General features: G+C 38.9%; 5 protein-coding genes and 1 long non-coding RNA gene across 14 annotated transcripts; 3 read left to right on the forward strand and 3 right to left on the reverse strand.

Annotated features, from left to right (window-relative positions):
- Positions 1 to 21,661: 21,661 nt before the first annotated feature.
- On the forward strand, positions 21,662 to 32,392 carry mob2a (MOB kinase activator 2a). Its single transcript, XM_056740415.1, has 5 exons — positions 21,662 to 21,851; positions 26,469 to 26,632; positions 27,273 to 27,366; positions 29,946 to 30,070; positions 30,970 to 32,392. Exons 1-5 carry the CDS (start codon positions 21,778 to 21,780, stop codon positions 31,239 to 31,241), a joined length of 729 nt encoding a protein of 242 aa, XP_056596393.1. The 5' UTR covers positions 21,662 to 21,777; the 3' UTR covers positions 31,242 to 32,392.
- Positions 32,393 to 33,462: 1,070 nt separating this feature from the next.
- kcnj11 (potassium inwardly rectifying channel subfamily J member 11) lies at positions 33,463 to 36,549 on the reverse strand. Its single transcript, XM_056740414.1, has one exon. It carries the CDS (start codon positions 35,658 to 35,660, stop codon positions 34,512 to 34,514), a length of 1,149 nt encoding a protein of 382 aa, XP_056596392.1. The 5' UTR covers positions 35,661 to 36,549; the 3' UTR covers positions 33,463 to 34,511.
- A 118-nt stretch (positions 36,550 to 36,667) lies between these two features.
- abcc8 (ATP-binding cassette, sub-family C (CFTR/MRP), member 8) lies at positions 36,668 to 100,707 on the reverse strand. 2 transcript variants are annotated; one of them, XM_056740412.1, is made up of 40 exons: positions 100,480 to 100,707; positions 97,305 to 97,467; positions 95,440 to 95,581; positions 95,135 to 95,256; positions 92,335 to 92,501; positions 90,208 to 90,450; positions 88,541 to 88,729; positions 86,890 to 87,054; positions 86,228 to 86,383; positions 82,403 to 82,537; positions 82,010 to 82,172; positions 77,260 to 77,300; positions 76,899 to 77,044; positions 74,184 to 74,292; positions 73,470 to 73,586; positions 73,310 to 73,382; positions 72,526 to 72,631; positions 65,337 to 65,369; positions 61,408 to 61,440; positions 60,827 to 60,925; positions 59,208 to 59,292; positions 58,432 to 58,512; positions 55,883 to 56,020; positions 54,350 to 54,475; positions 48,566 to 48,665; positions 45,986 to 46,233; positions 43,766 to 43,932; positions 42,854 to 42,923; positions 42,547 to 42,704; positions 42,268 to 42,360; positions 40,805 to 40,907; positions 40,592 to 40,705; positions 39,870 to 39,990; positions 39,251 to 39,381; positions 38,646 to 38,724; positions 38,436 to 38,544; positions 37,938 to 38,041; positions 37,393 to 37,526; positions 37,078 to 37,140; positions 36,668 to 36,929 (listed from the first exon to the last, which is right to left on the reverse strand). In XM_056740412.1, the coding sequence occupies exons 1-40, from the start codon at positions 100,501 to 100,503 to the stop codon at positions 36,792 to 36,794; spliced, it is 4,788 nt and encodes a 1,595-aa protein (XP_056596390.1). In that variant the 5' UTR covers positions 100,504 to 100,707; the 3' UTR covers positions 36,668 to 36,791. The 2 variants fall into 2 exon arrangements, with proteins under 2 accessions (XP_056596390.1, XP_056596391.1); XM_056740413.1 differs by lacking the exon at positions 97,305 to 97,467.
- Positions 100,708 to 104,290: 3,583 nt separating this feature from the next.
- LOC130414693 (uncharacterized) lies at positions 104,291 to 107,220 on the forward strand. Its single transcript, XM_056740706.1, has 5 exons — positions 104,291 to 104,482; positions 104,922 to 105,076; positions 105,245 to 105,708; positions 105,826 to 106,040; positions 106,159 to 107,220. The coding sequence occupies exons 1-5, from the start codon at positions 104,291 to 104,293 to the stop codon at positions 106,360 to 106,362; spliced, it is 1,230 nt and encodes a 409-aa protein (XP_056596684.1). The 3' UTR covers positions 106,363 to 107,220.
- A 145-nt stretch (positions 107,221 to 107,365) lies between these two features.
- ush1c (Usher syndrome 1C) lies at positions 107,366 to 126,950 on the reverse strand. 8 transcript variants are annotated; one of them, XR_008905603.1, is made up of 22 exons: positions 126,836 to 126,950; positions 125,131 to 125,198; positions 123,080 to 123,223; positions 121,665 to 121,803; positions 120,474 to 120,582; positions 120,204 to 120,228; positions 119,713 to 119,770; positions 119,529 to 119,632; positions 117,720 to 117,804; positions 117,566 to 117,625; positions 117,427 to 117,483; positions 117,136 to 117,278; positions 116,837 to 116,902; positions 116,566 to 116,717; positions 116,302 to 116,336; positions 110,589 to 110,630; positions 110,386 to 110,439; positions 110,182 to 110,281; positions 109,939 to 110,048; positions 109,700 to 109,751; positions 109,078 to 109,133; positions 107,366 to 107,511 (listed from the first exon to the last, which is right to left on the reverse strand). XR_008905603.1 is itself a non-coding variant. In XM_056740243.1 (21 exons), the coding sequence occupies exons 1-21, from the start codon at positions 126,869 to 126,871 to the stop codon at positions 107,499 to 107,501; spliced, it is 1,656 nt and encodes a 551-aa protein (XP_056596221.1). In that variant the 5' UTR covers positions 126,872 to 126,950; the 3' UTR covers positions 107,366 to 107,498. The 8 variants fall into 8 exon arrangements, 4 of the variants coding, with proteins under 4 accessions (XP_056596221.1, XP_056596225.1, XP_056596224.1 ...); XR_008905602.1 differs by having other exon boundaries at positions 109,078 to 109,751; XR_008905601.1 differs by having other exon boundaries at positions 109,700 to 110,048.
- A 1,899-nt stretch (positions 126,951 to 128,849) lies between these two features.
- On the forward strand, positions 128,850 to 137,279 carry LOC130414512 (uncharacterized). Its single transcript, XR_008905617.1, has 3 exons — positions 128,850 to 128,987; positions 135,686 to 135,879; positions 136,409 to 137,279. It is a non-coding gene; the product is annotated as an uncharacterized LOC130414512 (long non-coding RNA).
- Positions 137,280 to 144,179: the final 6,900 nt, after the last annotated feature.

Consider the following 144,179-nt stretch of genomic DNA (forward strand, 5'->3'; position numbering starts at 1 on the left):
AACTCTCTCCGCAGCATTCTGGATCATCTGTAGAGGTTTGGTTGTGCAAGCTGGAAGTCCTCCCAGTAGTGCATTGCAGTAGTCCAGTCTGGCCAGGACAAGAGCCTAGACAAGGATTTGTGTAGCATGCTCTGATAGAAAGGGTCTAATTTTCCTGATATTGTAGAGGATGAATCTACAGGACCGGGCGGTGCTGGCAACTTGATCCGTGAAGTTGAGCTGATCATCGATCACCACTCCCAGGTTTCTTGCTTTTCTAGAAGGTGTGATGGTTGATGAGCCCAGTTGAATGGAAAGGTTGTGACAAGTCTTTGTATCAGCCGGGATTACAAGCAGTTCTGTTTTTGGAAGGTTCAGCTGCAGGTGATGGGCGTTCATCCAGAGCGAGATGTCGGCTAGGCAAGCTGAGATGCGTGCAGAGACAGTCGGATCGTCAGGGCGAAAAGACATGTAGAGTTGAGTATCATCCGCATAGCAGTGATAGGAAAAGCCATGTTTCCTAATGACAGAGCCAAGGGATGTCATGTATACAGAGAATAGCAACAGACCAAGCACTGAGCCCTGAGGCACACCTGTGTCGAGATGATGGGACTCCGACACCTCACCTCTCCAAGATACTCTAAAGGACCTACCCGAGAGGTAAGACCTGAACCATTGTAGCACCATTCCAGAGACCCCCATTGCCTTGAGGGTGGACAGGAGGATGTGATGGTTAACGGTGTCAAAGGCGGCAGATAGATCTAGTAGGATTAGAACAGATGAGTTAGAGGAGGCTCTTTCCAGTCTCAGGGCTTCAATAACAGAGAGCAGCGCAGTCTCAGTGGAATGACCGCTCTTGAACCCAGACTGGTTGCTGTCCAGGAGGTTGTTCTGGGTGAGGAAAGATGAGAGCTGGTTACAAACAACACGTTCTGGAGTTTTAGCAGCGAAGGGGAGTAGGGATACTGGTCTATAGCTTTCTAACAGTGCAGGATTAAGATTAGGCTTCTTTAGTAGTGGGGTTATACGGGCCTCTTTGAAGAGTGTAGGAAATGTGCCAGTGGTGAGAGACGAGTTGATAATGTGAGTCAGAGAGGGAACAACCGATGGAGAGATGGCCTGGAGGAGATGGGTGGGGATGGGATCTAGAGGGCAGGTAGTCGGGTGTTTGGAAGAAATTACCTTGGAAACTGCCTCTTCAGATAGGAGAGAGAACGAGGGGAACAAGCATGTGTCAGGGGATTGACTGTGGTCAAGAGGCGGTGGCGCAGAGAATTGATTGCTGATGGTGCTCGTTTTCTTTACAAAGAACGATGCGAAATCGTCAGCTGTTAAGTCTGATGGAGGTGAGGGGGAAGGCGGGCAGAGGAGAGCAGAAAAGGTTTTAAAGAGAGTATGAGGGTCAGGAGAGTTGTTGATTTTAGTGTGGTAGTATTGGGTTTTCGCAGAGGAGACATCCGCAGAGAAAGAAGTGAGAATAGACTGGTAGAGAGAGAGGTCAGTGGGTTCTTTTGATTTGCGCCACTTTCTCTCAGCAGACCTGAGAGATGTGCGATGCTCACGGAGAACATCAGATAACCAGGGGGCAGAAGGAGATGCACGAGATGGTCTTGATCTAAGAGGGCCTAAGATGTCTAAGCAGGAGGTTAGTGTGGAGCAGAGGGTGTTGTGGTGTTAGCATCAAGGAGAGAGAACTGTTTAGCGGGTGGGAGAGTAGCAGAGACTGCAGAGGATAAGCGGCAGGGAGAGAGTGATCGTAGGTTGCGTCGTAAATGTGACCAGTGGGGAGGCATGTGCAGTGTCTTGATAAGATTTGATAAGACACTCACAATAATCAATTAAACTTACGACTTTCAGATGATTCTCAAACTGCAACAAACTGCTTCTCCCACGAACTGGGCTTAAACAACAGTTTAAATACTTTAGCTGGCGTTGGACACGCCTTCCAAAAACTCCCAATAACACGCCAATTAAACGCAACTGTTAACACGTGACTCAGCGTGACTCACCGGACGCACACAATGGAAACGAAACTGCGCTAGATATGATAAGACACTCACAATAATCAATTAAACTTACGACTTTCAGATGATTCTCAAACTGCAACAAACTGCTTCTCTGAAATGATGCAGTTTAATAAAAATGCACAGGGAACTGACAAAATTCCACTCGGGTCCTAAAGTTCTCTCCTGAAATCAGTACATCCATATGAATGAATGCAGCCTTTTCACATAAAGGATCCTCTATAAAAGAACACGTGACATTTAAGTCATTGAAAGGTCTCTGTGTGATCAAAAAATGTGCCATGAATGACTGTACTAATAAATGAATGATGAATGAGATATACCACTTGCTCTTTAAAAAGGGGGATGAGATGGAAAGAAACTCTGGGTTTACCAAAGAAAACCTGCTCCCGACCAGGTTAGGTTCAAGTTACTATGGTTACCGACTCTGATTAAAAGTGACCACTCTTTTAGAAACGGGATTGAGTTACCCCGCTTCCTCGGGTTAAATTGTTTATGTAATGTCAAATGTGACCGCACCTTTGACTAGCTATAAGTGTGGAGATGGTGGTCTAGTGGGTTAAACCACTGAACTGGTAAATCAAAGGTTGCTGGTTCGATCCCAGCAGCCACCACCAGTGTGTCCTTGAGCAAGACACTTTACTCCACGTTGCTCCAGGGGGATTGTCCCTGTAATAAGTGCACTGTAAGTCGCTTTGGATAAAAGCGTCTGCCAAATGACTAAATGTAAATGTAAATAAGTCCTTTTCAATGTTTGTTCAGCATCCTGTTACTGAAAACAAGAGACCAAACGTTTTTAATATTCAAAGTCACAACCAGATGCATTGTTCTTACCAAACAAACTGGGCGTGGTTAAGGAGGTGTGTGTTAATCATTTATTTAGCATTTTAAATACAGTAGTCGGTCTCAGTGGTACAGTATATGACTGGTTTGTCCCGGTGCTCTGATGGTTCTCGCTGAGCATTGTGTAACGCAGACCGCAGTCTTAGGAATCAATATCTCAAGACACTGGCAGCAAACTGTAATTATAATGATGGTTCTGCCAACCAGCCAAGCTAAAATAACCAGCAGAGATAGAAACACATTCATCATATTCGGTCTGACTGCCAAACAAGACCTGCATTGAGTTAGTAAGAATCTCTTAGTAGACATTTCTCATAAAAAAAATATTATTAAAAAGTATTAAAGGGCACAATGCTGGAGATCTTATCTCTTTAGTTCATACATTGTCTATCTTGGGATGTATACCAGTAACATAATGTATATTGTATATTAATGTATAATATTGTATAATTAATGTATATTATGTAGCTCATCGCTGCACTCATATTTTTATGTGAAATATGATTGGACAAAAACACCTTAAACTGTTTTACTGAAACACTGTGGGGTGGTTTCCAGGACGGGGTTTAAGGCTAGTCCCAGACTAATTTAAATGTGAAAGGTGTCTTGATCAAAATCCCTGTCCGGGAATGCCCTTGTGTGTCTTTACTTTTCTAAACATGATGATTTATGATTTTTAGCAAACGGAGCAAAATTGTGCATAGACATACATTGCTTAGCAAATTTATTAGACCACCTCCAAATGTAAGGTTTGTAGGAATTGGATTGTTTTATACAGATGCCCAATTACAGTTATTTACTTTTTTTACTTTTATTATTAATAGGAAAACTAGTTTTAATATTACTATATTTGTGTTTTCTCTTTATTATGACGGCTAGGTGGTCTGATCAATTTAAGCACTGTGAGTTTTGTGTGGACAAACAAAACCCTTGTATTTTCTTACAAAAGCGAGGCAGTTGATTATGATTTCAGTCCATCTACTGTATATCATATTCTTTTCGAAATAAATGTTGCTTGGCACTTGGTTTAGTCATTCTTTACATGATTCTTCACAGACTGTTGCATGGACAGCATTCACAAGCTTCTATTTTTAGTCCGGCACTTTAAGTTAAGTGGAACCAGACAGTGTTGTGTATTGGGTGGGGTCTCATGGTTTAGAGTATCTTTTTATATATATTCCCAATATATTTCTTCGTGGGAAACATCCAAGACTTGACACAGAATGATCATGTGAGCTCTACTGTAAATGTTTGGTTAGGGAACCTAATGGATGTTGAAACGTGTTTCTCAATCGTACACAATTAAACAAAATAAACAAATACACACCAATATGTATCATCACACCTTATCGTGCTTTTTCTAAACTCTTTTTATCAATAAACATCCAGTATTTATAAAAGTCGATCACGTTGATTGAAAAGAGGCTCGCTATTTTTGTGTCTCTTTTCTCAAAACAAACATACTCCATGCTTTGTTTTCGCCACAAGCAGCTAAGGTCAGACAAAACACAATATTGTATTGCCATAACTCCACAGGCACACAATGAAGTGTTGTTCGTCTCGCACTCATCCCCTGTCTGATTTTTAAGGCAGTCCTACTGAGGCAAACGGACATGAGAGGCGGTCTCGTACGCAAACGTCTTCTCTTTGTGTTTAAGCAGCTTACTGTTAAAACTGTCCGTGTGCTTTGCAGCCCGAATCGATACAGCTCTGGATTTCATCGTCAAACTTTTAAGGTCCAAAATGAGGTTTAAACGGAACGGTTCGTACACGTTGAATAGGTAAGCAGTTTATATTACCAATATAAGGGGATCTTGGGTCAAACATGCTTACGCATTGTACTCGAATGACTTGAAAGCAAGTTTTTCTCTGCAAATATTACGAAGCGGCATCTTTCGTTTGTTTTAAACGCGTTGGATGTCACTTTGAGGCGCGAGCTGCAATATTTGTCGCGTTTTGTTTCCATTGTTGCGTTGCGTTCCGTTAAAGCCACATGTGTTTCCGTAAGGTCTCCAAGTACATTTGAACCACTCGTTTCCACTGGATGACAAACTCGGATACACGGGTTTTGAGTTTAACACGACTGAATAAAAGCGGATGTTTTGTTCAGGTCAAATAGGAGAGGCACCCTATCAGCCACATGCGCCGTGATTTGGGAGTTTATTGTTCGTTTTTAACAACTTCTGGTTTATAAATTTAAGGTGTCTCCTAACGAAACGTGGAGGTCTATCAGAGAGGCTTTTGATGTGAAATATAAGATGTATATTCTGCTTTTAGATGGGAGGGATTTCGTTCCCATTTTGAGGGAACTGAAACAAACACATAGCATCGTATGTTTCGACTGCCACCCCGCAACATTCAGTGGTTTCAATGAGTCGATCCTTTGGGGTTTGAGTGAACACATCATTAGGGCACAAAGCACATGCTCTTTTTCTTTATTCAGTATACACGTTAAATCTCATTTCATTTATTTTCCTTAAAATTGATGTGGTCTTTTTGATGTGTGCTTCATTCAAAATTGCACTCACCATAGATCATGCAGGAGCGTTCCTCTCCCATCTTTCGCCACTGAGTTTTATCTCATTGTTACTGGGGTCTGTTTATGATATTGGAGATAAAACGATTTGGGAGATGAAACGATTTGGGAGAAAACAGTACCCTACAGAACTCTAGTGACAAAGGGAAGGTTCTTATGGCAGGCGCTGTGGTCTCCAGAGGTTTTGCTCTGTATACGCTGAATGCTGCTAGGGATTACGTCATCGAGTCTGAGAGAAAATCACTGTGGTTGCTGTTTAGTTAATGCATTGAAACTAAGGTTTGAGACAAAGGCATCATGTCTTGCGGCTCTGTAGTTTTAGATTGACATAGTGGGTGATGTAATCTGTTCCTGAGGTAAAGTAATTGATAATCTGTTATGCATATTCACATGCAGGAATCTTTTTCTTACACAAACATATCAGAATTATAAATTTTGCATTGACAAGAATAAGATAATGTTTTAAGAATGTGTAATCAGTTTCCTTTAAGTTTTCGGTGGAACACAAAAGAAGATATTTTGAGGAATGTCTGATGACATTTGACCGGAATACTTTCATGTACAATGTCTTGTGCAAACATTTTAATCTAATTGTATTTTTAGTAGCTTAACCACCATAGTTTCCTTATTTATTTTACCAACACAGTGCACTAATCTATCTCCATGTACCGACCAACTTTGAGAGTATTTCTGTTAGGCTGAGCATGGAGAAAAATCCCTAAAGGCAACATTTGCGGGGGCTGTTCGGGCCCTTAAAAACTCCTGGCTGAGAATATTCCTGCAGTGGTCCGTCATCAGTTTGCAGCAAGTCTATTTGCCAACCCAGGGTTCCCGCCTCAGAGTCAGAGCCAACGGGAAATGAGAGAGAGAGAGACAGCAGCAGAATGAAAGAGAGAGAAAGAGGGAAAGAAAGAGAAGATGGGAGGGTGGATACTGTGGGTATCAGCAGACAGGAACACACAAGTGCTGAGCAGCCGTACGTGCTGTGCTCGCCCGCTGCGGACGTTTGTGATTGTTTGCCGACTGGAGTGTTGTTCTGTCTGCACCGTGCCAAAGGGAAATCGCCACCTAACAAAAGCTTCACTGTGTGTAGTCCAGCAACTGAACACTGAGCGGGAAACTAAAGAGGAGGCGAGAAAATCTGAGTAAAACCATCTTGCGTCTCGCCGCAGTTCTGCCAAGAGTTCACGCTATGATGTATGCTGCTCACCTGTAGGACATCTCGTAAATCCTTGAGGCAAGCGTTACGACAGAACAATCTGATTGCTGACTTCACAAGCTGCATGGGGGTTCTGGTGTGTTGTGACTGTTTCTTCTACAGGTACTAAGATTGAGATGCTTCATCCTTGTGTTATGCTCATTTTTATTTATTTATGTCTGCATCCTTGTATAGTCTGTCTTAAATTGTGGGTGTTCTTGAAGCTCTGCCAGGTGACTGGACATAGTGCGATCGGACACGTAAGGACACTTGGTTGCTGGGACATAATGGTAGTTAGCTAAAGTTCATGATCAATACTGCTCATGATGTTCTCTTTTTTTGTGTGTGAGGGCTGCTGACCAATGTACATTGGGACAAATTGTTCCTCGCTGCTTACGCCAGACTTTGCACTTTCAAATGCGAGGCTCGACCTCTGGAAATGTTAAGCAAGGGGGCTGTTTAAAAGTTTGTGCATGCTTTGCTTGTGAAAGTGTTGAGAGATATTTTTCCTCTTTTGCTTTACATGTGGTAGGAGTTTATTTTCTTTGCAGTGTAATAGGGACCTGGTGCTTGCTAGCTGTTTTTTTTCTATATACAGTATATATACAACCAAGCCAGTGTTTTGGGGGATACTGGTCCCAGCCTTTTTTTGCAGAGCTAACAGGGAACATTCAGAACTTTGGCAAACTTTCTCTCAAAATTATCAATATGTTGTGGTAGTAATGATAAAATAGACAGTTCACCAAAAAATGAAAACTCTGTATTCATTTACTCACCCTCAAGTTGTTCCAAAACTGTATTTAAATCTTTGTTCTGTTGACCACAACCACAACCAGCAGAAGAACGAAATGAACACAGGTTTGGAACAACTTGGGGGTGAGTAAAACATGACTGTCCATTTAAAGAACATTTTATCCACATTATCTTGCTAAACGCTCTAAAAACATTGACATGATGTTATACATACATTGTTGCTGGAATGTAACATGGAGAAATAATATTTCATAACTTCACAGCAATGTTAGCAAAACATTTATTGAACATATGTTGTTAGCTTGGAAATTAAAGGTTAAGTTTGCTTTTCGCAGATTTTTTTCTCGTTTGCGGTCTTTTGTCTGTCTCTTGTTATATCTCTTTGTGTCAGAGCGCACATATAAAAAGTTATAATTACCCACTGTATCATAAATATACAAAATACCAGATGCTCTGCTTTTGAGTAAATGAACTTTGAGCAAGCAAACTGTTAAGATAAGAAGTGTTTACATTACATAATGTTTATTTTTCTCTAAGGCTATGTCCACACTAATGCTAATTTTTTTCTTCCTTTTGGCCTTCCGTCCACACTGAGACAAAGTTTTTGTCAAGGAACACTGAGCTTTTAAAAAACGCCCTCCAAAGTGTATACATTTTAAAACAACAGTTTTCGTGTTGTAGTCTGGATAAGGAGAACTGGGATGTTTGAAGAGGATGAGAATTTTTCGTCATTTGATGTAGTCATGTGATCAAATCTTTTTACATTTCACATATGCGCATTATATTGACCTCAGCTTTTTTAAACGTTTTAGGATGGACAGTGACATCGCTAGTGTGGACGATAAAAATGCATAAGTGTGGATATAGGCTAAAGCTCAAATAAATGATGATTTCTAGATCACTAGAAATGACGCTGTCGTGTCATGACAGTAGATGTGGTGAAATATGTATATATAGATATAAATGGCATTTAAAGGGGTTATACAGCACGAATACAAGTTTTTCTGTTTCTTTGGTGTATTATAAGTTGCCCATGCATGTGTTTGACACGTAAAATTGGAAAATTTAAAGTGTGGGAACAAAAGTGCCATTCTATCTAAAAGTGAATGCTCACCCAGACTTGCCTGAAACGGCTTTTGTAACCACATCTTGATTTAAGATGCTTGCTTTCCACACAAGATAATCGCAATTGTGTAATTGGCACAGTGTTACTTGCAATATATGTGCTGATAAGTCAAGGGTGTGTATGGAAACTATGACCACGACAAAACCTGGTTGGATGAAAATCGCATCCATGCAATATTCACGCCGTCTCAAATTTAGTCTTGCCAAACTTGTTTGAGGCGAAGTTCCAGCTCCCAAAATCCTGAATAACATCCTGTTTGGAGACATGTAAACAGACTCGCGTTGCTGTTATTTTCCATTTGAATGGTTTTTCAAATGTGGGTAATTGTTGTTGTAAGATTTATAATGGGAGTAGTTTTTTATAGGACCGTAAATAATGTTTAAACATATTCCATCTCTGTCTCGTGTTGGTGTGTGCCACAAATCTGGTAAACCATCTGACTGGGGCGTCTGTTTAATCTGATACTTTTTAATTGGTCTGTGGCAGTCAGCGGTTCCTTACTGTCTGCATTCTTCCCTCGCTTCGGGCAAATCTCTTATGACCATCGTGTCTTGGGGCAAAATGGCCTGACTTTTCAAAGCTTAAGTTTAAATTCATAATCTTTGATGTTGAAATTTTTACCCACTTGGTATATTCCGAAATCATCAGTTCCTCAACAAGATGCACCTTAAGCAGTCTCAATAGATCGCACATCATGATCAAGTCTTATTTCCAATCTTTTTGTTTTATCCAGTTGTCCAATGTTTTGATGTAGTCATGGCACACAAATTAATGTAGTCGGATCCTCTGTTTGCCCCCCTGGATTCCCTTCTCCCCATTGTCACGCCTCCTTTGTTTAACGTGTGAAAATTACGCAACCGCCTCCTCCCACTGCGAAAGATGGAGCTGCGGTGATGCCTTTCTCTCTCTCTCTCTCTCTGGCTCAGCATCCCGAGCTGCAGCGCGAGCACCTGATAGTGCTGGCTCAGCGTACAAGCCCAAGGTCACTCCATTCATTCAGGCCTCAGCTGGACACACATCCATGTGTGAACAAACTATTTTTCTAAGAAAATCTAAACCATTCAGATTGTACTAGTAATTTTACGTTAATTAAACTCAATATTTATTCTTCTCAATTGTACTTTGTTTTCATACATACATTAAATAAAGACTTACTGCATGTTAATCAAAACACAATTAGCAAATCAGATGAGCGGCATCTCAGTACTGGCATTAGAACAGTTAATGCTCATTAAATGGTGCATGGGCACGCTTTAACCCCTCACAGCCAAAGCATATGTACAACTCTTCTAAACAAATGGTACCCCTAAAACTCAAAAATGAGCAATCAAACACTAAGTAAAGTCGACACGACAGTACTACATTTTTAGAATGATTAACATAAGCGTTAATGTAGTTACTTGCATTCTCTCTGTACTGTGAGCAAAGATGGCTACAACAGCGATAGTTCATTTTTTGAGTGAAGATTGTGTTTATTCTCGGCAGATGTGCATTTTTTATTATTATCTGTTGTTGTGACATTGAGGGAGACTATCACAGTCCACAACACTCCCACAACTTTGATAATGTCATAACAGGAATGATACAGCAATGTTAAGCCCAGCTATATTTAGCCGTCTGGAGCTGGAGGAGAATTGCAAGGAGGAACGCAGTGTTGCTTATCCCAGCAGGTTCCTGTTACGTAACAGCCAAAGATTGCATTTGTCATCGATTTGGAGATGCCCCGGAGACTTTCTAGGGCAGGTATACTTTGATTCTGGTGGGTTCATTCAGTTGAATTTGATGGATGTATGCGCTTTGTGGATCTTTGATGTGGAGACGCAAACGTTTAGAAAGATATCTGATGTTTTCTCTTTTGAACTCGAATTGCACACCTCAACATCAGGAAATATATTGATTGTTATGCGAATAGCTTGAGAGAATAGTTCACCCAGAGATAAAAGATTTCACATCATTTATTTAGTCACCGTCGTCCCATCCCAGATGTATATGATTTCCTTTCTTCAGTTAAAAGCAATAAAATGCACATGTCATGTTGTTTTCTTATATGGGGGTCAGTATGGCAAAGGTTGTTTAATGATTGATTTGTTGCAAATCTATTGTACCATACATATCAGAACGATAAATACAAAATAAAAGTTAGAAATTTCCTGTAGCTCAGTGGTTAGAGCGTAGTGCTAACAACGCCAAGGAACAAATGTATAGAATAATGCAATGTAAGTTGCTGTGGATAAAATAGTCTATATATAATGGTGTAAATTGGTCTCGTGCAGACGGTTACATCCATCATCAGAGAATTTAATGCGTTGTGTTTATCAAACATACGTGCATACATATTACAAAGGGAATAAACAGTCAGACAAAACACCTGTGCACCCAGACGTCAACACATCCCAAGGCGTGAGACTCCCTCGATAATGATAGAGACTCATGATATTGTGCTTTAGGATTTTACCAACAGCCAGCTGATCTCAAAAAGAGTCATCTTAAATGGGTAGTTCACCAAAAAGGATCTCATCCTTTACTCAGCCCCAAATAAATGTCTTTGTTCTGATACGCACAAAGGAAGATATTTGGAAGAATGCTTGTAACCAACCAGATCGTATCCCCCATAGACATTCATAGTATTTATTTTTTTAATGTTGGATGAACTATTCCTTTAAAGTGAATTTGACTTTATTAATTTGATGAAGTTTTGATGAAGATGCAGACATGTCTTTGTGTGCAGTTGTTTTCTAGAGACAGTAAACAGCATGTCTTTCTGATCTTTCGCCTAATTTTATTTTGACCTATACACACGCTTCCTTCTTTAGCACATAAGCCCAGAAAATTTGTTCTCAAAAAGTTTTCATTGCTTGTTATTGGCCAACCAGAAGTTTCTGCTGTTGTGGTTTCAAGATCTCCAGAGACGATATATGCTCAATAGAGGTCTAGCTGGATGCGTTTCTTTGAAATGCCCTCCCAGTACGGCAAACCAAAGCTGCTTACGGGATAACAGTTTCCATGAGCTTCGCACCTGTGCCAGCTGCTGTTTACATTTCCTTGGCCAATAGAAACGTGAGGTCGAGGCTGTCAAATGACAATATAACCAGTTTTTATTTTGCTGTAGAAGATTCACAAGCCTGGATCGTTCCTGTTTCATTAAATCTGTTATCCTGATGATTCATGTCTGTGAAGCTGTGTAAACTCCGGAAACATGGCAGCTAACGTGATTGTGGTAAAGCCATAAGGAAAATATGGGGCAAGAGAAAATGACCTTTTAGTTTTTTTGTTTTAGCATTTGGTTTTAATTTCTCTTGATTTAAGCAGTATTCCCTTTATTTTTTTTAATTTCCTGCATAAATAGTATTTGTTTATAATTATAATAATGGTTTTCAGTGGCTTGTAGTCACTTGAGTGCTGCCTTTGTGACATCATGTCTTGTCAGTGACTAATATTTGACCTCACAAGGTCTAAAAATGGGACCATTAGACAACATTTTCTTCTCCTATGTGGCCCTTTTTCTCTCTGAGACATGTTTTCTGTACAAACATAGAAGAGTCTAGCGATAAATAGTAGAAAAAATCCTGCCGGCTTGCACACAGCTTCATAGTTTGTTGTGGACACTTGCGTACATTTCAAGGTTATGATGACATTTGTTTATGACCCTCTGGCTCTTCTATCACTGTGTTTACAAAATATTGTGTGGCGGGTGGAGAAATGACACGTACACCAGAACTTAAACACACACACCCCGGAGGGGAATTTATTTAAAGGAATATGTGTTCCCGTGGCCGTGAAGGATCTCCCAGGTGTCCGTGACTGGGTGACTTCGGTCCGGGAGGTTTAGAGGTGAGGTGAGCTCGTAAAGCTCGTGGTGATCTCCAGCTGGTGCGTGTTCTTCCCCGTGTTCCTGTGTGACTCGATCCCAAGGCGAACTGCCGGTCGTTAGTCCGAGCCTGCTTACGAAAAGGGAAGAGACACGTTAAAGCCTGCATACCATGGAGTCGTACCTCTCTCTGCTTTGGGTTTGTCAGGCTTTTATGCTGCCTCTCATTATTTCCTAACGACCGGCAGCTGCGCCTCAATGAAACCCTCTGTTTCCATGGCGACGCTGATTGTGCTAAGGGAGACTCGTCACATCCCCCCCCCCTAAGCGTCGTCATGGGTCGGCGGGACCTCCTGTCCATGGAAGAATGTGGTTGTAAGGGGGGTGGATGTCGCTTACCTGACCGGGATGTCCAACCTGACCACATCCTCGACAGACCGTCCGCATTGCCATGGGAGGCCCCGGCTCGGTGTATCACAGTGAAGTGGAAGTCCTGGAGCGCTAGGAACCAGCGAGTGATCCGCGCATTTGTGTCCTTTGCTTTGGCCATCCATTGAAGTGGGGCATGGTCTGTAACCAAAGTGAAGCTTCTTCCCAGAAGGTAATACCTGAGCTCCAGGACTGCCCACTTGATCGCCAGGGCCTCCTTTTCGACCGTGGCGTAGCGTGTCTCAGCGGGGTTGAGTTTCTTACTTATATATACCACTGGGTGTTCTTCACCCCCGTAGTTCTGAGACAACACTGCGCCTAGGCCTGTGTCCGATGCGTCGGTCTGGAGGATGAAGGGACAGCTATAGTCGGGAGCATGAAGTATTGGGGACGACGAGAGAGCCTCCTTCAGGGCTCGAAAGGCTTGATTCGCTTCTGCCGTCCATAGAATCTTCTCCGGCTGTCCCTTTTTGGTCAGGTCGGTCAGGGGGCTGGCGATTGATGAGAAGTTGGGGATGAAGCATCTGTAGTATCCCGCCAGCCCCAGAAAGGCTCGTACCTGGGTCTTATTCTGAGGTCGGAGGGCTTTCTTGACCGCCTCCACCTTTCTCTCTTGGGGTTGGATCAGACCCCTTCCCACTCGAAAACCCAGGTACTGAGCCTCGTCGAGCCCCAGGTGACACTTCCGTGGGTTCGCTGTCAACCCTGCCTTCCTTAAGTCGACCAGTACCCTCCGTAATCTATCTATGTGGTCCTCCCATGCCTCCGAGTGGATGACTAGATCATCTATGTAGGCCGCGGCATATGCTTGGTGAGGACGTATAAGGACATCCATCATCCTCTGGAACGTGGCAGGGGCCCCATGGAGCCCAAACGGTAGTACCCGGTACTGCCAGTGTCCAGAGGGCGTACTGAAGGCTGTCTTTTCCCTAGCTTCTGGAGCCAGAGGTACCTGCCAGTACCCTTTCGTCAAGTCCAAGGTGGAGATATACCGGGCCTTTCCCAGACGCTCCAGAAGCTCATCCACCCGGGGCATGGGGTACCCATCAAAACTAGATACCTCGTTCAATCGACGAAAATCATTACAAAAACGGAGGGTGCCGTCGGGCTTGGGAACCATCACAATAGGGCTCGACCAAGGGCTGCGGGATGCCTCTATAACCCCCAACTGCCTCATCCTGGTGATCTCCTCCTCTATCGCCAGCCGACGAGCCTCAGGGACCCGATAAGGACGCTGCCTGACTATGAGACCGGGGGGTGTCCGAATCTCATGCTGAATAATCCTTGTCTGCCCGGGCCTCTCGGAGAAAACGTCCTCAAACTGACTGACCAGGGACCTGAGGTCTTGTTTTTGAAGGGCTGATAGATGTTCCCCCATGGGTATTTCCGGTGGTCCTGACTCCGCAAACGCCGCCGTCTGGGTCGGTGGTGCTACCCATTTCTTCAACAAGTTGACATGGTATAACTGGTCCTCCTTGCGGCGTCCCGGTTGACGGATCCGGTAGTTGACCGGCCCCAGCCTCTCGACGACATTATATGGTCCCTTCCAGGATGCCAGAAATTTAGAAGTCGCCGTTGGGAGAAGTAACATCACTCGATCCCCAGGTACGAACTCTCGAGGCTGTGCAGTCCGGTCATACCACCTTCGTTGGGCACGCTGGGCCTCGGAGAGGTGTTCCCGGACCAAGGGCATCACTCGGTCTATCCGCGTCTTCATTTCCTGTACATGCTCAATGAGGGTTCGGTGCGGGGCTGGTTGATGTTCCCAGGCTTCTTTGGCAACATCTAGTAGTCCTCTTGGCTGTCGGCCGAACAGCAGTTCAAAGGGTGTGAATCCAGTGGATGCTTGGGGTACTTCCCTCACTCCAAAGAGCACGTACGGGAGCATAAGGTCCCAGTCGCGCCCATCCTCTGCCACCACCCGCCTCAGCATCCTCTTCAAGGTTTGGTTGAACCTCTCCACCAAGCCGTCTGTCTGAGGGTGATAAACTGAGGTGCGGAGTTGTTTCACCTGGAGTAGGTGGCAGAGGTCTGCCATCAACCGGGACATAAATGGAGTCCCCTGGTCAGTCAGGATCTCCGAGGGGATACCCACCCGGCTGAAAAGAAGAAATAGCTCCTTCGCAATGGCCTTAGAGGTGGCCTTCCTCAGCGGTATGGCTTCCGGATACCGGGTGGCGTAATCGACAATGACTAGGATGTGTTCATGTCCCCGGGCAGACTTAGGCAGCGGTCCTATCAGGTCCATTCCCACACGTTCGAAGGGCACCTCGATGATGGGTAATGGAATGAGGGGACTGGGGGGAGGTTTCTTAGGGGAAGTCTTCTGGCACACTGGGCAGGCCTGGCAATACCTCTTGACCTCGGCTTCCAGGCCGGGCCAATGGAATCGGTCTCGAATACGTTGCGTTGTATTGGCGGGTCCCAGGTGGCCGGCCATGGGGTGGGTGTGTGCCAGTTCTAAGATAGTATCAGTCTTCCCCTTCGGTACCACCAGTAGATGTTTCTCCTCCCCCCGTCTTTGTGCGACACAGTACAACAGACCGTTCCGGACAATGAAGTACGGGAGGGGGTGGGGACCCGGTAATCGAACCTCCTCTTCTACCATCCTCACTTGGTTCCAGCAGTTCCTCAGCCGGTCGTCCTCTCTCTGTTCCTTACCAAAGGATCCTCCTCCGGTTATCTGCTGGAATAGTGTAGAGAAGAGGTTAGGGTCTGAACACTTACCCTCCCTTTCGCTTTCCGTAGCCAGTAGCGCCTTTCGGTGTTCCTTCGGCTTCGGTCGTTGGCGACGGTGGCGACGACCCATCCCCTTATCGGCGTTCTTGTAGGATGCCGCCAGCAGCTGGTCAAATGCAGGATAGTCCCGGCCCAGCAATATTGGCACTGGAAGGTCTTCGACCTCTCCTACATCCATCTCCCAGGCTCCTTGTTGAGTAGACAATGTAATTCGGTAGCTTGGGACTTGTCGAATATCGCCGTGGACGCACATGACTGGTATTCTTGTAGTCTTCTTAGCTTGAGCCGGAAGGACTCCTGGTTGGGCCAGCGTTACCGAACTCCCCGAGTCTAGGGTGGCGGTTATAGCCTGACCGTTAATGTGGACAATTCTTCTGGGAGCTCCAGGGAGGGTGGGTCCGTGTTGTCCACATCCCGACAGCCAGGAGCGAGCGCTTAGTTGGGTTCGGTCTGTAGGCATGGGTTCGTCCTCTGGGTTAAGATTTGCCGGTCTGTTGCCTGGTCGAGAGGTGCCCTCCGATGGTCGCCATGGCGGGGTCATTCTCCGGGGTGGTGGTCCTGTTCTCTCTCCTACCTCACGGCCTGCTGATGCCTCGGCAAGCTCTACCGACTCCACCATTTCCTTCATGGTGGTGGGTCCTCGCATGCCAACGGCGTGGCGTAGACGTCTAGGGAGGGCTCTTAGGAGACGGTCCACTACCACCCTTTCGGCCACTTGAGATGCCGAGGGGTTGTCCGCCAATAACCATAGGTGAGCAATCCTTGAAAGTTGTGTGGCTTGGTGTCTCACCGGGAGCTGCTCCTCGTACGTCCACTGAAAAAACTTCTGGGCCGCACTAATCGGAGATAATCCTACTCGGGCCATGATTTCCGCCTTGAGGGTATCATAGTCTTCATTGGCGGGAGTCGGTAGAGCGTAGTATGCACGTTGGGCCTCTCCCGCGAGGAATGGAGCAAGGATTTTCGCCCAATTTGCCCGAGTCCAGCCCTCCCGAGTCGCGATGACCTCAAACAGATGAAGGTATGCTTCCACATCATCTTGCTCGGTCAACTTGGTTAGCAGACGGTGAGCATTGGTCCGATCCTCTGGTAACGGTACCCGCGCTGCTATACACTCACTCATTTTCTCCATGGCCCGCTCAGTACGGTCTTGTCTCGTGGTGAGAACCTCGACCAGCTGTTGCTGTCGTACACTGATCTCCGTGAGTCGACGGGCAAGGTCTTCCATAATTCAGAGGTGATAGGAGAGAGAACCGATCTGGAAAAACAAACCACGAAAAGAGTTGTTAATGGTTTGGTACGTGTCGTTTTCTCACCAATATGCCCGCATTCTCCACCAGTGTGGCGGGTGGAGAAATGACACGTACACCAGAACTTAAACACACACACCCCGGAGGGGAATTTATTTAAAGGAATATGTGTTCCCGTGGCCGTGAAGGATCTCCCAGGTGTCCGTGACTGGGTGACTTCGGTCCGGGAGGTTTAGAGGTGAGGTGAGCTCGTAAAGCTCGTGGTGATCTCCAGCTGGTGCGTGTTCTTCCCCGTGTTCCTGTGTGACTCGATCCCAAGGCGAACTGCCGGTCGTTAGTCCGAGCCTGCTTACGAAAAGGGAAGAGACACGTTAAAGCCTGCATACCATGGAGTCGTACCTCTCTCTGCTTTGGGTTTGTCAGGCTTTTATGCTGCCTCTCATTATTTCCTAACGACCGGCAGCTGCGCCTCAATGAAACCCTCTGTTTCCATGGCGACGCTGATTGTGCTAAGGGAGACTCGTCACAATTGTCCAAACCTCTTATCTCTTTTGTCATGGGGTGTGCACATCATTTGATGCTTGCTTTAAAGGGAGAGTTTATCCTAAATCTTTTAGTCATCGTAAAACCTGGATTACAAACCTGGGTCCGGATTCACGAAACATGAGAAAATATAAGATTGTTCTTCTTCCTCTATTCATTAAGCTACATTGGCTCCCTATAGTCGCTCGCATCAAATTCAAGACTCTGGTCCTGGCCTACAAGACCACCAGTGGTTCGGCACCCCCTTAGCTTGTAAAAGTGCGATTTTTTTTTTTTTAAACATTTCTTAAAACGTTCTCAAATATGTTTATCTTATTTTTAATATAATATCTTTATTTTTGATAATAAAATGATATGCTTTGTCAATGATTACACTTGCTTAATCATGTGGTAACTGTATTTGTTTATCTATATAATAAACTTTGTGTGTGTAACAAGCACCTCACATTCTTAGCATATACTGTATATTTTAGAATGATTTGTTAATCGGCTTTTACGATCGCATGTTAGCTGAAATTTTAGCAAGCGTTAAAACAATTATTATAATAAATTTTGTGTGTTACTAATGGCATTATTTTTTTGACCCTCTACGTTTCGCGTCACTTGGTCCCTGAATACATCTTACCTTTTGAGATTTAAGACAACCATGAGATGATATTTATTTACTAAAGCTTTTTTTGGATTCCTCTTTTCTTCCTAAGATCAATCTTGAGAAACAATTTAATAACTGTCTTTTTTCGGTAGGTTGAGAATAATTTTCTTTTGAATGTTTTTGTAAACAATGTCGGAGCTTGTTAGTTGAGTGAAACTATTTCTTTAAGAACAGGAATTGGTTTATTTACAATTGTATTTTTAAACCCCTTGTTAACAGACTTCTCTTCTCCAGTAGGTGGCAGCATTCTCGTATATTCATTGTTTACTTGTCCACGTTTTTATTTGTTATTTATACCGCCTTGGGGTGGAGCTGGTGTTCAAAGTTCACCTTTCAAACATTCCCAAGTTTGCATCCCATTGTCTTCTTGGAATTAAAAATGTTTAATTGTTGCAGGATGTGGTTGCAGGTGGCACGTGTTAGCGTCCATGCACATTGCACATTACTCATGATGTATAATTACCTTGCATAATGTCGTTCCACACTGATGATGCGTCTCTCATGTTTTTATCCTCCGAACAAAGACCTTGATTTGCTTTTCCTGCCTCAAACTACACAAACCAAAAGCTTGCTGGCTCTTTCACAAGATGTCTAAACCAATCCTTCCCACAAGGGGGCCTCAAGAAAGATGACCAATATTTTTAAATTAGACAAAATAAGCATTAAAATACATTAGAAAAACCAAAAACAAGATGTTTCTCATTATTCTGCCATTTTTATAATACATGAAGTTTTACCATTTAATTTTAAGCTCTAAAATATTTTATTGGGTAGAAGGGGGATTCTAAATATTAGTGAATACAGTGGGGGGCCTTGGAGTCAAAAAGGTTGAGATAGGATAGGTTTCTAACATTTATGAATTATGCAAAAAAGTTACTTTCACCAATGCTTTACCAATAACTACAGGAACACATATAAAGCAGTTAAGATCTCTGTCTTGAACAAAAGTAAATCTTGGACCAGCATAAATGGCAGGTGGTTTTGTCTCCAGAACATATGGAGTAGCAGTGAGTCTTGATGGTATGTTTGAAGGTTTGTTTAGCCCGTATCCAGAAGTTAACCTGAATCATCTAACCTCAGGAATTTGGCCTGTGTTGTGAAGCCTTCAGAACATGCTACAACACGCACGTTTCTTGAACGTCTGCCTTTCTCTGGTTGTTCCTTTCAATTTCTCTCTTGTTTGCTCAGTTTTCGTGCACTTCGAAACATTATGCATATTGAACTCTGCATCTCTACGGTCATTTTCTGTTTTTACATACCTGGAACGCTAGATTTTTATTAGTGAAGTTACCCTTGCATCATTTTGTTAGCTCCGTTGTTATCAAAATCACATTCCTGTCTCTTACACGATTCCACATTCCACACACCGTTTATCACAGACGACATAAAAATGAAATCTCCCAAGCAAGATTTATAACAAGCACGACGTTGAATGATGTAGAAAGCTTTCATGAACCATGATTCACAAGTTTTTCTCCATCCCTCTGACGCTTTTTCTGCTCCCCCGATGCGGGTTTTCTTAGCCAGGAGCAGAGCGTGTTGGTGCATGCGGTCGCTCCCCTGCAGGAATGCATAATAGGATGCAGGACCATGTTGCTCATGGCCATCTTCCAAGATCTCTTCGGAGAAGAGAAGATACATGGTTGTTTTGCAACTTACTTCCTTTAGACTTGAGATTTCCTGCCGAACATGTGAAAAGAATGAATAAATCTAAATTCTCTGAGTCTGGTATATTTTTCAAGTTATTTTAAGAGACAGGGCTTTTGTTAACATTGCTGACCAGAACAATAGCAGGCCCGGTTTGGAGAATGTCACTTTTGGGAGTGTTTTCATGAAGGTGTATCTCATGGCTCTCATTAAATCAGACTCCGTGAGCTACTTCGTCGTAAAAGTGATCACTTAAAACAATTAAAGTCGAAGTGTTGAAAAAAGTTCTCACAGCATTGAAGACATTTCTAGGATTGCAGCAGGGTCGTGTATTGGTCTTATCTGTCTTTTTCATCTCGCGACGCCCCCGGCGTTTTGGCGGGCTGGATTACTCGGTGTGCTGTATGCTTTAGCTCCCGGCCTAATGTGCAGCTTCTGAGAGGATTTTTTCTGTTTGCTTTGTCTCCGAGGAATGTTCGTTACCTTTCTTACCGAACGAGTCGGGTGAGCCATGTGACAAAGCATGTGATCGAACATGCTATGAAATAGTCAAATTTAGGGCAACGACTTTTTATATTCGGTCTAAAATTGTAGGTTTTGTTTGCTGTGTTTTTTGGGGGGGGCCTTCTCTCATTGGGTGAGACTGAAAACATGGTTATAAATGTTCATTACTATACTTATGCAATGATGTTTGTTCAATTATTTTAATTATATATTCACCCAAATGTGATTGAAAACCTGTTTATGACTCTTGATTCTGTGCAACACAAAAGATATTATGAGAAATGTTGCAGTTGTGTTTTACAATGGAAGTCAATGTGTTGTTCGGTCATCAACATTCTTCAAAATGTCTTCTTTGGTGTTTTGCAAAAGAAAGCCATACAGGTTTGTAATGACACGAGAAAGTGCAAATGATGAAAGAAGTTCTATTTTTAGGGAACTATTCCTTTAAATATTTATATTCGAAAAGGAAACACTTCCTGTAAATGGATGACTTAATTGTGTTATCAGACACGGCAGATGTAGTTTTCATGTTGTTTCAGTCGCCTGAATCAGGTGGTGAGTAAACACATCACATGAAGTGAAGTTATGGTTTGGTCTCTTCTGTCTCATATCACTGCGCAACTTCATTCCTTTGGGTGTCTTTCAAAAGCATTCTGACGTAATATGTGAACATAACTGAGGCGATATGCTATAATTTTAACAATAAGGAAGAAATACTTCTTAATCTAGCATCTGTTGTTCCTGTTTTTAGACTACTGGAATTCGAGTGTGACAGAGTAGGTCAGATCATGCTTCTTGCAAAAACCGTGTGGTTTTGTGTCCTCCTACCATATCATTTTCTAGACTTTCCAGTGAGCTGTAAATAAAAATGCGTGGAGTAGCCAAAAGCTCATAGCAAGAATGCACATCATGGTCACTTTCTGTGTCTAATGTGTTCTGTATTTGTCTGTAGATTTGGGGCTGAGACATATGTGTTGTGATATTTTATTATTTATCAAATATTTCAAATCGGTTTTATTCCCATGTTCTTTTATTTAACCATCACAAACGAAGTAAAGTTGAAACGCTTCCTCCCCGCACCTTGTTCAGGAATTTGTGTGTAGTTTGGCTTCAGGCAAAGTTGAGTGTCGGGTAGATTTTTTGGTGTTTTCAGTTTTTTTGACCTTCAAAATATTATTGAGCCATGAATAACTGTAAATATGTCAGACTTTGTGTAAATTACATTGTTCATCTCTCACAAAATCAATGCTAGTCTGTTCATTTGTGTGGTGTTTAATGTATTTGTATTTATTGGTACATCTGTTAATTCTTGTATCAAGAATTGTATGAATTTAATAATTTTCTGAAAATAAAACGTGTGAATTGTTAGACAATATGATGTCATCAAACTAAAGTTTCCTCTTGGCAATAGTTACAATATAGTAAACTCAGTCGGACGCAGGTTACACCATATATTAACTAGAAGGAAACGCAGTAGTGTCTGTTCAAGTGACACCGCAGGAGTACACAGATCAGACGTTCTCCGCCCCCGAGCGCTTATGATTGGATGTTTTGCGCTGTTGTCACCTTATGCCCCGCCTCTGAGCCGTTCTGATAGGCTGTCCTTTACTGGGACGAAAACTTTAGACTAAAAAGAAGTTTTTAATCACTCGCTGTCTGGACTTAAAACATCAGAGTAAGAGAGAAGAGCTGCCGGTTCTCCGGACTCTTAGTCCACACTTTAACGTCTGTTTTAGCACTTCGGACATGCACTCGCAGAAAACTCCCAGAAACGGACTAAGCTGCAAGATGGTTCTTCAGGCGGTTGGCAAAGTTTTACGGTAAAGTGACTGGATTGATATTTCGCTATTTTATGCCAAATATAATAATAACTGTATTTGGGTAGTTAGTAATAACAAAAATACAGTCAGTCGATACGCGCATGCGTGTATAATTCAGGTATTTTGTATACGTCACCCTATTTGTGCATGCACAGTAGTCGGTGGGTTAAGTGTAATATTAATTGCATTCCTAACGCATTTAATGTATTATTAAATATTTTTTTCACTTGAAAAGCACGTTATATTAAAATTAAACAGTTTATTAATTATTTGCTATTGATTTGTTAGGTGATGACACCATCATTACTCAAAACCGCGCTTATTGATGAATAATAATGTCTAGCCATAAAGCACGTCGAGCAGATCTCGCGCTTGTTCATAAATATACTCGACACGCAAATATTCTCAACCAACCAAACATCTGTAAACGCAATTTATTATTAACGTGCTACTCGTGCTTCACGAAAAATACGTTAGAAATGGTTGAAATATTTGCATATCATGTATATTCACCACAAGCCTGTGACTCGCCTCTCATTTACATTGTTTGAAATCCCTCGTAATGTGCTGCCGATATCTGAAATCAAACGAAATAAGGTCATCCTAATGCATGATATGATTGTATTGTAAATAAAGTCTGCACTAGAGAGGCAATCAAGTTGCATATGAATCACACATCTGTCTGTGTCAATAGGCCTCTTATTTAATTCAAGTGGTTTGAAGATAAAGCTGTAATTATATTTCAGAGTTTATGCATCTGCTTCTAGTAACAAATGAATTACAAACTTTGATTTTCTTCCTTTAGCTAAATTCACAAACCATGTGCTCATTACAAGAAAGAAGTTGTGAAATTCTGTTGAAATCAGGGTGTGTGGGGGGTAGGCTAATTTACAAAGCACCCCTCTGTTGTGATGCTTATGACCTCTCGTTGTACTGTCCCCATGGCCCTGTTACTGTGTTTAACACAATAATGTCATCTTCTCAATGGCTCTTTACACTCCGCACGCCTGTGAGAACAGGGAAGTCCTAACCTGGCCAGAAACTCTCAGCCGAATCATACACCGGTTTCACCTGAAGCTTGCTATAACAATTATATATGCATTTAATATTTTTTGTTTTTATTATTATTGTCTTTATCTTGACATCTCTCTTAAGAGATATAGAAGAATTTAATGTGATTGAAATTAACTGTTGTTATTATACTGTTGTAGTAATATCTCTTGTTATTATATTGTTGAATTGGCCTTTATATACCAACATAGTATTTATTTGAGTTAAGTTTAATCAATGCACATCATATTGAGAAACTATAAGGCCACATGTCATTTTATAAAACGCCACTTTAAGAAGAACTACACAAGGAATTACTAGGTATTACATAATACTTCCCCCTATTGGGCAGCTACATCCAATATTAGATATAATATAAAACTCTTCAAACTAATTTCATATTTTCCTACAAATTCAAGGCTTGGGGACAAATGTTAACACATTAATATAATAAAAAAATGCATTTCTCTCCCAAGCTAACTCTGTTATCGAGTGATAATCTCGTAATGGCCAAATAGTTTGGGAGGAAAGTGTATCTACAGGGTTATTTTTCAAGCAGTTTGTTTACTGTAATTTAATGATCTTCACCGTTTGCGTGGGCTTTGAAATGTCCTGCCGTGTTCTTGGAATTTTGTTTGGTTCTGAATGATTTAGGGCTGTTTAGATGTCTTGGCTACAGATGCTGGAATAAAGTGTGAAGTCTGTTGAATGACGTTAAAACTGACGTTAAGATTCTGAACTTTACATTCTTCTTCTTCACTTTTACCCAGATACCTTTTGTCTGGGAGAGCTTCATCTAGTCAACAGAATTAATAATTTTTAATAGTTTTCCAAAGAATTGCTGGTCAATTTCCTTCCTATAGCTTTTAGAAATGATAATAAACATATCAGGTGAGCTTCTGAGATGCTTCCAACACACATTGTGTTATAGATGCACATCTTCAATCCTTGGAGTTAGGTTGATGTTCTTCATTCTTTAAAAGTCCAGGGTCTTCTCGATTGATTGTGAAAAACACAAAAAAATGGCAAAGGAATGCCTGGGAATAGATCTGCAGGATCCAAAACCTTCACGGTATGCACGTGATTACGTCAATACCCCAAATTTTGTTGTTTTTATACGGAAAACAGAATGTGCATCCAAAAATTAAAAAGCACATTGTTTTATTTGAGCTCTCCCAGCATTTCGTAATTTTCCAGGAAGCAGCGTTTTTCATAAATTATGTGGCACAGGGCAAATTCTCAAGCCATTAGCTAGTTTATTTTAAGAGAAAGAAAAACTTTCTAGCTGCCAGCGTTACTTGCGCGCACACACACACGCATACACCGCATACCCACTTACTTGAGTTTCCCGCAGATATCTTTGCCATAAAAGGCATTGTAGTGTTACTCTCAGACCAAGCCAAGGTTGTGTCCGAAGACCTGTATCATTTCTCAGCTGGAGACCGAGCAAACATCTGCGTTTGTTCTTCTGTTGTGTTGTGCTGTATGGGTGTACCTCAAACTAAACCCCAGTTTATTTACAGACACCCTTACTGATTCAACACCAGTTTGCGAAAGTGCATTTCTGTCGACAAACTTAAAGACGCGCAAGTTGTCGCATTATGTTATAAATTAGTGGAGGGATGGTTTTGCACAAAGCTGTGTATTGAGGCTCCCGTGTCCCTTCAGCTGTGCCGATCCATTAAAGCTTCTGCGAGATGTTCAGATGGTTCAGTCATGAGCGTCCCTTTCAATCTCACCAGCTGGACATGACAGCTGTCTGCTCGCTGGATTTACTTTCCCTTCATTTAGAGTCGATTCTTTATGATGATCCCAGATCAGCTGTGTAATGCTTATAGTCACAGCTAATACCAGATCAGTGAAGAATGCTGGTTTGTTGTGGGTGGTTGCCAGGGTGTTGCCATGCAGTTGTCGATGTCTTTTGGGTGGTTTTAACACATTGCACATTGTTGTGCGGTTTCTAGGGTGTTGTGGGTGGTTGCTACAAGGGAAATTCAAAAGAGCTTGGTCTGAATATGAGGTACTTGCACACTTTATAACTACGCAAACATTTTGTTGCTGTTTCAGTTATCTTTTTATTGGCGTTAACGTTGTAGAAAAACAATGATTAACTTAAAAGAGGATCCTCCTTTTTGTTCTGTATCAAATTTACGTCATTTTTGGTTTTTAGATGTGATCGCTGTAAGAAGGAGCCGAGTTGTAAATTGCCTCATAATGTGAATTCCCTTATTTGTTTATCTGATTTCCTGTTTTACACTGGTAAACTTCAATTTTATAAGTCATAGTTCAGTCTTCTCACACTCTCAAGTCATGTTTGATCTGACCGTGTTCCCTCATTAATCCTCTGTAGACCTTTGCAATAGTTCAGCTTGGGTTTGATATGGTTGATAAGATTTCCCGCTCTCCAAGGGAAGTCAGCCAATCCATCAAAACATTGCTTGTTTGCTTTTCAAAAAAATTGTTTATGGACTTTGGGCTCGGAGATAAGTCCCTGATTCTAAACTGGACTACTGTGTGTGAAGAGGAAGTCATGAAGGTTGTCAAAAACTAAAGCTTGAGAATGTGATGGGAGTCATAAACAGGAAATCAAGTTGAATTGCTGAATGAGTGGGGTTTTTCCAAGGAAAAACAACACTTGTGTGGTTTTATGGAAGAGGATACTTAAAATATGAGGATATAAATTATTATTTAAACAGCCTATTTTATCAATTAGCAATAAATGTAGCAACAACAGCATGTGATTTCTTGATTATCTGTTATTGCCTGTTATTAGTTGTTTAATGCTCCCCCTGCAACCTTTGTCCCAGCCATCTGCAGGACCTACCACGACTGTGTGAATCTGACATGTACATCTAAAAACTAGCACTGGAAGTACAAGTCTGTTTTGACACCCCAGTTTTAAAGGAACCAAAAATGTGCATTACTATGAGAGGGCAGAGCTGTGGGACCTGTTTAAATGGAGGATTCACCCGATAATGAATATTCTGTCATTATTTATTCAACCTCATGTCGTTCTTGATCTGTATATGACTCTAATTTCTGGGTTTTGTGTCCATATAATGGAAGTCAATGGGAGCCGATGTTGTTTTTTTAATAATATTCTTCTCGTTATTTTCTTTTGTGTTCTGCAGACGAAAAAAAATCATAAAGGTGTGGAATGACATGCGGGTGAGAGCAATACAGAGTTTTGTGAACGGTCCTTTCGGTATCAGATCTCTTGAAATATCTTTGAGTCTGGAGGGTGATTTGCTTATGTCATTGAGCAGTTGTAGATCACAGTAAATCTCAGGTCAAATTTAGAGACGGATACATGACATTTTTCAGGTTGTAAAGCGTAAAGAGATTTTTGTGTTTGTTTTTAGCATTCTGACTAAAAACAAACTCTGACTTCGCATTCTTTCTTAGCATTCTGACTTCGCAAAGGTGGCCCCTACAATGGCATGAGTTTGCGCACAGTCATATTTTTGCGTTTCTGTTATTTCCTGTTTGAAGAAAATACACAAATAGTTGTTTCTGTCCACTCCGCACATCTTATCTTAATGTGTCCTATGTTCTTTTGTCCTACAGGAAATCAAAAACGAAGCCCAATGGAAAGAAAGCACCCGCAGAAGAGAAGAAGCATTACCTGGAGCCAGAGTACACAAAAGTGCGACTCATGGACTTCGGCCTTAAGGATTTGGTCTCGCTTCCGTCCAAAGAGATTGACCTAAATGAATGGCTTGCCAGCAATAGTGAGTCCATAACCAAACACTAAAGTCATTCTAAGTATTTGTTCAGGATTTTGGGGTTAGAGTCATTGTCTTTAAAATACGATGCTTATTCAGTGTGAAATTGTAGTTTTTATTGATTTTAATTATAGGTGCTTGAAAACTCTTGCTCGTACCTCTGGTTAGGGATTTAAACAAACGTGTAACCCTCAATGTTAAACGTTGATACTGCCGTAGAAAAAGAGAAAAATAAAATAGGTGAAAATCTAATTTACAATACAAATTTATAGACCCGAAGCAGCTCTTGTGTTATCTTTCTAGAAAGCACCTGGCGACCCATCAAAGCAAAATATGAACTACATAGTAACGGAAATACCCTAGTAGCATCATGGCGGCAGGTTTTGCACGGACAAGCACGGGCACATGTTTTCGTCTAATGGAAAAAGTTTTGTACTAACAGTTGCTGATGCAGCTCATCTTGAATCTTGGATTTGAACCCCATAAAACACACACTAACTGATAAAAGCTTCTGCCATTTTTCATGGAAATATTGATATTATGGTGATTACTGTCCCTTCGACAGGTCACAGTTAACATCTACAGATTCTCATAAGACAATATTACGAATGTTATATCATGAATGTCTTTCCTTCACCCTCAACAGCAACAACTTTCTTCAATCTCATCAACCTGCAGTATAGCACAATCTCAGAGTTTTGCACTGGTGAAACTTGTCAAGCCATGACGGCCTGCAACACGTAAGTTCTGTTTCTCTTTCGTTTCGTTTTCTGTCCATCTGTCTGACTTTCTCTTTCTGGGCCTGTTCTGACGCGACACTTAGGACCTTCTGGTTACGGAAACTGCTTCTGGATCAGATCACACTTTCATAATATTTGTGCAGCTAAAATTCCACACTTGAGATCGAAGCTTTAGAAAGCTGGGTTTGTACGTCTGAATCAAGTTCCCACATAACTGAATAGAAACTGACACACATTTTAATGAAGCCGGACCCTGTTTGGCTTCAAATGTGTTTGTAACGAAAGAAAACAAGTGAGCCATTCTCTGTATTAGGGGTTTTGTTTTTTGTGGCGTACCCAATCAAATGCCTTTAGGATTTCATAGTCCGTTTGTGTGGTTTGGGAAGATCAGGGATCTGGACCAAACAACTAATACATGTGACAGCTGTGTTGACCAGTTTAATGAAAGCTATGGACCTCTTATCTGTCTTTGTTTCTGTGTTTATTTGAATTTGACCCCATTTATTACTCTCATTTAAAGTAAACTAAACATGGTTGTTAATATCTTAGTAGTAATCTTGTTTAGTTTTAAAAAATCCCATAGATGTTAAATTGTGTACATTTGATATATGTTTTTAACGTAATTGAAACAGTTTCATTTTTTAAGATAGTGGTTCTCAAACTGGGGGCTCCAAGATAAGTCCCGCAGGGGCTTTTTTTATCTATATTTTATAAAAATATAGAAATTTATCATACGTTTTGTACAATTTAACATAAGAGAAATAAGACCCACAACCGAAACAATTGATGTTCCAGCATTGTATAATTTAAGATGTCTTTTGTTCAATAAAAATTCTAAGTTTAAGATCATAACTCCGTCTACACTGAACGCTCTTGACAACCTGCTTGTTCTTAATGGATTTGTCCCCTTGCGCCGCATCCAGTGTGGACAAATTAGAAATTACAATGGGTTCTAATACATTTCTAATATCAATGTTCTCGTGTCGCGTCTTGTATAGACTCAGTGTAAGTCTTAATTTAGGGGGAAACAAAGCAATGCGACTCACTCAAGGGGGGCCTTACAAGGAAAAAGTTTGAGAACCACTTTTTTAAGATTTAGTAAAAAATGTCCCTAATCGAAGAAATCAAAACAAACTCAAGAGAAAGGAATAATACTGGTTATTCCCACGGTTAAAAAAGTTGACTTTAAAAACCTTCACTCAACTTGTTCTCCCTGTTCTCCCGGAGCACCGGTTAGGTGTGAACTTCTCCTTTACATTGTGACCCTGTTAAACCAGATTTGTGACTGTTCAAGTCAAATGTTAAAGGATGAGAATTACCAACACACACAAAACGCAAACAATTACGCATTCAGCCACGACATACCAAGAAGGGTAAGGATGGGTGTGCACTGTGCACATCAAAACAACCCCAATAATCTGTCATTGCCGGTTTTACGAGTGCTCGCTCAATTACTGACAACGTGTTTAAAAGGAAAGGGAGGGACAGCGATGCACAAATAGCTGTATTGCTGAATTGGTGGTGTTGTCTATTGTGGAGTTGACGTAGAATTGTCTTGCAAACTTTTCATGCTGAGACAAAAGTGTCGATGAGGTGCATGTGTGAGATGGTGTACGTCATATGTAAAGACAGAAAGTTAAATGTAGCGTGTGAATGAAATAATTTATTGTCCAGTGCAAAAAAGTATTAAAATGCTATTTCGATTATGTTGAATAGTGATTTGAAGTGTGATAGAAATGACACGTGTTCATTGTTTAAGGGGAATTCCCACAATTGTGAATTTCAGTTCTGAAATGCCTGTATGTCAGTGGTTTGAACAAATAAATAGTAATAGCTTATATTAAAAATGACTTTCAATGGAGTTGTTCTCAAAAGGGTTGAGTTTTGATGGATCATTTAATGCAGGCAGATTCATTACGTGAATATTTTAAACCTGGCAAATCCATCAAATCATTGACCGTATCATTTCTGTTATTCAAACACGTTGAGAAACATGCTGGCACAGATCTCACCATTTGTCTGAATGGGATTATTGTACATGCATAAGTATTAGTTAGATTCATATTGCATTTGCAATTGTGAAATTAACCGCCAGTATTTAGACCAACAATCCTCTCTCAAAATGTGTAACTTGACCCAATCGTTCAGTTATTTGAGAACATAAGGAACATGGTGGGACATTTGCCTGCTTGTCCATTGTGAGACAAGTAGCCTCTGTTTTTGCGCGCCACTTGTTTGTGGACATTATTCCTGTTATACTTTTTAACGGTTGAGATCTCTCCCCCCTCATTCTGTTTGGCCAATCATCTACAAAGCGTCCACAGTTGAATGCATGTGAATTGGTTGACGGTCATTGGGTCCCTGCTGCAGGGTCAGTTATGCGGACAGTCTGCATTCCAAGAGATTTGTAATGTCTACAGCCCCTCGAACCCACGTTACCTTTCTAAACTAAACCCACTTTAAAGGCGGTGGTAGCTGCATTGCAGGTTTTTAAACTCTAAACTGTTTACTTTGTCTTAATGTGTGTTTAAAGTAAAGTGGTAGTAAGTGAATTGTACCTGTTTGTCTTCTCTTCGCAGTATATACTACTGGTATGACGAAAGGGGGAAGAAAACGAAGTGCACAGCGCCTCAGTACGTGGACTTCGTCATGAGTTTCGTGCAGAAAGTAGTGACAGACGACAAAATCTTTCCCACAAAATATGGTATGAGCGCTGGTCACTATAGAGATTTGAAAGTCTCAAGTAAAATATCTTGAATCGGTGGCGTCCTTTGGTGGTTATAATATGCAATGAGTCTGTCTTTTAAATATTTATTAAGTTTCTTTGATGTGAAATATAAATACAATTGAATAAATAAACATAATTTACTTTTTTAATTTATTTAAAATTCAATATATCTGTATTTTAATCATTTTCAGTTATACAAAATAATGATTACCATGACATTTTTAGCATATTCTTTTTTATCATTTAAAAGTGTCATCATTTATTTAAAATTAAATAATTTAAATATAATACATCTTAGATCATAGTGATACCCTCTAATGAGCATAATAACCAATGAGTCCTTAAGAAAACTATGGAAAAAGTTAGATGAATAAAAAAATAATGAATATAACGCAATAATTAAACTTAATTTTTTGTATTAGGATAGGAGCTTTTTAAAACAAATCATTAAACACAATGGCTCTATTTTGGTTTAAAAATAAATAAAATTTTAACAAATAAGTGATTGATTGTGAACATATTTACATTCATATCAAATTTATTAATTTAAATATATTAAAGGAATGAAATAAAGGACAAAGAACTAATTAGAGAAATGACAAATATTAAGTAGAAAAGTCTTTAATATGTTAATATTTATGAATAACATTTTAACAAATAAATAAATAATCATTAAATACTTTCATTCATATTAAATGAATGAATTTGAATACATTAAAGGATATAAATAAATGAAACTAATTTGAAAAATAAGAATTATTTAATTTAAATCAAAAAAAAAATGATTTGTTAAATGTCTTTACAGATTATTACTAATTTAAATTCAAACAAATACAAAAAATGTAAACTGGAAAATGTTTTCTGTTTCATTCCAGGCAAAGAATTTCCCAACTCGTTCGAGATTCTGATAAAGAAGATTTGCCGGTATCTGTTTCACGTGCTGGCGCACATCTACTGGGCACACTTTAAAGAGTCCGTAGCTCTGGACCTGCAGGGACATTTAAATACACTGTACGCACATTTCATCGTCTTTATCAGGGAATTCAACCTGGTCGACTCAAAGGAGACCTGTATCATGGACGACCTATCAGAGGTGCTGTGCACCCCCCTGCCCCCCCATACACACAATCATGTAACTGAGAGATGAGCCTGTTGTCCCGGCGACCATACTCCTTGCACCAAGAAGAAGAGGGGGAAGATGATAAACGGCTCGAAGCCTCCGGTCTATGTTAAGTACATGGGTCGGTTCCCTCCATTGATATTTATTACCATCCTTATATGAACTGGTGGACAAGTGGGGACGGAGGTCTGCAGCATACCAGCACAGATTAGTGTGAATATTTCCTCCAGGAAAAACAATCTGTCTACCTTGGTGTTTAAATAGAAACATTTTGTACTTTTGCTTTATTCATTATTTTAGCGCATGTGCTCTCGGAGGTTGTGTTTTTTCTGTTTGTTTAAGGGAATGGTTTTATTGCTTTGCTCATCTGTGCCTTGGATATATAAGGTATGGTCTGTATTCAACAATGTTTAGAAAATAATGGGTGACCCCTGGCTCCCTCTTGTGGAGGGAGTAAAGTCACATACTTACTGACTTTTCATGTACAGCCTTATTTCACATAGTGACTTATATTCCATACACCATATATTACCCATTTCTTTTTGTTTTTACCTCCTCTGGCACCATTTTTAAATTGCTTTGCGTTTTTACTTTTTGATTTTAGTGTCACGTAAAGTATGAGGTTTTCAAAATGTACCATGTTTAAGATGTACTCATTATCCATTCAAGATTCTGTTCAAGAAGGTTTGATGGATTTAAGTGATGTTCTGGAGAAATATAGAACTTGTTTTGCAGGTTTCTAGACAAGGACATAAGTGAAATCTGCATGTCTGCTTGCTCAGAGATGCTGCAGATTGAGGCAAATAATTGTTGCATGGCAGTTGACTTGCTGTTGCAATGATTAGACAGCGCATAATCCGGTGTCGCAATACCTGTATTTTATTTCACTTTTTTAATTTATCAGCGGTAATGAATATCGTGGCATCCCGAACATGTGGAACATGCACATTTTCCCTTTTCTTAAGAAATAGATTGTAACTATATAAAAAATCACAATAATTGCCTTTAGAGAGAGAGGATAGTCTTTCTCCATTATATTTATTTTGACCTTTTTTAATCTATTGGCAGAGTTCTTTAATTCTTGCTTTTTAAGTATTTTTTAATTATCTAAGTTAAAGCCACTTATTATGTTTAGCTCAGCAAAGTGTAATCGAATTAAAACAAGAAATGCCACTTTTTCTCAGTGTATGTACTTGTTTTATTCATTATATATATATAAAACAGAACTTGCATATGCGACTATTTCTTGCGAAAATTATCTATTTAACTGTTTTGCTTATTCTTTGTAGTAAAAGGACATAACTTACTGTTTACTGACAGCAACTGTGTGTTCAGACTGCCAGTTACTGTGTCGCTAGTCTCTTGCTACAAGGTCGCTCGAAGGCGTTCCTAGCTTTGGTTGCTCTAGTAACATTTAGAAACAAACCGTGCAGTAACTTTCTGACGGATAACGTGAGCTCCGACAATTTTAAAGATAAAAGTTGTCTCTGCTGGATTCTGTAAAACCGTTAGAGAAGTAAAACACTTAAGTGATATTTGTAAAACACAAAATATAATCGTACATTATAAATAGTGTGATTTAGCAACGTAATCAATGAGACTCATAATTTCATTTTTTCCTAATATTTCAAAGTGAACGAACGATGTTCTAAACATGTGCATTTAATTTAGACTACTTTAAATTATATCACATTGGCAACATTATTAAACAAACCAAAACGATTGCTTGACGAGCGTGAGTTTGAACAATTCATTGATCTTTTTTCTTTAACCCTAACCGTCGATAATTAGTAAAAGTAGTAATTAAGAGGTATTGAAATAGTTTGTTTTATAATAAAAAAGTTGCCACACCTAATACGGCATACAGCAACCAAATAGCGGTCTAAGTATTTCTTCCTTATGTCTATGGTTGAGCTGCCAATCCAGCACCTCAAAGATTACGTATTTTTGTAGGTTTATCCCCGAAGTAAGTGACCAAAAACGTGTGCATTTTTCATATAGGCTTTTGGAGGATCGCACATAATAAGATCTGTAATTATCAAATGTTTATGGTGTTTAAAGTTGTCAATCAAGATAATCTTAACAAATCAAAAAAACGTTTGTTACCTTTGACGCCGAAATACAATCGGCAGAAATTAAACGCTAACAAGATGCTATAAACAGAATTCTATTTCAGCGTCACCAGGCTCCGACAACTCTTTCAAACTTTATTAAAAATGTGTGCCCTGGTAAGTATACTATTCCCAGAATCAACCCACATCTAGGTTTTATGTAAGATATATCTGTATGTTGCAGTATTTGTGAGGTGTACGTGCGATGACGTCTATCGTCCCCGCCAAAGTAGTCGCTTTTTGCAACTTGTTAGCAACCGCCGTATTTAAGATACGATAAGGCTTTAAAAAAACACAAGCCGGATATAATTGGTGTTTTATGTCATAAAATAAAACGTGAATATATATGTAGGTTTTGTTAACCACAGACCTTATTTCAGGCGATTATCCAAAAAAACATTAAAAAAAGCCACAGACTTTGGAGCGATGGAACCGGAAGTCCTAAAATGCTTACGCACTTCTGGGGTTTGAATACAAAAATGAGTCATCTCTGAGGTACTCAATAGTGACCTTGAGCTGAGCAGTAATGAACGGCTGAACTTATGACTTAACGGTAAAAACACCCTGCACTACCTTATCTTGGACACACTATGGCAGCCATTCACTGTATTAGTGAGCGTATACGTGTCTGACGCATGCATGTTTTGAACGCTTCGGAAAGTTGCCAAGCAACTCCAGTATGTCCTAATTAATATTCATAAGATAAGGTCTGTAAACTTGCAACCCTGGCAACAAGTACTTACCATTATTCATGAGGTTCCCCAAAGTCGCTAGCTGTAATTCCTAATCGCATAACATTCAGAAATCTATTTGACTTTGAAACTTGACCGCTTCCTTTGCTTTAAAAATAATTTTGCTTTAAACGTATACATAAAGAAACAATACAAACAAACTGGTTTATTTAAATAACAAGGCAAGCATAAAACAAGGGCATCGCGTAAACGTCATGCGTAATCTTGAACCATGTGAATAGTTTATCATTCAATACCCTGAGAGCTTTAATCAAACGTGCATAACTCGCAATAAAATATATTTTGGTATTTAGAAATATACAAAAAATATGTAGTGCATCCGTATTTCTTAAAATTGAATGTCCTCCCTACATTATAATTCCCGCTTTTACGTTGAATGTAAACACAAACAAACGTGTGGTATTTGAATCTAAAAATACTTTAAATGGCTAAATTTATGCCACTTTGGTGTTTTGATGTTTCAGTCTTCTTCTGACGGTTGCCCCAAAACTGGTGGACTCGCGCGCTCTGAACCTCTCCATCCCTCCATCCTCATCTAGCGACCGCGCGCTGCAGCTCGGCGTGGGCACTTTAATCGTGTTTCCAAACTTTGAATAGTCCACAGCATACATCCCATCCTCTTCTGACACCGCGGGCGAAAACCTCTGCCCCCATAATATCTCTTCGGACAGGTAAGATGTCCGCGCTTGGGTGGTGATACCGGTGGTCTCCACAACCCCTTCTAGTATGACGATCACCTCGATGTCTTTCTGCAGCAGATCGTCAGCAGAGAGATCATACAAAGGGCTGTTTTTATCTATAGTGTGACTAATGATGAGAGGGGACACTAGGAAGATGCTGTTGGTGCCCACCGGGTTGTCCATCTGGATGTCTATCTGATCCAGCGGCACCAGCTCGCCTTCATTGGTGACTGTCTTCGTCACCACTTGCATGTGGACGGTTGCGCTTATGATCATACTTTTCCTCAGGTCACCGAGGCGAAACATAAAGCACAGCTTGTTGTTGCGGACTGTTATAACAGCGTGTTTGCTGAAGATGAGCGTTTCTGCGCGGCGGTTGGCTTGAGCCGTCTTCATAAAGATGCATCCTAGCATAATGGCATTGATCACCAAACCCACTATGTTTTGTATGATCAATACAATAATGGCCGATAAGCACTCCTCCGTGATCATCCGTACTCCAAAGCCGATGGTCACCTGGACTTCGATCGAGAACAGAAACGCAGAGGAGAACGAGTGGATCTCTGTAACACACGGCACAAAGCGCTCAGGTTTCGCATCCAGGTCTCCGTGCGCGAAGGCGATGAGCCACCAGATCATCCCGAACAGAAGCCAACTGCACAAGAAGGACATGGTAAATATAAATAAGGTATGAATCCATTTCAGATCCACCAGCGTGGTGAAAACGTCCTGCAGAAACCGGCCCTGCTCGCGTATGTTCGTGTGCGCAACGTTGCATCTTCCGTTCTTTGCGACGAATCGCGCTTTCCGCTGTTTCGTTTTGAATTTCGGTTGTTGTAACACATCTTCCGCCAATCGAGTCAACAAATAATCCTCGGGAACGAGTCCTTTTCTGGACAACATCGTTGGTCCATACTATGGTCTCATTACATTAGTCCTAAAGTCCACTATCGTCTTCGTCCTTGCGGTGCGCAGCGCAGTTGCTGTGAGGTCCCGTGGGAGGATGCCACTTTTAGTTCTCCGGCTGCCGTTGCCAGTCAATTGCAACCGGATATATTCTCGCTCATCCTTAGATGTGACTTGGGTTCAGTACAGGGCATGCGAATTTTAAAGAGACATTACTGGATTATAATGTACTTAGTTCAACCCAAAATGTACCTGATTTATCCTCATTCTATCTCAGATATGCCTCCCTTTCTCGAGTTGAATACAAACAAATAAGTATAATACTAATTGATTATAAAACATAAAATCAAAATATCAAATATTTTTATGAACATCATTTTATATTGAAATATCTTATTTTTTTAAGGAACTATGATTAAAAGAACTACTTTAAACAAATCCAGATTACTCCAATGGTGTATAAATGTGTTCTATAGCAGAAGAAACAAGCAAAGTAATGTGTGAGAAACAATTAAAATTTCATTGGTTTTTAGTGTGACTCATGAGACAGGCAAGAACCTGTAAGGTATCATTTTTTTTTTCACAGTCGCCTATTGTTTTGTTTCAGAAGACATTTATTAACCAACTGTGTATATGGTTACTTCTATGATGGATGAATGTACTGCTTAGAGCTCAAGATATCGATTAAGGCATTAATAATTATGGCATTTTAACATCTTATAGTATTCAGGTCTGTGCGATGATTTTTTATGTTTACCAAAATTATGAAATCTTTTTTCTTTTAATTAATATTTTGACATCCTATATTTTAATATAACAATAATATTACAACCGATATTTTACAGCCTTATATATTTTCAAGATAAACATGTTCATCAAATTCCTATACTTTCCAAATAGTTTAGTTACTTTCCTAATAGTTTAAGATGAATTATAGCACGTCACACTGTTAATCACTGATTTCACTGCATAACAAATACACTTGAAAGAATCACAAAGAGAACTCTGATTATTACTTTTTTATTAATAAATGATAAACGTTTTATGTACAAATATGATAATGATGATAGCAGTAATAAATATTTATTCCTTCATACAATTGCACTTTCAACAGTTGGCTCCTCTGGCTCATTTGTCCGCTAGCACGAATGAAGCGAACACGCTGTCCTCTTGATTGAGGAGAACCTCGGGTTTGTCATACTCCAGAATGACGCCCCTCTTCATCACAATCACCTGGTCTGCATTCAGGATGGTGTGTACGCGATGCTACAGAAGATCGAACACAATGATGCGTTAAATGATAGGAGACCTTGCTGAATCCATAGTATCATTTATAAGCATTATGTGGTCTTTCTGCTGATGAGAGTTTCAAGTACATTTAGACTTTAGTAGCAGTCTAGTAGAGATGACTTACCGCTATAGTGACCACAGTCCTGTCGGAAAAGGCAGTCATTACAACTTTTTGAAGAATGCTCTCCTGTAAAAAGAGAATTTATTAATTTCGTCAAACTGACCACGACTGTCCTTTGCTCTATTAAACTCAAGCGGTGCACAGAGGCACGGTTCATTTCCAAGACAATTGAAGGCAGAGGGGGATTCATTGTGTCAGCCTCTTCAGAAGAGAAGATTGCTTGAGAACATTGTGAAGTGAATCGAGGTATTGGCCTCTGGGGATGTTCCTTTGATCTTTCCTATTCAATATCGCACATCTAAGCAAACACACACGCACCGTAGCCATGTCTATAGACGCAGTGGCCTCGTCCATGATCAGAATACTGCTCTTCCGCACAAATGCCCGCGCCAGGCAGAACAGCTGACGCTGCCCCTGGCTAAAGTTCTCCCCGCCTTCAGTTATTATTGCATCTGAAATACAAGAACAAAATGTTTAAAAATGCATCATATCAGTGGTTCAGCATAATCTAGTAAAGTTTACGGCAAATTATTTTTCTTATGTCTGAACGGATGGTGTTGTGTCATGAGGTCATAAGATCATTCCGTGAGTTGTATGCACATTTTATGCTTAAAGGAACTGAACCATGTTAAGACATTAAATCTGTCAATTATTTAAAAAACATAATCCTTTACCTGGTGGTTTTTGCTAGTGCAAATGTGATAAACAAAATACTAGAGTGGTTGCCAGGGTGTTGCTATACAGTTGCTAGGGCATTAGATGCTTGAATCTTCTATGAGATCTGACGCATCATATCACTTAGAAAAGTAATAGCAAACCTCAGTAAAGTATATAAAATGTTTTGTGAATCTGATAAGTCTTACCAAGTCCTCCAGTTAGAGTTTTGACCACAGGTTTGAGTTGTGCGATTTCTAACGCTTCCCACAGCATACTGTCTGTAGCTTTCATTTCTGGGTCGAGATTAAAACTGAAGAAAGAAATTAAATATTAACAATTCTCTTCAGAGTGACCAAAAAAGCCCTGGAGTGCAATATTCAGGGTTTCTGCATGTTTTGAAATGGTAAATGTATGACTAAAGACCTTGATATCGATGTTTAATGGATCAATGCTGGTATTACAGTACAGTAAACCAAAAGCAGTGATTAATAATGAATGCTTGTTGATGTTAGTCTTGAATTTAGGATTTAGAGGGTGAATTCAATGGTAAATCATCATGTAAATGCAAATCAAGCTTTAAAAGTTTAAGAATATAGTTTTTTAATTGTAAATGCAATATAAGCATATGAGTTAATGTGTCAAAATATGACAGAAATCACTCATTCAGTATTCATTTCAAATCCAAACGGACTAGAGAGATTTACCGAATGGTTCCGCTGAATAAAAAGGGATCTTGGAGAATAATAGAGAAGCGAGATCTCAGCGTCTGAAGTGGCAGTTTTGCTATATCGATGTCATCAATGATTATTTGCCCTGAAGGAGAACAGATATTCAAAAATATATATAAAAACTCTGATGAAATGATTGTTATATCATCATTAGTCCGAGCTGGATGGAAAAGCAATGAGTTTTACCCTCAAATGTATCCACCATCCGGAAGAAAGCTAATGAGAAAGATGACTTTCCACTTCCTGTTCTACCACAGATTCCAACCTACAGATCACAAAACAATGATTTTTAATTCACAGGCAACTCATCCAATCGATTTGTTCTGTTTGGATCATTTTCAGTGACATCATTTTACTAATATATATAATTAGCTTTCCTGTAGCTCAGTGGTAAAAGCATTGCGTTAACATCGCAAGGTTGTGGGTTCGATCCCAGGGGATTACAAATACCTATGTAAAAATGTATAGGATAAAGCAATGTAAGTCGCTTTGGATAAAAGCGTCTGCCAAATGCCTAAATGTAAATGTAAATATAATCCCTGACATGTCAACTAAATATAGTTTTTATCATTACAGCTTTCTTGCTACAGTATAATTGTATAATTTTTTATTTGTAGATGCTCTGTTGACCAATCAGAATCCAAGACATTAACCATATGACTTAAACCATAAACTGTATATTGTGGTTAATATCTAATAATCAGTCAGAAACACAATAATATTTTTAGACACATTGTTTCGATACAGGATTTGTAAATGTTTCATTCCATTCTAAAGATTGGTGGTGGTACCTTTTGTCCTGGTCTGATGTGAGCATTGACGTTCTTGAGGACAGGCTTTAAGGTGCTGTCGTACCTTACGCTCAGATTCTGAATCTGGATCTCGCCCTGCTGAGGCCAACCTTCTGGAACATGATAAGCAGCTGAGCAGTAAAGAAAGTACAAACGAGTTGTAGTCAAAAGATTGGTAGACCAATACATTAATGTTCGATATACAGATATTTGGCATTTTTTCAATAAGACATTTTGGTTTCTTGAATCAGACTTTTGAAGGTGCAGAGGACTACTTGGATGTTAAATTGCTGTCTGACTGAAATATATTTCAATCATGCAAATGTGCACTTTGTCTGGCTTTCAAATCACTCATGTTACATTTATGCTTTCAGTCAGACTACATTACAAAAAGCAACCGCTTGCTTTGAAAGTTAATAAAGTGCCACACTTTACTATCTACAAAGCCTCAATCTCATCATATATCTAAAGAGAAGAGATAAACAGTAAACATGGATGAGACAGAAGCTGAGCAAAACAGGACGAGACACAATGCAGCCCAATGCTGATTGCATAACACAGTGCACATGAGACTGAATGAAGCTAAGCGAATATGGGTCAGATTTCGCATAATACTCACACAGCAAACCCTCATAGTTTTCAGGTTCTGTCTTCAGCAGAGCTTTTATTCTCTTCACAGCTCCAAGCTGCACCTCCATATCTGCCAGATTACGCACCATCCAGTTCAAGTAGTTGGACACCTGATAAAATGATATATTGAGTACAAGTATAAGAAAGGCACATCTATTTGAACGCTGCTTAAATCGTACTAAAATTCATTATACCAATAACAATACATGACTTAGTCTGTTAAACTAATAATATTCATTTGTCTTTGGGATTATTTACTATGGAGTACAAATTTGTATTGTTTTCTTTTATTGTTATGTTGTACCATGTTGAAGCACCTTGAGTGTAAAAAAGGCACATTACAAATAATAACAATAATTGTTATTATTAGTAACAATAACAACAATCATAATAATTATTATTATTTTTAATATGCCTTTCTTACAATCAAGGTGCTACTACAATTAATAATAATATTATTAATTATTATTATTATAAGTATTGATAATAATAATAACATCAATAATATTTATATTAATAATACCAATAATCATAATCATAATAACAAAGATAATAATAATTTTTATTATCTAATGCATTTAACAGCATCACAGTTTGAGCTTAACCATTCGTTTCACTATGATATCAATTTTTAGCATGCCATTATACCCAGTCAATATTACTTAATATATATTTGATCCATGAAAAACGCCTTACAGTTTGTGCTCTTACCATTAGGGCGTATGTGAGTCCCAGCCCCACCAGTCCAGTTGACAGATGATTGAACAGTGAATTGGTAATTGAAGCCACAGCTGCTATCAGGACTATACAGGCCCCAATATATTCCTAGAAAGAGAAAACAACATGATACCTGATACTGTGTCTATGTTTTGTATTTATATTATCTGATGAACTTAACAGTAATTTATGTGATGAGAAGCTCACCATTCGAACCTCCAGCCAGCGGTTAGCCGCCGTGAGGAAGAGAGAGGCCATGTTATTGGCATCGCTGAACTTTAGGAGCTTCTGTCTGAATCTAGCCTCATACCTACAGAACAAACAAAAAAGTCACAAAAACACATTTATAAAACCGAGTAGATGCACTAGAGCAGGGGTCGGCAACCTAAGGCATGCGTGCCAATATTGACACACTGAAAGGAAATCAATGGCACGACATGGACATGCAGTTAAATGTTATATGAATTCCAAAATTAATATTAGTTGTTTAGTTCACGAAAATAAAGAAGCCCAGTTCGAGCTTCTACGACAAGCTACATACTAATCCTTATTATCAAGTTTAGTTACACAGAAGTTGTCACACCTGACGTTAGCATTCATGCAGTTGGCACTCAGCCATGTATGCACTCAATCTTATATGCCCTTTACCGACCTTACTTTGAAACTAAACACGAGAAGATCACTGAGATCACAAATCTGCCTGTAAAAGATGTCCCAAACACACTTGGCAAAGCATACTGACCCGTTCTAGAAGTTTTAGAACAACAGATATGTCCTTGGTAATATTATTAGCCTTCAAAATATACTGTTAAGAGGGTTGCACATGAGACACAATGCGCTGCGGCGCAACCAGTCTGGAACAACTCACAAGTATCGCACACCGGACACATAAATTCTGTATGTGCAAGTTGCATGGTGCCTAAGTTCAAAATCTACTCCTGGTGCATGTTATTTTTATAAAACAATATGTGGTATTTGAATGTTATTTAATCAATAGGCTCCCTAACGCGTTTGTAAATCCCTTATTGTTGTTCTGTGTCTGCAATTAATGTGGTAGAATTTTGGTAGTTTTTTTTCATCATTCCCAAACAGATAAATATATTTTACAATCTCTAGGATGAAGGATTTTGTACAAAAAAAGATAATGTTGACAAATTACATGTATTAATGTGTTAGGCGTGGCAGGGTTTTGTGCATCGTCCAGAGCTGTAGCGGAGCGCCACCACCAGACACCACATGGCGCAGCTGGTGTGTGTACCGTCACAGAAAACAATAAGGTTTTATATGTTAACATTAACTACATTATTAGCATGACTAAAAATACTTCCACAACATTGACTCCTCTTAGTTAAGATAATAGAACTGTTATCACACAAATCTTTCATCACCATTTCTTTTAGGCTGACAGGTATAGGACCTATTCAATGCTTTTTCCTTAAAAATTATTCTAATATTACGATAAGCAGATTACATACTAGATGATTACATTGAGATAAATTTGTTGATACGGCACAGTGATTGCCAAGAAAAAATGTAAACGGCACACCATGTCACAAAGGTTACCGACCTCTGCACTAGAGCAATGTACACAAATATAGGTTTACATAGGACACACAATACACAGTTGCAATCAAAGATGTTATAAACAGGGTTTGTCATGTACTGCTCACCTGAAAGCTCGGATGGTTGTGAGCCCTTCTACGGTCTCAGAGAAGTGTGACAGAAGAGGAAGCTGTGTGCTGTCTTCTAATTGCTGGAGATCTCTGAAAACAGACTCACACGTCACGTTTCTAAACATCTCAAAACTTCTTAAATTTGCCGTTCACAATGCAGATTACTGAATGTCTTACAATTACTTTGGTAAAAATACTGAAAAATGAATTATGCTCATGTATTGCTACATGACATTGCACATTGTCATTTTGTAGGTGATGTTTCGGATTGTTTACTTGGATGCGACTCTGAAGTATTTCTGGATGAAGTAACAGGCGATGGCTAGCGGTGCCAAAACGATGAGAAAAACCGGCGTCACGTATGAGATCACACCAAGCGCTGACACACACAACAGCGTAGAGCGACTTAAACACTCAAGAGTCGCAGGAATATGCTGAAATAGAGAGAGAGAGAAAACTAAAGAGAGAGAGACTTAAAATGTGCTTGATGGGCTTTTAGTAGCTAAATGTTCTTTATAAATGTAGTACTGTATATAATAGTGATAGAACACTGAAGACATGTTTCATTATTGTTATATCATACCTGATCTATTACATTTGTATCGGAGGAGAAGCGATTTAATATGCTTCCCAATGGTGTCGTTTCAAAGAGCCTGAAAAGGAAAAGGGAAAAAATCTGAAAACGTTAGTACAACTTATTTTTTTTATATTTATATGTTGACGACTTCATAAAGAAATAGAACACCAAAAAATATTTGGGCTGTCAAATAATTTATCGCGATAAATCACATTTTTGAAAAAGTTTGTGTTTACTTAACATACTGAATGTCTGTGTTCTGTGTATATATATTTTTTTATATTTATAAATATAATACATATTGAATAAAACGTAATTTGTATAAAAAAATTATTTTTATTTATTTAATTCTATATCTATACAGTAAATATATAATTTCAGTTATTGGTAAAACAATTTTTTTAATCTAAATATTTCCTAAATTTACAGTATATACTATGTGTATGTTGTTGTGTTCATCAATCTAAAATTAACATGCACTGTACACAGACATATATTATGTAGACACAAACTTTTATTCTTGACGAGATTTATCAGGATGGATCGTTTGACAACGCTTGACAAAACAACACAATTCAAAACAATAATGCCATTAAGAAAAAGCTAGCTACAGATAGACAGCATATAACACTACACTGTTACCAAGATACTAAAAGCCGAAAACATTGTTTGCGCGGTGAGCCACTTATAAAATAATCAATATATAAAAACAGTACGAAGCAATAATACAAAACTTTACATAAATCTTCGCATAAACTCTCGCTCTCACATGCAAACGCACATTAGCCACCCACATTACTGCATCTGATCAAATACAGACCCTCATACTCAGTGTGACTCAGCTATCATAAACAGCACACACAATACTAAAGAAAGACACGTCATGTTATATGTGAAGAATAATTTGAAGATTTGTACCTCATTGGGGCAAGTATAATGTTATTGAGAAGGCTGTGATGTAAATGTTTGGCCGCGCGGAGACCCGTCCACTCCACAGCCACAGACGTGGCCAAACACAGCACGATTCCCAGACAGCACAGCACGCTGAACACCAGCAGATATGATGAGTGACTGAAACCCACGTCCTGAGGAAAGACCAGTGACCAGAGTTCAGTGAACTGACAATTTTCATTATTTTAACAATTTTGACAATAACTATTTCACAAGATGGCAAATTTGTATGAATTTTTATAATTGTTTTTGTACATTTCAGTACAATTTGCTTTGGTGCCATTGGCATTTGGGATAAGGGGAGGGGCTTCAGGATCTTTTTTTTCATAAGTCGCATGATTATGTCTAATTCACATCATACACCACCTCGTTAAATAGTTGCGAATTCTTTTGAGATCAGGGTGTATAATCAGAAACACTTCTTGTAAATAATAACTGTAATATTCAAATCAGCAGTATATTTATACAACGCACACCAAAATGCATGAAGGGACAAACTGCTCATGCTTTCTAAACATAATATATTATATTTATTATTGTTCAAGGACAAATAAATAGTAAAATAACATAAAACATAACATAAAAGTTGGTGAACAAAAGTATGTCAGGCTCTTGTTGGTTGGACGCCCTAAGAAGTTAGAAAACAAAAATCTCCTTATTTATGTCTCTTTTAATTGTAATTGTACTGTATTTTTATGTAATTATTATATTTATCAATGTCAAGTTCAAGAATTTGACATGAAAATGATATTATTCAAGTTATTAAATAAATATGTAAGTAATAAAAAGATGTGGTACTGTATGTCTATGGCGCCCCCTGTACAAGTGCATCACTTTGCAGCCCCCAAATAAAGACTTTAAATCCTAATCTAAAAAAAAAAAGTTATATAATGCTGGAAAATCAATTCTTTAGGTTGGTGATCTTATTCTTCTGATAATTGATTGCATACCATTTTTTAAAAATATTCCACAGAATCTGTGGCCTCCCTGGATCCATCTCCTGGCCCCCAGTTTCAGAACCACTGCTGTATGTAAAATGTTTAAGGTGGTGCCCTATGTTCTCACCCTAAAATGTCTGGGCATGGCCCCGTTTTAAACCAATATTTAATTGTTATAAAAGTTGATATAATGCAGATACATCATATAATTTGATATCTTATTGAATTATGTTAAATAAAATACACATATAATTGTGTATTTTATACAACATTTAATTTTTTTTAATTCATTAAAATAAAAAAATAAAGCTGTCTGGAATTTGAAAATGACACGGTTGTCAATTATTGCACAGTGACAGTTATTCCAAGATGACTGAATATCAGATGATTATTTATATTGAGAACATATATCTCACATAAACAGTCTAGAAATACTACCAGAAACCTTGTAATGTTGTAAGAAATAAAACATCCATTTCAATTACACGCCAATACTGAAGACAGTCTTTCAGATTAATAATATGCTTTTACCTCCTGCCCTGGGTTAATGTTTCAGACTGCAGAAATAACAAACGGAAGGAAAATCAATCCGCCATTCAAGCAAAGACCAAAAGCCTATTCATTACCACACCTCTCCAGAGGAGAATATCAATAATCTGTGAAACACAACCACTAATGAGTTGAAAACCTAAATCATGGGATAGGTCTACTTCATATTGCATGTGTCGTGTGTGTGTGTGCGTCTTTAAGACAGATATCGATCAGACAGAGTGGAACGAGGGGTTTTCCCCTCTGATCGAGCCCAACCGAGGTTGATTTGATAAACTTCAAAGCGAATAGTTCCCTGTTCCCTACCCTGAGCTGACAGAATCTAGTTTCAGCGTTATCTGGCCTGTCACAGGCAAAGCCAACCACAACATGCCTCTTGGTGAGGGATGTCTATTAATAAATTCAAGGGTTCATGTTTGGCTCTTAACACCCTGGCTTGCTATCTGCTGTCCGTATAAGAACCTCACATACATAAAATACCCAACATTTATGAGAAATAATAACCTTGTAACCATCAAAAACACCCTAGCAACCACCTGGCAACCAATTAGAAGATCCCTACTGCCTGGAAACGTGCTATACAACTTTGGAACTCCTAAGTCACTGCATAATAACATCCTGGCAACCTAGCAAAGCACATAAACAGGCACCATAGTTTATCCAAAACATGTAGTTCAGCTGTATTATCAGCATCTCTTACCTGGACTGAGGAGCAGTTGCGCGAGACTGCCTCGATCTTGGCTGTGATGACTTTGGACGTCCAGTGTGCGAGCCAATAGTCAATGGCCACCATCAGGGAGTGTTTGAGGAGCTGGGACAGCAGGAGCAGGAGGAGCAGCAGGAGGCCTGCAGAGCTCAGATATGTCCCACAGGATCTCCAGGGGATAGTGGCTCTGTGTCTCATTACACGTGACAGGTTGTCTTCATCATCGCTCTCCCCGGATTCCTCTGGAGATATAAAACGGGAAAATCGTACAGCTCAGAGATGATATTTCCTTTGCGGATTGAGACTAAAGAACTGTTTTTGCTACAGTCTTGTGTTTTTAATAAAAACAGAGTGGCCCACAATTACGCATAACATGGCTTGACTACAGCCTACTGAACACTTTACACAGATTGTGAGAAAGGGCGAGTGATGCTTTAAAAGTGAATATATTTATATTCCATTCCATTCCATTTTCTACCGCTTATCCGAACTACCTCGGGTCACGGGGAGCCTGTGCCTATCTCAGGAGTCATCGGGCATCAAGGCAGGATACACCCTGGATGGAGTATATATATATTTATATATGAATATTAAAAAAAACGAATAAAGCTGACTGAAAGTCGATCAGAAACAGGTGCAGATTCAGTTGCACGGAGTCATCTACACTTCCTGTGCCAAGTTTAAAACATGACCTCATGCATGGATTTTAAAAACACAAGAGTAGGTGTATGCAGAGGAGAGAACGACAGAATGGACAAGATACATACAATGAAGAGAAAACTCCGAAAAATTGTCATTGCATTGATTCAGCGTACATTGTGAATGAGGGCCAAGTGTGTTCAGTGCATTGAATTAGGCTCCAGTCCATTGAATCAGGATCCAATCAAGATTCAATGCCGTGAATCAGGGTCTAGTGTGTTAAATCAGGCTCAAATACATTTCAATTGAGGGAATCGGGATACAGTTTGTTAACTGCAGTGAAACAGAGTCCTGTGCATTGTATCAGGCTTCAGTGCAGTGAAGCATCTATTGCAGTACAGTAGGGTCCAGTGAATCAATATTCAGTGGAGTGAATGAGCATCGAGTACAGTGAATAATGGTCTAGTGCAGTAATGTAATAAGTGCACTGTAAATCGCTTTGGATAAAAGCGTCTGCCAAATGACTAAATTATAAAATTATTATAAATTATAATCCAGAATTCAGTGCACTGGAGTAGTGTATCATCATACAGAACACAGAATATACCATGCAGAATTCACTGCAGCTGCTTGTTAATGCTATGCTCTACACATTAGCTACCTTGTTGAGAGGATGGATAGCTCAACCTGGCAAGTGCCGAGGAGACAGAAACATCTCAACATTTATTATTTAGTCCTGCCATTACAGTCAACCAGCAGATGTTAGATGTGCTCGCTGTCTCTCTTCTCACAGCACAACTACAATCAACAATGCTTTGCGAACAAACAGATAGCGCATTATGCCTTTCCCTTAGGGGCAAATTGCAATCGTTGTATACAACTTGGGTCTGTAATACCTGTTGAGAATACTACCATTCATCTCAACGGCAGTTGCATCTGGCTCTGAAAGTAAATAAATGCCTTGAAACCTTTTCCCTAGCACAAATTATGAGAAAATGTTACTATAATTGTGACCTTTAGTCCTCATTTGTGACGTTAAAACAAGTTCAGAATGATGTACCTTAATGTAAGAGAGTAAGTGTTTATTATTTGATCATATCGGTAGTATATTAAACTCGGGCTGAGGGCCAGTCATGTGGCCGTCGGCCAGTTTTCTGTGAGCTCTGATATACATACTAATCAGTTACCACAGGGCGTTATGTCCTTCTAGAGAACGTCAATGCCACTGTGGCTAATAAACGAAATCATTTTTATTCATTCCTTGAGGCTTGTGGCTTTAGAATTACTTTACAAGCTTTCAGCTCCTCACTAGATGTTCACTCACAGCCTCTGTTTCTGTGGTTAATTTGTGCAAAAACAAAGATTCCCAGATGGTGTCTAGGTTCCATTCCATCCTTCTTGTAAGTGGGAATTTTTGTGAGGATCTTATTCCCACAGCACAGCTGATCAAAGCAATCAACACTCAAACACTACGCTGGGTCTAAACATTCCCATCTGTCAGTGGACACTGACAGGTGGTGAAAGTGGGCACCCAAACATCCGGGAATGGCTTGGACCAACAGCTTAGTCATAAGGAAACAGCTATGGCGGAAGAAGCTCATGTGCATGGGGATGTTCCGGATGTTACCCCGGAAAGATCCTTTTACATGTGGAGAAAGATCTGCAGATTAAAACCACGGCATATTTAATTCCTGCTGACTTGCTTCTGCAGTCAGCAGAAATCTTCAGAGCTCACACAGGGGGTTAAGAGAATGTAATACTCCCTTAGAGGAACCTTAATGAAGATTTATGAGGATTCTCTGCAGCCTGCATATCTAACAATGCAACAACCACTGCCATTGCTGTAATTGCATGTGGCTTGCAGAAAATATGTCATAAATAAACTATTAAAAAAATCTCGTATTAGTGATTTGGTACAGGTTTATTTACTCTTACCATCCTCCTCCTCCTCCTCAGATTTCAGGGCTTCTCTGGAGTACATGGCTCGCCTCAGGTTCTTCCTTTCCAACACTGTAGTATTATCATCTACTGTTTCCTGGAAGATAAAATGGGGAGAACTTAAAATTCTTAAGTGTGAACAAGCTCTTTGTTGAATTGGTTTTGGCTACTTCAGAGAAAAAAAAATCTAAAAGTAAACCGCAAGTGAATCATGCAAGTCGTGGGTCAGTCAACACACATTGATCTAATGTAGATGATCAGTGCCTCCATATTTTGCATCCTTCTGCCTAAGTCGAAAGATGTGAACCAATACTAAAGGAGTTTGAGATCTTGTTTATGTGGTATGCACTAAAGACACCAGAAGACTGTTGCATAGAGAATGAACAGAAGTGGCCCCGGAAGAGTTTTTTGGGGCACCCCAGTATTGTTTACTTCCCCCTGTGGCGAACCACAAGTATTATGTTTATTATGAGACATTCACCAGGGTACTGTACCTTTAAGGGAGGGAGGAGTCAGTTTAGTGTTGTTCCGGTTTTTACGTGTGTGGTTGTTTTGATCTCACTCGCTGTTCGGCGCGAGGAATATTAAAGTGGATATTAAACTGACTCGACGCATTTTCGTCTCTTGTCTCCTCGGTTCTTATTCTCCACAATTGGTGACCCCGACGCGTGTTGGATACGGCTGACTTATGTCACAACACGAAGGTAGTGAAAATGCGGCTGCTAGCGGCGCTGCTAGCGGCGCTGCTAACGTTGGTGCTACCTGCGCCGCCACCGTAAAATTACCGGACTTTTGGCAGCACAACCCACGGCCGTGGTTTCAGCATATCGAGGCTCAGTTTCAGCTGAGAGGAATAACGCAGGACGTTACGAAATATTTCCACGTGGTAGCAGCACTGGATGCCTCGACCACAGCCAGGGCTATGGCGCTGTTAGAGGCTCCTCCGGTTGACCGAAAATACGACGCACTCAAAACGTTCCTCTTGAAACTTTTTGAACTGTCGGAGCTGGAGAAAGCAGACCGCCTGCTGTCTCTGAACGGCCTTGGCGACAGCAAGCCGTCCGAGTTAATGGAGAGGATGCTAGCTGTACTGGGCGTCGCGGATCCTTCTTTCCTTTTTGCCCACATTTTTCTGCGGCAGCTCCCAGTACCTGTGCGCACCGCGCTGGCCAGTTCCAGCCTACCTTCCTCGAGAGACTACCGGGCGTTGGCTGTGGAGGCAGACAGGATTTTTCTCGCCAACCGGCAGCAGTTTGTCCATGCACTGTTGCCTCCCCAGCACGCCGCTGCCCCGTTTGGCCCCACGGAGGATGACCTGGACACTGCAGCTGCCGTGACGGCCCGCCGACAGCGTGAGGACGGTTGGTGTTATTACCATTCCAGGTTTGGGGCCAAGGCCAAGCAGTGTCGCCAACCTTGCAGTTTCAGAGCCCAGGGAAAAGCCAGGGCTGGCGCTCATTAACAGCAATGGGCGCTGGCCGTGACTGCAAGCTGTTATTCATCACTGACACCTTGTCTGGCCGTCGGCTGCTGGTTGATTCTGGGGCTCAACGCAGCATCCTGTCGGCGACAGCTGTGGACACTATGGTTGGCGGGCACGGCCCCCCGATGGACGCTGCCAACGGCACACCCATTCGTACCTATGGTACAAGGTATGTGGAAGTGTGTTTCGGCGGGCGGCGTTTCGGCTGGGATTTTGTAATGGCCGCCGTGTCTACGTCACTCCTGGGGGCAGATTTCCTTTGCGCTTACAGTCTGTTGGTGGATGTTACAAACTGCCGCCTAATCGACGCCCTGTCTTTTGCTTCATACCCCTGTACGCTTGGAGGGGTGGGGGCGCTTTGTCTGTCGAACACGCTTGCTACCGGGGACTTGTATCAACGCCTGCTATCTGAGTTCCCTGATATCACCACACCCACTTTTTCATCGGCGGTGGCTAAGCATGGCGTGGAGCACTACATCACCACGGTTGGCCCCCCAGTCTATGCACGGGCCCGGCGCCTCGACTCAGCAAAGCTTGCGATCGCCAGGGAGGAGTTCGCTACCATGGAGCACCTCGGCATTGTGCGCCGCTCTAACAGCCCGTGGGCCTCCCCCCTACACATGGTGACCAAGGCTGATGGCGGTTGGCGTCCCTGTGGTGATTTCCGTCGCCTGAACAACGCCACCACTCCCGACCGGTACCCAGTGCCGCACATACAGGATTTCTCCGCTCACCTAGCTGGTGCCACCATCTTTTCCAAGGTGGACCTTGTGCGCGGTTACCACCAGGTGCCTGTCCATCCACAGGATGTCCCAAAGACAGCAGTCATCACACCCTTTGGCCTTTTTGAATTCCTTCGGATGCCTTTCGGCCTCAAGGGCGCAGCGCAGACGTTTCAGCGCCTCATGGACTCTGTGTTGAGGGATATGCCATTCTTATTTGTTTACTTGGACGACATTCTCGTGGCCAGCGCGTCCACAGACGCCCACCTGACGCATCTCAGGCAGCTATTCGGCCGACTCAATGAGCATGGTCTCATCCTCAACCCGGCTAAGTGTGAGTTTGGCCGGTCATCCATTACTTTCCTCGGCCACCACGTTACCCCGCAAGGGGCCGTTCCCCTCCCTGCCAAGGTGGACACCATCGCCAGTTTACACGCCCACGGACTGTGAAGTCCTTGCAGGAGTTTCTGGGTATGGTGAACTTCTACAACCGTTTCCTTCCCCATGCGGCTCAACTCATGCAACCCTTATACGACGGCTTGCGGGGTTGGAGGCCGGCGGACGTGTTGGATTGGTCCCCAGAGATGACTCATGCCTTTGATGCTGCCAAAACCGCGCTGTCCAACGCTGCTCTGCTGGCGCACCCGTCTCCGACCGCCCCTGTTGCTCTTACTTCGGATGCTTCTGATTACGCCGTGGGGGCTGTGTGTGAACAGTGGGTGGGTGGAGCCTGGCAGCCGCTGGCCTTTTTCAGCAGGAAGCTCCGTGACAACGAGAGGAAATACAGCACCTTTGACAGGGAGCTCCTGGGTCTTTTCCTCGCCACCCGTCATTTCCGTTTCTTGTTAGAGGGCCGGCGTTTCACTGCTTTCGTTGACCACAAACCGCTGACGTTTGCAATGGCGAAGTCTTCAGAGCCGTGGTCTGGTCGACAGCAGCGTCAGCTCTCTGCCATCTCCGAATTTACCACTGACATTCAGCATGTGGCCGGTAAAGACAATTTCGTTGCAGACTGCCTTTCCCGGGCTGTTGCTGGGTCCGTCCATTTAGGCCTTGACTACGCTACGATGGCTGTGGATCAGACCACGGACGCTGAGGTGCAAGCCTACAGGACGGCCCCTACGGCGTTGCTCATGGAGGATGTGGTTTTTGACACGGCCAACGCTACACTCCTCTGCGATGTCTCCACTCGACAACCGCGCCCTATGGTACCTGCTGGCTGGAGGCGTGAGGTTTTTGACGCCATCCACAGCCTTTCCCACCCAGGGGTGAAGGCCTCTACAAAGCTGGTGGGGGCCAAGTTTGTCTGGCCAGGCCTGCGGAGGGACGTCAGGGCCTGGGCGGCTGCCTGTGTGGCGTGCCAGCGAGCAAAGGTGACCCGGCATACCAAGGCCCCTTTGGCACCGTTCAAAGTGCAAGAGAGACGTTTTGATCATGTGAATGTGGATCTGGTGGGCCCACTTCCCCCCTCCCGTGGTTACACCTACCTCCTCACCATGGTGGACAGGACCACCAGATGGCCTGAAGTGGTTCCCCTGTCTTCAATTACTTCAGCTGATGTGGCCCGGGCATTCATTATGGCTTGGGTGGCCCGTTTTGGCACACCATCCGACCTCTCCTCGGACCGAGGTCCACAGTTCACATCGGAGCTTTGGACTGCGGTCGCCGAGGTCCTGGGGGTGAAGGTCCACCGTACCACGGCCTATAACCCACAGAGCAATGGACTTTGTGAGCGGTTTCATCGAGACATGAAGGCCGCGCTAAGGGCCAGCCTTACGAGCTGCGACTGGGCTGACCGCCTCCCATGGGTCATGCTTGGCCTTCGCTCTGCGCCAAAAGAAGATCTTCAAGCCTCATCGGCCGAGCTTGTGTACGGACAGCCTTTGCGCGTTCCGGGGGAATTTCTTCCTGATGCCGCGGCCCGGTGGTCGGTGGCCTCTCATCGTACTGGGGCCCGGGACATTGCTGATGCTTTTGTTCCCATTCCCACATCTCACCATGGCCTCCCAAAGTCCTACGTGCCTAAGGATTTACTGTCGGCCAAGTATGTTTCATCCGCCACGATGGCCATCGTACCCCGCTGCAGCCCCCCTACGATGGACCCTTCCGTGTCCTGGTGGGGGGGTCTAAGAACTTCGTTGTGGATATGGGGGGCAGGCCTGAGCGGGTGGCAATAGACCGTCTCAAGCCTGCTCATCTTGATATTGGTGCACCACTTCAGCTGGCCCAGCCTCCACGGCGAGGGCGCCCCCCTTCGGGAGCCTCGGCCCCTGCCCTGCCCCTGGCCCTTCGCCCTTCTCCTGTTAAGCGAAGCCGTTATGGCCGCCTTATTCGCCCCACTGTACGTTGACTTTCCTAAAAACTGTCAAATCTGTTTCCTGTTGTGTTATCATGTATAGAGTCCTATGTTTTATTAAGGGTGAATTCTGGGGGGGCCTGTGTGGCGAACCACAAGTATTATGTTTATTATGAGACATTCACCAGGGTACTGTACCTTTAAGGGAGGGAGGAGTCAGTTTAGTGTTGTTCCGGTTTTTACGTGTGTGGTTGTTTTGATCTCACTCGCTGTTCGGCGCGAGGAATATTAAAGTGGATATTAAACTGACTCGACGCATTTTCGTCTCTTGTCTCCTCGGTTCTTATTCTCCACACCCCTGTAGCTTGTAATTCTGCTGGCTACTAGTGAAAATGTTTGTGATCTTTGAAACATTGGGAAGCCATTTGCATCACACTGAGTTTGTCAAAGGTAAGTGGGGAATCAATAAAACATAATCCTGACACAGAATTGTGAGATTTTTTCTGTTGGAAGTAGAGCTTGTGGAACATGAAAACATTTTGGACCAGGATTCTTGGCGCATCAGATTGTGATATTTGTAAGATTCCAACAAAATGGGGATCATGGCTCATAGGTATGAGGTGACAAGCTGTTCGAGATTTTGTAGGCTAATAATAGTTTAAATCAGCAATTCTCAACCGAGGTGCTGCAGCTCACAAGGGGGTCCCAGGGGACTTCCAAGGGGGCTTAAATATGACTTATAATGCAAATTGACAAAATGAGCATTGAAATACATACATAATAAAAACAAGTGTAAACTTTTTATAATGAATAAACATTTATATTCCTAATAATGTCATGCTCTATAATATATTTTATTGGGTAAGTATGTTTCTACCTCCCAAAAAATGCTTTTATGTGTTGGAGGGGGAATATTTTTAAATACAATGGGGGGCTTTGTAGTAAAAAAAGATGAGAACCCCTGGTTTAAATGTATTTCTGCTCACAGAAGCCAAGTGTAAACACCTCACTGTCATTTCTGTTTGCCACTAGATGGCATCTCAGAGATTTCTGTACAGTAAATAGCGGACACTGTTCTGTATTCTTGCCATTTATGCTCTGCTCAGTTTCCACTGTTCCTTGTGTGGAGATTAGTTTCCCAGTCTATCCCCACAGCAACCAGTACCAGTAGAACCACTATGTCATCAAAAAGGTCAGGCATTTACTGTAGCACCACAAACCAAAACAAAGTTCCCCGGTAAATAAATTGTGTGGCATCTCATGCATCTTCTGCAGATTACCTTCTCAAACTCTCGATCCTGTCTGTGCATCAAAGTCTTCCACTGCTCAAAGAGTTCAGGCTGAGAGTTCTGGATGTCCTTCAGGGTTCCTTCTGTCTGTATGCCGCCATCCTTCATAGCAATGATCTACAAACAAGACAACAAACATCTTTCATTTATTCTCCCAACAGACCCTTGACACTTAAAACAAAGAGACGAACCCTTGAGAAAACCAACGAGCTGCCCGCCCTGACAAATTAGAGTGGATATGTGTGATTCACACGGATTTCCTAATAGAGTTCAGTGACTCTTTTCTCTTAGGCCTCTATTGATTTATCAGGTGGCACAAGGGAGGACATTAATCACCTAAGTGAGAGATAGAGACAACAAGCTTTATTTATCTTAAATAACAATGAGGTTGATGGTGACAACAAGCATCGGCTTGAGAGTGAATTAAAATACGAGTGGTGTGGAATTGAGCAGACAGGTTTGACCTGATGTCCATTAGAATTGTTTTATTTGAGATTCAAGTTTTAAATTAATGATGAACAGATTATACCTTTAACACAAAATCATGTCCAAAGTTCGTTTGATAAACTACCCCTTTGGTTATTCTGATGGAGTGATTTGGACGCTTGTGTGAAGTGTGAGTTTGATGTCCAAAAACTATTTGGAGCCATAGCAAGTGTTTAATATATGTGATTACTGAAAATTAATAACATGACTTTGATGGTTCGGTTGGTTTGAGCTGCAGGTTGATTACTGTCATTGGCAAATGGAGATTTATTTGATTTCTTTCTGTGGGCCAGATGGTCTGTTTTGCTCTATTTGATGCAATAATGAATTGTGCTATAAGGATTTGAAGGTGAATATGAATATCATTCAAAGTACAAACATTAACAGACTGCTGTATCAGGCTATTAAGTCAAAGGTCCAGGATCGCTGCTCAAACAGCTTATGATCAACGACATTTTCCTCTAAAACACATACATCCAAATGGGCTTTTTACACTATGTTTGTCAAACGTCAAACTTGCACCTCTTATGCACAGAATAAAAAAATTGTTAGCAATTCATTATTGGACGACTAAGGTCAATTTATTTTCATTCATTGAGTTGCAAAAACCATTTGGTGTGAATTTACCATATAGCTGCATTATTACTGCACATTGAAAACAAAGTGTTATTAGAATTTACATTTATTACACTATTGTTTGTATTGAGATCAAACGTTTGTATTCTAGTGGCTTAGTGATGCTGAATCTAGCACTCAGAATCAGCCTGCAAGCTCAAGTTATTCGCTGCGTTCGCCGTGTTACCTGTTTGCATAATTCATGTAGTGAATCTGGTGCTAAAAAATGCAGACCATGCACACATTTACAAGTGGCAAACTCGCTGATTGGCGTAATATATCATTTTTTCTGGACAGAAAATTCTTGGCAATCGATAGTCCTACACCCATTAAACGTTGAGCTTCTGTTTTTCCGAATTCCCTGAGGGAAAGACCTTTGATATGATTTATGTGTGTGCAAATGCGTGCGTGTGTATGACGTACCCAGTCTGCATGAGGGAGATACTGGAGCTTATGTGTTACGAGCACTACTGTTCTCTTCTCCTCTCTCAACAGTTTGAGGATGCCCTCCTGCATCAGGTGATCACTCAGGTGGATATCCAGCGCTGAGAACGGATCATCCTACAACACACAAAAAAACTCATACATGTCATACATAAATAAAGTAGAAAACAATATAATCAAATTAAATGAATACGAGCAAACGTTTGTGTGGAGACTTTTGGGAGTAGGTCTTGATCCCCACAGTGAAAAATGAAATACTGTATGATTGGGAGAACATTAGGATTGAAAACATAATTTTGACTGGTTTATCTGCTAAGTTTAACTTAAACTATATGTTATGCCCATACTGGTCATGCTTTGAAAGAATCTTTATTCTTTTCTGGAAAAAGAAGACCAACAATTCACTCAAAAGGCACAAGTAATTTGAGAAGTACCAAAGTCCAGCTTGTCTAGTGGAAACAGGTGGACTTAGTCTGTTTTACTGACAAAAGGGATATAGAATTCTTTATTGACTTTATTGTCTAATGTCCTATTGTCTAAAAGCCTAGATTGGCAGTATAAAGGACCCATTTCTCGCTTCCGCATTCGCGAAGCTGAAGTTGTCATAGTGTGGTAAACTTCTAGCGGTGAATGGGAGACTACAACAATTATATTTTCGCATTCTATTTGCTTGAATAGCAAAAGAAAAACTCAACGATAGCGTCTTATCTGCTTTCAACAAAAAAAAATAGAGAAAACTATGTCAAATTTACTGCGACTTCCATTGATGCTGTATAAGAAACACCCTTGCATTAGCATTAGGGGTTAAATTGGGATCGCATTTACGATGCTTATAATCGTATTATTTGACAAGCTGTAAAATTTAAGTTGAAAGAGCCCTTTGCAATGAACAATAAAATAAACTAATACTAGATGTCAGCAGTTTACAAAGCTTCATGAATAAAATATTTATGTAGGCCTATTCCCCCGATCTTGTGTCACTATCAAATATCTTCAATTATTAATGTCCACAGAATTGTATGTAAGAGCTGTGTATTTCCAGTGCTTTTCTGTCAAAACTTCAGACAACATTCACAATGATCGAGATGATGACCCATAAAGTTGTGCATCGTTGCTGTGTCGCACACACCATGAACAAACCACTTTAAATGCTTGAATTTGATTAAAATTCTGTCATTTGGAAGTTTACAACTCGGAAATAGGCAGTGCATGATTGTGCGCTGAAGAAAGGAAACAAGCACGCCCAGACACGCAGGGCTATCTAAACAGAACATAGTCTATTTCTGCGCGCACAAGGTTAATGTACGACTGCGAGTTGGGTTATGACGTTGCATTTAGACCTGTTCTTTTGTTACTTAAAGTCCCATTGAAATATTGGAGCGTTTATAGTAAATAGCTTATCAATGTGGGTCAATTCATGTTCCCTCATTATCTTCAGTTAAAATCTGAAAATGCACTTCCGCCCTGAAATTACTACCCATTAGTGATGCGCGGATTGCGGGTGCTGCGGATGATCCGCGGGTCGAGTAATAAAAAATACATTCTGATTAATTGAGGGTGGGTGGCGGGTGCATGACATCTGTCGTTAATGATAAAAATATTAACTACATTTCTGTAAAATAAGATTGCGTTTTAAATGCATTTTTCCTCAGGCAGATGCTAATGTGCACTCATTTATAAGAAATAGGCGGTAGAGGGGTCAATTTCTTAAACCAGAAATGGAGGAAAAAGCGAAAATTTTAAAAGGGAGAATTAAAACAAAACAAAAGGAAGGAAGGAACGAAGGAAAGAAAGAAAAGTGCCGTGTGGGAGCGCTTTAGCGAAGTGGATAACGAGGACGAATCAAGTGCTGGGTATGCTATATGCAACGACTGTGTTGGCTAGAAACTGTACCGTTATCCAATCAGTTGTGTGTGTTTGTGTGTTGTGTGATGCACTGACAGAAACGGCGACATTCAAAGTCTGAAGGGAAAGAAGCCTGTCTTTATTTTATGAAGAAAATGAAGGCTAATCTTGCCAAAGACAAACTTTTGTTTTATAAATAAATGTTAATTTAAAAACATCTTTTGATCAGCGTATTATTTTACTATCAGAGATGGGCACATTAGTTCTAATGTCACTGAATCTGATAGCATCATGCTAAAAACAAAGAGGTAGAGTAATTAAAGTGACGATCGGGTGCGGGTCAGGATATCTAGATCAGAGAAAATTATATGTGCGAGCGGGGGGCTCAATTTAACCCCTGTGTAAAGGTAATATAAGGTATATATGGAGTTATCAAGGTACTTATCAAGGTACTGAAAATATAAAAAACTTTATGAATTTATGAAGCTGATGACCGTTGAAACGTGTCTTCACAGGCTTGTGAATAAGGTCTGTAGTCCTTGACATCAGCTCAGCCTGTAGGAAAATGACTCATAGACAGACTAAGTTGTGAAAAGCTTCTATTTAATATCACACACCGATGCTCTGGAGTCTCAAATCACTGCCTCGTGTGCATAGAAGCATCAGGACCTATCAGGACCTACCAGAAACACCACATTGGTGGTTTGATAAAGAGCTCGAGCCACACTGATCCTCTGCCTCTGGCCTCCGGAAAGAATAATACCCTAGAAAGAGAAATGAATAAATGATGGAAGAAAGTTAGCCGAAAGGTTGTAATAAAACATTTCTTGGAGGACAGACAGAGGGAGTGGAGTGTAGGACTGGTCCACGCTTCCGCCCATTTTATCAGGAAGTGGCCATCTAACTGACATCTAAAATGACCAACCATAGCTTGTTTTGATTGTTCATTTCTAAAAAGCAACAACAACAAAAAAAAACGATCCGCTGAACATTTTCCAGTTAAGGTTTATAAAATGACAATATTAAAAACCTGTGTTGCTTCACTTCCTCGAATTCTGAAAAATCAGATTAGATCTTGCCAAGTTGAGAAAGTGTTTTTAGCTCTGTGAATAAACTGTAGACAGTCTGAGGTTAGGACTAGACACATAGACTGAGTAATGGGGATTGATGGTGTTGACTCTGCACTGACGGTCTTTAAATGAGGCGGAAGATTGCTCGACGTATAACCAGGGAAGCTTTTACAACAGCAAGCTGCTTTAAATGTGAATGAAAGTAAACACAGGAGATGGCATCCTGTTAAAAACTGCTTAGATACTAAAACATATTGGCATCCCTACAAATGTTAAAATGCAATATAAATGCGAGTAAATTCAAAGTTGCACATTATAAATGAAACAATACGATATGTTGTACTAAAAAAATTCCAGATGGCTGATAATGAAATGGGCGGCACACTGACCCGCTCTCCGATGACCGTCTGGTCCCCTTGGGGCAGGATGTCAATGTCCGGCTGGAGAGAACACGCTTCAATCACAGCTCTGTATCTGAAAACATCAGAGGAATGAAAACTGCTGGCTGGACACCTAATTGGCTTTAGTACACTTTGAAATGTCAAAGAATGATGTCTGTAGCAGAATAATTTTGATTTCAGAATTTTGTCCGGACCAAGAACAGCCGAAACAAACAACAACACTGTAATGGACTTTCCTATACGTTGATTTCAACTATCAGCTATGTGCCAATATTAAATAATACAATGTGTTGCGGTAATGACGCACGATTTAAAAAAATATATTTAGACATGGCTTATCTGAACTTTTTCGATTCTTTTGAAGCACATTAACTTCCATTCCATCAACCAGTTTTATATTTAAATATTTGAGTGAAAAACAGGACAACAGACATTTTTCACAATATAACCCTTTCTTATAAAACTTAATATTGTGATAATAAGGAATCCGACTGATTTATTGATTTACCAGCAATTGTACTAGAACCATTGTATTTATTGGATATTATTTATTATTGGAGCAATAAAAATGACATTATTTTCACCCATATCGGTGTATAATTTATCGGTCCGATAAATATTGTGTATCCCTACTTACAGCATAATGATATAATACAGACACATTTTACTGTTGCATACAGTAAACAAAGAAAAGTAAGTATAGTTTTTTGTTGAATTTAGTTTGATCAATATTTTAAATTAGCTTTTTTTTAATATATTTTTTTTAGGATTTACTTTATCTTTAGTTTAATTTAATTTAAATAATTTTTTCTTTATTGTTATAATTTTAGTGCCTTAAACTCATTTCAGTTTATTTCTGAGGCAACATTTCACATTTTTTTATGATGTTAAGGCCAATATTCTATTTGATTTCAAAAGAAACATTTTCAAAGTTTTAATTTTAGTATACTATAATTACCCTAAAACAAACATCGGGAAAGTGACTGTCAAAGTTCAAGTCTTAAAGGTACAGTACCAAAAACAGCCTCTTCTAGGTTTAGAGAGAGGCAGCAAAGGGTCATGAATGACAAAAAATATGCTTAGTGCAATAAATGTTGAATAACATTACAACTGGCCTTTCCAATAAATTGGCTTTTAGAAAAAAAACGACCCCTTTAACAATCTCTGTGTACAGACACTGTTGACCAGCTGCTGAGGCTCCAGGGAAGGTAAATATAGAGCGATTGTAAGAAGCGTTGGCTGGAAGCAGACACACATATACTCAGGGACACATCTGTCTAATGACTGTTACTGAAAGTGGAAAATGACTGAATCTGTCAGATAGAGAGGGAGGGAGTCTTTTGTGTTGACTAATGGTGTATAAAAGAGACAAAAGCTAAGGCAAACACTTGACTTGTCTACATCACTAGGGCAACAAGATGCTAAACACAGTACAATGTGTACCAACAGCTCTTAATGGAAGACCCCAGATGGGATATGGTGCCCCATCTATCAGAGCTGGGAAATATACTATGCCTAAAATGTGATATTATATAGTCATTAATATATTTAAAGTCATTATACATCCTGTATGACTTGTATTCAGAAAGTAAGTGAAGGTCAGTTACCTTTGCTTTATTAATGGCATCTCAAAGGTGATGTTCTCGGCTAGCGTGGTGTTGAGCAGCCAAGGCTTCTGGGATACGTATGCCACAGCACCTCTTTTCCTGTCAGAGGGGTTGCCACAACATCATTGATCTCCTCACAACACCAATGTTGCTCTTAAATATAAAAGAAAGGCTTGTTCAAGCTTTTTTTAACTGATCTAAACTATAAGGGGCAGTTTCCAGCACAGGGATTAGTTTAAACCAGAACTAGGCTTTAGTTGAATTAGGATATTTAAATCATTTAAAAAAAACATACCTTATAGAAATATTACTGGTGTGACAAAATTAAAGCACTTAAATATTTTAAGATATGTCAGTGTGCGTTGTTTTCGATCAAGACACCTATAACTTTTGAGTTAGTGTGGGACTAGTCTTAAAACCTGTCCGGGAAACCGCCCCTACATCATAATTTTAAGAAATTAAATTTGTTTTGATTATATATAGCAGTACGGTTAACAGAAAGATTATGCGAGTGTATTCACGAATCGTACCTACAATAATGATGTCTAATGTGGTGTGTGTTTGTGTATGTGCGTCCACACCTGATTTCTCCGTCTCCAGCCGCATCAGATGGGCTGAAAATAAAATAGATTCTCATAAATCATTTTAAAATGCTATTAGACAAATAAACTTCAATAGGGCATGACGGTCTGGAAAACTTGATTCTGATTGGCCAGTTGTGTCATTCCATAACTGTCTAAAACTAAAGACACACCGCTCAACCAGATAATGTGAGTCACCTTGAACTTACAAATAATTTACTAAATGTAATATAAAAATGCCATGTAAATAACATACAGTATTTTAGATTATATTGACAAATAGTTGAACAAAATTGCATCTTGTTTGTAAGCCGTGTCTTGTCCTAAATAGTGACATCCAGGTGGTTGATATCGCAAAATACCCCTTGAGTTTAACAGAAGATCACTTTGCTTCACAACAGGGTCCATCCTTTCTGGGTTTATTCGGTGATAACAACCGGCTGACGATGCATTATTATCGTGAATTATCATGAGCTTTGATCACAATTATAAGCAATATATCTTCCACCATCCCTTGTAAGGGAAACAAATATCAGCCCAAATTGGGCTGAATTCAATGATCAATTATACTTATCTGGGTCAAAGTTTATGATTTTGGGAAATCACTAAACATTACGAGCAGGTAGAAAGAATCTGCATGTTTAGGGACTCCGGATGAACTACAAACAACGTCACGTGTGAATTAAAACAGGACTTTATTACCTAGACTAGTCACATACCAATCTAGCATACACACATATACAGTTTAGCATTGGAAGGTTGAAGCTGAAGCAGTGAGAGAAGAACAGAGCATGGATTTATGGCAGTATATGATATTCATAAGATCGATAGCCTGAACAAAACATCAGGTTCTTCTAGTAAAGCACCTTTGTTAAAAGGATTAATGATGCTCTATGCATCCATTCATAAGACTAAGTATGATACTTGCATGTCTTGCCCATCAAAAGAAAGAAAGTGTTCTGATGCAGTTTGTTGAGGCTCCAGTTGATCTTGGCTGAAAGTGATCAAAGGGAACCAGTTTTATGCAGAGGATCTGTATCTGGAAAGATGAGGCCGCAGCCTGGCACAAACTTAGGGGTACATGTGAAGTCTTCTAGTCCATCCTTTAGCGATAGTTCTACCCTTCTCGAGGTAGCGCGGACAAACCCGAATAAAAAGAAAAGCAAAACTCAAGAAGAAATAGGAGAGAAAGAACAAACCCCTGCGAACCGAAAAAACCGAAGCAACTCTTCTCGTGGTCTCTTTTAAACTGTAAGGATGTCACATCCTACAGACGAGACTGACCCAATCAGGAGAAGGCAACTTTTGAGGGAATGTTAAATGTCTTTGTCTTTCACATGGTGTTTTGCATGTGAAAGCTGATTGGATGTTCACCAAGAAAACCTCCAAGATTTTGATAAAACTAATATAAAAAGAGTTGCCAAAACACAACAAACATTAACATTAAGGAAATCACAAATGCAGCTCATAGACACCCAACATGATTTCCATATCATCTTGGTTAAATATGTTACTATAAATCTAATAATTCTAGTAGTTACACACATATTCATGGATACTTTGGACTGATGTTTAAAACAGGCATAACAACAAGAACATCAATACATGGAAAGGTTACAAATGAATATATGTGACCCTGGACGACAAAATAAAGTCTTAAGGGTCAATTTTTCGTAATTGAGATTTTTACATCATCTGAAAGCTGAAGAAATAAGCTTTCTATTGATATATGGTTCGCTAGTAAAGGATACTTTCTGGCAGGACAACAACAGTTTACAAAGCTGGAATCTGAGGGTGCATGAAAAGCAAAATATTGAGAAAATCGCCTTTGAAGTCTATAATCTGGGGCATTGTAGAAGGCAATCCATTCACAAAGATAAAGTTTTTATACATTTACAGTAGGAAAATTAATAAAATATCTTCATGGAACATGATCTTTACTTAATATCCTAATGATTTTTTGGATAAAAGAAAAATCAGTCATTTTTACCCAAACCTTGTATTTTTGGCAATTACTAAAAATGTTCCTGTGCAACTTAAGACTGGTTTTGTTGTCCAGGGTCACATATGTACATTTCCATATAGATGTATTTAGGATTGTATGTCTGTCCCCAAAGTTAGTAAACAGAGTTCAGCTCCCTACAATCCATTTGGTCGTAAAACGCTCTTATCTTTGTGGTTTACTGTGATTTTAAAGTGTACTTGATTTTTCTTATGAGTGAGCACCTTTCAGGAATATAACCTCTCAAGCATCGCCTGTGACCTCCAACAGTGCTACAAACCTGAAATGACGTTGCTGATGGGATGTAATAGGAGGCTGGATATATAGTGCTGTGTAATCATGTATGGGTCAATCGCTTATGCAGTGAAGCTGAGCAAACTCCAGCTTTAAATCAGGGTAGCACAGAGTCTTAATGGTTTTAAACATGGAATGTCTTGTCATGGCGTTTCGAGATTATTTATGGAGAACGGGAAAAATGCTTTTAGAGGAGTTTTGTTTCCTATAGTGATTAAGCAGAACTATGATATTGCTTCAAGTATTTCATGCAAAATGTTTTCTATGTACATTTTCCCTTATTTCAAGTTGTTGCAAGAACGGATTCTGATCCGTCGCTTTCAAACTAAATGATCAAAGGAAAAAGCTTGTATTAGACTGACCCTCACATTTTGCACAACCCACACATCTTTATTCCTTTCAGTGAAACAAGTCTTTCACGAAATGCTCTTTATTTTTATAATACACCTTATCTTCAAAAAGAGTGATAGAACGATAGCTGCCAGTGGTAATAAGGCCAATTCAGTCCAATTGCCGAGAACAAGAAACACACATACGATAACTGAAACACCCTTATTCACACAGTAGCCCATTGTGAAAGCACATGCTGTTTTATAGATAACCAGAGGGATGTTAGTGCATTTTATCACAGGCACCAACTGTCACTGTTCTGCATCAATAGCCCCTGTGATAGCCACCAAAGAGCTCCCTACTGAGTTGAAGTATTTAACAGACAAACATATTAAGGTTTCCTTTTATCAGGGGCAATAATACACCCTTGGTTTTGGCGGCATGTACTGTAATTGATGGCCAAAAGACACTGGCAAGAAGGCACTGAATTGTTAGCTTAGCCAGATGCTAATGTTAAAATTATGTTTTCTGAACATTTTCTTACAGGCTCAGTGAATGTTTAAAATTGATTTTAATACTTTGACGTTCCTAAACGTGAATCCTGCTATTATCTTCAATTAAAAAAAGTTTGACTGTATTTTTTTAAGTTATTGTCCATAGCGTGTACAGCGCTTAAAAGTATAAGTAGATGGTGTTTTTAACCTTACTATAGTAAAGTAAATACTATAGTATACTTCAGTTTTGCTACAGTTTTTTCATGTAGTTAATACTGCAGACTACTATAGTAATTCTGGCGTACTATAGTGTATTTATTATGATATCATATTGAAGACTAGTAGTTTTTCCTGTGGAAATGTACACTACTAAATAATAATACATTATGCTTTATTATGTTCTCACCAAGGATACATGCAATGCTGCCATATATGTTGGCCCAAGCAAATTTTACTGTGCTGCAAACTGTGCAACCTATTATTGCACATTATTGGTAAAATTACCAACCACCCAAGATGCACATAATGCTACAATAAATGACAAACTGCATACATACAGTAAATAAACAATGGCATGATGTTGTCAATGTGTCTTCAAAGGGCTGAGTTTAAGTGAGAAGAAATACAGAGAACAGAACAACGCCCAAGCAACACTACCACAGGGAAAACTATCACTGGTGCACAGTATGACAGGACACACGCACAGTCACGCTCATTGTGTGTACACAATCATAAACATGCACTCAGCAGGATCTATTACATGTTTGTTATTTCCCATTTAAATCTTATCATAAGGACAAGACACCTACCTTTCATTTCCCTCTTCATCCAGAGTAGGTGGCCTGCAAAACAATCAACAAATAATGAATTATATCTCGACATGATAAGCATGTTGCATTGTATCTGATAAATAGCTTTGAGATAGCTGATATCAAAAATATTACTGAATGAATTTCCATAATATTTCATTTTCTATTCGTACTATCATTGCCAAATGATTTTGAGTGATGATAAACATTCACATGATGCCAGAATATTAAAAGGTTTCGGAATTTGCCCTGTGGAAACATTTCAGATCTCAGGAGTTTCGTACAGACACTGACCAGTAGGACATTCTGTCAAAGTCCAGAACGGCCGTCCCACTGAAGGCTTACAGCCGCGACCAGGGGCGGACAGAATTATCAACACGAATGCATGCAACTTGAAGGCATTAGCGAGTTGGACATGTAATTATGCAAAAAAATACACACATTACATACAACCCCCCCATCCCCAGATTTGGTGGAGAGCAGATGCCATCGAGACACCCAGCTCTCCTGTTTTTGCCAAGTGGTTGATATCCTAAGGAAAACGTCATGTTGGCCCTGGGACAACATTTAAATCAAGCAATCAGATTTTATAAATACGTTTACAGTTTATTTTAAGTTTTATATTCCAACCAGGATTAGGAGCTTGTAAACCATCGATTTTCACTTATCATTACCCTCTGATTTTAGTGATAAATTATGGGTAGGGTTGGGGTTTGATGTGGGTTTAGGTTTTATTCATAAAAATGTTGTCCTTGGGTCAACAAAATAGGTTGTCCTGTGGACATCATCCACTTGGCAAAATCAGGTCGAGCTCAAACACCCCACACCGCCCAACCCCCCCCCCCCGTCGACAGATTTGGTAGAGGGCCAATGCCAACGCCGCCCCATCCCCCCCGACACCCATAGACAGAATTGTTGGAGTGCCGTTGGGGGGCGAATTAACCTGGGCTGAAAATCCTCGCCAGTCAGCCCCTGGACACCCAAGACAATTGTTAAAAGACAGTAGGCCTATACAAGTATATAAAAAGAGAGTCGCATAGTTCAGATAATTTAGTTTTGTGAGCAAATAATGAGAAATTCACAGTTTGACTGTTGATATCTTCAGAAATGCTAAATGAGACACATCTGAGATTATGGAGGGAAAATCTGATAAACAAAAACGTCCTTCATTTGCTACATTCAATCTCATTACTGTCTAGAAGAAAGATCTGGGATATTAATAATATCTCATTTGTAACTTTTTTTTATTGAGTTACTGAAGGTCAAGAAAGGACAACCACACAAAATAAATCTTTAAAGTGACAATGCAAGAATTGAAAGTAGCTCTGGTGTTAAACTATTACATACAAAGACACAATCTGCCTTGAAAATACCAGGAATATAAAGATCTTTTCAGCTGCCTACAGGCATTTTTGTCCTGTGCTTTTGAAAGTGGACCACAAAACACAGAAAATACTGCAGAGCATCAACGTCATGACAGTTCTCCCCCCATGGCTTTGTAGTTAAGCAAGGACTCAACCTGTCAGTTTAAAGAACATTGCTGTGGACATCTCTGGTCGAACTGCAAGATCTTAATAACCTTCAGTCGCAGAATTCCATGTCTTCTTGGAAAAAGAAAGGGAATGCTCAAAACTGATGCTGTTTAAATGGCTTTTTCACCTGAGGCCCAACCATGGAAACCAGGTAACACGTACAGTTCCAAGAAAGTGAATAGAAACCATACTGAGAGATGTATATAAACACTATGTGCCATTATGAATTATTGACTTGGGCACCTTGCACGCTAAAAAAACGTCACTAGAAATGTTAGTGTTTGAAATTAAAGTGTAATACTTAATTCTGTGAGTTAAGGTAACATGCAGTAGCCTAACATTAAAAAGATGTAAACAGGAAATAATGCCAATTTTACATGTTACCTATTACGTGATAAAATACAGACCTCTTTCTTTTATCGTAGCTTCTATGTTTTAGATTTGTGTTAAGGTTATGAAACGTTAGGATAAGATGTCCTTGAGTCATTTATTTGGCCAGGTTGTTCGCTTGATAAATGATTCATATAAAAGGTTGTTCGATCTTCTTGGCAGTTCGGTTTAACACTTAGTATTAAAATTAAATTGCGTGCAACAAAATAAAAGAAGTAAACAAGACATGTTTACTAGTTCACAACGCTAACATTCATTTCAATATTTTAGTATGTGTATTGCATAGCCTTACTTAGGATATGAAAAGTTAAGATTAGAATCTGTGAGGGTCATTTTTGTTGGTATTTATCTGATAAATGTTTGAGATAAAGGAAAAGCTTTCTTGATTCTCTCTCTCTGATCATCCGCCAGAGACATTGCATCAAACATGAACATTTACATGTAAAAATCATTTCCTTTCTAAATGGACAACACCCAGTCAAAATTATTTTGCTCTGATGGTATAAACATTTGCTATGATGTTTCAATACTCAAGCCTGCTCTTAGAGTAGACTGCTGTTCAAGGACATTGCTGTAAATCTAAATTTAGACATGACTACGATAAACCTACAATTGGTGGGCTTTCGCAGGCGTATTACATGTATCCTGGGGTTAGTATGCAGTAGACCGAACTCAATCTGACGAATGGTACAGGTGTAATTTAAATTCTACATCAAAATGGACATAATAACTGACTTAATGCACCATTCATCTGTGCATGTTACTTTAAAAGGTAGTTTTTGTGATCTTTAAACAGAATGTATAAACTTACTGCACCTCTAAAATGTGACCCTGGATCACAAAACATACGTTGCACAGTTTTTTTTTGTAAAAGACAAAAATACATTGTATGGTTCAAAATGATATATTTTTCTTTTATGCCAAAAATCATTAGGATATTAAGAAAAGATTATGTTATATGAAAAAAATTGGGCATTTCCAACTTTCAATATATAAAATCATTATTTTTGTGAGTGGATGGTCTGCCACAGTGCCCCTGATTAACAACTTCGAAGGCAATTTTCACAATATTTATATGTTTTGCACTCTCAGATTCCTAAATTATAAACGGTTGTATCTCATCCAGATATTGTCTAATTCTAACAACTGATAAATTAATAGAATTCTCGAGAAATTAACCCATAAGACTGTTTTTTTGTCCAGGTTCACAAAAGACAGTCCCTTCCGATTATGTCACCAATCATCTCACTGGAATTCCTAACCATTTTACAAGTGGGCTAATTTGTATGAATTTGCATGATGCGAATGGTGCGAAACGTTTGATTAGTAGAAAAAGCAATACTGAAGCCCCTCTGCTAAACTGGCGAGAAAGCAAATCAAATGAAAACGTACATATAAGAGTGTATGAATTCATGTGAGTTAAAGGTGTAATGAATTAAGACATCAATTTTAATCCAAGCTTTTGTTATAATAGAGGGAAATTGTATTCAAGCGAACCCTTGTTACTGAAATTGCAACTTTTTTTGACACCAGGACCAGTGAACGCCAGGTCCTGGAATGCTCCTATCTATGATAGGTTGACCACCGCCACCACAAAAGAATATCAACAAATACTTCTTTAGCCCGCCCTCTGGTTTGCGTTAGACAGTACTAAAGTAACACAAGTTGAGCGGAACCAGTTAGAGCGAGCAAGCAATAAACATGCCCTAAAGATCGCAAAATATTGTGCACTCAGAGCCTGGTTGTGGAAGAACACAGTCGCTGCATTCCTTCCTTTGGAAAAAATTTGACTAGCCAAACGTCATGCACTCGTCACACTCATCGCATTCCATGCCTTACACTAAGACTCCGCCCATTACAGTAACTACCATCTTAAAAGTACAGTTTTGCGTTTTTACAATACTGGTCCTAGAAATTGTGACAGATTGTCAAGAAAATCAGCTTAGACGATCTTTGGACTGAGTCGCGCAGAGGTGATGCTCTTGAATGGAGATTTTTTCCGTTGCTCAAAAGTTACGACGCCGCAAACTTTGTAAAATTGACCAGAAAATGTATAGGAGGTTGTAACTCGGCCAATGTTCGATTCATCAATACGAAACTTGGTAAGTGTCAACTACACCTCAGAAAAAGTTTCAAATCAGTGCCACGTAGAGTTTGTGAGATATAACACTTGGTGAAGAAAGCCAATTGAGTGGGGCACCTCATAAATTCGCAAGTCTTGGGTGCATGAGGTTGCCGGTTTGATTCTTGTGTTGTGCATTTATAAATTTAAATTTGTAAGTATGTGCACAAATAGTGCATGTATGTCAACAAACGAAATGTAATGTAATTTTTGTGATGAAATAAAATAAAATAAAGTGCGATGTACGTAGTGCAACTTAAAGCGGCTTACAATACATGTAAATACATACAAACTGTCAGGAAGGGTGGACAGAACCCAAACGCAGGCAAGTGAAGGGTTAACAAAGACTATTTATTGGACAAAATAAAAACCCACAATGGGGAAAACAAACAAGATACGAGGTGATACTAATAAACAAAAGTCCAAACACGAAGGGAACAAGGGTATTCCAAAACCGAAAAGGAACAAAGTAATCCAATACACCTCACGGATAGGGAACAAACTGGATACGGGAAACAGGAAGGATATAACATGTGAAATGAACCGACATAGACTGGGGAAAGAACAGGACTATATAAAGGGAATAACTGATGAGGGATAATAATACAGGGAAGGTGAAGGACAGGTGACAAGACTTAACATAGACTCCACTAAGGGAGACTGGCGGGAAGAAGAATGTACAGTTGAGGGAAATGAAACACTAATGAGATGCTAACAGAGACACAAGGGGGCGGAGCTAAACGAAAGACATGAGGACAGGCGGCGAAATGTCAAAACAAACCGCCACGTGTCTCCACACAAGACGAAACACACACACAAGACATGGTATTGTCATGACCCTGTCCCCAAGGCACGAAAAACTCCTGACAGGAAGGACAGGACCCTGACACAAACAGAAACAAGTACAAAATGACATTCTTTCTTTCATTGTCACTTCTGACATCTGTAATTAATACCTGCGTTCATGAGATATTACTCTTATACATATTTTTTTTATTACCCATGAACGCTTAAAATTATCTGTTTAATTACAAGTCTCTGGTTCAAGAGGTCGCTGGTTCGAACCTGGTATAGCGCATTTATACGTTTCATTTTTCAAGTATGTGCATAAACAGCACCCATCATTCATTCCCAATGTATCAAATCAATTGAAAACAAAAAAGGAAACAATTTGATTTAGACAGCCAAAATGCATAAACAATTTTCTTTTCGCCGACTTAATATATAACTTGTTCCAGATGCAATTATAGCTAAATCCTCCGAATATTAATCTACGGTATTTTAAATGGAATCACGTCGTCTGCCCTAATCCACTTGTTATTTTAAGTAAACCTTTTAAACTGGGCTCAGCTGATTGGTGTTGCTAGGGGTAACTGGTATTCGAAACAAACGCTCAATTCAACACTTGACCCAGGGTACGGCTCTTCACAAGAGGTGTCCATCAAATCAACATTGTAGTAACTAATAGCCTGTGCGACGGTAGATGACTCATCTGTGAAGGGGCTTGATATGACAGCTGATGAGAACACAGCAATTTCAGTTTGACCCTCTAGGTCAGTTGTGACATGTAGTGTTGGGATTGAAGGGCCTCTAATGGCTTGCCTTGTCAACAACATATCCTCATTTGGCCTTGTTTGATGCCTTATTGTTGTACTGTTATATTATGACATTTTTCTTGCAATGACTTATGAACCGACACATTTTAAAGGTGAACAGGTGCTTCCAAAAAGTAAGTTGTGGTAAGTTGCAGCAACACACCATCATACAAAGATGAGAGGCATTAAGAACATATTTGAGATTTTAAATAATTTTCTGAATAAAACATAATATTCAGCTCCCTAGATGTGGCATTGGTTTGGATGATGTGGGGGTGGTGGTTTGGAGGTTGTTGCTATGAGGTTGCCAAGCTTTTTGAGGGGTGGCTATTCCCTGGGGGTTTCGACATTGCTTAGGTGTTCAGGCTAGCTAATGGGTTATCGAGTCAAAAGACCCCACCCCCAGTTCTTCATGGTATTTGGCTTTTTGTATGTTGCTAGGATCCCTTTTTCAATGAATATTTTTTCCACCAGACATAAATGTGATCGCTTAATGAAAACGAAAACCTTTCCTCTTAATATTTATATCACAGTGTGGGTTTCACACCTTGGTTTAGGAATACAACGATGAAAACACTTAAAACCTTAAATATAAGCCATATGAATACTTGAAACTGGCTATCTTTTTGCACATTAGCCACTCCTTATATGAATATTAAATCTTTATATAACAGCGACTTAGCCATTTACAATCCCCCAAACATCAGAGACACTATCAGCAATTTCAAGGGTTTTATAAAAGGAATTACTCATCAAAATCATTTTCCTGCACACTGTTGAGCTCCTGAAGCACTAAAGAACAAAAGAGATGTCATTCTATGAATACACCAATCACTTCACCAATCACTTCCATTGATTTCAGTTTTTCAATTACCGTATACACCTTATAACTGTGACCCTACGATCGTGAACAACACGGAAAGTGAAAATAAATCTTTCAATAACAATTGTCCAATCAATGGCAAAGAATGTCACTGTTAAAAAAAATTGCGACAAGCAATTCACTGCATTCAGAAGACTCAATTTAAAGGGTTACTATATCACCATCTCTGTTTGAAAAATAAAGTTGCAGGTTAGTTTATTACTTTTTATTTATTTAAGTATATATTTTTGGACATTTGCCTTTATTAGTGCAGTAGGAGTGTGAGGACAGGAAGCGAAGTGGATGAGAGAGGGTGGCATCGGTAAAGGAACACGAGCCAGGACTCGAACTCGGGTCGCCCGGAGCGCAACAGCGTCTTATGTTGGACCACTAACCAAAAGGCTATCGGCTCCAAAGGTTTATGACTTTTCTTAAAGTGGGTTTCCTTTAAGTAAAATGACGTCATACTGACAATTACATTACCCTTGGATTGTAACTTAAAGCTCAATTAATATTATTATTGTATATAAATAATTTACAGTTTAACGTTGCGAATCAGTGGAAAGTACGGTAGCATGGAAAACACTTGATTTTTTGTTTATATTTTCACTTATTTTTTTGCAAAAAAATTGCAAATTGCAGCTTTTACTTAATTGGACAACACTTAAGTACGACAGTCGCTTCTTACTTGTTCCATGTCACAGTGCCAGAAATCTTTTGCATTTCACCCAGTGCTGCCAGCAACAAAGATGATTTCCCACAACCCACCTGGCCGACTATCATAGTCAACTGACCTGTAGAGAGAATACAAACCAATAAATAACCAACAAACAGGGTTTTAAATCATAATAAATGGTATTGAACACCAAAAATACATCTGCATGTTCGAAGAGTGAATAAACAGACAGAAATAAAGTCCCATAAATTTTACATTTAAAACAGATTCATATATCAAATAAAAGCTCTCACTTTCAAGACTATCACTGTATTTTTCACCAATCTACCACTTTAACGTAACATAAAATAATAATTGTCAAATTATTGTCAATTTGATTAAATGTAGAGGGTTTCCTGTAAAATGAGAACATTTTATTAATTCACTCCAATGTGTGTGGCTATGGGACTTTTAAATTCAGACAAAATATGCATCAGATAAAAACCTTTGTATGGGGAAAAACACTTCATTTTGGGATTTAGAGAAAAATAACAGGTCTGAACAACGTAGGTGTTAAAAATGAAAGATCTCTGAGGTAAAGCTTATGCTTAAACATGTCCGCTTTTATTTTGATGTTATTTAGATGTACATAGAAGAGGAAGGGGAAATGATGTCTAGAAGAGCGTAGAACAAGAAATGGAATCAGTAATTTCCACATCAGCTTTACAGAATCACACCCATCCTTTAAAATCTCAGAGCACCTGTGATAACCACAATGCCACAGCACCTGCTTAAGTTTCAATCTGATAGGACTCACCGAAAGGAATCTTTATTTCCACATTGGATAATGTTGAGGCTCCATCAGTCCAGCTGAAATAACCATTTGTTATCTAGAACAGAGAACATTTAGTCAGTTTGTTTGTGCCCACACCTGCCGTTGTACTGCATGAGTACACAGATAAACTGTATTATCTCACCTTAATGCAGATATCTTCATCCTCCACAGCCAGAGGCTCGTCCTCCTGATCGCTCTGAATCCCAAAGCTGTTCCAGTCCTCTCTGACCGGATGCTTGCGGTTCACAACCTTCAGAGGCTGTATTAAAATAAAAAGACCAAACCCTCAGCAATGATAACTCATCTGTGTTTAGCAAACATTGCGCTTCATTAATATAATGACTTTTTGATGTGAATAATTGGTTGCAGGGTATTTATTAAAGGTTTGGTGCCTTAAATCCAAAAGATCTCGCGAAATAGTTACAAAAATGCTGAAAATGTCATATCTGTGTAGACAGAGTTTCCATTATTTTACTGTAAATAGGCAACAGGCAGATTCTCATGTTTTCGTCGACTAAAATGTCATCAAAGCTCATCAGCCAATAACATGTAAGCCTGGATCATGTGTGTTTTTGGTAAACCTTAAGGCTATAAAACTAGAATTTAAAAGTAGAAGAATTTACAACTTACAGTATAATTCATATGAAGATAAAGAATAACAGAAATTTTGAAAAAATATTACGTGAAATGACAGAAACATGTCAGAAAAAGAAAATATATAAACATATAAAATATGAATATATCCTTAAAATACTAAAAAACAATATTGTTATAATATATAATATGAAATATATGTATTTTATTAATTTATTGTTTCGTGCTTGGTGTGTCTTTACGGCTAATATACTTTACTCACCAGGGCCTGATACCAGGCGTGATTGGTTGAGTTGGGTAAAATTGTTGCTTTGGGCTCCTGTTCAACTCCGATCTCATCACAGGAGAAAAACTCGCTCAGCTTCTGCACACTGGCCACAAGACAATTTGATATATTATTAGATTAACTTTATGTTTTTCTTTTTCTGGACATCGTAAATGTTTGATACAAACATTTATCTATGACCTGTTCTATATTTGTTGGCCTGCCATATTACTCTGAAATAAAACCACAGACAAGAACATAAATTAAACTAGACCCAAGACTGATGCCTTCTGGAACGATGCGCATGGCTGTAAATGGATTATGTTGTAAAAACATCAGAAACAGCAGATGCCCTCATTGTTGATCACAAGTGTGCAGTCAGAAATATATTGAGAAAGGTGGCAAACGTGGGCTGTTTTCTAAACAGGCCAGATCTATGACCTGTTCTTGAGCAGACACAGCCTTATCTAAAATGTATTCCACAGCAATGGATTGATGAGATTGAACCAGAGGCACACCAACACACATCACTTCAGGGAAGTCTGCTGTAGCTGTTACGGGGAGAAGAGAAAACTCACAGTGCCTGCCGGAGCTGAAATGATTTATCACGCATTGACATAGACCGATTCATCTGAACCCTAGTGGTTAATTAAGAACTGTAAATCCTGAAATGTTTTTGTTGGTCGTATATCACGGTAATATACACAGCAATTCATGTCCCAATAACTATTGTAAAGAAAGGAACTAAGCTGTAAATTAAACTACAATGCGAAGGGTACAGCAGAGGGTATAATCTATGTTCTAAATGAAAAATGGGAAATAAAACAAAACCTACCCAAAATAAAAATACAACAACATATAATTGATTATAATAATACATCTATTTTTGACAAAAAATCTAAGACAGCATTGCACATCACCATCCCTGAATGGATGCACTATATGTAATTATGTAAGAGTATATGTAATTCATACAGAAAAGATCAAATCAAAAATAATTCCATCAGGTGAAAATTGGTCAGTTAAGACTGGCTAATATTTGTGTAATGCATATTCAGATTGCAATAAATTGGCAAATATGTGTGCTACCTAATTTCTGTGCTTTTAAGAGTAGCGAGTCCTTAGTTTAGCAACATGGTAATGTAAAACCAAAGTCTGTTAACAGAAGCCAAAGCCACTAGTTGGAAAGTGTCATGGTTCTACCCCATCTTGTCATGCGTTTCTTGATCTAGTGGTAGAATCATGACAGACCCTCTTGTTTCATATGGAGAGTTTTTGATTGTTAATAATTTCATGCCCCCGCACCTGTTCCCATTTGATTTGGTTCCAATTATTATGCCCCTGTGTTTTCTTTCCTGTGCTGGTTCATTGTGTGTGTCAATTGTGTGGTGAGTTCCTGTGCCTGTCTAATCTAGTCTAGTCTAATTTAGATAGTTGTAGTTCTTGTCAAATGTTTACGTTAGTCTTGTTTTAATGTAGTTAGTCTTAGTCCGGTCCTGTCTTGTTATTACTGTATCCTATTTTGTTACGTTACCCCATTTTGTTTTTATTAGTAAAGTCTTGTTAACCCCTTACCCACTGTCTGCGCCTGGATCCTCTGTCCTTGTCTCATCAACCCATGACAAACTGATTATAACTACACCTGTGACTAATTTTGTACTTGACAAACTCTGCAAGGCCGCATGGCTGAAATGCATCAATGTGCAGTGTTCATGTCATTTGTAATGTTTCTATAATGAGCCATGTTTAAATAAAGGCTTTTTGACATTTTGGAACTGGAAGAAGTGCCTGGTATTTTCATTTATTTGACATAACAAAATAGTGTTACCTACCTACATTCTAAACCTTTATATGTTGCGTAAATGTAACGTTTCCCCAGCTTTTTATTTATTTTAATATTCTGAGCAGATGCATTTCATACAAACTTATAGATCAACTTATTGTAAACACCGTAAACATTTAGAAGAGCAATGCAAATCTTGTACAAAAGGAACATCAGGAAATGCAATTCCGCGCAACATTTCAGTGTCCAAGGACACCTAGTTCCTATGTGAGTCGTAACGATCACCGTCAAGTCTGACTGCTTTTAATTTCAGGAATAATTGCGTGGTTTAGTGCCGTTTTATTTGTTTTTCTTATTGAAAGCAGCCATTTTGCTTAGTGTTTTGCCACTCAAGGGAGTGTGACCCGTGTGTCCTGGCATGTTCATGTAGAAAATTGACGTCAATGCATAACCTCTATTATAAGTATTACAGACCCTTCCATCTCCCACACAATCTCTGCGGGAGTCGTGCCACTCGGCAGCCATGTTTGCATCCCCTCCCGGCAGCTATTTGCGTCATAGTTAGACCACATGCCTATCTACTTGAATGGGGGTAGACAGTTACAGAAGTAACCCTGAATTGAAATGTACCATAACTTTTGTTTCCTAAACTTAAATTACACAAAAAATCAATTTTTCCGAGTTTGCTTAAACTACAGCACACAGGCTGGCAAGCGCCTCACGAGGGCCCCGCCCCACAGAATTTTCAGGTTTTACCTACTGATGATTGGCTCTTTTTACCAGAAGGAGGGACTTCCTTTTCTAGAATTACAGCCCATAAAAGGGTTTACAGTCGGTCATCCATCACAGGTTTCATCCTGGTTAGGACAATGCACGTAAACAGCTTACATATGTTCTAGGTGTTACAAAGGCTTTGTGGTTTAACTGACCTGACCAGGGCTTTGACGGTGGAGCGCACGACACTGGACAGCAGGAACAGAGGAGTAACCAGGATATGAAAGAGTGAGAGAGAGGCAAAGGCTACAGCGGGGGACAGGTCTGCATCATCAGACAGGTGCACATGAGCCACAAAAGTCTGAAACAAACAAACCAATAAACATCTTTCATGCATCTATTTCATCTACTCCTGAATTGACTGGTTAGTCTACTTGAATATTAGGACTGCATAAAAATTGTCGGAAAGAGGTAAGAGGAAATTGCTGAGGACCATTTATGTCCTGTTAAACTAAGTTTAAACATGATAAATAGACCAAAAGCCAATAAAGAACAGAAGAGTTTTTGTATACTTACAGTGAGTACTGCAGCAATGGGAATGGCTGTGTTCATAAATACTGTGAAGACAAAAAAAAGCTAAATTAGTTAAATAAGTTTCTATAATTACAGTAAATATTTTATATTTTATTCATTATATTGCTGTCATTTGAGCATCTAGCAACTGTCCCAAATGTAGAAGAAAACATGCAATAGTTCTTCAATACTAAATTGAAGACTCCAATCCAAAGAAAATATAGGTTTTGAATAAAAATGTCTAAAATGTGGCCTCGAACTTCTTGACACAACTGAAAACATCTTTGGATGTATTATAATACACATTTCAAACCGCATTTTAAATATGTAATTCACCTCCTGAATGAAGCTGAAAATAAACAGCAAGACATGATCAAACAGCCAAATACGTATGTTTGATGCATTTGTACAAAGACCAATTATTTCAGAAAAAGAAGTAATAGCAGTGTTTACTGTGTGTACACTTCCTTGAATGTCTACGCCTATTATGCACGAAGTATTGAGGACATATGAAGTTGAATTACACTACTACCATTTCTCCAGTGCCCAGGTGAGCTTGCTATTTCATTAAAACATGGACATGAACATCAAGAATGGTTCACTTGATTCATGAGACCTGACTTGACATACTCCAGTAAGCATGATCTATTTCTCCATTCCCTCAGAACCAATGCTCAGAGGTCCTGTTACAGTCCATGAAATATTCTCACAACTCATGCACCTGCTCCTACAGTTTTGAGAGCACATCTTCCAAAATTGTTGTGATTGAAAAAACTCCAGAGGGAACAAATGCACAGATTTGTTTATACACCACATGCAGGGTTATGTAATTTACTCTGAAAAAGTAATTTATTACTAGCTACTAATTACACATTCAATTGCGTAGTTAGATTACTGTGCAAATTGCTCTTTTCATCCTACATAACCTTGATTAGAAATGATTCAAGGATAGACATTCCATTTTCCATTCCATTTTCTACCGCTTATCCGAACTACCTCGGGTCACGGGGAGCCTGCGCCTAAGGATAGACATGAAACGGCTTATTTAAATCAATCAAATCAATTATAAATAACTACATTAATTATTCTTATTAACTGAGCCAGGTATACAACTGTGAGAAGGATACATTACAGCATACATTTTAAAAAAAGGGTAGTCGTGGCCTAATGGTTAGAGAGACGGACTCGTAACCAAAATGTTGCCGGTTTGAAGCTCAGGATTCTGAGCTTTCCTGTAGCTCAGTGGTACGAGCATTGCGTTAAAAACCGCAAGGTTGTGGGTTTGAGCCCAGGGGATTGCAAATACTTATGTTAAATGTATAGGATAAAGCAATGTAAGTTGCTTTGGATAAAAGCGTCTGCAAAATGTAAATGTAAATGTTATGACTGAGGTGCTCTTGAGCAATGCACCTTACCCCCCTACCTGCTCCCTGGGTGCTGCAGTGTTAGTTGGCCACTGCTCCGGGTGTGTTCACCACTTGCTGTGTGTGTATTCCCTACTCTCTGGATGGGTTAAATGCAGAGGTCGCATTTCAGGTATGGGTCACCATATCTGACAAACAGGTCACTTTTAATTGAAAAAATCGCACCATCCTGCACATGCAAGTTAAATTTTGCTGATTTCTCTGGGATGCCATATCTGCAGAATTTGACTGGCTGCTGACATTACTGTAGAAACTTCAGTCTGAGCTTCAATCTATTATAGTGCCGTGGCTGATTGGATCCCAGTGAACCCATTCAATAATTGCAACTGACAGCCATTCATACATCAATTTGAATCACAATATCATCATCACAAATTCACACATATTATGCATATATGAGGACAGAAATGACCACATTAATAACTCATGAAGGTCTGTTCAGGAGTCATTTAGCATCTGTTAGCTTAAGCCCCTACTTTCTTTTCAAAACAAACCTGTATTTTTAATGCATTAGTATCGACATACCAGTTCCTGAGCACTATCTGCCACATGCTACTGCTGAACTGTCTTGTTTTGAAATTTCTCTTTTTTTGCTATAGCCCTAAACCCAAAAAACAATTGTTCCATATAGCACATCCCTGCTGGTTTGGTTAAATTGATTTGTTGAAATTGAACACATTTCCCATAATAGCCATCAGATATCGACATTTCCTGGCACCTAAAATGAGTTCACAAGTTCAACCTGCGACTGAAGCCTCACAGAGCAGTTTGGTGAAAGCAGGGATAGGTCTCCTCAGGCATCAGTATGATTGGTTCCTGGAGTCAATGTGATCTGGAGACATTGCCATCACAGCACTCAGCAGTAAACTAATTTGAAAATATAACTGCAATTCCTGTGATTGCTGGGTCATGCTGCGGTATCTTCTTAAACTGTGTTCCCTCTCAGTTTGATTTTTACCTTGTTGTGGTGAATTGTGAATATTCAACAAAATTGGACCCTGTTTAGTATTGTGGAGGATAAATTTAATGACTCCTGGTTCTGTCAGGATGCTGTCCTGGAGAGTTTAGTTTCAATCCCGAATCCAACATATCTTTTTGTCATTTTGTGTAATCCTGAAGACTGTTCAAGTGTGTTTGAGAAGAACTGAAACTTCGGGACACTGAACCTTCAGGACCACTGTTAAAGTGATAGTTCACCCAAAAAGGCCAATTCTGTCATCATTTACTCACCATCTTGGCATTTCAAACCTGAAAGACTCTTTCTTCTGCAAAACACAAGAGAAGATATTTAGAAGAAAGTTTGTAACCAAAAACGTCTGCACCCATTAATTTCTATCGTATGGACACAACCAATGCAAGTCAATGTGTGCCGGTTAACAACATTCTTTTGTGTTCTGCGTAAAAAAGACAATGACAAGAGTGTGCTTAAATGATGTCAGAATTTTCATTTTTGTGAACTATCACTTTTTGGTGCAGTGCACATCAAGAAGGTATCTTTATCATTGTAGTTGTAATGTCAACCCTGATATTTTGTGATTGGTGTGGTGTCTGGGGGAGCAGCTAAGAGCTTGACTGAGCTCCCTCCTTGACTGAGATAAGGACCATCAAAAATTTTGACAATGTGGTGGCAAAGGGATGCTGCAAGAACTGTCACAGGACAGAGATGAAGGATGTCTATATATACAGACCACCCTTTCGCAATGATTGGATCACATCATAAGTGTCCTTTCAAACTTTGATAAATAAACCTATTCACAGTGTAAGCGGCTTCAATCAACCAGTAAATGAAGAAGCTTTATCCTATACATTATGAAGCCACTCAGAAGAGCCATAAAACACTTGCGGGATAAAGTCTTGCTCATCCTACGACAACCCTGGAGAAATAAGGTCAAACATTTTTTCAGCCAATACAAAATGCGACCAGTTGCATAATTTTAGCCGCTGAGTTAGGACTGGGTCTTAAAAACTAGTCTCACTGACAGGTTAGGACTAATCAGTTTTACTTTTCAGATTTTAATTAGACCAATCTACTTTTATGTAACTGACTCGAAGACATCATGACCAGTCTTGAAGAAAGAAATAGATGACAAACGTCTAAGACTAGTCATTTAAAGTTTGAATAAGGTGACTTCATAAGTGCAAACTGGATGAGTATTGTATCCATTGCGTCTTTAAAAAGGAACAAAAATTCACCTCTGGAGAAATCTCATTGGGAAAGAAATCACTGATATAAACAAAGCGATACATAAATCTGATGGCTCCAGAATTTGCTGCTACTGATTTACCCAATACCTGCTAGTATTGAAAAAACTGAAGCAAAAAGTGATCAAAGAAGAAAGTGTTCATAACAGATGAAAGACTTTGTAACCTTGATTTAAGTCAGAGAGCTTGAGAATATAACCCCGTGAAAACAGCAGCATTTGAGGTAACAAAAGAACATACAATGATTTCTCTATGACTTTAAATAATCTAGTCTTGTTCAGCGAGACATCTCCGAGACAAAAGATCTAATGCTTTTTCACATGTATCTCTCCAAGAACCTCCCACTCGGAGAGGCAGAGCCTTTAGACTGACTTGGATAGCAACCAATCAAATTTAAGGCCCTATTTTAACGATCTAAGCGCATGGTCAAAAGCACACAGCGCAGTTGCCTTCAGGGCATGTTTGAAAACGGTCGGCACACTAGGTCTCATGATCTAAACGGGTTGTCACGATTCTCTTAATGAGTAAAGGGTGTTTTTTGGGTGTAACGTGCAGTAAACCAATCAAGTGTCATCTCTCATTCCCTTAAGGAGCCAGTTGCACTCGTACCATGGCGGATTCACAGCGGAATTTCCAAGAGAAGACTGGATGCTTCTCCAGAGAGGAAATGCATCTGACCTGCCCAGAGGCACATTTTCTACTAACGCGCTCTTTAAATTAATAACTAAATATTGCCCCATTGACTTTAGACTTCAAGTTTAGAGTTAGTCTATGGCGCAGTCTATTTTCAGTTTCTCAAAATAGCAACGCGCCAACAATGATCCTGGAAAACCTCTTTTTGAGACCAGCACTCCCACGGGCGCACATATGAGCGCAAATTCATATGCTATTTAAACTACGCGCTGCAGGATGGGAAAATGAGAATTGCGTTTGGCTAAAACTAGCAAAAACACTTGCGCTGCGCCACAATACGACGAGTGTACGACAGGGCTCTTAGTTTTGCTTTTATGTTTGTCATTTAAGGGTCTGTAGATGTGCCGTTAAATACTGAGACCAAGCTAAATCTACCTTCGGATTTCGGTTTTATTCTTATATCTTAAATCATTGCTTATGCCGACAGTTCTTACTGGATATGGAAGTGTAGAGAGCGAAGGTCTGTAGGCTGGTCAGCTCCTTTGCCCGGATCTCCTCCACACTTGAACAGAAGATGTTCTCCCAGGCGTACAGCTTCAATAGTTTGATACCCCGGAGCAATTCATTGGTCTTCCTCAGACGCTCGCTGGAATAATCCTGAATGCCACATTAATTTCACACAGAAACAAAACTGTGGATTTATAATGTGCTGGGGCTTATTTCATTAATGTAAACACAACCTCTGATAGATGTATTGACAAGCTATGGCTTTACTGTACAAATATAACCCATGTTTGAGTGAAATATATATTTGCACAGTCGTTTGACAGCCGGCTATTGAGATATGAGCTTTGCTTGTCACTAAGCAGAGAATGTTAAATACTCACAAGTGTGCTTTTCTGTGCTTCTGATAGCTTGGTTGCCACAAAGTACTGCACAGGAGCCAGGAGGGTGATGACCGTGGCCCCTATCATGGCACTTATTCCCAGGAGGTAGTAAAGGAGGATGATCCCGACTATGATCTAGAATAGAGAGGAATCTTGAATTTATTTCAATATTATATTATATTTGATCTGGTATTTTTGCATTAGGACAAAGTAAAATTTATTGCAGTTTCAACCGGTGCAACTGGGGGGGTGCAAAAGCTTTGTAGTTTACAGGTGAAATGCAACAGAACGAAATTTTGTGTAAATTGTCTGTAAATGTAAAACTTCTTATGCAGATTCTCTATTTCAATGGGACTATCTGTGACCCTGGACCACAAAACTAGTCATAAGTAGCACAGGTATATTTGTAGAGATAGCCATTAGCCAACAATATAGAGTATGTGTCAAAAGCATTGATTTTTCTTTTATACCCACAAATCTTTTGGATATTAAGTAAAGATCATGTTCCATGAAGATATCCTACCATAAATATATATTTTTTGAAACTATATCGAGTGGATGCAGCAAAATCGTGAACAAAAATAGCCGGAAACACGCCTACAAACTTCACTCACTGATGCCCTGCTTAGCCAAGTTTGGTATCTACGTAAAGCTCAGAATTTCTGCTTTTCGCTTTCTACTCTCCACAACGTCATTACAGAGGTAAGCCAATAGAGAGCTTGAAAACAAACCTGTTTCATCTCTGATGAACAACTTTCAAGTCCATTTTCTTAATATTTTTATTTTTTGCACCCTCAGATTACAGATTTTCCATTAGTTGTTTCTCGGCCAAATATTGTCCTATCCTAACAAACCATACATCAATGGAAAGCTTATTTATCCTCCAGCTTTTTCTCTTCCACACTTGAACCCCTTGTGACTGGTTCACAAATTCGCCTGCCCGTTCAGTCTAGCAGATAATGGAAAACGAACTTGGCATGCTGTCCTTGAAGGGGGCTTGAACCCGAGGATCGGTTAGAGCTAAAAGCTTAACCCCCCTGTAACGGAACTACAAATAAGATAAAAATAGGCGGAGACAGGGAGGAGGAGGGACGCCGGAAGAGCTGACGCTGGGACGGCGCAGAAACTGCCGCTTATATACGCCCTAAGTGATGATTGACAGGACTGAATGCTAAGGCTCCTCCCGAACCTACATTTAGAACTTAATTTTTGTGGTTATGGACTTATGAACGAGTTACTGCTAATGTTTAATGTAAAATAAAAAAAAATACATATATCATTTAACACCTATATGCTTCCCCATTGATTTATTCTCTATTCCAAAAGCGATAAAAATGACTTTGAAGGACGTGTTTTACTGTTCTACAGCCCAAATCCTATGGTTCTCAATTTTCACTGTTTGCACTCAATAATGGAAGGAGAGACCTATGATGATTAATACAAGTCAATAAGACAGCAAAGGGAATCTTCAATATCGAACGAAAAGGAAGAAGCGTTACGGAACTAATCGAGGTTTACACAAAGGCAACCACAGGCAACCCTGGAAGCAGTAAACTGCACGTGCCATGCTCAACGTAGTTATAGTGACTTTGCAGTCTTCCTGATTGCGGCACTAACGAGTACTTTACCAGCTGTTCAAATATGAGAAATGACCATATACATCTTAATGTCGCTATATATGACTACCCATTAAATATTTCTGTAGTCAGGGAAAACATTTCAGGGACCATTCAAGACCCTCATATACGGGAAAAATAGATTTTGACAAGTGACACTCTATTTGACGTGACTAGGCTTTCCAATACAAAAAAAAGTATTATACACTGACAAAGAATAGAGCTTTTGAAGATATCTGACATTTCCTTAGTCTAACCTCAGGAGAACATTGTTTGAAAGGAGTAGATGTGTGAGGGCCCTTTTGCCCTTTTTTTACCTTTTTGCTAGGATTTCATTTGGTGCATCATGTCTTGGAAACAAAGAGAAAATTGTGACTATGAATAGGTATCTTAAACAGAGCTCTGGAACAAAATAACAAGCCATTCCAAATTTGCCGTTACCCAGAATTTCTACATGTATCGAGGTCAGTGCATTGTATTCTTTGTTCAATTCTAACAAAAACAAACCTCAGGAATGACATGAAGTAACACAACAGCATGTCAAAGACACATGAAAGTTGTGATTAAAAATCACAAAAATAGTATATTTCTTTTCGAACTCTTCTTAAATACATATAAAAACATTACTGTTTCTTTGCAATATTCAAGATCTTGCATCTTTTTGTTATTTTGGTGAGTTTGTCCAGATTATTTTTTTTGCCAATAAACTATATTTTAATTGGAATTTGATAAAAATATTGTCAGTACTTCACAGAATGAAACAAAAACACTCCTTTTACTTAAACATCCAACTAAAAATAAAATAATTCACAGATGTTTAGAGAACATCTAATAGTATTTATTAGGGCTTTATTAGGTAGGAAAATGCAATATGCAATGCTAAATAATGCAATGTTCAATATGCAATATGATAATGCTGTTTGCTTATATAAATGTATTAATTTAAGTTATATAAAACTACATTTAAAACTAGCGATGTACCGAATGTACCGATCGGCAGACATCACTCTGAATAATCGGTGGAGAAATTTTGTATCAGAGCTTTTCTATTAAAAACTTAATAACCTACACCAATTTATGGGATGAGAAAGTATCACCGCAATTTGAAATTGAAGAGCCATGCAGTACGGCTGCAGACCATTTAACAAACTTCATTTTTGTCAACCAAAAAAATTCATATAAATCCATTTTTGTATTGATCAATTATTGATCCGGCTATAAATAACTTTTAATTTTTTTAAAAAAATCATTAACTGCAAATCATGGCAATATGCTTACTGCAATATCAACATCTGCAATATTTACATCATTTCAATACATCTTTCTTCGGTTGCCTAAACTTAGGGGAAGCTTCTTTGTAATTTATGGCCAATTTCCTGATTTCTCTTCAGTTGTCAAAAACTATTTAGAGACAAAATCGCTGTGTAAGTAAAGACAACAGATAAAGGGACCATAAAGGTTTTAACCTATAATTTAATATCCAAGGGGTGTGTAATGATGGTAAGGTTGCCATATATACACGCATACATATACTTTAGGGATGGAGTTAAAGCAGCAGGTGCCAAAGAGGAGGGTCACAACAATGCAAAGCTCCTCTTTGTGGTACTTCTAATTCACCTTCCACCCCAGAAGTATTTATGTATTTGCGCTATAAGGTCAGGTGCACCTGTCTTTCCTTCAGTGAGACTAGTGTCAACATGTATGCCCCACTTTAATGTCCAGGCATGGGCATTAAACCTTCACAAACTTATGACCTCTTTGCAATGCAGCAATGGGCCAATGATCTTCTCTGCATGATCTCCTATTGACTTTCATGCCTAATAAATCTCTATAGACTGACACAAGCTGCCAGACACTAAAATGCTGCTAACCTTTGATTGCTATTTTTATAATAGCGTCCCTGAGGAAAAGAAGGAAAATACTTCAAAATGAAATCCAAACAGACTTTGTTTATGTTCTTACAGCCTGGTGTTACTGTAACGCAATGTCAAGGCAAAGTTCTTTCCAAACACACACCAGACACTTTCATGATCTTGCTTGCTTTGAGTTTACAGAGTACAACCTTGCTAAATTGTCCTTCTGTGACACCATCCGCTGTTCGTGTGGAGGTCGAAGGATGATGTATGTGTTGAGAGGTGAACTGAAGCCCTGGGGCGAGTCACGTGAAAGTGCCGTAGGGAATAGGAATGCAAGGTAGGATAACACTTACCTGAACCGGCATTGCAAACAGGTTGGGGCACAGGAAGAAAAACCACATCAGTTGATTGGTGTCTATGGCGACAAGGTTGCAAATCTGCCCCACTGTCATTCCTCCCATAGACATGTTGGAGATGCAGAGGCGCATGATCTTATTGAAGATCTTGGTCTGGGAGAGGAAACAAACATGGTATTATAAAGCTGCAAATTGTTACTATTGAACTATATATCGCCATCTCTGTTTGATACATAAATTTCAGACTATTTTGCATTTGTGTCTTTACAATTGTCAAATGAAATTAAACAGACACTTCAAAATTATACCCAACGATTCAAATAAAAAAAACTGCACAAAAAGTTATTGATAGCAGAAGACACCTAAAAGCTCCAACTTAAAGGGACAGTTAACCCAAGAAAAGACAATTCTGTCATCGTTTACTCAACCTTGAGTTGTTCCAAATCTGTAAAAATTTATTTTGCGATGAACTCCAAGAAAGTTATCTGGAGGAATGCTTGAAACCAAACAGTTCTTGGCCACCATTGACTCCCATAGTAAGAAAAAAAATGTCTGATTTGTCCATGTATCTGTTTATCCATTTATCCATCCATCCATCAACACAATTGTTTAGGCTATTGTTCAGATTGTAAAAAATATTGACAGATTGTGGTTTTGACCTGTATGGCTCCTCTAAGGTTGATTCCAGTCTCAATGGCAACATAGTAGGATGCTTGGAGGAACGTTCTCTGGAGCAGTAGAGTGAAGAACAGAAGCACTGCTAGAACATATGCATTGGCGAGAAACTCCCGGGAGGAGATGAAATAGATTCCAAGATGCTGCACCTGAAACACACCAAACCGACAACAAATAGGTTAGCGATAACCATGATTATTATCTATAAAAAGTATAAAACAAGATGTTTTTTTGAGAAATGTCTCGGTTGTTTTGTGTCCATACAATGGAAGTCAATAGGGGTCATTGTTGTTTGGTTAACAAAATTCTTCAAAATCTTCTTTTGTGTTCTGCAGAAGAAAGAAAGTCATGCATGAAATGACACGAGGGTGAGTAAATGATAAACAAAAAATTGGGTGACTATTCCAAAAACATCATTCATTTGTAGATTGTCTATTGCATTTTTAACCTGCGAAGTTACAGTAACAAGCCTAGAGATTTAGCTCCTACAGCCTAGAGATCTCCACTCCAAGTCAGATCTTGTTAAAAACGTATTTATTAAGTCAGAATAACGAAAGAAAGAAAGAAAGAAAGAAAGACGCCACTGCTTCTGACGCCAGATTGTGGACTCTATTTGAATTTTCAGTTACCAATCAGAAACTTCCAATACATTTCAGAGTATAAACTAACATACTAAGTAATTAAAGATTGGAAGAGCAACAAATTGAGTCAATTAAACCAAGAAACAGGCCTGATCATCGAGAAACAATGGTCCTCCCTTTTTTTATTAAGGAAAGCTTGATTTCTATTTAAAAATTGCTTTCCTGAAACTAACACATTTTTAACAAAATACTTTTCACATTTTCAGTATTTTAAATTCTTTGGCCTTTTTAAAAGAGCACATACATTTATATTAATAAATAATGACAAACAAGTCTTTATCTCAATGTGTTACAAACTAGGCATAACAATACAGTTCTAGGTTTCTTTGTATTTTCATTCATGTCTTGCAAACACAGTCTCCATGTGGTGAAATGGATTACAATGTCATGCAATGATCCAAAGAGGCCTCCAGACAGCATGCTGTTCAACTCATCTATATTTGATGACAACTGCAAGACGATAAATGCTTTGTAACACAAGATGAAAATGTTACATGAAAAGACACACCCATGACCTTCAAGACACTATAAAATGGCTTGACAAGCAGCTCTTGTGTTGATGTAGCTCACATTGAAAAAGAAAGTTTGTCCAGATATATTGATCCCATTTTAAATGGTCTTTAGATCCATCTCAGCCATAATGTTTGCTACTTTCAGGTGTTCGGTCTATTGGTGTAGAAACATTTTTATTCTAGATAGTATCTGATTGGACAAAAATCTACAGTATAATGAGTCCGTTGATATATTTGTTCTATTAAGAGAAAAGACTGTAAATTTAAAAACCTACCAGCGGTGGAATCTGTGAAAATTTACAAGAATATTAGCATTTAAATGGCCTCAAAGCTATCACACATGGACTAAAAGCCATAACTCCTATTTTAAGGGTGCCTTAAACAGTGTGTTCCAATGCAATGAGAAAAAACAGGATTGCTTATTCTTGCCCTTGTCTGTGGATGGTTCAGTTGTGTGGGTTGTGTGTAAGAAATGTTCTTACTGGTGCTTGAATGGTGTTGTTCTCTTTACTGAGATGGTGCACGATGCCTGAGATGCACAGGGGGCCGGCAAAGCCAAGAAGATCCGCCATAAAACGGTAAGTAATGCTGAGAATTAGGGGTCTTCCGAAGGCCTGGCGCAGGGCCGCCCAGATCCACCGTGATCCCTGAGGATGAGAGCCTTGAGGCCTCTGATTAGAAAAAGGCATAAAGAGGAAATTAGAATTTTAACTCCCTGATGTCTATCAAACCTTTTTTTGGTTTAGAATTTGCATTATAATTTTTAGGTACAACAGTATAATTTTGGTTTCAAAGAAAGTTTGAACATTTAGACACGCCCATCCGGTTGCCAACGTTTGCGACTGCTTGTGTCGCCGGAAGTCGCCAGCTCCCCATTGAAATGAATGTGATCATGTCGCTTTGTTGCTTGTTATATGAACGAGGCTGTAGTGTTTCAAAAGGCAGGGGGAGGGGGGAGAGAGCAGTTGGTTGCAATTCGCAACCTTGCCACTAGATATTGACTGGACCTTTAAATAACAAAAAGGTGCAGGTCAACCCGGTCCCACTCCGCGATCGACACAAAAAAAAGGGAAAAAATAGGAAAAAAACAGGAAAAAATAGTAATGGCATAATGTAACTTTATTCCTCTGCTGTCCTAAATCGACCACAAAACAAGACCAAACCAGGCCCACACAGCCCTAACAAATGAAACCACAACCAACAAGCCCCCCCACCCACTCCCCACAGACAACACAATGCGCCTGAACAGACCTTGTTTTCGGACCATCACGCAAATGGCCGCACAAATAATTTATTTTATGTCATAAAATATCCAAATGTACGTTTCTGAGATTTGTCTGCCCTGTCAGTTATGTATGGCAAACCAGGTGCTGGGGGCATAAAATGCGCTCAGCATAAAAATGAGTCTTGAGGTCTTGTAAACCCCCTGGCCTTTTATTCATTCCCATAAGATTTGCTATAAAGCTTGAGAAAGCATCGTTTTTTAGAGGGCCCATAGCTTAGCGAAAGGTCACTCTGTATCTATTCCGAATTATAGATTTTTGCCCCATTTATGCTGGTATCTTCAGAAAAGCACTATATATGACATACAGCAAATAGTGAGACAGATCCTAAACCCTGATCTATTACACTGAAATGTCAATCACCTTTAGCATTTATCACAGCCGGTTTTTAAAAGAACACGAGACGTTACTGCCAGAACTGTCACGTGACACACTCTCTTTCAATATCCGTTTACCTGGAGCTACAGTAAGTGACCACACACACAAAAACCTTATTTCTATGAGCACACAGAGATGCATGCTTAGTGCCTTCACACCAGGATGGGACAGGGTTGGCACAGTGTTCAAAGCGAGAAAAGCTCATTTTCTGTCATCTTGCGTATTGACGAAACACGTGCACACTCTAAGCATAATTTTATTTCACACCTTTCTTGCAGGAATAGACTGGTGACGTGCATTGATTTCTCAAATCAATAGCATCAAAAAGAAAGCAAGACATCTCAAAATTCACACAGAACAAAAAGGTACTGCACATTTCTTTTTTGTCTCGCACGGTAACGGTCAAACACATTTGTCTCCTGCATATTTAGAATGAAAAATAAGTGCAGTGGAATGTAATACGTCTTCAGAAATCTTTTTTCTTGTACCTTCTGGACGTTAAAGGCCTCGCGGAGCTTCAGGTAGTTAGTAAGAGCTCTCATGGCGATGGGCAGCCGGCCAATGACCTTCAGATCGATGGGGCGTCGGTGCGCTGAGGTGATGAAGGTGTTCATCCACCAGTATGTGCTTTTAGACAGCAGGTTCACAAACGGCTGCAGGAAACGCACCCCCAGGTCCTGTAAGTCCTCCGGGGGCTTGACTTCAGTGGCATGAGCGAAAAACACATAGCGCTGCGGAAACACAGATTAAGTAAATAACGTTACTAATAAAGACTTTCAAAAAAAAGATTACGTTTGAATCTTTGTGAACAATCTTAAAACTTTGTGATGTGAAAGTACCTGTTCATAAAATGAGCTACCGTTTGCCAATGATGATCACTGTTTTAAGGTAAAACATGCTGACTTTCTGTTTCTTTGATTTGTTCAGATTCATTCATTCTGTGGACACTATGATACATTTAAATGAATCGGTTTATTACACACCGTCCTCTTTGTAGCTGATTCATTCTGGTGGATCAGTTTATTCCACAAGGCTCAATTGCAGTTTTGGAAAGAAAGTCTAATGAGTCTGTTCACTTCACAAGTTCATCTTTGTACGTTGTAGAATTTGAAATACGATTCATTCTTGTGAACTGATTCCACGCAACTCTAATTTCCAATATTTGGTTTGTTCCAAACTGTAGCGTTTGAAAGGAAGGTTAACTCTAGAGAATCAGTTCATTTCAAAAGGTCCAACTGGAGCTTTGGAAAGTAGGATTCTTTCTAATCATTTAGTTGAACATGATTGTAGTCGATAATTTTGTCCTTATTGCAATATGTATATCTTCAATGTTGGCCATTTTTAGTCTTAGTTTCATGGGTTTTGGTTTGTGTTTCTGGTCCATGTTGTCTTGTTTTAAGAAGTTATCTTTGTAGTCCTGGGTTTATGGTAATTGTATTTCTTTCAAGTGTCTTGTTCTGATTGGTTTATTGTTTAATTGTCTTCAGGTGTGATTTGTTAGTCCTTGTGTGTGTAAATACCACAGTGTTTCATGTGCCTAGGGTTCGTTATTGAATGTTTGTATATGGGTTGCCTAGTCATGTTTTCTGTCTCTCCTCATGGATTATTGTTCACGTTTGGATTCATTAAAGATGTTATCTGCACTGAGATCCTTCACCCAGTTTAATGTTTTTAGGAAACGTCCTTACATTTAGTGTGTAGAGTATCCCACAAATACTGTAAAATATTGCACATAAACAATGGTATTATAGGAAACATGAAATCTTGGCAATATGTCAGGTTGCATTTTGTCAGCACAATGTTAAACCGGATGTATGATGGGCAAAAGCCCGAGAGCAATCTATTAATCTTTTATAAGTGGCATAAATAAAATAACTTTTAAACAACAGGTACAGTACAGATAACTGTAAGAGACCATTTCACAAACATGATGTAGGCTAAAACAATCTTTTGTATCAGAAAAACTACATGTAAAATTCTGGAATAAAAACATACTGTTAAAAGATCTTTAAAGGTTCACACACGTACACACAACCAGTAGCATTTAATTGCTTCTAACACAAGCATCCTTTCTTGGGAATGCTCAAAATCTCAAGGGATTCATATTACTCACAAAGCCATAATACATTTTTCTGCATAATCACACTGCAGATATTATAAAATGAAGTGAACTGTCATGACGAAGAGTCATAAACAAATGATTTATTAAATGCTTTCTATATCATTGTGATCATTAAACGCTGATACACATGTTCAGAACAACCTGCCTATATGAATTCTAAAACAAACATTTTAGATGTAAAACTTCTTTTTCCGTGACCCGTGTTCTTAAAACGGGTATAACCAATAAGATGCCCAACTAGCGAAAAACATGCCGGCCATCCAGGTTCCCCAATCATTTTGTGAATTAGCACCAGACCACAAAAAACAGCAAAAAACAGGCAGAAGGAACATGTTTTGGTCTAAACTTGTGATTACAGAAGACATGAGTTATATCCAAGGCAGCAGTATAAATCAGTCCCAGACTGAACAGGGAAAGTAAAAGAAGTATTGGCATATTTTGACGGTGTGTGTTTGTGAATATCAGTCAGTATAGTGATAAAATAATCTCTTACCCTTCTCAGCATGACGTTGATCTCCACAGCCAGAAGCAGGCCATACAGAAGGGTCAGTAAGCCTGTGATCCCAAACCGTAGCTGTCTCAGGCCAATGCCATGCTCTGTGTACTTGCCAAACTTGATTGTTTTCGTCACAAATGCCAGAACCCAGTAAATGAGCAAATCTGAAGAAAACAAACAGCACATTTATATATTGTGTAGCAGAACAAGATTAAAAATACTAGACATGGAATGCATAGAATCCTGAAATCCCAGTAAGATAGACCCATTCCAAGCTATCATTTCTTAAAATGGCTAAATGGCATAAAAGAACTCTTTGATGAATTTCAGTAGTTCAAACTGACTATGTGTACTTCATTAGATACTGCAAAGTTAGCTACGTTTAATTTATTTGTGGAGCGTTATGCTCAGCAGCATATTGTCACCTTTTTTTCCCTTTCGTTTTGTCAATCTGTTAATGGTCAAATATTCCGCGTAAAATTATTTGATTATTGATGGGACCTTTTGGTGATGGACACTACAACGAGATATATATGTGTTCTTCGACAAATGCTGCGAAGAGACGCAGAAGAACTGATGAAAACCTAATGGATGAATAAATACTTGATATGCATAATGGCAAACTCACATGATGTGATTTTTGGCTGGATTTTGATGTCGCGGACAGATTTACAATATCTGTGACAAAACATCCGGATCGCGACCAAATCGGTGCTCGTTTTGGTCGCAGAAGCTCGTTAAGTTAAACAGGTGTGCAATGTGATCTGGACCTGGACCTTTGTGCTCTCCTGGCATCTGTTGTAGCTTAGCAACCATGGGCCACGATAGCCGTTGAGACGAGGAGGTATAAACAAAGGATATATGGATTATATGCACTGAAAATACCTTGCGATAACTCTGCTACTAGATTTAGTTATGCTGTGATCTCCTTCTCCATTTTCATTGAGCTTGTCTATATTGGCTGGTTGGTTCTTGTCACATGACCTGCGTGCGCCTTTCTGAAAAGTTGAGATTTTTTCATCTGTATTCAGCGCCAACGCTCATGAAAAAATTTGTCACCCCCTATTTCTGCGTGGTTGCGGAAAAGACGCGAAATGTGAATCGGGCCTATTGATGTTTTTCTTTTAATGAAGAAAAAAGGAAAAATAATGTTTATTTTTGTTTTTGTAAGAGTGCTTTGTTGTATTGGTTGTAACGTCTTTGGCGCGCCATTTCTCCTCAGTTCGCATGCGTTCTGTGATGAGAGAGGTACGTGTACGAATTTTTCACGTTAAATAAGATACAGAATTAAGAGAAAGTCACTAACTGATTGGTCCACGTTTTGATAAAAGTGTTATATAGTGTTATGTTTGATAAAAATGTTATATTAGCGGATTAACTTCTTTAAGTACGTAATTTAAGTGCATTTTTTGTATAATGGGAAATGCAATTGGTGTTTAACGATCTTGTGAAGCTTTGCCTGTAAAGCAACTGTTATTTGTAATGTTTGGATGTTTAAAAGGAGCAGGCAGAGTATTGACGTTACAGCTGCTAACTGCATGTTTCCATTAATTCAGGTACATTTAGGATATTGTATGTTCTAGTATTTGGTGGATTCTCATTTTTATGTCTTGTTTTATAAAATATAAAAATGAAATTAATTATTATCAAAAAGTGATGGAATTATTTCGTAATATACATGTTATATTGATTTTGGCTACTCATTTTTAAATTGTTTATTATGCCTCCCTTCAGTCCGCATGAGGTCTGGGATGAAAGAGTGGGAGCAGGCAGAGTATTGACGTAACAGCTACTAACTGCATGTTTCCATTAATTTAGATAAAGACTACTGAACCAGCACAACGTCCCCGGCTCCTCCTTTTTTCACAAACACACAACACAGATGGTGATTCAGGACGAGCAGGGCCGTACAAAAAAATGGCGCGTCTCAGATTTTCTGTACTGTTTTTAGACACAAAATGTGAAGATTGTGTTTGAGGCCAGCTTTCTGCAGACATCTAATAATCAATAGTTAGATGGAAAACTCCCCAGAGATTTAACATTCCGTTACTTCTCCACACCCCACTAACTTGCTGGATCTGCCCCCCCCCGCTGGCACTTCGGAATTGACAAATTAAGCACTGGGTAAATATGATCATTCTGTTGTGCTTTCAAAACATTACTGAGAGGTGCAGCATGTCCGCTGACTGACAGGAAAACCTGTTTGAATATAATTCACATTTAAACTCCTCTAAAAATAAATCTCAAACGTAGTTTTAGATCACTTTTTTTTCTAGAAATCAAATTTCCGAGGCATCTGAACAGGTTATGGCAGGGAATAATTACATTCCATTCTTCACACACACTAATACTGAAGGCGTCTGTTTCTGCTGGTTTTTCTCAGCACGCTCAGATTTAAAATGGCTTCTCACCTCATCACACCAGATGTTACGAGAGGAGATGATAAATGCAGTTAGTAGCTCTTGTACGGGACCAGCTGCCCTCAAACACAATACAATATGACTGCAAGGCTTAATACTGCTGATGTTACTACTTTAATGTCTTGACAGCATTCAGAAGTTATTAAATAGAAAATGTCAATCCAGCTTGATTCTCGAAATGAAAACAGTACTGGAAACCATCAAGTAGAAAACAATAATGTGCAGTGCAATGCAGTCCCATGTAAGCAGTACTTGTCTGCTAAAGAAACATACTGTTTCAACCCTATTGTAGCAATTGGAAATTTAAGTTACATCCACATAACACATTAATCACTATATTTTAACAAGCAGACAGCAAAACTAAAAATGACACATACTCATCAGTAGTTTGGGGAAGTTGGAGGTCTCTATGTTGTGATAGTAGACTATTGATGTGATGGCAGCCATGAAGGCCAAACAAGAAGGCATATAGAGGTGCAGGTGAACTGACTGGTTAAACCTGAGAAAAAGAACAAAAGAATGCATTATATTTAGAAAAACATCTTCATTTCAAACTATAACGTTTGTTGTTAAAGATACAGACAAACATTTTGAGATAAGTGGATAGCCACTTACAAAAGCACTTGCCAAAATTACAAGCTCGACTCTCATTGGCTGCTTTTATGCAACTGACAGATCTTACCCATCAGACACGATGCCTTCAGCTATCTCACAGACGATGACAAAGAGAAGGATGAAGGTGAGGATCCAGCGGAGATTGTGTCCGGGAAAGTGCAGCCATGTGCTGTGATGGATGTGCACCTTGGAGCTCTGACTTCCCCATCCTACAGTACAATGATTAAAAATCTGTACATAGCTTGCTGGAAACGCACACATTTCTCTCTGTCAGGAATAAATATACAGGAATCATCATCATTCCTAGCTGAGAAGCCGTGAGCAAAGATTTGTTGCTTATTCATTGGGCATTTACAACAAATTTGCGGCGTATGCATACAAGCTAAGTTGTGTGGGAAGAAAGAAAATGTGCACTCTGATTTCTCGATATCAAGGACAGGATATTAGGAATGCAGGGAATTGGATTCTAGACCACCAACAACACATACTGCATATTAAATATACTGTCATTGATTTTGTTTTTTCTTTGGTATAACAAAAATTAAAATTCTCTATTTGCTGATGAATCACACCGTGAACAGAAAAAAGCAGATAACAACACTTGGAGACAGCAGTAATTGGCATGACTTTTTGGGTGGGACTGATTATTTGCACCTATTTCTTTAGTTTACATTTGTTTACTTTTTGATCGTCATCCTTTTATATTGTTTTTGTAAAAAAGAGTTTACATCATAAATTGATCTAAAACTGTGATGTGACATGAAAACTAATGTTGGTAAAGCTAACATTAAGCTAATATCAATATATAGACTAAAATAATCAAAATGTAATTGCTATACGAAGTGTAAAAAGTGTGGATTACTTGTTATGTCATGTTAGATTATTCTGGGTGTCAGTAGGGCAATCTCAACCTTACCATGAATTTTTTCCCCAAGGTTTTCAACATAGATAGCACAGATGTCAATGTTTGGTGGTTTAAATATGTGAGGTTTCTCTTAAAGTTCTTAAAGCATTTTAAAAAAATGATTTTTTTTTTAAATAATGAAGTGCTGTTTTAGAATTGTCACATCCATATCTGCCAATATTTATAATAGATGGGCACATATATTTTTTACTTTTTCATGTTCTATGAAGAGCCATTACTTTTCCATTTGTTCGTTCGGTATTAATGCTTTTGGTTTGTGCATTTGAATTCACAGAAATCCTTCAAGGTTTGTTGTCTCCCAAAGACTGTAATTTTTTGTCATATTTATGTCCTTTTTCAAAATAGAAAACTAAAGTATAGATTGATATTTCTGATGTTTAGACTCCTTCAACAAGGCTTTGGTAAATTATTAATAGATGGTTTGAAGTATCGGTAACAAATATATTATCTTGGAGTTTATGTAGTATGTCACATTTGTAACACAAAATGTCACGCCCTCAACGCTAGAATTGCCCAGTGGAGTTTCGTTTTTGTTTGACTCTTCTGGCGTGTCAAAAAGAGGTTCCAGAAACTTGATTCTCTGACAGGACGACACCTTCGGCTTGCACTCAGTACGTTCCACAACTAAGGTCACGTTTGTTTGTGGAACATTTAAAGATTCCTCACAGCGGGTTGCTGAGCCATATCTTCAGCCCTCTACATGTATGTACTTTGCCAAACCACATTTCTGACAAATCACTACTCAAGGCCATTTTAATTATGCATCGTTTCTCCTTGTAATGAATGAGTCCAATGTTCACATTGGAATTTTTAAAAACAGCAATAATCTTTCAACTATAGAACCACACTGAATGGTGCTACATGGTTGCAAAAGGTGGAATATGTAAACTAATTTAAATGGGTTGGTTTCTGATCATACTTACTAGAACTAACTAGAAAAGTCTAGTTAGGTGTTTTGTTATTTCATTAGACACATATTGAAGTGCTCACCTGTCTTTGACACTCACCGATGAAGAGTATGGGAAAGGTGATGAAGAGCAGGAAGACGTGCGGCACCAACGTTAGGGCGTCCAGGAAGCAGCCGTTGTTGAGGACGCCGGCATCTACGTTGTACGCGGCCGTGTTATTTTCGTTGCCGCAGAATGCCAAGGACATGCTGGTGTCTGGTCTCTGAGGGGATCCGACAGAAGAAAAGACCAAGACAGAAGAAAAGCAGAAAGTGACACTCTCAGAGCATAATCTTTCCCCAAAGGACAAAAAGACGGAAAGAGGCAGATGAACCGTTACATCCTTGCTGAAGGTGGAAGATGTTAGCACAAGTGAGTCACAGCACAGGTAGGGCACGATAACAAGTCCAGTTCTGCACTGGATCAGGACATCCGAAAAGCTGCTCGCCGACAAGGGGACGCCTGCATCTGATTCCACGGCTCACAGGCATGCTTTTAAAAACCACTGCAGCTTAATGCCACACAAAAAACAAAAAGCACCTCCATCCGTGCGCAAACGTTCACACGATTCGGACAGGTTCTGCTTCTGCTGTGATTTCTGCTCAGAGTTGACCTTGTATGAGGTTGGCTGTATGGCGGAGTGTGTGTGTGCGAGGCAGAGAGTGTGATGTGGAGAGAGAAAGAGAGAGAGAGGAGGAGAGAAAGACAGCATGATGGAAGATGGGGGGTAGGGTGGGGGGAGCGAGCGAGCATGAGTGGAGAGCATCTGAAGCCGACACGCACGTCACAGAAAGATACATGACTGGCATGAAACATGTTGGGGAGCGATGAACTGACACATGGGAATCAGAGGCTGTTCTAGTTCTGGAGCTGATGGGACACTATGAGGAGGTGGAAGGAAAAATGGTTATGTATGTAACCGGCACATGCAGAAATGGGACCGTTTGTCAATGGACAATGCAGATATCAATCTCTAAATACTAGTTAATATGAAAAATAATAAATATATACAGTAGGCGCAGTATTGTTTATTATTACACAGCTCGTTGGTATGCATTATTCTAATTGGATAGTCGTGACATTTGCAGGTTCGTTATTCCCGTTCAAAACTAATAACACACGGCAACCCGGATGCAGCAAATCATTTTGACAAATTAAAAGAAATATGTCTTTTAAAATTTACAAATGATTAAACCAAATTAGCTGTTCGTGACATTTGAACGTCGTTTATAAAGTAAACTGCTTTTCCTTGCGGAAGGTCTGCATTCGGTAAAAGTGAGCTAATAAAATATTTCAAATCAACTTTTCAAGTAGCCTTGTAATAACCAGGATAAGGATTTTGTTCTTGTGGGTAATAAAACAGGTCACATACAGATTTACACTTAATACAGGATGTAAACTAGGGTGGGCACTTTTGACTTGGGTTGGTAAGCAACCTTCTTGCAACCACTTACAACACCATTAGTCCATTAGAACTTCGCCCAAAATAAATATTCTGTCATGAATTACTCTCCCCATGTTGTTCCACACCTGTATAAAATTATGAGAAAGATATTTTGAAAAATGTTAGCAACTGACATTTCTGGGACATCATTCATTACCATAGTAGGAAAAATTGAAATCGTAGTCAAAGGTGCCCTAGAACTCTTTGCTTTCCTTAATGTCTTATTTTGTGTTCATAGATACTTAGATTACTAAGAAAATCAAATATATGAAAACGTCAAATATTACGCCTCATACTGTACAACAAAACACATCTCCCATCATATTAGAAAGGAAAAGATTATATGTGTTGAATATGTGTTTACTGACTATTAAAGGTATTGGCAATTTTAGACAGGCTATAGCAAGCTTTCCCTACTCTCTTCAAAGGGATCTCCAAACCACACGTCCTTCAAAATAACACGCTAATGACACAAGATCTTCTGCACGAGCAGGGTGCGTGGATGTATATGCAAATACTTTGTTTGACTGCCAAGAAACATCACGTAATTGGATATGGACTGAATGCAATGATTGGATGCTTGGCCTTCCACAAGAAATATTCAGACCACTCTACTTGGTGGTTACTATCAGGATGTGATGATACTTTGAACCAGCAGGAAAAAATGTTTTTAGAAAGAGTTTCTGATACTGTACACACTGTATAAAAAATAGTTGTTATTACATAAATGCAAATACTCTCTTCTTCTATCCAGAGGACGCATTTTTTTTATAGTGCATTAAAGAAACCAGTAAGAATTGGCATCCACATGGAAGGACAGTCTGTGTGGCGAAAACATTTAGAATCCAATCAATCTGTAGAAAATGTAATTTTTCTAAGAATGATTTCCTGCACAGCATGGCTCTATGATCTACACTACAAAGCAAGTGAAATCCAAAATTCGCCTTGATTATTGTGATATATGATACATAATGTGATATAGTTTCGCTCCTAAAATTAAGAGAAAATACACTAATGTACATTATTTTGCAAAAAGAAAAAAAATAATTACAAAAATGACCACTTTGTCATTATTTAACAGTAATTTTTTTATCATTTTTGTATCATTATAAAACGATTACATTATTTGTAAATAACTTTTTAAGGTGGATTTAAGTTGGTCAAAATAGACTACCATAGAACCAAGAGCTTAAGGGTTAAAGCATAATTTATGTTCAATAATCAATTTTCATCAGGGGCACTCCATCCAATACCCACAATGTTTAAAACCCTGTGCACAAACAAAACGCGTTCATTATGCCTGCACAACAAATGAGGAATGATTTCTGTGGTGAGCTGGTAATAGTATATTGATTTCATGATCTTTTGGTTTCATCCTATGTTGAAACAGATGAGGCGTTCCATTGAAAGAACTGCGCATGCGCAGAACATCCAGCTAGACAGCCGCTGAATTGTGAATTCTCTCAATTCGAGAGGTCTGTTCGTCACGACCAACAAACGCGTTAAAATACTGTTTATTAAACTGTATATTCCTTTGGCAAAAAGCGACATCGATTGTTACTAGTATTTGTATACCATTTTGAAATTTTGCAATATCTTTCTTACGTGAATGTGAGATTTCCTAACAACTTCATGACAGTAGAAATGAATAAGAAACCCTAAACGTTAGGTATGCATAATTAAACACACTCCGAACTAAATGTGTAATGCTTTGTTTCCAATGTATTTGTGAACGGACTTTCATCTACATCGGTAACGGAGACAATACTGTCTGTAAGGGAAATTGCATACCGGTCTGTATCGTGTGATCATCATGTTGAAATTCCAGTTCTTCCCAAAACCTCATGTAATGATGTTGAATTCAGTCTAGGGATCTCCTTCTCAAAAATGAGAACTCACAAGGGAATAGGTAAACAATGGCAAACAACTCATATTTGTCCGCGCTCGTGCCATATGGTCGGAGTCGAACTAACCGAGGTGCTGAAAAAAATCCGTTAAGAGATCCGTCCGTGTGAAATTCCCCAACATCGATCTTAAAGTTGCGAGTGAGATCCAGTTCATCCAGTCGTCACGTAGACACTACACGGCACGCGCAACACGAGGTCGATCACATATCAAACAGAGCAATGAAACTACTTGTCAGTCACACACACAATAGAAGAAACGACACGCGTCTGCCATTGATTCTGCAAACTCGATTAAATGACATCAAATATATAATTCCTCTATTAATCAATGTATACGACAGGAATAAACGCTGTATAGGCTGAAATTATAGACATCTTATACTGTCTATAATAGACAGAAATCCTATATGACAGTGACCCGCTTTTCATTCGCTATATGACCCAAATTCGACAGGTGTGGAATTGTGAATTGTGAAAATTGGCCAATCAGGACGGCGGTTGAGGATGTCGTCATCACAACAGAACAACAGGCTCAAAACAAAGAGATCAAATTCATACACAACAGACTACACACAGCACATGGACCTAAAGGAGAAACATATTTTGTGGTGCAATAGCTTATGGCTTCAGAATTGAATAATGCCATTTTTATTAAATGCACCATAACATGTTGTGACACAAGCCCATAACGGAAAAAAATATAGGGGATCTAAAAAACAAACAAGGCAAAACAACAACAAACATATAAACAATTCACATTAAGAATTTAGGATGAATAAGATTAAGTTATCATGTCCTGTTTTGAGGTGTTATGCCGTAGATTCATTTTAGGAAGCAGATGAAAGGATGAAATATATTACAAAATAAAAATGATTGCAATTTACTAATGAAAGATTTGATATTGCAGAAGCTTGTTAAAAACACCTGAATGCATTAAAAGAAAATTACACATAGACTACTAAACTATTTCGTACAAAAGTATAAAAACTGCAAAAGAATGGATTTGGATTGCCACTATGGTTCATACTGATGCAAGGGTGGGTCTTAAATGAATGCTGTGTTATAAGATAAATAAAATCCGATTATTTACATTTTATGTCCCCATATGAGAGGTAGGCTAAAGAACAAAACGCTTTCTGCAGATAAGAAATGGAATTTACACCAGAGTAACACTTTAATATGCTGGTTGCTATATTTGAAACCTATTTACAAACATGAAAGAACACATCACTGCACTGGCACTGCCTCTCAGAATGTGAAAAAACCTAAAAAAAAATTACTATCTGCTGCGACCAGCAGGACAGTACTGGAAGTGCAGCAAAATGCTATAAATGAAAACATTGGGACAGACTACTCGCAAGTGCCGTACATCCGCAAATGTCGAGCTATGGTTTATTTTATAAGTTTGATCCTTGGGAAAAATTTGCATTATCTTATCTTGATTAAGGAGCAGTACCTATCAAGTTTACATATGTAAATTATAGACTTGTTATATATATATTAAGGTGCTTGCTAAAGTCATCATAACATCAAATATATGTTGGCTAGAAGAAAACCCAACAAAAAAGTGGATTAACTTGAAATTTGTTTCATTGACATCAACTGATGGAAATGGATGGAAAAGGAACTTTCAATTCACAGCCATTCACAGATATGATCATGGCTAGATCCCTGCCTGTGAGAATACTCATACAACACACAGAAGATAATGAGTATAACATCATAAAACTTCATACTCATACTATTTTCCTTATAGTTTTTTTATTTGAAAAAACACACACACACAACGTGAATATCGAATAGATGACAGGCGCAATTTCAATATTTTAAAATACTGTGGTTGGTTTTAGACTTTAAACAAAACAAGATAATATAATTCTAAGACGTTTATGAAGAATAAGATACATTTTTTAGCACAGCCTCAAGGAACACTTCTATTGCTTCTGTAAAAGGAGTGACAGAAATGTTCACATTAAGAAAAAGCTGTTTTTTACAACGCATTGCAAGACTCATTCTTGTTAGATCTTCTAAGAAGTAACTTCATGTTGGTTTAGACTAATCTCGTGCAGGTCTAGTTAATGAACCACGACGTATTCTATAAAGCGACTTTTGGCTTTCCATACATCCATACATTCCGACATCTGTCTCTCTTGTGCCGGCTGCTCGTCGTCCGCGTCGAGTTGAGTTAAACCATTCCAGCAGTAAAACAAATAGCCGCATAGAAATGACTTTGCTCGCCAAGTCAGTAGCAGTTTCACACTTTGTACAGCACTTACACAAAATCCTCTTGAATCATCATAGTGAATCAGCAAACTGCTTCCGCTTATTGATGCTTACGTAGCTTTGGGCAGTAGACAAAGCTACCAGCTCATTCGTCCTTGAACCCACTGTCTGAAGCGTCAGTCGTTGACTATAAGACTATGTTGTGTTGCATTGCGTGTTCGTTACTTTTAGGGCGGGGCTGTAAAGGGGGAGGTGTAGATTTCAAATATTAACAGCGTTTCTCGGAACTTGCTAACCTTATGTTGTGTCGGGGGATTTACTCGCAGAGAAAGCGAAAGAAGGGTATTTTGCGTATTTGGGTATTTTGACCCCAGTCCCCTATTTATTTAAAGCCATCATGTTTACATGTAGGCCACTGTGATGTTGTGAAAAGTACATCACACATACATGCTCATATTAGAAATTATTCCATAGTAGACTACATGTTAGTTTCATCTTTTGATTTATAGTTCCCAATTCAAATACGTTTAGTTAACGTTTTATGCAAAAAAAAAATTCAAGGAGATGTTAAGCGAACGGAGCTTAGCAGGAATCAAAGTTAAAAAATGTTACCGCGCCCTAAGCAAAGTCCAAAATCACTACTGCACTGTTTTTGAGGAGCTGTCCCTGGTCCTGAACAGCATATCATTTGGCCTCCTCTGATGGTGCTGTCCGTGGTGCTAAAGGTGACTGTACTGCCCAGTGAGGGACAACGCTGACCCACTACAATATTATAGCAAAATATCGCTCGATCAGGATAGTCTAGCATGGCTGTGATTAGACCAAAAGCACAAGATTGTAGGCAGAGGACAGGAGATAATCACAGCCATGATGATACAGAGTCATATCACACAACTACGAAAGCGTTAATGCAGTTATTAATGAAGTTATATCTGAGAAAGAATGTGGCAGAGGTGCATGTGAATAAAAGAGACATAGACTGTAAAAGGCAACCCACAGAGAATGCATTATTTCCTTTGCACTGCAGCATTTCCATTAGTTTTGCAGTAACATTTTTTACATTTATATTTTTACATAATAAGATGAACAGATAAAGACATAAAATCTTCTGGAATGAGAAAGTGAAACAAAAAGTGAGAAAAATGACCTCATACTGGGAATTCATGTGAATCACTCTTTTGGTACAAATCAATATGGATCTGTATAAATACAGCTGATACTGTAACTGTGCCTTCAGTTGAGGTTTATTCATCTTACAGGTTTGTTGACATCCTCGATACATCAGTGTTTGCAGGACTTTTTTTCTTTGTGATCTCACACAATTCTTTCTTTTGTGTTTTCAGGCATCTTGCATTTACAGGTCTTTAACAAGAATACAATGGCAAAAAACACAGGTGGGTTAAACTTTCATCAATTTTATCACATATCAATGTCGAATCATCATTTAACATCATATGTTGACCTCTACAGACATGATGCTCAGAGATCTCACAAACAGCCCAGAGTTTGTTGAGGAGCTTCTTCCTGCTGCTGAGCGTACAGCTTTGCTCTATCATCTCTCTTACCTCTGTTTGGGGAGTTTCCCCAAGTTGGAGAGGATTCTCAGACAGCGTGCTGTTGAAAATCAGCTTCTCTTTGTCTCCTCTGAAACTCTTCTTCTAAAGGTATGTCAGAAGATCTTATGTTAGCTCTGTTAACAAAACAGATTTAAATATGTTGTCAGGGACAACTGTGAATCATTCACACTGTGACAAGTGGCAGTAATGTGTGCAAATATTGAATAGTTTTATATATTTTTTCTTTATAATGTAAGAAGTGTGGTGATTATTTAATGTGTTTAGTGGTACTTTTCTCTGTGGAGAAAATAGGCAGACATGCAGAAATGATCATAAGATAAAAACTGAATTGTGACTCTTGCAGCCATGCTAATTCTCCTGTCTATAGTTGTAGTTTCTGTCTTCTGATCGATTGATAAAAGTGCCTGGACTCCTGCTAAATGGTTTAATGTAGAATGTATAGCAATGCATTTGACAGACTTTGATCACAGCTTATAAGAGTACGATCATTGTGAATAAATCAGGAAACATTTCTGTTGTCTTTTAGTGTGTGACCACAAGTGAGGATTTAGTTTCCGCTCTGTTGCCAATGCTGAGGCTTAGTGTTGAAAATAATCAAACCATTTTGGCTGGGAGGTCTCTGGAGAAAGCAAAAGCATGGATCACTGAAATTGTTGACAGAGTGAACGCCATCATAGACAGGTACAACATCAACATAATTGAATATATGAACTTTATTAAATGTATGTTGTTTTACATGAATGTATACTACAAGTGACACTGTATCAATAATGTCAAAAGACATTAAATTGATGAACTCAAATGAAACCGTGATGAGCAAATGATTTATCTGTAATGTCATATTATCAGATATGAAAAACACAACTATAATGTGGCTTCAAGCACCAGTGATGTCATTACTGAAAAAGCAGAGACGGAAAAGGAAAAGGTGGAAACATCCAGTGAGATCAAGAGTTTAGGGGAGATCGTGAATAAGTTCCAAGATGAACTGAATAAAATCTTTGAGGAAATAGGAGAAACTGAGACAAAGATTCAAGAAAAAAATGCAGAGCTACAGAATCACGTCAGCGATATCTGTCGTAAAAGTCATGGTTTGGGTATCCTGGCTGCAATTGTGCCATTCATTGGGCCGCTTATTAAATCCATTTATGATACTGCAACCGCCCCTGGTGCAACTGCTAAAACCACAGCTCTCACCAGCGAATTGTCTCGACTTTCCTCTGAGAAGTCAGACCTGAGAAACAAGGACTGGAACATCCAAGTTCAGATGACTGATATTCAGCTAAAGTTAGCAACTTTGAAAATGCAAGAGGGTGAGACGCTTTCAAATGCTTAAAGATTAACACCTCAGACTTAAAGTTTGTTTAAATTAATAGATTCAAATAGAGCGATCAGTGATATTTTGGGTTTGCCTCATATTGTTTCACTAGGTAAAATACCCGACCCTGTCCATCTCGGGGAGGTCCAAATGTGCCTTTCTCAAATCCAAAAAATATTGATTCAGCTTCAGAAGTTTTGGATGTCAGTGGGGGAACTTCTGGATTCTCTGAAAAAGAAAACCTTTGTTGGAGAGGACATCGTTGCCCCTGAAATGAATGAAAATACTAAGAGCTTCTTTCTGAAGTCTATTGAGATAGCAGAAGAGGTAAAGTAACTTACAAGAATAGTAACTATCCTTCGGTAAAAATGCTTTATAATGTCCCTTTGATTGCATAGCAACATGTAAATAGTGTTGTAATCATTTTTTAACCTCATATTTGCAGTATTGGAAGACCTTTGGCCAAAGCTGTCTGAAAGCAAAGGACATCTTTAGCTTGCAGAATAAGGATGCATACAAGTTCCTGGAGTCCAGTCCTCCTGTAGACCCAGTCGAGTGGAAACAAGAGTATGAGTCTGTCATGGAGAAGCTGAAGAACATAAGTCCTAATCCCTTATGTGAGGCAAACAATGCTGCCATAACTGAGTAAAATACAATACAAAACACTGATGCCTGCATCTTTAACCATAACATCATAGAACTTATGAAATGAAATACTGATAGCAACTGTTCTGAATAACATGTTTCTTGTATTTGATTAGTGTTTTCATGTTCAAAATATTAAAATGATAAATAACACCACCACTGTTCTGAAAGTATGTCATGGTTTCGTGGTCACCAAACTTATAACAAAACTGGGTCATATGTAGCCTAATGTGCTTTATACTGTTTGCATAATTTTTTCCTTAATAGTTCTGCTTGTTTATAACTGCAGTATTCCATAAATCACTGTAAGAAAATAAAGGTAACTGGACCTTATTACTGAATCATGTCTTTTGTGTTTACTGTACATTCAGAAAATGTAAAATAATAGTACAGCGCTCCACATACCAGTGGAAATTTTCAATTTTAAGATTACGCTATTATTCTAGTTTTAGTCTACTACATATTTTAGAGATTAAAACACAGTTTCTTAAAAATTCATGAATGAATTAACTATAGAATCTCACGTGAGCTCCACTGTCCTCACTCTTATTTGTGGTAGCTGCCATATTGTGTTACTGCTCATTTTCTATATACTGCAGTTAAATCGTTCAAAACTCTGCCAAGTCATTGCGTTGACAACATTTGTTGCCACCACACACGTAGATATAACATACAGATGCTTTATCTTACATTGAAGTCAAATGATGATAATTATTGTTGAGTGTGTTACTCCTTTCGATTATTGTAATTGTTTTTGACTCTTCTTATTAGCGTTTGGGTTTATTTCTTGTTCTGTAAAACGATTTTGGTGTTTATAAAGGCAGAACTAAATAAATAATGCATGAAGAAGGTAGAGGCAGAATTAAATTTGTCTTTGAACAGAAGAATTCATGTGACTTGATATACATGGCTTAGGTAACATACCATAGTAGACTAATACAAGGACATTTACACATTTTTGTTAATGCTTATATATTGTATTGCAGTATGTTGATTCTTCACCAAGATGTATTTTACTTCATTTATTCAATTCGTATCTGCACAGTTAATGCACAATAAGTGAAGGATGTGCAAAATATAAAAACTATCTTCTGATTCGTCATGGGATTTTCTGTTCACTGTGGTTTCATTGACAGGTCCTCAAAAGAATGTTCTGTAAAGAAAAGATTGAAAAAAATCAGATTTTTATTTAATGTAGGCCTATATATAATCGAGGAAAGCAATATGGCACTGCAATGGTTCACAAAATGTAAATGAACAAAAAAAAGTAAATGGCAAATTGCTTCAAGGCACAACACAGCAATTGATGCAACTGACCATTACTTAAAGTAAAGAACATTGTGCCTTCAAAAAGCAAAAATGTTGTCACTGTTCATCTGAGGCAACCAGGATGGATTATAGTCCTGTGAGACCCTACCAGCCTCTTTGAAGGGCTCAGCTTGTAGTAACTGTGAGATGTCTGAATAGTGATAAATTATAGAACAAATAAAAATAGAATAAAAATTCAGAAAGACCCATGCTGAAAAGACCAGCTTATGCAATGCTGTACCAAAAAAGCACTCTGGCCCTAATGGCCCATAATCCGTCCTTGGTTTGCACCCTTTCAAACTGTCAAACAGACTCAGAATTAATCCTATACTGGTCACCCAGGGTCAAAGTCTTTTTTATGCATTCAGACAGTAGTGTGAAAAACATGCAACAGAGCTCAAACTGTAGCACGTTACTATAACAGACCAGATCGAAGAAACACAAATCAATTCATGTGTCATGACATGTAACAATTCCTTTGAACAACATCAATCAGAACTACTGCAGCTTTATAGACACAACATGTACAACTATTTGATGTTTATTAAGTATGAACATAGCAATATCACACCAGAAAATCTTGGATTCGGCATTGACAAAGAGATTGTCACATGTACATGAGACAAAAGTTCACCCCAGAGGGGTGTGGGAGGATTTTGGGGCTTTACCACCGAGGCAGTGGGCGATCAGGGTGTGGGATCGGGGGGTCGCATCTGAAGCACATAGCCCTGCCTGTACACAGGGGCACTGCCTTGGAATACCTTATTCTTTGCAGTGGGTCTGACTGATGCTGCTTTAGGGCTAAAGACATACAGGAGATGATGGGTTCACTATTAATTTATACAATTTGTGTTTTATTATTTGGCGAAACTGAGAATGGAGCACATCAAAGGTGAGGCTACATAAGGGCCAGGGTGGCATTGACCTACTTAACCTGACAGCTCAACCCAATCAAATGAGACACAGGTCAACACAATCTCAAAGCAAAAACTTAACTATTTTATGATGAGGCTGATTTGAGCTGATCCATATGAATTCATACGATCTCATTCATATATTCTAGCACAATTTGCTTTCATGCCAGTGAAGTAAGGGTTAGTGGCGGGGTTTCAGTATTGCTTTTTTCTAGTAATCAAACGTTTTTCTATGATTTGACAATGTACGATTTCATTCAAATACCTCCCGTGAGATCAGGATAGTTTCTTGTGACAATAATAATCGCTTAAAAAATATTTAGCCTATAGTTTTGTTATCAGTGTGTTTGCAAATGTGCAATTTTGCCAACTAAAGAGATGAATCCATAACTGCCCTTATAAAAATGATTTTTTTTCTAAAAAATGTTTGTGGTAAAACTGTATGATTTTATACTGGGATCATAAACTGTATTATGCGGAAGAATAAATATACATACACTTCGTCTTCATATTCCTTGGGCGGGGACACTGCGATCACCAAGTCTATCCAGTCCTGATCACACACATAAAGAAACAAACACATCAAGAGTCTGATAAAGTCAAATATAATTCCCCTATCAAATGTAATCTCAAAAGTATTCTTTTACTCAAAACCACACTTATATGATTGTAGAAGACAGCATCGACATCAGCCTGGCATGATAAATTTAACACACAACGGCATAATATGTTGCAACGCAATTTTCTGCTTTAACGCTTCATCTATATTTTATGCTGCCTAATGAAGTAATTATTGCAACACATCCTTTTTTGGGGGGAGACATAAAACATTAAATCTGTAGGACTAGACTATTACACTGCATAATGGGTTCATTATTGAGAAAAGGATGCATCATTTTGTCAAATGGAATGAAATGTAATAAGATATGAGCTTAGGCGTCTGCACGTTTATAGATGTATGCATTATGGAATCAAAAAAATAAATGTGAAAGTGAAAAAGTGAAACGCACACAAATATATGTTATTTTCATGAATGATGGAAATTTTAATAATGGGTAAATGTTAGGATAGTCGGTAACAATGAAGGATAAATTATTATTATTATTATGTATTACTTACCCATGCAGGACTCACTTCCTAGGGTGGTTGCTTTAGCATTGCTATGAGGTTACTAAAGTGCACAAACAGTAATTGTTTTTAGGATTGCTATCTAGTTGCTAGGGCTTCGAGGTAGTTTCCTGCTTAGTATGAATGTGGACATGCAATGTATTTCTAATGAGCGGTGTTGTTTTCAGCTGTTTGTTCAGACCAGATCAACTGATTTAAATTCATGGGTTGTTGTTGTTTTAATGAGTTACCCCTCCACTGTTCCAGGCTTGAGCCATTGAGGTCTGTCCTTCAGCCAAAGTCCCATCTGTCAGTATCTTTCCATTCACAGCCATGATCTCATCACCGGCCACAACACCACCTGAGAAAATGCACACAGAAAAACCCCACACAAGATTAGCAATAACACTGAAACCCGTTTAGCCACTGCATGGGATGGCTAGAAGTGAAAGTGATGTCGATCATTATATATAAATTGTTTTTGTGTAACTTACCGTGTTTATCTGCTGCACCTCCTTCATAGATGGACGACACCACAATCTTTCCCAGTGGGGAGTCAATGCCTCCCTCTATAGCCAGATCGAGCTTTCCGTCCTGAGGAATACAGATGATAGAATAAAGAAATCAAATTGTGCTTTGGCCCGGTTGTTGTTTGTTTTTACAGATGTTCAATCAAATTCTCTTGTTTCCTACTTTACCTTCTTAATTCTCAGTAGTCGCACATCTCTTCCAGCTATCTGCTCAGCCGTGAACTGTGAACACACAAACACACGGCAAAGCTGGTATAAAGAATATTCCACAGAGACACGTTGCGGGGATGTTTTCAGGACAAAATTACAAAATGAACAATGGCAAAATACAGATAGGTAACAGTATAGATAAAAGTAAATGTTACTTTCACCATTGAATATGGATCAAAATCATCCACATATTTCTGGAATCCCTGCAAAACAAAAATGGGTTAAAAAGAAAACAATGTTTGTCAAGGTTGTCAAAATATTATATAATCTACATAGTACAGTATATACAAGTATAGTACAAATACATATGGTGAGGAAAGGATGCATTTGTTTGGTTGGATCATTGGTAGCTAGTTGGACCTTTCAATCCATGATGATGTTTTGATATGATTATTAAATTAAAGCCATTTTACAATTTTACAAATGGAATGACTCAAACATGTGGAATACATCAAGCTTGAACTCCCAATGAAGCAACAAGTCATAGAGGAAATCCTCATAAAAATGAACAAATACTACCTCAAAGTTATGCGATATATATATAATAATACGTATAATATATAATAATCAGTCTTCCATTTGATTCTACTATTTGTGCAGTATATAAGATCCACTCAACAGCTGCTTTCAAACCAAAGAAGAGGAAGGCACGATTGGACGGGAACGACAAGGAGTGACTGAGCACGCGTAGAAGGATAAGACTTAATCCATAAAGCATGTCAGGAGGGCTCTAAATGTAAACATAATCAGTTTCATCTGAAAAAGTTAAATATCCTAATCAAACAGGCAAAAGCAAGATGTTCATCTAAAGATTACATCATATGATAATGAAAAATATTATCATAACATCATTTGAGGGCTACTAGGTACAGAAAATAAGAAAACGCTGCACAGTTTCTTGTCTCTTTCTGTATTTTTTTGTGTGTTGAGCTCAGAAAAATGGGAAAGTATCTCTTTTTATACATTTTGAATTGTTCTCCTATTGGAAGCAATCATAGGGATGCATTTAACCAGTATCTTTCACTGAAATATTGCTAAAGGATTAATAAACACGTCACATGCAGCACACAGACTTAGAAGTCACTCAAGGAAGAGGGTTTAAGAGGGATGGAGTCACACACTGCAAAGATGAGTTACTTGTTTTTTGGTGGATTTAAATGACATGTTGTACGTGACCATCCGTTTAAGCATCTCTTGGGGCTGAAACACACATAATAATAAGTGACTCTTAATAACACAACAATCACACACACACAAACACTAAGAGCTTACAGTATATACCATCTCATTATAAGCCAAGGTTTGTGTCAACATGTTAAAAAGATATATTAACCGTCTTTGAATTCAGTCTCTTGTGAGCTTCATAAATAGACTGACTGCCTGAACTCACTGAGTAACACTGAAATATGTTCAATTACGTGTGGCTCGGTATTGATAGTGCGGTTATACCTTAATGGATCATTTCAAAGAAAAGCCATCTGGCCAATTTCTTCTCCTACACAACACAAAAGAAGATCTATTGAAGAATGTTGTGAACCAAACAACATTGACCCCATTGACTTCCATTGCATGGACACAAAACCACTGATACATCTCTCAAAATATCATCTTTTGTGTTCCACAGAAGAGTCACATGTAGTTTTTGAGGGTGAATAAATGTATTTTTGTTTTTTTGTTAAACTGTCCCTTTAATTGGTTAGTTTAAAACCCAATAAGTAAGCATGCTTGGATCAGCAAGCATCATTAACCCTAATAAATAAAGTCTGAGTAGACAATTCATCTCAGTAAGGATCTTATCATTTCTTGCCCTTCTTGTTACCCTCTTAAAATAACCACAAGTTGGCAATCGGCCATTCATTGAATTAAGGAGGCACAAGGACAGTCAAAGCGATTGGCTTTCCTTGTGATCTGATGGAGCAGGTCTGGTTGTATTACAAAGGGAGCGACCGGCGAATCTAAATTTGTCAGGTTGATCAATCTAGTCATTTTGAGTCTCTTTTTGTGCGCAAAGGGTAAAGATTTTTGTTTTCCTCTCTGTCCTTCCTCTTCCTCTGTCTTTCTCTTTACCTCATTGGTGCAATCAGAGAGTATAAACCGCAACTTTGTGGTCCCTCTTGAGTCTCAAATACTCATTATAATCAGGGAGTCAAACAAGCAACAATCAAACATCAAATCAGTCAGAGCTGTGAAGACCTTATGAATGCATTTTCATCCCACAAACACGCACAAGTGCACGTCTTGTCTTACCATGGTCTCTGAGCGGAGTGTGGGTCTGTGTGAGGTCTGAGTTGGAAGCATGACGGGTTTGGACATGACATGGTTGACCTTTCTCCGTTGGTTCGGAGGGCTAGGGGCTATTTGCTGTGCAGAGGTTAATAAAAAGGGGGATACACTTGACATCAGAATGGGCAATAGCATTGTATGTTTTAGTTATTCAAACCACGCAACACGATAGATGCTACACTGTAAAAAGGCTGGGTTGCTTCAACCCATGGTTCGGTAATATACAGATAAACCCAACCGATGCTTTTAGTTAACCTAGAAAATGTCCATATTTAAATCAACCATGGGTTGAAATAACCTAGCATACATGTAGGTTAATTTAAACCCAATTGTTGGTTTGTCCATATTTCACCCAGAACCATTGAGAGAGAGAAATTTGCGTCAACTCCGTTGAATCAAAAGGAACAGTTTTTTCACAGGAGCTAAACAGACAGATTATGAATTTTTTAACCCATTTAAAGACCTAGGTCGTTTACTGAATTACAAAAAATTAAAGAAATAAAGCATTTAAAGTCCCAGTTAAATTTAAATGATAATTTTCTAAAAAATTGCAGCGTTTATAGCTGGTGTGTGGTGAGCGCACTGGCGCCATGGTACCGTGGATGGAACGGCCTCCAAGTGGATGCTGCACAGTGGTGGTGGTTGAGTAGAGACCCCCCACATATGATTGTTAAGTGCTTTGGGTGTACAGCAATACACAATAAAGCGCTATACAAATGCCTCATTCATTCATTAATTACAGTAAATAGTTTATCAATGTGGGTCATTTTCTTTTTTAAATCTTATACCCTCATAATCTTCAGGTTAAGTCTGAAAATGCACTTACGTCCTGAAGTGACTATCTATCTCAAATGCCGTAAATTAGACAGCTTGACCAGAGCATCCGAAAACTCCTCCCCTTCAACTGTTAGTCCGCTGCCAGTTTCGTTTCAAAATCAATGTAAAAGCTGTGTTTAAACACCCAATCAATTCGCAGTGAAAAATTCAAGCCACGCCCACAACTTTTCTCTATTGAAACTCCTTTTCACTCGTAAATGTCTCAGAAAACATAAGTAAAAAACGAGTTCCAGTTCACGGACTCCTTAAGGAGAAAACATAACTTCCTGGAACTATCTGAAGGCTCCATGAATCATGTGACTTAAACATTTGTTGAACTTCATTGTCGCGACTCTCTTTCTCTCAACGGCTCTAATTTTACCCAACCATGGGTTTAAAATAACCCAGCATATAATGAATATATTGAATTGTAGCCTTCATTTTTAGGTAATATGTTTGAAGTTCTCCTGCTACAGCTATAAGTACCAAATGCATTCTAAGCGTACAGAGGGGGCAAATCCAATAGCTCATTGTTAAAATGAGCTAAACTCACCAGTTGATTATTAGAGGTTGATATTCTGCTGGCATGAGATGTGTTTCTCATCACCTGGGCCACAAGATAAAATGTTCAATTATCTAACAACACCAGACAATCAGTGAAGTTCCTCAAGAAAGAAGAGGCTTAATCTTATCAGCTGATGTATTATGAAGTTCATTTACCGACTCAACACAGCACACTCAAGGCATACTTAAAACATACAGCATTGTTGGGGATTTATTAAATTGATGACTTGCTATCATTTCAAACTTACCTCCCCAACACTAACATACAAGTGCATAATCATCATCCCCACAAGCTAATAAACATTAACTATGCTAACCTTCGGGCTGGGCGGGTGTGAGACATTGTTGTGGTTTGTGTACTCGAAGCCACCTCGCGGCCGGTAACCACTTTCACTAAACCTGCTGCCTTGTTCGGATAGACTTGGGGAACGGGGATAGTTGGATAACCTTGTATGGTACATGTCCTCCATGTGCATAGGGGGTGGAGGTGGGGGTGGAGGAGGTGGTGGTGGTGGAGGAGGTGGTGGAGGGGGAGGTGGCTGAGATGAAAACTGAGCCCTAGAGGAAAACAGCGGGGCAGAGGGGGGTCGCCGTGAACGACCTATTGAGGAAGGGGGTACCCTAGAAGCCGATGGGGAGGGTGGACGCTGTGGAGCTGGTCTGGTGAGTTGCACTGGTTGATATGTTCTGGGAGATGGAGGACGGTGGTTGGATGTGTGGTAAAGTCGGGGTGAGGGTGGAGGGAGTGGTAATGAGGGTGGAGCCTGGTTGGATGTGGGTTGAGTTGGGGCTAGTCTTTTCAGAGGCTGTCTCAGACTCTGGTCCACCTCATCTAAATTGAAGTCATCCATGTCGGTGGTGGCCAGCTTCAGCCCTCCAGGGAATCTCCGCCTGGTGGGGCCGGTTGACGCAGGGGAACGTGTTGGAGACATCTGGAGATAAATTTTAATTGCATAGAATCCTTAACCAACAAACTTAGTCGAACTGGACTAGATGCAAAGAACAACACTCTGATAACTTAAACACGCTTCAGGATTCCTTCATTGGAACATGATGATGTTTACCTCCGGAGATTCATTTTCCACAGAGGAGATTTGCTCTAGTCTGGTTTGACAGAGCCTCTCCACCCAATGTTGCACCTTCTCTGACTCTTCTAGATCTTCCCTCTCAGTCTCTGATACCTAGTTGAGTTAGTAAAGCCACACTCAGAAATGGAAGCTATTGTATATCTTTTACATGGCAACCCGTTTATGCACTCTTGCAGTCCAAGAACAATTGGAAAGGGCACGTTAACACAATTATGGCCTAATTTTCATTCATACTTCATTCACTTGGGTATATTAGAACAATCGATGGTATTAAAAGCAATAGTGCCAACCAGACAAAAGGTAAAGTGAAAAAGTCAAGAACCCAACAGTACCTCTTGCAGAAGTCTGCTGATTTTCATCTGCTTCTCCCTTTCGAGTATATCTTCCTTTTCCTTTGCAAGCTTCAGCTCAAACTCCATCTCTTTTTTGTTCTTTTTCTCTGCCGGAAGAGTGTCCGTCTTGGACGTCTTCTTTTTCTTCTTTGTCTCTTTTCCTTTCTAAATACCCAAAGTGATGGTTTGAGAAGACCTGGTGGACTTTAGACCGAGGACTATTTAATGCAGGTCCTGGAAGTTCACTGTACTGCAGGGTTAGTTCCAACCCTACCAGTAATTTTCCGGTACTTTTAGGGACCATAAATCCATTACAGGTAAGACTTTTAATGGAGCTTGTTTAGGTGTTGTTAAGAGTTGGAGTTTAACTCTGCAGGATAGTGGCCGGTTGGGACTGCTTAAACCATGCAGACCAACTTCAGACGTCCATTCAAAGTCTTTATGACGAATAACATATCTCACAGCTAGATCAAACCAACACAACACAACATGCTTGCACCACACAATGTACCTTCTTGAGTGTAGGCAACTTCCCTTCATAACGGTAGAACCAACCGAATGCTACAAGAGCAAGAGCAACGCTGTGAGTCTCATACAAACACTCCAAATCATCAACCCTCCTCAAACCTTTCAAAGCTACCAAGATAAGATCCAACCAAACAAAATGAAAGAGGATAGTCTACACACATTTCTGTATGTACGGAGTGTTTCTTGAAAAAGGCCAGGTTTGTTAAAAAAAATGCATGCCTGTAATGCCAGTATCTAGGTTGGCATATGAAGCTATCACTCACTTCTGCTTCCTCCTCTTCATCTGAGTGCTCGGCGCCTACAGAGGTTGATGGAGCCAGGAAGAGACAGACAATGCACACCAGAAATACAAAGAGCACACAAAGAGTGATGATGCATTCCCAAAATAAATGCTCATCAGTCCATGCAAGGAAAGAAGTAATGCATTAGGAATGCCCTTTAATAGTGTTTAAAGATCAGTGTAGATCTGTTGACGTCCTTCAAAGTACATGCACTTGAGAGGTGTAATGGGTATGCTGAGAACTTACTTGAGGTTTTAGGTTTTGGTGAAGGTGAGCGGTGTGCCGGCGGTTGGGGGGAGGGAGAGCGGGATGGGGACCGTGAGGGAGTTTTGGATTTTTCCTTGGAGCCCCAGTCTTCTTCCCATTCTTTATGGTGTTTCCTCTCTGCTGCTTGAATTCTGCACGAACGCACATAAACATGCGATACATACCGTTTAAATAATGGACAGTAATTGATACTGACAAGCCTGCTAAATGATTTTATTGTAACGGTAATAGTTGAGTTGAGTGAGTGTACCTCTCCATGTCTTTCTGATAGCGTTCCTCTTCCTCTGCAGTCTTCTGTGTTATCTCCATCTTCCTCCTGCAAAATATTTCAAATATGGAAGACTAAAATAGTTTTATATTCATGCATTTGTTGAAAGGGGTTTAAGACACAGTGTATCCCTCTATTGTTTTTCACCTGTTAAGCTTTTGTTATACAGTTTAGAATTGCTGCTTGTTTTGTCAAATTTTTTGTATTGTTTTGGTACATCTTTATATATTTAAGAATTGTAATGTCTAGTTTGGGAAGTGTTAAGGTGTGATTTGACTAACATTCGTTCGTTCTCCTGTTGTTCTTTGATGATCTTGTTGGTCTCTAATGCCACTTTCTTCTGATGCATTAGCTCCTGTCTCTGAAGCTGATGTCGAGCTTCAGCCGCCAAGCGCTCCTCATCTGTCATAAACAGCTCGCTTCCCTGAAACACAAACATGCACACAACCACACACATGTAATCACATGTAGTTCCAGTTCTCAATGGGCTCTTACTTTTACACGTGTCCCCTGAGTGAGATAAAAGCTTTGCCGTGGACCTTTGAGATTTCTGATGCTCTTAATGTACTTACAGCTCCAGTGAGAACAGTGATGGTCAGGCTGCGGCTGCTCTTTAACACTTGCACTGCCTGGAAACACACGTGTTTAGCCATAAAAACTTGGTGAGAGGATTTTTTTAAAAACATTTTGTATTTTATTTTCTGTATTCACTTCTTGGTGACTCAGGTTGGCAAAATCCACCCCATTGACTTCAACAATCTGGTCGCCGACCTAAAAGTCACAAAATAAAAACAGTCAAACAGTCATGGTATAATACTATGCTTCAGAGGTAGGTCAGGACGAATTTGATTCAGGGTTTGGTTACCTGTAAACCCACTTCTGCAGAGAGTGACCCTGCCTTCACATTGCTCACATAGATCCCTGGTTTCTGTGTTGGTCCACTTGATATGCTACAATACAGAGCAAAATTAATGGACGGACTAAGATTTTATGGTAAAGATATATGAGATGCTCTATGGAGTAATGGCCAAAAGTAATAGGGCCATTTTAATCCGTTTTCGGAATTAGATTACAGTTTTTTCTCAATCACTTTGTCTCATTTCTCCCCCAAATTTTTTTTTCTTCTGAAAACAATAAGTTTGGGGCTCTGTACAGTTCGTTTCTTGTTCACATCAGACTTGTGTTTCTCATTGATTTATGCAAATTGCATGTGTTTTGGCACATGTGTGCAAGAGGTAATGTACAATTCTCAACAACATGCACAATAACTAAAAGCATATACCTTGTTGATCAAAACGGATTAGCTGATTCTCAGTGAAACTTTCAATCCCTTCAAAACTTTTGAACATTCTTTCATCGTGTGAACCATCACGTGCAAAATGATTCATTCAGTCATCAAAATCTATGCATGTATCTTCTGTGAATATCTATGACTTGGGAAATTTGTAATGTCCGCTGAATTGTCAAATTGTCAAATTGTCTGCCAATTGCTGTAAAACACTAAATACCATCAACCAACCAATCAAGCAGATTTGTAAGCATATACTGCATATGGAGTTTGCCCAAAGCACAATCACTAGAGTTTATTACTGAAAGGATTTTTACGACCATCGGCCACAAAAACTGATGTCTCTGTTAGAGGCCATGAATGCTGCTTGTGAAGACATTACAGGTACAGTGATCACTGTAGAGGATGCTTATGCCACTCAAGGAGATTTTCATAGATATCATTTTGTGAAACATGTTGTTTATTGTCACGTGTATAAAACAATTACTGTAAAACATGTTTACACTGTTTACATAACACATTTACACACATTTGGTGGCACTGGTCGATTGTCTGACAAAATAGGTAGCTTTTGAAGCAAAAACGAAATGTTGTTTTAATCACATGCAATAGAGTTTTGATGTTCCAGCAAAAAGTTGTGACGATTGAACTTACAGTTTAGAGATTGTTAAGTCTCATTCGAGAAATGAGCCAATGCAATTGAGGTAAAATGTAAACCAGAGTTTCCTTAACTGGGGTTCACAACCCCCTGGTGGATCACGAGGGAATTGCAGGGGGTTCATGAGGTACACTCATGTAAAGTTTCAATTACTTTGAAAAAAGTTGCAAAGAAATGTTTTGAAAAAAAAGTTATGTAAAATACTACTCATAAAATCCGCAAAACAAAATAATATCTTATAATTATTTTTGAAGTTAAACATCCAAATGTGCTTTTAAATGATTGATTGGAAATTATTTAGGTCAAAGGGTTCGGCTGACAAAAAAAATGGGGTAAGGGTCCAATTAATACAGTTTCTTGTGCTTTGCAATGATAGAATACAAAAACACAATTTTAATATATGTATATATATAATAATGTTTATATTTGTAATTTGTAAACATATAGACGGTTTCTTCTGACGAATGTGCCTGGCCCAAAGTAAACTTCCGGTCTGTGTTTGGTTATATTAAATATATAAGTATATTTGTATATAATTATATTAATCTTAACTTATATTTTATTGTATATTAATTGTTTAAATACATTACTTAAAACAGTTATTGATTCATTGTGGAGGTCTACCAGAAGTTAAGTTTGGGCAACAAAACATTTGTTTATGTTGCTTCGGCTGAAACGTCTATATTACTGTAACAGCAGCATCAACAAAATATAAATTTGTCCCTCACCTGATTCCCATGCCTTTAGTGCCCACTAAACTAAGGAACACTTTCTTTTCCTTGATCTCTTTTCCTCCAATTGAAGTCAAACCAGCCACGCTGGTCTTCTTCTCCTAAGAGAACAAAACACAGAGGTCAAGTTTTAATGTAAGTGTAAAATAAAATGACAAACGTACAAATAACTTAATCTTACCCCTGACTCCGAAGCAAACTGATCCACAAACTGCCACTTCAGAGGGTCTTCGGAGGAGCTGATTTTCAAATGGATAGTAACAATATCACTATGACAATCGACATATGCTTTTCCATATGCCTGAGAATGTTGCGTGTGGCATTGTGACATTAAAGTGATCGTTCACTCAAAAAGGAAAATTCAGTCATTATTTACTCACCCTCTTGTCATTTTATAACGTAATGACTTACTTTCTTCTGCAGAACACAAAAGAAGATATTTTGAAGAAAGTTGGTAACCGAACAGCACTGGACCCCTTTCAGTTATATTGCATGGACACAAAACCAACGCATGTGAATGAGGTCCAGTTAATTTTTTTTTCCAAATAACTTATTTTGTGTTCTGCTAAAGAAAGAAAGACATACAGGTTTTAAATGACAAAAGGGGGAGTAAATGATGACATTTGTAAGTCACTTTGGATAAAACTACCCCTTTAATAAAAATCAAATTACCTTTTGACAGGAATCATTCCCACATCTGTGAAGAAACAGTCACAATAATCAATAAACCCTCTCGATCAATAATACACGAATAAATAACACAATTAGGTGTGACAAATCCCATGGAAGATATTCCTACAAATGACTGAACTGTTAAATCAATCACAGGCCAACTGTGATTAAATCCCCCAGGATAATTAAGGCTTATTAGCTTTAGGTCTGTGTAATAATGACAGCTTTACAGACAATGAGTTACAACTGCGGTGTGTGACTGGGTCTTACGGCGGACTTTCAGAGAGACGGTCTTCTTGGTTTTGATGAGGTTGATGACCTCCTCGTGAATGCAAGAGGAGATGGAGTAGCCGTTAATGCGCACGATCTCATCGCCAACCTGAAGAGGACATACGTTAACCAAGCGCATGACATAACTATGACTTTAACAAGTTTAATTTAATATTAATAGCACTGTGGGGCTTGAATAATACATGGATTATTGTCACATAAACAAACAAATGTATTTATTTGGTGGTGTAGACTGCACTTATTGTTAGCTCAATGACAAAATGTTTTCTCCTTTGCAAGTCACTTTGGATAAAAGCATCTGCTTAAATTAATACATGTAAATCTAGTGCACATGTATTATAATATCTTATGTTTTAAACTGACTTGTGTAATTTAATAGTGCTTAAAATAATTGTAATATTTATTTAGACGAATGATAAAATATCAATGCAGTTCGAAATTTCAGATTTGCTTTTTTACAGAAATGGAAAAAAAACTGTTGTCAGAGTTGCCAAGCACTAATAGCCTACTTTTAATTGTATTTTTATTTGCATAACCCAGTGACAAACATTAAGTGGGACTGATAATAATGATTTAATGGCAAACAATAAAAATGACGAAATATGAAGATACAGTACAAGGCTTCAGAAGGACAGCAGGTGAAAACATAACAAAGAAGCAAAGAATAGGTCTAGTACCCCTCCTAGTGGTGAGAAGATTTATTGACAAAATGACAATTTGACATTTAAACACAGCAAACAGCAGGCCCTTAATCTTCTCCTTGGTTTTTAACAGCAGCTTTCATCCATTATGTTGTACTACTGCCAAATGTTACATAATTATGGTTGCGGGCAAATATGTAATCAGTTTAATGCATATCTTCTAAGAACAATTTGTGATTTAATTGTCAGAACGTTAATAAATAGATAATACAAACAGGAAATATTACATTTGCAATTATTTAATTGCCCCCTGGATATTTTTTAGGGGCAAAAAAAATCTGGGGGAGAAATGTCCCCACAGCTCCCTGACAAACAGTCAGATTTGTAAGATTGTAAGATATAATATTCAATTAGCAGGAAAGCAATATGGCAGGACCATCGCATAGAGTCTGTGAGGTAGCAACTGAACTAGAATGCAATTGAAAATTATTTGTATAAAACAAGGCTTCTATGAGTTTATTGTCCTTACCTGTAGCCCAACATTTCCTGCCTGTCCATCTTTGACTGTCTGTGAGATAAAGAGACCACAGCCGAACTCCAGCCCACCTCGAACGCTCAAACCCAGACCCTCAGGGTGTGTGCGGTCCAGACGCACTTCCTTCAACTTTCTGCTCATAACAGAAAATAAAACATTAAATTAAACTGAACAAATATGAGGACTTTTTTAAACTAAAAGTCTTGAAAATATCTTAAAGGTATTATAGAGGTGCCATTAATCTGATGGTTATACACTGAGCAAAATTATAAACGCAACACTTTTGTTTTTGCCCCCATTTTTCAAGAGCCGAACTTAAGAACTTTTCTATGTGCACAAAAGGCCTATTTCTCTCAAATATTGTTAAAAAATCTGTCTAAATCTGTGTTAGTGAGCCATTTTTCCTAGGCTGAGATAATCCATTCACCTCACAGGTGTGGCATATCAAGATGCTGATTAGACAGCATGATTATTGCAAAGGTGTGCCTTAGGCTGGCGACAATAAAAGGCCACTCTAAAAGTGCAGTTTTTACTGTATTGGGGCATCAAACCGCTCACCCTCACAATGCCATACATGCTCTATGCCATCTGCCCTGTACAGTGAAAACCGGGATTCATCCATAAAGAGAACACCACTCCAAAGTGTCGAGCGCCATCGAATGTGATCATTTACCCACTTAAGTCGGTTACAATGATGAACTGCAGTCAGGTTGAGACCCCAATAAGGACGATGAACATGCAGACGAGCTTATTTGAGACGTATTCTGACAGTTTGTGGAGAAATTCTTTGGTTATGCTGACTGACTGTTGCAACAGCTGTCCGAGTGGTTGGTCTCAGGGGATCTTGGAGGTGAAGATGCTGGAGAAACAGCTCTGGTGGACATTCCTGCAGTCAGCATGCCAATTGCACGCTCCCTCAAAACTGGCGACATCTGTGGCATTGTGCTGTGTGATAAAACTGCACATTTTAGAGTGACCTTTTAATGTGGCCAGCCTAAGGCACACCTGTGCAATAATCATGCTGTCTAATCAGCATCTTTATGTGCCACATCAGTGAGGTGGCAAAAACAAAGGTGTTGCGTTTATAATTGTATGCTGTATTTGCAAACGTTGTGGCTTTGCGTGACCATCAACAATTGGTCCTTTGAGATGAGGGATGACAAGAGGACAACAAGTGGAACGGAATCCAGTTTTTCACGGCCCCATGCAGCACATCAGACTCTGTTGAATAAACCTCCTCTCTCATAACAGCGTTCTATTATCACGACTCACTGAGCATGAGAGACACCAATTACTCTCATTGGAGACGAGAGAGGGGTGGCTGTCACTCTACCTTCGTTTCTCTCTTTCTCTTTTCAATGTTTTCAATGATTTAAGCAAGCAAAAAATCATTATACTGTAATTCTCACCTGGATCTCTTGGGCGTGAGCTGGTCATACTGCACTTGGTGTTTTAGAGGAATCAAGGGTCTGATGGCATCAAAGAGTGGAAGGCGTTTGGGCTCATTAATCACCAGCTTCAGGTCGCCGACCAGGACAGGCAGTTCCATCGATCTAAAGGGCAGAGCAGAGCAATTAAATGAGGACCTGATTAAGAGCAGGCAAACAGGCGGTCAGAATCACTTTGCGCTGCGTTAGAGCCGGATGAAATTTTACTTTTAAAGATTTTCTAAAGCAAGCGAACCAAATAAAAAAAAAATAGTCACAATACACCGGAGGTGAGCCATTATCAATCTAATAAAAAAATGCACAAAAAACCCCCAGATGTCTGTCTTCCATTGGTTGCCCATATAAAGTCATTGCTTATGAATCTAGAGGCAGCTGCTCTATGAATCATTGATATTTCACTCCTGACTCAGATATCAGAGACAATGGGATGTGAGAGAATAGCTGCCCTTGAATGCAGGAGGACAGTGGAAATTACATTATCCAAGTCAATGTTACTTTCCATTGGATCAGGCCTCTTATTTCTGTTCAATGGAGCAGTGACCGACCTGTCCAGCGGAGCAATGACGTCTTGACTTACACCTGAGATTACAAAACAGGACCTAAAGGATTGTTTTCTTTGTATTGATCAGTTCTTATAACTTCATACAGATAAGGAGACACGGAATACTTTTGTCCTGTTGAATGAACCATGCAGCTTTCCTTTGATAAACAGACAACAATTACCTGTTGCTCAATTACTCATTACTTAATTAATCAAAATGTTAAACTTCAGTACACACTACTACTGATATATTTAAAGGGATAGTTCGCCCAAAAATTTAATTACTGTATGTCATCATTTATGCACCCTCAAGTTGTTCCAAACCTGTATAAATGTATTTGTTCTGATGAACATAAAGAAATACATTTAAAAAAACTAATTTCATTGACTACCATAGCAGGAAAAATGATTGTTCTGTTGAATACAAAATTAGATATAAAAAATATAAATTAGATTTTGAAGAATTTAGGAAAGCAAACAGTTCTAGGGCCCCTTTGACTACCATTTTATTTTTTCCTAGTAAATGATTTCCCAGAAATGTCAGTCGCTAACATGAGACATATTGAATATAAGCAAATCAATTAGGTGAAAACACAGAAGACAGACATACCCACATACAAACGCTCAACACACACAATATGCCGACATACAAACAAACATAGACACACACACGGACGGACACACAGACAAGCACGTGCGCACACACACAGACACGCATGCACGCATAGTGAAAGCGCACATTAAAGATAAAGGAGAGAGAAACACAGGTCAAATATTAAACAGACGATAAATTCCCATATGCAATATTAATTATGTTAAAACTTAAAAATTCTTATTCTAAAGCAGCCTATTTAACATTCTGGGATCCGAGGGTGGAAAAAATCATAATATTGAGGAAATCGCCTTTAAAGTTGTCCAAATGAAGTCCTTAGGATAGCATATTACTCAAAAAAAGAAAGTTTTTATATATTTACAGTAGGAATTTACAAAATATCTTAATGGAACATGATCTTTACTTAATGTCCTAATGGTTTTGGGCATAAAAGAAAAATTTATAATATTGATAAAATATTTCTTGGCTATTGCCCCCCAAAAATCCTGTGCTATTTATGTCTGGTTTTGTGGTCCAGCATATATGGTTTTGTATCTGACCAATAAAACCTGAAAATGAACCTTCTGGAAGTCTCTGGCAAAAATACTATTGGATATTAACTTCAGCACAAAAAATTTATAGAAACCCTTGTCAAAACCAAAGACACACCTTTCCCATATATTTGGATTTTCAAAAATAAAAAAACTTTTATACTGCAAAACATCCTGTATTAAATGTTTCACTTGTTCCCTAGTATTCCCCTTATTGTTGGCTTAAAGGAACGCTCTGATTAAGGAATAAACAAAGTAATGATAAAGGGAGAAGAACAGCAATGACTTTCCTTTAACGACAAATTAAAGTAATATAAGGTGAACTTACTGGTGGTACATGCGTAGAACATCATAGAGATAGTCCTTCTCTGCTTCATTATCAACCAATAACTCCACCTGCGCCAATACACAAACTTCACTCAGATCATTATTAATAATCACAAAGTCAATCTCAATCACATCTTTACCTGGTGACGGCTAATCTGCTGCAGAAATGTTTTGAGGAAGCGTTTTGGCCAATCAATGATGTAACACATCTCTCTCTCTCACTGAGTGAGAGACTAAGACAGGTATGAGAATGTCACAGAGAGATGTAGGGGTGGAGCATCGATTGGTTGACTTTTGGGTTGTCGTGTTTGGTTATATGTCAGGTGGCTTTTTCCAGCATTGTGAGCAGCATTTGTACAGTTCTGCTCCACTGGACCTGTTATGTGCCTGGCCTCAGATAATGTCTTTTGTTAACAGTGTCACCTTACATAAGTGTATCATGATACCGTTAGAATTTAAAAAGTTCTATGACATTCTTATACTCCTTTTTAGTTTACATATTTACATTCTTAAAATACAATACTTAAATGATATGTATGTATTAAGTCATCCAAATTAAATGTGTTTGGCATGTGATTATTTAGTCACGTATATATTTATTCATTTGGCAGATGCTTTAGTCAACACCGTCTGTTAAATGTCAACTACGAAATAAAATCTACATGTAATCAAAAAAAAGCCTGCGAGTATAAAGCTATTTATGGTGTCATAAACATTTTTGACAAGGCCAAATGTCACTCCACCTTTGGACAACATCCATGAAAACTGAAATCAGCACTTCATCTCTAGCAATGACAAATTCAAATGTAATGAACGATGGTCCAACAATATAACATGAACATATTAATATCAGACAAGGATACAAAAATGCAAATGTTTTAATTTGGCCTTTTTAAGCATTGCTCAGTTTACCTTCCCCCATCTACAGGCAATTACAAGCCCAACAATAAAAGCAGCAATCCTTTTCGCCTGACCACACATCTCTGTAACTACATGGAACGCTGTATGATAAACTGTTCATTGTATGTCTCTATAAGTCTGAACAGATGGTACAACTCTAATATTACACACACCTGGGAAGGTTGTATTTTGTTTAACAACACATTCATATGTACAATATTTAAGCGAATTCGTTATTATTATATAAAATAGAACTTACATTAAACAATAACTCAGTGTTCGTTAAGCGTTTAAAGAACCTTTAATAGGTTACCTGTTGTAAAGCATGCTAAAGTGTTCAGCCCAGTACACCTGTTCACCCAATCAGAAATGCGTACACCGGATGACGTCATTCACTACCTTACCTTTCGACCTGAATTTATGCGCTTACTGGAACCTTTCCCTTATCTAACGCTGTAAAATTCGCATAATTCCTCATTTGATTTAAACTAATACATTAGTTACATGTTAACATGTAAGGTGTATTTTTATATCTTGAAAAAAACACCTTGAACTTTAGAAAGTCGGAAATATCTATCATGATGCTAGGTTTATCGCCTTTCTGTCCAAAAACAACAACAACTGTCTCTATGGAACCTGTTAAAATCTGTTTTACTTTATAAAACTTTAAAACGTTTGAAAAACATAAAAGTGGGAGAGTAGGCTACTCTTCCGCCATCCTTCTCATTCTTGTGAGGCGATAATGTTCCGCAAAATAAAGTATTAAGGCGGGATGATAGAAATAAAAGAACACTTTAAAACCTTACCTTATGTCGAAATTCCCTAGCCACTTTTCGCTCCATGGTGAACAGCAGTGTTTGTCAACGGTCCCGGCCGGTTGTTATGCTCGTGCGGTAGTGGCGGGGACGCGCGTCACTTTCGTGCGCTCTCGTTGGTGTATGAGCTTCGGTCAGAGGTCGATAACTGCATGCCTGCTGCTACTGCTGTTATCATGCTGTTAGATTTATTACACATGAATTTATGGTTGCAATGCCAACTCAGAGCAAAAAATCCTTTAAAGCATATTGTCATGTACAGTGGCCCCAAACAGTAAACACAAGATGAACTTAATGATAAATGCCATTTTATTAAAAGAGGAATATTGGAAGAAATAAGTTATTGATTTCAAGAAAAATATTTAAACAACAAAACACTACTTTATCACTTTACGGTGGTCAAAGTTGAAATATATATGAAATGTGTCCATATTTAAAGTGACATTTAATAAAATGACATTTACAATTATTTACATTAAATATTTCCCTTTTTTTTTGAGAAAGTGTTAAAGATCAATACTAACATATTATTATATGATCTATAACATTATTCCTCATTTATGATATTTTTCAGTGTGTTGTGCTATTGTGCCTTTCGGGTAAAAGTATGCCTCCTTTTTCATTTGTTTGGTTATCTACCATTTAAAATGAGCATATACAGTTATGCTGTAGACAAAACAGGACCTCTTTGCTTACAGTTTCTATCAGCACCTACGTTAGTGATATTAACATTTCTTTCTTTGTTTTGTACAAATTGTAATTCACAGTATTTTATCCAGATTCTGTGTGTGTTCTACATCCCTGTTGTACAGGGAGGCTTAGCAATTATCATTATTTATCACCATGACAAAACATTAGGCCCAAGACCACACACACACAGGATAATGTGTATGTTTGTAAGTGTCCTTATGGTTGGTTCGGGCATATTCTACGTGTGTGTGTGTAGTGCTCATTTTCAGGGGAAGCAGCCAGGTTGGCCCCTGCTGGTTCAGCTGTTGGCAGTGTGATGCTCTTGGGGGGTTCGAGGCCCGTCTCTGACCCAAAGGCTTATGGGGAGAGATTACAGCCTGAAATACTATCTCATCTACTCACCATCAAAACACACAGACGCACACAACTTTAGAGGGCCAGGACAGAATATTCTGAGATGGAATCTCACACAAATCTTGCACAGATCGAATCAAAAACTGGATTTTAATTATGACTTTTATTTAAAAAAGAATCCTTGGGGTTTAAAAGAAGATAAAACATCATCACACTATTAAAAAAATATATACTAAAACTCCTCTTTCCAACCAAACTACATCTAACAAATAAAAAAAAAACTTGCACATATCTCACTTTTCTTCAAATCTTTGTGTAATGGCTTATACATAACGTTTTGACTGAGGCTTTGTACTACTGGCACGTGATTATTGCCTTCTTAAGATGGAATCACTTGTTGTAATTCTGAATTGTAAGTCGCTTTGGATAAAGTGTATGCTGAATGAACAAATGTAAGTGTATGTGACTTTCATCATAAACATTAGATTTTGCTTAAACAGGAATCAAAGAAAAAAGTCTTGGTTTTGTTAAAATGATGGATATTGGAGAGCAAGATGTTCTTTGAAACTTCCTTTAAATGCTGGGATAATGTGGATCATGTGGTTTACACAAACTTGTGTTTTTTCTATTTTTACTGTACTTTCTATTCCTGTAAAAACAAGATTTACAAAGACATGGCAATCAATTTTTACCTACATAAATATTCTAATAATTTGTTTTGAAAAAAGAAAACTTGCACTAGCCTGTGCATGTTAAAAAGGGCATAAACGTGCCTAATGTAATCGTTAATTCCATCGTAAATTTCTATAAAAAAAAATTTATCTGCCAATAACTTTTGCTAGACTAGCAGATCACACTGTAACATTCAAGATCAAACAATGTTGCAAGCGCGATCATTAACCTCTAGGTGGCAGTATGGCAAAGCAGGTAATTTATACTGTCGACAAGCTCAACTGCCCCACTGGAGTTAGCAAGGACTAGAAAGATTTCCGTTGCTAATCGATTATGAATAGTTCACTCAAAGAAGAAAGTTCCCTCATATGTTACTCATTCCTGTATATTGTTTTCTTTTCAGTTAAACTCAACAGAAGACATTTTGGTGAGTTGGCTAAATGGACTTTTTTATCTTGGTGTAAACTGACTTCACACGTTCTGCAATAAAACGGCCAAGTCCTCCTCAGCCTTATTCAAAATCTTTTTACTTTCACACACTTATTTTGATTGTCACACAGTTCAGGTTAACCAAGCTAAAGTGCCTCCAAAGTGCTGATCATTCCAACCTCACAGGAAATTCAAATCGTGTAGCTGTTTAAAGCGAAAAGGCAAATATGTTAGTCTAACACTTAAATAAGGGTGCCGCTAACATTATTTGCAGTAGCTATAGAGCTTGTTAATCGACGTCACGCTGCGTTGAATGTTGCGCCATATTGGGAGGATAGCTGCTAGCTTGTTCAATGCATTGTTTTGTTTTTCTTTTTTGAATAGGAAATTCAAATATGGCAGTTCGGTCTTGCTGTGTTAAAAACTGCATTACACAGAGTCGTTAAGGAAAAGCCCCTGTTTCTTTCGATTTCTCCATATATCATACAAAACAAGTAAGGGTATATATAAAACAAAGTAGAAGCTGAGTATGATCCTCCCAAGATGGCGGTGCCACTGCAACATGCAACATAGGGAGTGTTGTCAGCTTCACATTCTCTATAGGCCTACTTATGAGTTTTTATTCTTATTTGCCAAAACTAGTTATTTTAGTTTTTGTTTCGGTTTGTAAACTGCAAGTAACCTTTTTATCACCTGCCAGGTGAAAACCACAAGCACACTTAGAAATCACTTAGAAACATAATAAGTCACACGCATTCCTTAGCAAGCACCACTAACTAATATGTCTCCCTATGTCGTTGTCACCCTATATACAAGTAATTAAATATAGCTCTTACGGTATGTATTTTGCAATATGGGTAGTGACGTTCAGCGGAGCGATTTATCATTCGCTCAAACCATGAGTTGCTGGAAGTCTGCTGGTTGTTAGGAAACGGGTGTCCTGAAGAGACGTGAGGTACAGTACTCTGTGACACACCCACAGTAACTCATGGTGGCCTGGGTATCAAGTTCCTCTAGAAGGGAATTCAAAACCAGTTCATCCACCCGTCTTGCTGCGTGACAAATTACGAGCTCTGTTGCCGAACAGCAAAAAAACACTACTGCAAAAACAGAAATGGGTACACATTTTATGATAAGCATGTTGTGTTGATGATTAGCACATGTGACTCCAAACGGTTGCTTGTCTGAATTAGTTCTGAAGCTAATAGTGTGGACTTTTTATTGTGTGATATGCAAGTAAACATTAACAGTGGAGAACTTTGCACTGACAATGCAAAGTGAGCCCTGACAATTTACACATGCACATCTCTGGTCATTTGAAATTTGCATTGATAGCACTTTATGTTACAGTGTTACTCAACAGCATACACCAAGTATCTCAGTTTATGATATGAATACCTGCATACAGTATGCAGTAAAGAATACATTCTACATTGGTTATTTTTTTATATTTTCAGTCCTGTTTGAAGTTTTATTAATTGTTCTCAATATTGTGGTTCAGTAACAGCCGACATGTTATATTTTTAAAACATAAATGTAGAAAGGTCCACTATATGTAGACTCTGTAAGCAATTTGCATACTGTTTGAATGTTACTAGTTTAATAAAAGATGGAAATCCTCAACCCCCAATTTAGTCTATGTCCACTTTTGCAGTAAAATAGTTTTACATCAACGCTAGTCATGAAACATGTACAAAATATTAGCTACAGGTTCAAAATCCGGCTAATGATGATAGTCAATGATAGTCAAGTTTTAAGGTATACAAATTATTAGAGTATGAAACGTTTCTAATGTAATCAAATGACACACAAGTATAAATTCTATGAAGTACCTCAGAGATTACGTATTTTTGTAGGCAAACCCGGAAGTTAGCACCACACTGGTTCCCTCGACCGAAAGCCTATGGATTTTTTCCCATAGACTTTATGATGTTAACATGTTTTGAACACAACATTTGTTATTTAAAGCAATTTATATTTAGAATTTATATAAGCAATGCCGTGTAATGTCCCTGCCAAAGGATGTAGCAACTTTTTAGCAACCACCGTTATTAAGACCCCAAAAAAGCAATAAATCTGGTGTGTTTTATTTCGTAGACGAAGATAAAAACGTGAAAATATTTAGAGGTTTTGTTAACCACAGATCTTATTTCAAAACACCCATTGTCTTTCGGCGATGGAAAAGGAAGTGCTAAATGCTAACTCACTTCCACGTTTCACAAACAAAAATGCGTAATTTCTGTGGTACTCTATTACAATCAAACTTTTGTTTGTATCAGAAAAAAGTCTGGATACTTATAGGGATGCACCGAAAAAATTAATTCTTTGCCGAAGACAAATAAAAATGAAAAGTTTGGCTGAAGGCCAAATATCGAATGCTGAATATGTTTTTTTGCATTTCTTCAATATATTTAAACAATTTAGTCACTGTTGCATAAACTGAATAGTCAATATTCAGCAATAGTCTTGCTTTTCAATATAATCAACAATGTAACTTAAAGGTGGGGTGTCCGATATCTATGATGTCCCCCTATGTTTTGCTTTCGTCAGCGCTCGACTCGACTAATGTCCATCCTGTGCACTGTGCACCTTACTTTTGATTGGCTACAAGGTGGTTTTGTTGCTCGGCCCGGCTTGTATAAACAAGCATATTTCGGAAATCCCTGATCCCGCCTTTAAAATAAAATGGAGCAAAACAAGTAAATTAAAATAGAAAATTGAGCCCACTCCCTTATTCAATGGCTTAACATTATATAAGTCCAATGCCTGCGAAATAATGAAATGTACTCTGCATGCCTACAGCAAAATTGTTCCTTAAAAGCGTGTGTGTGAAGTGTTAAAACCACTGTGCAATGTCAAAGGTTATAATTTGGGAGTGGCGGGGCTTCAGTCTGCCTGCTCCTGTCTGAAGCACACCAAAGTTTTACCGACCCGTAAAGACGCTCTCATTTAGAAATATATTCCAGTGCCGTAAATCCCATTTCGTGTGTTTAAAACTTTAAAATGCTTTCACACACTGCCGACATGTTTTCTGCGTTAATAAAGCATGCTTGTCTCTCTCTTCACTGGTTGCTGCTTGATTGCATCAGATATTCGGTAAAATGTATTCGGCCATACCTCATTTATTCCGAACATGCAACAAGCGTTTTTGCTATTTTCGACGGAATTATTTCGGCTGCCGAACATTCCCTATTAAACTTCATATTGTGTCTAGTATGCTTATCCATCATAGCAGTGCAGTATATTGGACCTAACGTGATGTAGTACCTACAATTTATTTTTTACATTTGGAATATTTTCTTTGTTTCTCTGCCTAAAATTTGCTTATACAGTACCTTTAGACGTATGATTAATTCTGGTCTATAGTTTATGCCGCTTGGATTTGGTCATTTGCAGCTTTCTCTTGAATACTGTATAATTGTATAATGCCGTAAATTATCAAAACAAAAAAACACAAATAACTCCAAACCTGGTCAAAATGTTTGGTGCAGTTTGAGAGAACAACAGCCATGTTGATGAGGAGACAGTCTCCCGCACGCAGCCGCATGCCGCCCCTTCACTGGCCTCCCAGTGGCCCATCCAGCACCCGCTGGGGTTGCACTAATGGGCCGGCGGCCGGGCTGCTGTTATGCTTGAGCCCTGCAGCTGTCAACTGGCACACTCCAACCTCACAGAGAAACGACAGCTTTTGTCAATGCGAAATGCCTGCTGGGGGTTGAGAGTCCCTTTAATCACTGATATAGAGAAGATATCGATATAACACTGGCATATTACCCACTCCTGTGTGCACCAACATGTTTTGCAAGCCCTTTGTTGGGTGTGGGTGCTGTTTATATTATGTTTATGGATTTGGCAGACGCTTTTATCCAAGCAAGATATATGATCCAGAAACTTATAAGATGGCTTCTGGTATCAATTTTCTAACTCCTGATGATGTCACATTAACTGATGATCACAAGCCAACACAACGTATGGCTGTCACCAGCGGGGGCGTTTGGTGACATCAAATGAAAGTAATTTCAGAAGCCACGCAGCATATTAACTTTCGATCAGAGATTTCTGAGACCATCTTTTGGATTGAATATTGACAATATAAGACCAGGAAAATGTATTATGAGGGTAAATAGATAAATGTGGCATATACTGGGATACAGAACTGTTGCACACCAATCATGTTGCCCTTGTGCAAGGAGTTGTGGGTAATATTAGCCGGAAAGCATCCACGCATGCATACTATGCCAAACAGGCGCCAGACATCATATTTTCAATATGATTATTTTGGTTGTACTAATCCTAATATGCAGTAGCAAACTATATAAGACCTATAGTATGCAAATCTGGATTTTTAAAGAGTCAGGTTGCATAAAGCAGTTTGAAAAATGTCTCTATAATCCCTGTTGATTTATGTTTGAGATCGAAAATAACCATAAATTCACAGGAGATCCATCTTTTAGCTTCTTTCTCTGTCATCAAATCGAGACTCTGCACAATTGGTCTAAATGGAGAAGTCACACCTGCAAGTAACAGGCCACATCACAGAGCGGCAAGCGTCTCTCTGCGTCGTGTTAATAGTCTTATCCTGAGTTCATGTTTCAGAGAAAGGGTCGTGGCAGTGGGGGTTTGGGGTGTATCTGTGCTTCTTCCAAGAGCCTGGATGCTGAAAGGGGGGCAATTACTGCAGCTAAAAATATGGCAGCATTTGTTTTAGTTAATGGCAAAGTTGCACCCAAGGCCAAACTCCTATGGCAAAAAGGAGATAGGGTTTCCCTGCTGACCACGCTGGATGCCTGGCATATATTGCTCGAGGGAGATGGGATAGCGAACTGGGGGAGGTGGCGATCTACTGAAGTCAAAAGTGTGGGCTTGAGTTACCTGCGGTATGAGGTAAACGTGACCAATTCAAAGCCAAAGCACCTCATCTAAACAAAAGTCACGCCGTATCGATTTTCATTGAAGTAGAAATCTAAATAACTAAGATCATTCCATAAATATGGAACCGATCCCAAAAAGGTATGTGAGAGAGATTTTTTACCTTTTTGGGATGGCACCATAACACTTTGTTCATTTGCAGAGTTTAGGCATCTGCCTGGTATGTAAGTCTGCATAAGTGAATGAAGATAAGGGGTTGCCAAATCAGTGGTGGTCTTGTAGGCCAGGACCAGAGTCTTGAGTTTGAAATGTATTATATTATTAATTAGGCTTCAAAAGTAACTAATTTTGTGTTAATTCGTAAAAATGATCTTAATAGAGAAAACGAGGGAACTAGTGGGGCTCTAACTTTCGTTTTGGCCTATAAAAATTCTTTCTGCACCACTCCATTATATCATATCATTATATTATATTAAAATTGTAATATATTCATCTATTTGTCAATTATTAGCTATTAAAACTTAATTTAGCCACGATGATTTTATTTTTTAAATGTTTATAGGCAGGATGATATATATTTTTTTAGAATAATGAGAACTACAAACTTTTGTTAATTTAGTTTATTTTTGTTAGTCAAACTACTAAAACTCCATTTGTTATTGCAATGCTTAACACTTTCTTAGTTGTTTTATTTTTTTTATTGAGGAAAATGTAGCTATTTTAAATGTTTGTTTGATCAGTAACTGTGTATCGTAAAAGTTTTGAATGATAAGAGCCTAAAATAATATTCTGAATTTGACTACATTTCCTCTCAAATGTGTTGAAATTTCATTGGTTTTGGCCATCCTTCTCTTGGACTGTCTCACAAATTAACTAGGTTGAAAAAGTTTCAGCTGTAGAGATAATATTAATTTAGGGTAAACAGTTACCAAGCAATGCTCAACTTTGTTGACTCTGTAGTACGGTGGGGTATCGAAAACCGTATATATACACAAGACATGTCAATAAACAGGTTAAATGACCATACAGGTTAATATCTAAATGATTTACTTCAACTGTGGAACCGAAACTGGGAATCGCTAAGTTCCGGAATCGATAAGCAGAATCGGTATCGATTAAATTCATTAGCAACTAAAGAAAATACACTTAAGCAAAACATGGTCAGGTCACAGTGTCCGGTTAATTTTTGGTCCCAAATCTTGATCCATTTTACTGGTTGACGACTGTATGAAGAATATTTGATTGCAGTTTACTTTATTTTGCTATCCTTGCTTACATAAATGAACAACAATGCCCTGCACCCACTAGTTAAAAAACATAAAAGATTAAATCTGGTGTCTGGATAATTTTTGGTTTAAAAACTTTTTTTCATCTCTTGTATTTAACATGAATAAAAGAGTTTGATAAATCACACACTGCCTTTACTACATAAATGTAATTTAATAAAATCATTGTTTATGTTGTGGCATATACAGTAAAACTAGGATTTTGTTAGGTGTCAACAGATGGAGAGTGTCAACACCTTTGGCTTTGAATGGACTATACACACACACACACACGCCAGTACAGCTCCATTACACTAAACACATTTCCTCTGTCACCTATTTACTGATCTCTTCACGCATTACATCAGCACACGCCATGATCCGGTTTCTCCGAAGTTGCAACATCTGTTTAATTAAAGCCTTGGACATCTTGTGCCAAAGTCTGGAGATTTAGAGCTCTGCCACAAGTTATGCATTTACAGTGGACTTCTTTCTGTCTTTTTTTTCTTGAATGGGAGTTCTTATCTAACAGTTGTTTTATTATTTATTCTTCTGGCATTAGGGCTAACAGTTGCTGCTGGACCTTCTGCTCCCCCTGGGCCCGTGTCGACACCTGCAGCTGTCATTTTTGCAGTCCCCACGGCTACCGCGGCCCTCTCGCTGGCACGCTCCACCCCCCACCGCACGCACCTCCTTCACCAATGGGCCTCTTTGTAGGGTCTATGTCTGAAGAGCCCGAGCCTGCTGTTACAACAGGTCAGACATTCATGGGTACATGCCGAAATAAAATCAACTTACCCCAAAGCCTGCATTTTAATATAAATAAGTTCCATACAACATATTTATATTAAATGATTTATTATCTATCAAAACAAATATATTACTTTATATTTATCAGGTTTATTTTGTAATGTGAAATATATCATAATATTTTTATTAGATTCACCATAATTCTTATTTGCAGAAATGTAGAGCAACCGAGGAACAGAAATTATGCCAAGAATTTAAATCTTTCTCCAATTCCAATTTCAAGCAATTGTTCAATTCCCTGAAAATTGATACATTATAATTATTTACTTATTTTGATAAAGCCCAACATACCATAGCAACATTGGCTCAGCCATTGGCGTGAGAAGATGTTATGAATGTTGTTATGAATTATATATACATGTAATGTGTCTAATTTAAACATCACCCATAAAATATTGCGCAGAATTCCATTGCATGACATACAGCTGCCCGTTCATTCATTACACAGTCTTTCAAAACAACCTTTGGCTTCCAGATGAAATGGTCACAAAGAACCGCAGCACCCCTTTCTGAAGAACATTTGAGGATTAAAGGCTAAATATGCTTTGGACTGGAGTCTAGTACATCTGCAGGTATGAAGCTCTAGTTTCTGCAGCTGCTGCCCGACTGAATTCCCTGTTGGAAATCCTTTGCTTGGAAATGTTTGGTTTTCCTGTGCTTCAGTGCCTCAGTGTGATCACTGTGCAGACTGAACTGAAGACAATGACTTTGACAAGAAGAGACCATAGGCAGCAGGGGTTAAATAAAACAACAATGCCCTGCTTCTTTAAAGATGTTATGTCAGGTGGTGGCTTACAGTACAGTATAGCATAGGAAATTATGGTATAGTATGATTTGGTGTTGTGTGGATTCATTTTAGCATAGTTTGGTGTAGTATAGTATGGTGGTGTATAGTGCTGTGTAGTATAGTATTTTATGGCCTAGTCTAGTGCAGTATGGCATAGCATAGAAAAGGACAGCATAGCATATCATAGCACAGTATAGTATAAGATAATAGAACAGTACAATGCAGTACAATATAGCATAGTATAGTGAAGCACTCTACACTATAGGATGGTATAGTAAAGACTGCTTCACCTGTAACCACTGGTCCAGAAGCACTTCCGATTTTATACATTTATTATTTGGATTATTTTAAATATTACATGTATAATTAAAGAGAGAAAACAGTTATACATATTCTGTAGGTTGTATGTTGTTCAAACGTATGTGTAGTAAAACGGGAAGCTCTCCTGGGCCACCCTTAAACCAATGTTGGTTACGTCATCCGAAGTTACCTATGGTACTGTACAGTATACTATAGTATCACAATTTGTTTATATTAAAGAATTTGTTATCTGTTGTAATTTATATTCATCTGTTTATTATATAATTTACCATAGTGCTGTACACTATAGTAAGTAAAGCATAGTATCACATACTGTAGAATAGTACAGTATAGTGTTGTAAGATGAAGTACAGGACATCAAAACACAGCATACGATAAAAGAACAGTGCAGTATACAACAGCATAGTATAGTTCAGTATAGCCTTGAACAACATAGCATAGTATAGTTCAATACGGTAAACTACGACATACTATAGTATGGTATAGTATAGTACTATACTATAGTATCATAGTTTATTAAGGTACATTATTTACAATTTATTGAAATGTATATTTATGAGATTTATTGTGGTACTGTACACTATAGTAAGGTATAGCATAGTATTGCATACTACTGTATAGTCCAGTATAGTATTGTATGATGCAGTGGGGCACAGCACAGCATGGTATAACATGGTACAGCACAGTAAAACAGAGTATAGTATAAGATAAGGGGACGGTACAACATACTACAGCATAGTATGGTTCAGTATAGCTTTGAGTACTTTAGCATGTTACTGTATACCATAGTACACAATAGTAGAGTGTAGCGTAGCATAGCATAGCATATTCTTGCATAGTATGTGTAGTGGAGTAGGCGGGGCGAGATCGTGATTCGAGGCCGGTGAGTGATTGTTAATGAGCACCAGCTGTGCACGCACCAGTCTCGTGTCACAAAGGAGATCGGGAGCATAAGAGAATGAGCGACAGGACCGTCGACGAGAGAGTACCGGGCCCGAACATGTTTATGTTTGTATTTATGTTTTGTTCGCCGGACGTCGACCGTGAGGGAATGCCGGCTGTCTTTTTACTTTTGATTAAAGTAAAAAGCCGGTTCCCGTCTCCTTCTTTCCCTACTTTGAATCTTATTACAGTATGGTATAGTGGTTCATGACATTGCAGTGGCCCGGGCCACAGGTGTAGCCTACATTAGTGTACATGGAAACTGGGTTGCAGTTTACCACTGTTTGCTAAAACATACCGGATGACAGTCTGTGACGGAAGCAAAACAGAGATGTGATGGAGATTTGTGCTCTACTACAGTTGTGGATTTCAGACAAACATTACTCAGCAGGCAGTATGTGTGGGCACTAATAAAGTTTCCCACGTGTCAACCAGTGCACTGCCACTTGCTATCAAAATAAAACATCCAGTAAAATCGACTATTAACCTCATCCCGGCCTAACAACCAAAGACTAACATTCATCCAGATGGTTTTCTACTTACTTTGTGAGTGATACTGGTTTAACACACACATAAACATGTATAGGCTGTACTAACCTTGTTCCACCCTGGTGTGATGGTATCCACCAGTTTTATTTTCTTTAGAATATGAAGGCATCGGTATAAGGTTTCAGCTCATGTGAGCTGAGGTGAAATCTACTCAGCGATACTACAACAGTTGTTCTCTAGAACTAGACTAGTCGAATTGTAACAGGACAAAACATTGCATTTAGGGGTTCAAAACAATTTTCTAATTGCATAATATACAAACCACTGGTGGCCCTGAATATATAACTCAAACCAAAAGTACGTCTTACTCATCAGGCCACATGGGAATTCATGGTCAAACTCATGGAATGGATCTGTTGCTTCTTCTTTCTGACAAACTTGACCTTTGCATTTTTACAATAGGTACAAACCAAATTCCTGCAGTCTTACCAAGATGCAGAAATATAATCCAAATGACTGTACAGAAACAATGTCATGCTTTCATTGGATTCTTGTTGAATGAGTTATAGGTACTGGCTGGTGACTACTTTTATGGTGATTTTTGGAGTTGAACAGATCATGGTCACTGTATGCTTTGAAGCATATTCCAAGGCAGTACTTGTGTCCCATAGATATACTAAATGTTGAAATCGAGCGCAAGGTGAAATCACAGCGAAACTTTGGCATTCACCTGCTGCAGCTGTTAGCAAAGACCCGGAGAGCATTCATCATGTTAACTCATGGCTCCACATCAGTGGAGGGACAATTTTGAAGAAAGGACCCACACGATTGCCATAGTTTACAGATTTCAAGAGCAAATGGGGCAACATATGCGCACAAAAGTCCTTAAGAGCAGGAGAAATCCCTCCTCTCTGGTGCGAGGTGTAGGGTTGCCTTGACAATTTTCAAGGGGGTTTAACGTCTTCCTGTGGTATCAATATATTCTCGGTGCTAAAATGATGCCATGCTTGATACCGCTATTGAAAGGCAGTACTTCAAAGATCTCATCCATGATGACAACTTTGCCAACGTGGGCCAGATTTTCCTTGAAGGATGAGGCGCTTGACATAAAGATCCAAAAAAAATGCTTAAAATCATGTAGTCTACACTCACATGAAATTAGATAGCTGTTGCTGAAGAAATAAGTTAATCATGGCTGACTGTGAATAGTTCACTTTTAGAATGACAAAATAAATATTTTGCTTTGCCTGATGCTACATCCATACCATTAGGTGTCACTATAATGTTGAGCTCACACTAGACTTGCAGAATGTAAAATATTTCTTTGCAGAGCCCCGAGTATATGGGTAGCTACCAGAAAAACAGGTGGGTTTTTTGTTTACACCTCTGTATTGTACAACATTTGATTGTGCATTATCATTAATTTTAATTCAATTCAATTTATTTATATAGCCCTTTTCACAATAAGCATTTCAAAGCAGCTTTGCAGGAGAAAATAAGAAAAAACGAAAAAAACAGAAAGGTAAAACACAGCAGCATGGTGTTTATAGACCAAGCAAGAATATTATAATACATATCTAATAAATAAATAAATGGACAAATGCAGTCTCCCAGTGAACAAGCCAACACTTACCTGCTGTGGCGAGGAACCCAAACTCCAAAAATGATTACCTCGGGAGAAACTAGGCTCAGCCGGGAGGGACAGATCTCCTCTGAAGTGTCTTAGCTTCACTCAGTGACTCCGAACAAAAGCCACCGAGCAAACGTCCACAAAGCACAGGTAGAGCCCTCAAGCCGCGACCCAGGAAGCCCCCAGGAAGGATGGCAAAGGATTTTCAGATGTAGCTGCCGTAATCTCTAGTTGGGGATAAGCAAATGACGTTGAGATGGGAATCTCGAGGCAGGGGCAGAAAGAGAATAATTAGCATAGCTGCTGTTCTTTAACTGTGCATTAAGTGAAATCTTGACTGAAAAAACTTGTCTTTAATCTAGATTTAATTTGAGAGAGTGTGTCTGACCCTCGAATAGTATCGGGAAGGCTGTTCGAGATTTTAGGTGCTACGAATGAGAAGGCTCTACTCCCTTTGGTGGATTTAGTTATTCTAGGTGTTATCAAAAGTCCTGAGTTTTGAGATTACAAGTATTTCCTCCTATGTCACGCTGTGGCATATCGAACGTCATCACGTGATACAATTTGCAGTTCAGAGTTCACCCAATTTGGCCTACAAACGCAGTTTGTAAAAGTCTTCAATGTGGCAACGCCAATTAAAACTGAGCGTTTGAAGAGCTGGCCTTAAAACCAATGTGGAAAATAGCCTATTACTTTTTGATTGTGATGTTTTTGAATGTAAAAATCAAGCGAACGTATTTAACAAGACCTCATACAACAGTATAAAAGAATAAACAAGGCCAGTTCATTACACCTTTTATAAAAATAAACAAATGTGAGCCCTAACATTATTGCAATTTTTTCCAGTGTTATCGAAAATGGTATAGAATATCGTCACTTTCAAGGTATCGCATCGAAGTTTAAAATTCCATTATCTTGACAAATCTAGCTTGCTGGTCTACCACATTCACAATGCTAGATCTACACTGATCAGAATGCATTTGAATTTAAAAATGCTCTTCATCCACAAAACATCTGAAAATTCTTACGTTTGTGTTCTGTTCATCATTTCTGTCAAGCATTTATTCTGCTTTGATTGTTTTGATTGAGTTGAAACAATGTTTTTAATAGATGAACAATAAAGGGAAAGGTGTTGCAGCGGGTAACACAAGACTAAAGTTAAAAAAGCAAGTGAAAATGTAGACTTAAAATTCCACAAACAAATTTGACAAAATATTGGAATTCTGAAAAGTCAAACCCTTTTTTCTGAAATCCGTATTTTCTTCATGGCAATATTAAAACAATATTCCAATACATACCTTTTATTGTTTTTTTAACATTACTTTATTAAACTTACATTTCATTATATTTCTTTTCTAACTTTTTATCATTTTTGGTGTGGGCATTACTAATATATATTTGGCATTCTATATTTTTTGATATTTTAATACATTTTGTGATAATACCATAAATACTATATATGTTCATGGGACTTTAATTTCCTGTACTTTGCTTTCATGTATTTACTGTGAAACTGCTTTGATACACTGCAATATTTGGAAAAGCATTAGAGAAATACAATTTAATTTAATTGAATAAATATTTAAAAAATATATAAAAATTATAATAATAATAAAGTAATCTCTATATAAAAAAATCATGTTGAACGGTTTTGACTGGACCACATGTGTCAGTATTTTTAAAAGCCTCCGTTTTCACAGTCCTCACTACAAGACAAATATTGCATTTTCCGATTTATCCAGTTTGAGAGCACTTTCTTTCTTTTTATTGACAAAAACACAATCTCCGCGTTGGCGCAATGCCAAAGAATGTAAAAGTCTACAAATGACTTACAATAAATACCTTTTTTTCAGACTGAAGGACACTATGATTTCATTTCCTCATAACAATACAGTATCTGCTCATGTGGGACACAAGCTGCATCCATTGCAATTATGACCCTTCCTTTAAACAGCAGACCAATTAGCTTGTTGCAAAACTCTAGTTATTTCCATTATGGTCAGTCCATGACTCATGTTCAGTTTATAAGTTAAGGTATCGTGCGTGTGGACTTTTGGTTGTGTAGGGTTAATATGACCCATGGGGGAGCTTGAACCCCCTGGTTCCACTCCACACACACTGTACCCGCTTAATCCTCCCAAAGCAAACGGATTAAGTATAATTTGCACCACAGCTGTCTGTCCCTACAAGAATCAAGAAATTGTGCTGCACATGTTCAGCTGCAAGAACAAATGTCACGGACCAAATGAAAAAACAAGATGGCCCTACATAAAAAGCCCAAATCAGAAAATCCCCCGCAGAAGGGTACCGTGCGTACGTGCCGTGGGCTGCGGCCCCAGGGTGAGCAACATGTGTAAGTGGGTGTCATGGTTTTAAGTTTGGGGGGTGTTGCTGGCGGATGCAGGCGTGCTTTTAGGGCTTCGCGTGCATCGTCCGAGTCGATGCATTAACTGTGAAGGATTATTGTGGAACGCAAAAGGTCAAAGGGTTACTTCGTCCGCAGAGTGGCTTCGTGGTTTCATGCACAGGCGCTTTGTTGGTCTCCCGTGAGATATATGATTAAACAGCATTCATAATTGTGCCCTTAGTCAAACACTGCTCATTTCTTTAGGTGCCAAATATCTAATGCATGCTGCTGGCACACATGTGGCCTGTCATGCTGCATCATGAGAAATCTGATATTGGAAAGACCTTAAATAGATTCAATGCATGTATTAATATTTGTATGATAATACTGTTTCAATAGGACTATGCGATACTATTTGAAGGACAAAATGACAATATTTGTGAAGATTAGGGGTATAACAGTATATTGAAGTAATGCATACCGCAATACAAAAAACAGCAAGATATGAGTCGTAAAGTGGTGTCAATATGTTTTTTATGCATGTTTTAAATGTCATTTTTAATATTTTTATTTTAAGATTCAGTTTTATTAGTTGACATAAATATGGTTGTATTAAACCTTGAATGTTGTCAATTCTTTAACAAAATAACAAATGTTACTAAATATTGTTAAATCTGTCATTTGAGTGTTAGTTTCTTATTTTTTTCTTCAAATATCGTGATACAACTGCAGTCGTAAACCCAGTATTGTGTATCGTATTGAATCGTGAGTTGAACTTATCGTTGTGAAGTAACATTGATAATTTGACACTTACATTCGTATTTTAAGAAATATCTGAGTAGTTTTGTGTCCATACAATGGAAGTAATGATGTTAAGTGTTGTGTGGTTAACAACATCAAATATTTTATTTTGTGTTCTGCAGAAGAAAGAAAGTCATACAGTTTTGGAATGACATGAGGATAAGTAAATGATGGAAGAATTTTCATTTTTGGGTGAAATATCCCTTTTACTTTTTTCAAATCCACCAGGCAACTGCAGCATTCGGCTGGTCATCGCCCAGATCTACCGGAAGATCTATACTCTGTGAAATTGTTTGACAGACAAAAAGCACAGAGGCTAAGGTATGATACTAGGAATTGAGCCAAATCCTAGCGTGCTGACAGGCAAACAGTTACTTTACTGCTGGCCTTGTCAGGGTCAGGGTGAATCTGTACATAGATCAAGCAAATGAACCATAATAATAAATTTTGGAGGAATCTAATTTTTTATTTATTTAGATATACTGTTAAATATTTGATATTATCGTGTAGCCTAAATAACAACTAACAGACACACATCAGACAGAAGATTACATTGCATGCCTATGGTATGTGCCCACGAATGCCAGGAATGGCTTTGGTCTCAGGATGTGTGACAAGCATGCCATCCCACAGCAGGACACATCATGTCATTCACAATCCCGTGTCTGAGGAGAAGAGCACTTTTTACCTATTATTCTCTCACATGTTTGAAATAAAGTTGTTAATGTTTGAATTTCTTGTATATTTGCATGTTCTGATCAGGATTACATAAAAAATTGTCCATCATGTAAAACTCGCCTTCATCATGCTAGTGTATTGTAGGTGGTTGCCAGGGGGTTGATATACCGTTGGGGGATATTGTACTGAATCTTATTTATGGACCTTGCAATTGTATGTCTGTTTTATCATCCAGGACGCAAAAATGTGTT

Source organism: Triplophysa dalaica, chromosome 24 (assembly GCF_015846415.1).
Source record: "Triplophysa dalaica isolate WHDGS20190420 chromosome 24, ASM1584641v1, whole genome shotgun sequence".
NCBI lineage: Eukaryota > Metazoa > Chordata > Actinopteri > Cypriniformes > Nemacheilidae > Triplophysa > Triplophysa dalaica.

Excerpts from the sequence above, each read along its gene's own strand:
- abcc8 (XM_056740412.1), bottom strand. The coding sequence starts at position 100,503 with ATGATGATCACACGATACAGACCG. Across the intron at positions 87,055-88,540 it reads ACAACACCATTCAAGCACCA|GTGCAGCATCTTGGAATCTA; the intron begins GTAAGAACATTT and ends GGTGTGTTTCAG. Across the intron at positions 42,361-42,546 it reads TACTTCAGAGTCGCATCCAA|AGATCTCCAGCAATTAGAAG; the intron begins GTAAACAATCCG and ends GTCTGTTTTCAG.
- ush1c (XM_056740243.1), bottom strand. The coding sequence starts at position 126,871 with ATGGAGCGAAAAGTGGCTAGGGAATTTCGACATAAG. Across the intron at positions 117,484-117,565 it reads CCAACCTGAGTCACCAAGAA|GCAGTGCAAGTGTTAAAGAG; the intron begins GTGAATACAGAA and ends GTGTGTTTCCAG. Across the intron at positions 109,134-109,938 it reads AAGCCTGGAACAGTGGAGGG|GACTGGATAGACTTGGTGAT; the intron begins GTAACTCATTAA and ends GTGTGTGATCAG.
- mob2a (XM_056740415.1), top strand. The coding sequence starts at position 21,778 with ATGCACTCGCAGAAAACTCCCAGAAACGGACTAAGCTGCAAGATGGTT. Across the intron at positions 21,852-26,468 it reads GCGGTTGGCAAAGTTTTACG|GAAATCAAAAACGAAGCCCA; the intron begins GTAAAGTGACTG and ends TTTGTCCTACAG. Across the intron at positions 30,071-30,969 it reads AATCTTTCCCACAAAATATG|GCAAAGAATTTCCCAACTCG; the intron begins GTATGAGCGCTG and ends GTTTCATTCCAG.
- LOC130414693 (XM_056740706.1), top strand. The coding sequence starts at position 104,291 with ATGATGCTCAGAGATCTCACAAACAGCCCAGAGTTTGTTGAGGAGCTT. Across the intron at positions 104,483-104,921 it reads CTGAAACTCTTCTTCTAAAG|TGTGTGACCACAAGTGAGGA; the intron begins GTATGTCAGAAG and ends GTTGTCTTTTAG. Across the intron at positions 106,041-106,158 it reads CTATTGAGATAGCAGAAGAG|TATTGGAAGACCTTTGGCCA; the intron begins GTAAAGTAACTT and ends TCATATTTGCAG.
- kcnj11 (XM_056740414.1), bottom strand. The coding sequence starts at position 35,660 with ATGTTGTCCAGAAAAGGACTCGTTCCCGAGGATTATTTGTTGACTCGA.